The 122,175-nt window shown below is 44.9% G+C and overlaps 2 protein-coding genes across 8 annotated transcripts; one reads left to right on the forward strand and one right to left on the reverse strand.

Annotated features, from left to right (window-relative positions):
• Positions 1 to 5,857: 5,857 nt before the first annotated feature.
• On the forward strand, positions 5,858 to 46,892 carry ACAD9 (acyl-CoA dehydrogenase family member 9). Its single transcript, XM_004738621.3, has 18 exons — positions 5,858 to 6,066; positions 11,887 to 11,980; positions 24,790 to 24,891; positions 28,450 to 28,556; positions 29,638 to 29,738; positions 30,576 to 30,654; positions 31,171 to 31,345; positions 33,487 to 33,560; positions 37,995 to 38,070; positions 39,454 to 39,524; positions 39,657 to 39,776; positions 40,811 to 40,939; positions 42,932 to 43,011; positions 43,781 to 43,907; positions 44,094 to 44,171; positions 44,685 to 44,813; positions 45,437 to 45,509; positions 46,330 to 46,892. The coding sequence occupies exons 1-18, from the start codon at positions 5,917 to 5,919 to the stop codon at positions 46,428 to 46,430; spliced, it is 1,866 nt and encodes a 621-aa protein (XP_004738678.1). The 5' UTR covers positions 5,858 to 5,916; the 3' UTR covers positions 46,431 to 46,892.
• CFAP92 (cilia and flagella associated protein 92 (putative)) lies at positions 44,821 to 111,342 on the reverse strand. 7 transcript variants are annotated; one of them, XM_045063381.1, is made up of 16 exons: positions 111,158 to 111,324; positions 110,255 to 110,549; positions 108,919 to 109,109; positions 108,110 to 108,314; positions 104,007 to 104,135; positions 103,003 to 103,078; positions 101,550 to 101,680; positions 97,311 to 97,457; positions 92,950 to 93,134; positions 74,718 to 75,622; positions 65,620 to 65,814; positions 63,682 to 63,979; positions 49,830 to 49,991; positions 49,059 to 49,271; positions 48,834 to 48,978; positions 44,821 to 45,058 (listed from the first exon to the last, which is right to left on the reverse strand). In XM_045063381.1, exons 2-16 carry the CDS (start codon positions 110,514 to 110,516, stop codon positions 45,024 to 45,026), a joined length of 3,279 nt encoding a protein of 1,092 aa, XP_044919316.1. In that variant the 5' UTR covers positions 110,517 to 110,549; positions 111,158 to 111,324; the 3' UTR covers positions 44,821 to 45,023. The 7 variants fall into 7 exon arrangements, 6 of the variants coding, with proteins under 6 accessions (XP_044919316.1, XP_044919314.1, XP_044919315.1 ...); XM_045063379.1 differs by having other exon boundaries at positions 104,007 to 104,138; positions 111,158 to 111,323; XM_045063380.1 differs by having other exon boundaries at positions 103,003 to 103,075; positions 104,007 to 104,138; positions 111,158 to 111,322.
• Positions 111,343 to 122,175: the final 10,833 nt, after the last annotated feature.

The raw sequence follows: 122,175 nt of genomic DNA on the forward strand, positions 1-122,175 counted from the left end.
TTCAGTTGGATTGCTAGACTCTGAAATCTAGGGTGGGTGAAACGAGAGGAGAAGTCAATGTTAGCCATCGAGTCTTATTTAAAAGTATGTACTTTGGGGCGCCTGGGTGGCTCAGTGGGTTAAAGCCTCTGCCTTCAACTCGGGTCATGATCCCAGGGTCTTGGGATTGAGCCCCGACCTGGCATCGGCATCGGGCTCTCTGCTCAGCAGCGAGCCTGCTTCCCCACCCCTCCTCTGCCAGCCTCTCTGCCTACTTGTGATCTCTGTCTGCCAAATAAATAAATAAAATCTTTAAAAAAAACTTTAAAAATACATACCTTGTATTGATTTCATCATTTTATGGATGAGGAAACTGAGACTCTAGGATGAGTCACATCTTGCCCAAGGTGTGGTGGCAGTGAGGGAGTGGGAAGAAGAGGACAATGTAGCTTGTTAATACATTGTTAGGCAGAAAGACTCGTTAGGCAAGTCCAAAATATCACACTGATGATTATAACCAAGAAGAAACCAAGCACACAAATGATGAGCACAGTGTACAGATGTTGTATTTGCCTGTTCATGCAATCTTGACCTAAAAGCTCTATTACCCTCAGTGAGTTGGGAGAGGTGGAGAGTGAAAGAACTAATGGGGCTCCTGACCTTATCTATTAGACTAGTGTGGCCATATCTCAGGTCAGCCAATAATGGGGAAAAGAAAACAGAGGAGGAGGGCTGGACACCTGGTATATGGGTGGTTGTTCTTCTTCTTCTTTTTAGATTTATTTAATTGAGAGACAGAGAGCATACAGGAGAAGGGGCAGAGGGAGAGAAACTCAAGCAGATGCCATGCTAAGTGTGGACCCCAATGTGGGGCTTGATTCCAAGATCCCGAGATCATGACCTAAGCCAAGAGTCAGATGCTCAACCAACTGAGCCACCCAGGCACCCCTAGGTGTATGGGTTCTAAGACATAGCCTTGGTTCCACAGTCACAATTAGGTCTTATTTATCTTATTTATTTCTGAAGACACTGTGCTAAGAATCACACCTCTTGTATTACTCTTCTAGGGCTGCTCTAATAAAAACCACAGGGCCCTCAAGGGTTAGCTCTTGCTTGAATTTCCAGTCTATTGGCCCACCTACAGATTTCAGACTCACCAGTCCCCACAATTACATAAGTTAATTCTTTGAAATAAACCTCTCAATCTATATTAAAAAGAGTGAGAGAGATGAGGGGAAGAGAGAGAGAGAGAAAGAAAAGAACCACAGGATGGGCAGCTTAAATAATTTATTATCTCATAATTCTGGAGACTAGAAGTCCAAGCTCAAGGTGTTGGCCCAGTTGGTTCCTTCCGAGGGCTGAGAAGAAATCTGCCCCAGGCTTGTGTCCTAGCGTCTTGTGGTTTTCTGGTGATCTTTGGTGTTTCTTGCCTTGTAAAAGTATCATTAGATCTGTTTCCATCCTCACATGGTGTTCATCCTTTGTGCACTGTTAGGTCCAAATTTCCCTTTCCTATAAGGGCACTTCCTAAAAGGACACCAGTTCGTATTAGAATAGGGGTTCACATTACTGTAGTAGGACTCCTCCTAACTTAGCTAATTATATTGGAAACAGAATGGAATAAGGCCATATTCTGAGATACTACCATCTTGGGGTACACAATTCAACCCATAATACCCCATTATCTTTGTGACTTTGAACAAGCCAGTGATTTCCATGTTTCTATAATAACTAATGTACCCCAAATGGGAACGGATATGCACCAAAAAGAAAGTAATAAAAGGAACTAATTTAGTGTAGAAGAGAAAAGTATTTTCTGAAGGACATCTGTCTCTGTACAGAAGTTTGAGCTCTAAGACAGTAAGGTGTCAGAAACGTCTCCGTGGAATAAACTGGTGCATTTGCACAATGTTTTTGGTAAGGCCTTTTATTAAGGCTACTGGTTGCTATGAGGCAGGAACCTTGACCAGACTAACTCATTTTTCATGTAACTGATTCTGATTATTGATCTTGTAGTCTTGGAACAGGGGACAACTCCACCCCTTTTGTGTAAGTAAATCCCTCATTAGCTTTGCACCTTTAACACCAAGGGATTTAAGAATAGTTGTGTTTGTTTTTGTTTTTGTTTTTTTTAAGATTTTTTTTTTCACTTGACAGAGACACAGCAAGAGAGGGAGAACAAGCAGGGGGAGTGGGAGAGGGAGAAGCAGGCTCCCCATGGAGCAGGAAGCTGGATGGCTGGGCTGGCTCCATCCCAGGACCCTGGGATCATGACCTGAGCCAAAGGCAGATGCTCAATAACTAAGACACCTAGGCGCCCCTAAGATTAGTTTTCTACTCAATGTGCCTGAGACCTAAAGCCAAGCATCTTGCTGTACTCACACTAACATTACAGCCATGGAAGAGTGTCAGCTTATTTGCTGGTTAAGTTATATATGGGAATCAGTTGTGTTGGTATGATCATAAAGGAAGAACATTCAGAGATACTCGGAGCATTATTTCAAACACTGAATATAGGAAATTCTATATTTAAAACTATTTAAAAATAGCATCCTGTTTCTCAAAGGCTGATATTCAAGTGTGAGATGAGAATCACATAGTGCAACCATTGATCGTTTGCTGTCCTAGATGCTTTCCTATTATTTTAATCCACACAAGTCCTATGAGATAAGGGGTATTATACTCATTTTCTTACAGATGAGAAAACTGAACTTAGAAACTGGCAAAGTGGTAGAACTCCAAAACTGTTCCTGCTGTACATGCTATTGGAGTACCTATGCCTTAAATTTTTCCCAATTTTTGTTTTGGAAACTCTGTGCCACTAAATTTCTCACTTGTTTCATATAGGGAAACCTCTGTACACTAAATAGGACCAAGAGATTATCTGATTGAATGATAGGACTACAGGTTTTGGCAAAAAACATACACCACTCAACCTTGAGACCCAGTTTTTGTAATCTCACTTCTTGTTTTGCCTGTGGGGTTATTCAAAGGCAGTTATTTCTGATGAAGTTCTAGAACATAAGTGAGGTTCAGTGGGGTGAGGTCTGGAGCCAATGACCAAGAAAGAATTCTTGAGACATCTTTGGTGCAAAATGGTGGTTTATTAAAGCACGGGGACAGGACCTGTGGGCAGGAAGAGGGGCTCTCCCACTATCCTGAGGAGTGGCTGATTATATACACAGGAGTTGGGTAGGTGAGGACAAAGGGGATGATGTTAGTCTCTAAGGAATTTTGGAAGCAAGGTCTCCAGGACCTTGAGGGGCTGGCTATCGTTGGGAGAAAGGTTATTTATTACTAGTAAAAATCTTCTCGTGAGACCCCTTAGATGTATATCAGTGGTTCACATGCTTGGGAATGATTGCTGACACTATCTTGTAGGTTTATAGATAAAGTTTCACATTTCTCCTATCAAGTGTCCTTATTAGTGAGATTTAGGTTTAGAAGAAATTTAACTTTATTTACATTTCCTTCTGCCTCAGCCTCCTTCAGTTTTTATGGAGGGGAGAGTGACATTAGGGCTTGAGGAACTGAGTTATTTGTCTCTGGAAATTGGACTATTGATAAAATGGCTTCTTTGTTGTAAATCACTAGGACATTTGTAAACTGAGGGGGACTCCTATCTTGCAGGATTGTGATCTCTGCAAGTTAACTATTTGTTTTTCTTTTAGGGCAGCCAGGGGTGACTGAGGAATGTCACATATATTACCGAGGGGAGCTGGTGGAGAGGGGGTGCAAGGTGCCAGCTTTTGTTTTGTCCTCAGCCAGCCTTCTGCTCCCTCATCAATTTCCAAAGGCCTTCCAGTGAAGGCGAGTGCTGAAATGAGCAAGTATTGAACATGGATGAAGAAACAAGCTGTCAGACCTTTCAAAGTTAAAGACAGAACAGATAACAGAGATTGCAGAAGATGCTTGCAAATATTATGCAACCAAAAAAGTTTCTGAGCTCTTTCCCCCTGATGTTGTCATCAAGTCAACCTTTTATTGGGCTGGGCTGGCAAAGCATGATGAGATGACAGATTTCCCATTGTTCTCCAGGAGTTCACACACCAGAGGCAGAAAGCAGTTCCCAGTATTGTGGTAAATACAAGAACAACAAGAAGAAATCTTCCTGGAGGAGGATGACTTAAGACTAACAGCGTCAACTTTCCCCGGGTCAGTTATGGCTTGGCCTGACTATGCAGCGCTGGGGGATTGCCAGGCCCTCTTCCCTGGGCTGGATGGCCTTTCCCATACCACCCTATTGCACACATCCCTTCTGGGTTCCCTCTATAGCTTCTCTTCCTCCACCTGCCTTTTAAGTTGGTGTTTCTAGATTTAGTTTTGGAATGTAAGTGAGGTCTGGACAGCCAAGAAAGAATTCCTGAGATGTCTTGCGCAAAAAGGTGGTTTTATTAAACCATAGGGACAGGGCCCTTGGGCAGAAAAGACTGCTGCCCTGGGATTCTGAGGAACAACTGATTATATACTTTGGGGTTGGGGGAAGTAAAGATCAGGGAAGTTTCGAAAGGATTTTCCTATGCTAAAGAAGACTCACTGGAAACCTAAGGCCTGGCTATTGTCAAACCAAGGTTGTTTTTCCATCTAGTAAGGCATTAACTTTTAGATAGTTGGGAGCTTCCTGAAGGAGCTTATACTCTGCCAGCTTCAAGTATCTGTCAGTGGGCTACGGGGTATACATTTAATTTTATCTACATTTCCTTCTGGAAGATTATTGATAAGAATGCTTTTTTCCTTGTAAATCACTAAGACGTTTGTGAACTGAGGGAGACTCCTGACTACGATCTCTGTAAGGTAACTGTTTGTTTTTCCTTCCCTTTGATTTAGGGCAGCCGGAGTACCTGAAGAATGTCACACAGATACCACCTGGGAGGTTTTTCTTGGGGGGGGGTGCAGTTTGTGGGTGTCCACTTGCGCTTTGTCCTCAGCTCACTTTCTTGCTCCTTCACCATTTCCCAGGCTTAGTTGTGACTCAGGAGTACTAGCCAGATCTCATTCTGGCAGAACAAGCCTTCTATTTTCCGCTTCCAAAATCGCTATATCTAACATACATGAAAACTATGCAACAAAAGGTATCTTCATGAATCCACTTAAAAAGACCTACTGGGCACCTGGTGGCTCAGCGGGTTAATTCTCTGCCTTCAGCCCAGGCCATGGTCTCAGGGTCCTGGGATCGAGCCCCGTATCGGCTCTCTGCTCAGCGGGGAGCCTGCTTCCTCCTCTCTCTCTGCCTGCCTCTCTGCCTACTTGTGATGTCAAACAAGTAAATAAATCTTTAAAATAAAATAAAATAAAATGCACCTGGATGGCTCAGTCTGTTAAGCGACTGCCTTCAGCTCAGGTCAGGATCCCAGGATCCTGGGATAGAGCCCAGCATCGGGCTCTCTGCTCAGCGGAGAACCTGCTTCTCCCCTTCCTCTGCAGCTCCCCCTGCTTGTAGGTTTTCTGTCAAATAAAAGAATAACATCTTAAAAAAAAATAAAACAAAAAACCGCTACATTACACATACTGAGTTCCCCTCCAGAGGGAACCAATATTGAGAATCCCTCTCCCACTTCCTTTAGATTTGCCGCGTCCTCGTCGCCCCAGCTGGCGACAGGGAAGCAAGGGAGACAGCTGGGCCCGCGCTGGGTCTGCCGCGGGTCAAGAAGTTTGTGGGGTGGTGGTGATGCAACCACCCAAGCACTTCTTATCAAAGGCTTTCCCGTTGTCACTAACATCCCAGCAAGAGGCTGCCAACATGGCGTCGGTCCCGCCCCTGGGACCTCCTCCTCGGGGGAAGAGGCGCAAGCGCAAAGGCGACGGGGCGTCGCAAATGCCGACCAGGGGCGTGGCTCAGGCCCGTGGCGTCATCCCGCGGCGCCTGCAGGGTGCACGTGACTGAGGCATTTAGAAAGACTTGCGGGCGCGGAGTTGGCGTGGAGCACGTCGGGCAGCATGGCTGTCTCTGTCCTCGTCTCGCGCAGGGCGGTAGTGGTGCGCGCTTCCCGGGCTCTGGTGGCTTTCGCCACGAGCCGGCGCCTGCTGCGCACCAGTCAGCCGAGCCGAGCTTTCGCCAAGGAGCTCTTCCTGGGCAAAATCGAGAAGGTAACGCCGAGCCCTGGCCGCTCCTTACTCTCTTGCCTCCCGCTCTTTGCCCTTTGGCAGGAAAGAGGTCAAAGTGAGAGTCCCCACACCTGGCTGATACGTACGCCCGCCTGGCGGAGGTGTGCTAAAACTCCCAAGTTCCTGAGTCCTACCAGAATCTTTCAAGGTAAAGGGAAGAATCCAGGCTACGGGCCCTGAGATTCAGTCTACAGTTCTGACAGCTAATTCTAGTTAGTTAGGTCAATTTGGGAAACCCTAGGCGAGGTGGTCACTGAGCAACTCTTAGCTCAGCGTTTTGCCTCGGAAATGTGCGGGACTTCCTCTGTGTTTACTAAACAGCTCAGACTGTGACCGTGGTGCTTTTCTGTCGGTTTCCAGCGGCTCCTTAGCTTTCACGGCTTGAGTTCCAGCGCTTCACCCAGCCTCTGCAGGCTTGCTCCAAGGTCCCTACCACACCCGGTGCCTTCCATAGGTGGTATAACCCAACAGTAGCCTAGCTGTTACTCATTAGTTAACAGCTGCGTTATCAAGCACTCATTATCCTCTTGTTAATAGATTTGACCTTGGTTGTGCGATTTTCAGCCTCAGTTCTTTCAGCCTTAAAATGGAACTAGTTACATGTATTGCCTCACAGACGTGTTGTAAAGTGAGATTTGTAATGGGCGGAAAAGCTTTTTAAAACCGTCAGGTGCTGTTTAGATGCAAGAGGCAGCAGAATAGGTAATGTTTGCCAGCTTCACCACTTAGTAGTCTTGTGATCTTGAATTAGTCACTTCATTTTCCTGTGCTTGAGTGTGCTAATCTACAAAGTAGTGAAAGTAGTACTTGCCCTCTCTTAAAAGTGCCTTGCAAAGGAAAAAAAAGTGTGTAAAACGCTTTGACGTAGGCTGGAATATTGGCTGGTACTGTATTGTTTAAGGAGCTATTCTCTCTCTCTTTTTTTTTTTTTTTTTTTTTTTGGTTTGTTTGTTTGTTTTAAAGACTGTTCCTCTAATCAGGCAGTACAGGTGCAGAAGTTGAAACTCAGAGTGGTTTGCCCCGCTGGGAAGTGCAAAGCCAGTTTACGTTTGAGAAACCATTCTTCCCAGAACCTGGGGCTACTGGTCCACTCGGTCCTGGGATGTCCATCATGCCTTCCAGCACACAAAGACTACAAATCTTTCATGCTTCTCTTTCTCCAGGCTTCTTGCACCACCTCCTCTATCCTCACTCACCTGTCAACTTTGCTTCTTGTTTTACTGATAAAGTACGTGCAGTGGGGAACCTCCACCACCGCATTTATCCCTCCTCCCCACAGGTGTACCCATAGGGTCTACAGTCGATTACTATGGATAATAAGAGTAGAATATCTACCTACTCTTAGCAAACCAACCTCATCACTAGAACTCATGCCTCCTCACCTACTCCGGGACATTGATCCAGTAATTCTCTCCTTTCTAATCTACATCAGTGATTGTACCCTCCCTGCTGCATTCCGAACTCAGACCATTGGAGCTTCTGTCCTTAACAGTCTGCTAAAACTGCTCTTTTGTGAGGTCAGTTAGTGACTTCCATGTTGTCAAATCTAGTGGTCTCTTCTCATCTTCCTTGACATAGTTCATCATTCCTGGCTTCTAAAAAACCATTCTCTCCTGGCCTTTCTATTGACTTCATTGGCTGATCCGTCTCCGTTTCCTGTGCTGGTTCTTTTTAGCTCCTTAACTTCTAAACATTGGCCAGTCTTTCTGACTAGCCCATTCAGAGTTGGGAATTTTCTTTTTTTGTTTTTTTAATTGTTTTTAAATTAAAAAAAAATTTTTTTTAAGATTTTATTTATTTATTTGACAGAGATCGCAAGTAGGCAGAGAGGCAGGCAGAGAGAGAGGAGGAAGCAGGCTCCCTGATGAGCAGACAGCCTCATGCAGGGCTCAATCCCAGGACCCTGGGATCATGACCTGAGCTGAGGGCAGAGGCTTTAACCCACTGAGCCACCCAGGCGCCCCTGTTTTTAAATTTTTAATTCCAGTGTAGTTAGCATATAGTGTTATATTAGTTTGAGGTATACAATATAGTGATTAAACAATTCTAATCATTACTCAGTGCTTATTGTGTAAGTGTACTCTAATTCTCCTTCACCTATATCACCCATCCCTTGACCCACCAGTGCTCTGGCAACCATCTGTCTGTTCTTTTTAGTTAAGATTCTCTCTTCTTGGGACACCTGGATGGTTCAGTCGGTTAAACAGCTGCCTTTGGCTCAGGTGATGATCTTCAGCATTCTGGGATTGAGTCACACATCAGGCTTCTCGATCAAGGAGCCTGCTGCTCCCCTGTTTGTGCCTTTTTCTCTTTCTCTGACAAAATCTTTAAATTAAAAAAAAAAAAAAAGAGAGCCTCTTTCTTTGGGCGCCTGGGTGGCTCAGTTGATTAAACATCTTCCTTTGGCTCAGGTCATGATCCCAAGGTCCCGGGATAGAGCCCCTCCATGGGCTCCCTGCTCAGCAGAGAGTCTATTCCCTTTCACTTTCCTTCTCTGCTCTCTTTTTCTCTGGCTCCCTCTAACTAAATAAAATCTTTAAAAAGTATCTCTTAGTTTCTCTGTCTCTCTTTTTTCCTCTTTGCTCATTTGTTTTGTTTCTTGTGTTCTGTGTATGAGTGAAATCATATGGTATTTGTCTTTTCTGACTGGCCTATTTCACTTAGCATTATACTCTCCAGCCCCTGACTTTTTTTTTTTTTTTTTAATTTCCACTATAGTAACATGCAGTGTTAAAGTGTTAAGTTTCAGTTGAATCTTTTTTTTTTTTTAAATTGAAGTATAGTTAACACACAATGTTACATTAGCTGTAGGTATACAACATAGTGATTTGACAAGTCTGTACTTAACACTTATTACAAGTGTAGCTGCCGCCTGTCCCCATACAACACTACTCTGGGAACATTAATTAGATTGCCTATGCTGTACCTTTCCTCCCTGGAAGTCTGTACCTCCCACTCGTCTTCACCCATTTTTCCCATCCTACCTCTCTCACACCCATTAGTTCTCTGTATATGTGGGTCTGTTTTTCAAAATTGGGGTTTTCTGAGGCTCAGTCTGTAGACCTCTCTCTCTTTTTTTTTTTAAAGATTTTATTTACTTATTTGACAGGCAGAGATCACAAGTGGGCAGAGAGGCAGGCAGAGGGCAGGGGGGTTGGGGGGGGGGGAGGCAGGCTCCCTGCTGAGCAGAGAGCCCGATTGGGGGCTTGATCCCAGGAACCTGAGATCATGACCTGAGCCTAAGGCAGAGGCTTAACCCACTGAGCTCCCCAGGCACCCCTGTAGACCTCTCTTTTTATCCACAACTCCTCCTTTAATCTAGTTTAGTCTGTGACTTTAAATATCAGAATCCTGACTCTAATAAATTTCTCCAGACCAGATTTCTCCCCTGAACTCCAGGCTCTTGGTGTCTACCTTTTTACCCAGAAGTTCCACTTAGATGTCTAACAGGCACCTCAGATTTAGCATATCTGAAACTTGAGTTCCTGGTGTGGCCACCCGGTCTTTCTCCTCCCCTCCCTCATCTTTATCTGAGATGGTAGGGTGGCTCTGTTGTTCACTTACTTGGGGCCAAACACCTGGAATCCCCTTGGATGCCTCTTACTCTCATAATCCACGTCTAAGCCAACAGCAAATCCTGTTTTCCTCTACCTGCTGGATATATTTAGAGTCTGACAACTTTTAAGCCCCTCCCATGCTACTGCCCTGATTTAAGCTGACATCATCTCACAGCGTTACTGGGATTTGAGCCGGAGCATGGCATTTGAGATGCTTAGACTGTCCGAATAAAGAGAAGCCATTGAGGTCCTCTAGGCCTGTAGCTGTCCATGCCGCCCTCAGTTGGACCCTTGCTATTCCTGGAAACGTCCCAGGGGCTACTGCAGGGACCAGGGGGGAGTTGAATGGGAGGCATTTGGGTGAGCTCCCCACCCTCATCCTCAACCTGAGCAGCTCAGCTTTTAGCTGTTTTACATATTTGGTTTCCATAGTAGACTTATTTGAGAAACTGGTTCCACTGCTTCAAAAACTTTAAAAATTGCTGCTAGATATCAAGCCCAGCACCCATGAGGTACCCCACTGGGATTATGAACATTGTTCTTATATGCTTGAGAGCTCTCTTCCTGTAGCAGTTATCCTTTGGTTGTAGGTGAGGGCCAACTAGCTCCTGGGCTTTTTGTTCTCTTTTCTCATCTCGTGTGGTCATTGGTATCAGAACGGAATCCTCTTCCTCTAACACCACCTATTGCGCAAGCTCATAGGAACCAGTGAGCCTAGGAAGCCTAGTCTGGGTTGAGCCTCTGTGTGTTCAGCTAAGCAGACAGCTTGTTCTGAGAGGATGTGAGTGATAAAAGTCTCCACCTAGTTTTCCATCTAGACCATCTTGAGGACAGGGTCAGGGATGGCCTGCAGGCAGGAATTCCTTTTAGTCTGCTGGCTCTTTTCGGATAGGGACCCACCCCAAGCCTGTAATCATTGGTCCTGGGTCCAGAACTTGGGGGCATGTTTTTAGAGTGGACAGGCTTCAGTGGCTGATTAGATACACAAGAAGCTAGAGGGGGATCCCTCTGTTTCGAAGACCTTTCTTGAACACTCGGTGGGAAGTGCCATGAGAAGAGGCAGGACTCCTGGGGGCTGGCAGCCTGTGGCCTGGGACATCCTCTTTCAGCTGTTAATGAGACCAAAAATCCAAGTACTCATCTAGGTCCTCGTGCTGTGCTGGCAGCTGCACAGGTGGGTGGCAGGAACCCAGAAAGCCAAGGGAGCTAAGGACACAACATACAATAGATAGTGACAGTAGTTTAAGGCAATATATATTGACGGCCCAGTGAGAATCCTAGGTCAGTCAGAAACACTGGCCATTGACAGTTTGAGACAAACATGAAGCTCAGCTGTTTTCCAGGCTTGCGAGGCAGAAACGAGAGCAGACCAGTGTCTTATACAAGTTATTACACCTCCTTCATATTCCAGGACATACCTAATCTCTTTTGAGCCTCCCCTTCTGAGGGGACAACTGTAACAGAAGAGAAGCTGACCTGAGAAGGGCCAGGTCACCCATGTAAGTGGTGGAGCCAGAGTTGAATTCAGGTTGATATGGCCCAACAGCTGGGTCTTCTGCAGTGATCCTCCTGCGAGTAGATGTCCTCAGAACAGGAGGGACAGAGGCTGGAGTACATAGCTGGGCATCAACCTGGCAAGATGGGTGGCTATGTCACTGCCTTGTATTCTCGTGGGCCTGGCATCTTCAAACTCAAAATAACCAGTGTAGAATTTTACATTTCAGTAGAGAGCTTTCCCTCCTATTGCCTTTCACAATCCTCCCCATGCCCTTGAGTAAATATTTACCTGCATGTTATATAAATATTTACCTGCGGGGCAGTGGAAGCGTGGAGAGGGGAAGGGCTTTAGCGGAGGCCACCCAGTTAGCAGGCTGCAAGTCAGGGAACAGAGCCCAGGGCTTTGAAATATTAGGGCTCTTTGTTTCAGGGGACACTCTGCCTAACTTGTTACCAATAGGGAAAGCAGAGCAAAAGCCAGAAGAAGCCTGCTTGCATTGGGCAGAAGATGTCTCTTGGTGGTGGAATCTAATGCACAATTCCTGTTTGACGATTTGTGCTCTACTTCTGTCAAGGAGTTCTGCCCAGCCTGCCAGATACGGAATCCAGCAACTCTTTCCTCCCCTTGTGCTTCTGGGCCCTTTGGCTAAAAGCAAGTGTAGTATCTGTTTTCTCCCCTTCTGATGGATGTTATCACGATGGGAAGTTTCTAAAAATTAAATTTTCAGTAAATGTTTATCATTTTTAGAAAGAAGTTTTCCCGTTTCCAGAAGTTAGCCAAGATGAACTTAATGATATCAATCAGTTTGTGGGACCCGTAGAAAAATTCTTCACTGAAGAGGGTATGTATGATCTTCTTTATCATTATTAATTTCCATTTTAAGGACTGTTGCTTTGATATTTACATTAGAAGCAATATACATGGGGGAAGCTCTCTTGACTGTCACTAATCATAGAAATAATATCTATTGATAATATTTTGCTCAGTCATCCCACTTGCTTTGAAATTTAAGAAACAAAACAGATGAACATTAGGGAAGGGAAGGAAAAATAAAATCAGGTACACAAACCATAAGAGACTCTTAACTCTAGGAAACAAACTGAGGGTTGCTGGAGGGGAGGGGGTCGGGATGGAGTAACTGGTGACAGGCATGAAGGAGGGCGCTTGAAGTAATGAGCACTGGGCGTTCAGTAGAACTGATGAATCACCGAATTCCACCACTATATGTTAATTAAAGTGAATTTAAGTAAAGAATTTTAAAAAATCATCACTATTGCTATTTAATTAGAAGGCATCTAGTTTAGTGTTACTCAGTGTATATTGAGAATGTACACAAATGTATATGTGGTGAAGGATTGCTTTTAAACATTTCCAGACTGTTGTAAACCAGCACTTTTGTAAAATACAATAAAATGACAACTAGGAAAATGGAGGGGAAAAAACCACAGAGACCTACAAAATATAAATCCATTGATCATGTGCTTGGTTGTTTGGCAATGTAAAATTGCTGTAAGTGTTTTTAAAGGTTTACTCTCTCTTAGCTTGTTATGAACCAGGAGTAGTCTAGCAGCTTGCAGAGCACAGGACAAGAGCACCAGTGTGGCCTGAAGATCCCTCCGTTAGACCGTTCAGCCAGCCCTTTGACAGGGCTGCATCTTGATGGAGGGAGCTCTCTGGGGAGTTCAGTGATGATGGATTGACAGTAGTATTTCTCTAGCCCTGAGGATCCCCAAGGGTTCTTCTTCATGTGGGTTTTATCTATGACTGTGTGCCCTACTAGAAGATTAAAACGAAAATTTAAAAAATACTGTGTTCATTTATTACTTTATTTAAAAATCATGAAAAGCCCAATACATGTTAGCAAACAATATTTTAAATGAGAATATTTATTTACAAACAGACAGAAATAGTGAGGATTATGGTTTTATAGTTTCATAGATCTTTTTAATATTTGGCTTTGTTATATGCAACAATAGATACCAGAATCTAGCCAGAACCAGGTAGAATCCAGCTGGATTCTCATAATTTTCTGCATTTAATCTGTGATGCATATCTTATTGCTCCAGGAAAACCCCTGTGTATACTCATGATAGGAATAGAATTTTTAAAAAGGCAAAGCATATTTTACTATTATTAAAATAGCTTTGGCCGGGTGGACCCCCCCTTGAAGTGTTTCTGTCCGTGTGCACACCCTCCCCCCAGCACACTTGTAGAAATTCTACATCATTAACACTTGTTCTGTTGCTGGTTTTAAAAAAAGTTGCTTTGTTGTGTATAAATATCTTTTATTTAGAAATATTTGTTCTGTTTTTGTTCTAGTGGTTATCTTCCTAATTGTATCTTTTCTTAGTTCCTTTTTGTTTTACTTAAACTTCTACAATCTGATTTGTCAGGGTTTTCATAAGCTTTACAGAGGTATAATTGATTTATGGTAAGTTACATCTACTTAAAATACAGTGTTTGATAAATATTGATATATATGTGCCCCATATTAATGAACAAATTGTTATGCTAGTAGTCTTTCAGATCTGTATATTAGATACAAATTTTCTAGGCACTTACATGCTTTATATAAAAATTATTTTTAATTTCTCTGCCTGATTTGTTGAAATAGTCCTAGTATTTCCACCTTACTGGAGGTAAGTGTATCCAAAATTTATATTTGGAGTCAAAAGTAGAAATTTTCCCCAAATGGTATGGATTGTCCTCATCAATCTTGTCTCCCAGTGTTTATAAAACTTCTGTTTCCTTGAACAGTACAAATGTTACATTTCAATGTCTTAATCTATGACAGTGTGGTATTACAAAAAAATTGCTTTTCTTTTCTTACTGTTCAGTTCAGTCATCTTCATATATTCTTAAACCTTGCTGGTCACTTGTTATTTCATTTTCCTCTTTTTTTTTTCATTTCCCTTAGAATATTAGCGTTTTTGTTACTGGTTTCTAAAAGATCACTTATGACAAAGGATGTTAACCATTTGCCATGCATTGCACATGAAATACCACGTGTTCTCACCGCCAATTCACGCTGATGTTTTACTTTTCTTTTTTGATGTTTTACTTTTTGGTTGTGCAGAAGTTGTGTATTCAAATATAATAGTGTTCTGCTTTAAAAAATATATATATGTATCCCCAAGGGGCCATCAACACAATTCAGTTAATAAACATATCCATTACCCTAAATGCTTTCTCTTGCCCTTCTCATCCCCCCCTGTCCCCAGGCAACCACTGATTGGCTCTCTCTCACTGTAGATTGTTTGTATTTCCTGGAATTCTTTTTTTTTTTTTTTTAAGATTTTATTTATTTATTTGACAGAGATCACAAGTAGGCAGAGAGGCAGGCAGAGAGTGAGGAGTAAGCAGGCTCCCTGCTGAGCAGAGAGCCCTATGTGGGGCTCAATCCCAGGACACTGGGATCATGACCTGAGCCGAGGGCAGAGGCTTTAACCCACTGAGCCACCCAGGTGCCCCTCCTGGAATTCTTTTTAAATAGAATTCTACATTACATACATTTTTGCATAGCTGCTTCTGGTATAATTTCGAGTTTCATTTTTTTTTTTTTTGCCGGGGGGAGGGGTAGAGGGAGCGAGGGAATCTTAAGCAGGCTCCATGCTGGGTATGGAGCCCCAACATGGGGCTCAGTCTCCCAATCCTGAGATCTTAAGCAGGATCTCCCAATCCTGAATCTTAAGCAGGCTCCATGCTGGGCATGGAGCCCCAACATGGGGCTCAGTCTCCCAATCCTGAGATCCTGACCTAAGCCAAAATAGAGAATCAGACGTTTAACTGGCTGAGCCACCCATGTGCCCCTAGTTCATTCCTTTTTAACACTGAGTAGTATCTCTTTGTGTGGATATACCACAGTTTATTTGCCCACCTATTAACTGACTTTCAGTATGTATTCAGATTTTAGCTATCACAGAAGATGTGAATATTTTTTCTATGAGTCTGATATAGACAGGCACGCTCACATTTCTCTTGGGGAGGTATGGAAGGAGTGGAATATCTAGATTATAAGGTAGGTTCATGTTTAACTTTTTAAGTAACTGCCAAACTGTTCTCCAGAGTTAATTACTTTCCATTTCCACCAGTTATTAAAGTTCCAGTTGCTCAATATTTTCACATGTCGGTCACATTCTAGTGTGTGTATTATAGTATCTCATTGTGGTTATAATTTTAATTTCCCTAATAACTAGTAATGTTAGGCATCTTATCTGGTGTTTATTTGCCATCAGTATATCTTCTTCAGTGAAATGTCTTTTAAATACTTTATGCATTAAAAATTGGGATTGTCTTATTATTGTTGAGTTCTAAGAAGCCTTTATTCTAGGTACAGGTCTTCTCTCTAGTGTACGTTCAGCAAAAGTTTTCTCCTAGTCTGGCTTGATTTTTTTTATTTTCATTTTATTAGCAAAAGTTTTTAATGTTAAGTGAAGTTTTTTCTTTTGTAGTTTATCTTTTTTTGTATATTATGTAAGAAATCTGCCAAACCCAAGGTCATGATGATTTTTGTCTATATTTCCTCCAGAAGTTTCATATTTTTAACTGTTAACATTCACATTTATGACCCCTTTCCAGTTAATTTTATATGTGATGTGAGATAAAATTTGAGGGTTTTTTTGCATGCGATTGTCCAATTGCTCCAGCAATATTTGTTGAAAAGGTTATCCTTTCCTCCTTAAATTCACTTGGTGCCTTTGTCAGTTAAGTGACCAGAGGATTCTGGGACAGTAGCAGAGTAGGAAGCACCAGAAATCTATCACCCCACCTGGATAATAACTGCAGTGACAAAGTCTGGGTAATGTAACTGCTTTTGGAACTCTGGAATCTCTTGAAGGCCTGCAGTTTCCAAGGAAGCGTGGATAGTAAATTGCAGCTAATTTGGATCATTTAGCTCTGAGCACAGCAGTCGCTACCCATCTTCTACCTCCAGCCCCAAAGCAGGCAGCTCTGCACTTATTCCTGGAGAGGCTTACACATGGTTTATGGGAGCCAGAGTAGGGGGAAAAAAAGACCTTGTCCATCAGATATTAGGGATATGTGCTCTGATTACAAGCCCTTACCCCTGTGGCCAAAGTGACTTGCAAGGGATTTAAGACTTGCCTTTTTGCCCCCCCCCTTTCATTTTTCTTTCTCTTTTGAGAGCCAGATTAAAGACGAGGTCATTCAAAAGCAACTACATATGCAGGGGAATCATAAAGCCACCACACATGCCCAGGGAAAGGCATGGATTCAGGATACCTAAGAAGACCTTGGGTTTATACCTGGGGCACAGACATAGCCAACAGCAATTCAAAACAAAACAAAACAAACATAAAGCAAAAATCAACATGTGGGACTACAGCAAACTTAGAAACTTTTGCACAGCAAAAGAAACCATCACCTAAGGAATGGGAGAAAATATTTGTAAAAACCATATATCAGGTAAGAGGTTAATATCTAAAATATACTAATAACTCCTACAACTCAGTAGCAAAAAACCCCAGACAATCCAATTTTTAATTAGAGTAATGCTTGCCACATAGACTAAGTCAGGAAATGTTTCCTCTTCAGGTTTCAGTAAGACTTTGTGTAAAGCTGGTATGATTCCTTCCGTATATATTTGGCAGAATTCACCAGTGAAAGATTTGACCCTTGAGTTTTCTTCATGGAAAAATTTTTACTGATTTTTTTTTTTTTTTTAAAGATTTCACTTATTTATTTGACAGAGAGCACAAGCAGGGGGAGGGGTAAAGGGAGAAGAAGAGGGACAAGCAGACTCCCTGCTAAGCATGGAGTCCAACGCAGGGCTTGAACCCAAGACCCTGACATCATGACCTGAGCCAAAGTCAGACACGTAACCAGCTGAGTCGCCCAGCATCCCTAACGAATTCAATTTCTTTAATAGCTATAAGGCTATTTTGGCTACATAATTTGTGATTTTTTTTTTTTAAGATTTTATTTATTTATTTGACAGACAGAGGTCACAAGCAGGCTGAGAGGCAGGCAGATAGGGAGGGGGAAGGAGGCACCATGCTGAGCAGGCAGCCTGATGCAGGGCTCAATCCCAGGACCCTGAGACCATGACCTGAGCTGAAGGCAGAGGCTTAACCCACTGAGCCACCCAGGAGCCCCAAGTTAAAGTTCTCTTATTAATTGTTCATATCTTGCCCGAGGCTATTCTTTTATGTGGAAATGAGAGCATATTAGGAAATGGTGGACATTTTGTATACCAGTTAACAAGAAATGAAATATAAAATATTTATATACCAAAATTACTACAGGGGCGCCTGGGTGACTCAGTGGGTTAAGCCTCTGCCTTCAGCCCGGGTCATGATCTCAAGAGTCCTGGGATCAAGCCCCACATCGGGTTCTCTGCTCGGCAGGGAGCATGCTTCCCCCTCTCTCTCTTCCTGTCTCTTTGCCTACTTGTAATCTCTCTCTCTCTCTGTGTCAAATAAATAAATAAAATCTTAAAAAAAAAAAAATTACTGCAAATAAAACGTGTCCCCAGACACAATTGATAATGTCTGTTAGACTTCAGATTATTTTGAATATAAGCTAGGGTCCTATATTGTTTATAACAATACAGTTAAATTAGGTTATTTAATACTCCCTGAGGACCAGTTTATGCTTTTCGGAGTGAAATGATAATTTTATTTTGTTATTATATTTTTAATTGAAATGTAATTGATATATGTTATTAGTTTTAGGTGTACAGCATAGTGATACAATGCTTATATACATTGCAAAGTGATCACCAGTATAAATCTAGCTACTGTTGGTTGCCATACAAAGTTGTTACATATTATTAACTGTATTCTTTATGCTATACATTATATTGCCCTGTCTTATTTACTTCATAACTAGAAGTTTGTGTCATTTAATTCCCTTCCCCTATTTTGCCTTTCCCTCTATTTCTCCCCTCCCCGCACCTCCCCCCTCCCTCCGCAACCACCATATTGTTTTCTGTGTGTCTGTTTCTGTTTTGGTTGTTTTGTTTTTAGATTCCACATATAAGTGAAATTTTATGGTCTTTTTCTGTCTTACTCAGTTCACATAGTGTGATACCCTCTAGATCTATTCATCTTGTTGCAAATGACTTGATTTCATATTTTTTTTTAATGGCTGAGTTATGTACACTACAACTTCTTCATTCATCTGTCAATGAACACTTAGGTTGCTTCTGTATTTTGGCTACTGTTAGTAACGTTGTTGTGAAGATAGAGGTTGATGAATTTTTTCAAATTAATGTTTTTGCTTTCTTCATACAAATACCTAGAAATGGAATTACTGGTTTGTATGGTAGTTCTATTTTTAATTTTCTTTTTAAGGATTTTATTTGTTTATTTGACAGAAGGAGACACAGTGAGAGAGGGAACATAAGCCAGGGAAGTGGGAGAAGGAGAAACAGGCTTTCTGCTGAACAGCGAGCCTGATGCAGGGCTTGATTGGGACTTGATCCCAGGACCCTGGAATCATGACTTGAGCCAAAGGCAGATGCTTAACGACTGAGCCACCCAGGCACCCCTCTAGTTTTAATTTTTTGAGGTACTTCCATACTGTTTTCCACAGTGGCTACACCATTTTGCATTCCCACCAACAGTACCTGAGGGTTCCTTTTTCTCCACATCCTCACCTGTTACTTCTTACCTTTTTGATGCTAACCATTCTGACATGTCTGAGGTGATATTTCATTGTGGTTTTGAATGCCTTTCTCTGATCATTAGTGATGTTCAGCATCTTGTGTCTCTTTGTCATCTGTATGTATTCTTTGGAGAAATGTCTGTTCACATCCTCTGCTCTTTTTTTAGTTGGTTGGATTGTTTGGTTTTTGGCATGGAGTTGTGAGTTCTTTATATGTTTTGGATATAACCCCTTATTGGTTATGTTTTACTTGCAAACGCCTTCTTCCATTCATTTTGTTGATGGTTTTCTTTGCTGCGCAGAAGCTTTTTAGTTTGATAGTCCCATTGGTTTATTTTTGCTTTTGTTCCCCTTGCCCGAAGACATAGAGCCAAAAAAATCACTGCTCAAACCAATGTCCAAGAACTTACTGCCTGTGTTTTCTTCAAGGAGATTTATGGTTTCTGGTCTTATATTTAAATCTTTAGTCAATTTTGAGTTTATTTTTGTTCATGATGTAAGAAAACAGTCCCGTTTCATCGTTTTGAATGTAGCTGTCCAGTTTTCCCAACAGTGTTTATGGAGGAGACTTTTTCCCCATTGTATATTCCTGCCCCTTTTGTCAAAGACTAATTGACCTTAAAAGTGTGGGTTTATTTCTGGACTCTGTTCTCACTGATCTGTGTCTGTTCTTGTGCTAGTACCATACTGTGTTTATTACTATAGCTTTGAACTTCAGGGACCATGATACCTCCAGCTTTATTCTTTCTCAAGGTTGCTTTGGCTATTTGGCATTTTTTGCAGTTCATACAAATTTTAGGATTGATTATTCTAGTCTCTGTGAAGAATGCCACTGTTATTTTGATACATATTGCGTCAAATCTATAGATTTCTTTGGGTAGTGTTGACATTTTAATGACATTCTCCCAGTCTGTGAGCGTGGTGTAGGCACACCTCAGAGATACTTTAGGTTTGGTTCCAGACTACCACAATAAAGCGAGTCAAATGAATTTTTTGTTTTCCCAGTGCATATAAAAGTTAGGTTTACACTATATCAGTGTATTAAATAGTGTACATTAGCATTATGTCTTAAAAAATGTACATACCTTTTTAAAAGAATTTTATTTATTTGACAGCAGGGAGAACAGAGGGAAAAGGAGAAACAGGCTCCTCACTGAGCAGGGAGCCCAATATGATACTTAGTCCTAGGACCCTGGGATCATGACCTGAACTGACGGCAGATGCTTAACTGACTGAACCACCCAGATGCCCCAAAAATGTACATACCTTTCATTTAAAAATACTTTATTGCTGAGGCACCTGACTGGCTCAGTCAGTAGAGCATGAGGTTCTTTTTCATGTCTTTATTTACATTCTAGTTAGAGCATGTGACTCTTTTTATTAAAGATTTTATTTATTTATTTGACAGAGATCACAGGTAGGCAGAGAGGCAGGAAGAGAGAGAAAGAGTAGGGAAGCAGGCTCCCTGCTGAGCAGAGAGCCCGATGTGGGAATCAATCCCAGGACCCTGAGATCATGACCTGAGCCAAAGGCAGAGGCTTAATCCACTGAGCCACCCATGAGCCCCAAGAATGTGCTCTTGATCTTGCAGTTTTAAGTTTGAGCTTGTAGAGATTATTTAAAAATAAAAAATCTTAAAAAAAAACAGTAACAACCCACATTGTATTGCTAAAAAATGCTGTCAGCTTGAGCTTGCAGTAAGGTTTAGCCATTTTGCTGCTGAGGGCGCTGCCTGGATATTGCTGCAGCTTCTCGTGAAGACTTGCTGCTTCACCTTGTACTTTTATGTCATGGAGACGACTTTTCTCCTTGAACCTCGTGAACCACGTCTGCCAGCTTCAGACTTTTCTCCTGCAGCTTTGTCATCTTGCCCAGCCTTCATATATTGAGGAGACTAAGGGCTTTACTCTGGAGTAAGCCTTGGTCTTATGGGAATGTAGCTGGTTTGATCTTCTCTCCAGACCACTACAACCTTTTCCACATCAGCTGTAGGGCTGTTTCACTTCTTATCTTTTGTGTTCACTGGAGTAGCGCTTTTAATTTCCTTCAAAAGCTTTTCCTTTGCCTTCACAACTTGACTAACTCTTCAACACCAGAGGCCTAGCTCTAGGTCTTGACATGCCTTCCTTACTAAGCTGAATCATTTCTAGCTTTTGAATGAAAGTGAGGGACTATATACAACTCTTCTTTTCTCTTGAATACTTAGAGGCCATTGTGGGGTTACTACTGGGCCTATTTTCAACATTGTGTCTCAGGGAAGAAAGAGGCCAGAGGAGAGGGAGAGAGACTGGGAAAGTGAAGCAGTCAGAACATGTACGTTTATCAGTTAAGCTTCTTACTGTCTTATGTAGGTGGAGTTCACGGCTCCCCAAAACGATTACATTAACATTTAAGTAACATTAAAGATCACTGACCACAGATCATAGTAACAAAATAATAATGAAAAAGCTTGAAATATTGTGAGACTTACCAAAAAGGACAGAGAGACATGAAGTAAGCAAATCCTGCTGGAAAAATGGCACAGTAGGCTTGCTTGTCATAGGGTTGCCATAAACCTTCAAGTTGTAAAAAATGCAGTATCTGTGAAGTGCCACTAAAATGAGGTATGCTTGTATGTTTTTCCATTTATTTTTGTTAGTTTTAGTTTCTTTTCTTACTGCTTTGACAATTTCCCAGAATACAGGTCTTTTACCTCCTTATCCCTAGGTATTTATTTATCCCTAGGTATTTTATTTTATTCTTTTTGACGCAGTTGTAAATGAGATTTTTCTTAACTTCTCTCTCTCTCTCTCTTTTTTTTAAAATATTTTATTTATTCAGTTGACAGGGAGGGAGAGACAGAGCACAAGCAGGGAGAGTGGCAGGGAGAGGGAGAAGCAGGTTCTCCGCTGAGCAGGGAATCTAATGTGGGACTTGATCCCAGAACCCTGGGATCATGACCTGAGCCTAAGGCAAATGCCTAACTGACTGAGCCACCCAGGCACCCCTTAATTTCTCTTTCTGAAGTTCATTATTAGTGTATAGAAATGCAACATTTTCATGTAGATTTTCTATCCTTCACCTTTACTGAATTCATTTTTTGTAGTTTATTTTCCTTGTCTGATTGCTGTCGCTAGGACTTCTAGTACTATGTTGAATGAAACTGACAAGTGTGGGTATCCTTGTGTCAAGCCTGATCCTAGAGGAAAAGCTCTCAGCTTTTCACAGTTGAATGTGATGTTAGCTGTGGGTTTGTCATATGTGGCCTTTATTATGTTGAGTTAAATTCCGTCTATACCTACTTTGTTGAGAGTTTGTGTTATCAGAAATGAATGTTGAATTTTATTAAGTGCTTTTTATGGCATCTGTTGAGTTGACCATGATTTTTCACCTTCTTTTTGTTAATGTGATGTGTCACATTGATTTGCAGATGCCGAACCATCCTTACATGCCCAGGTAAATCCCATTTGATCATGGTGAATGACCCAGCTAATGTAGTACTGAATTCAGTCTGTTAGTGTTTTGTTAAGGGTTTTTGGATCAGTGTTCCCTCAGGAACGTCTGATTTTGGTGATGTCTTTGGTTTTAGTCAAGGCTTGCTTTTTAAGTGTTGTTAGGTGGGAGCAGAGCATCCTGTAGAGCAGTGTTTCTCAACCTGTTTTTATTATTGATCCCCCCCAAATTCTTTTCAGACACTTTTCCCCTATTTACACCCCACTCATGAAATTTAATTCCACAGTTATACCATATATCTGTTTGTGTGTTATTTGTATTTCTGTTCTTTATCCATTAAAAAAAATTTTTTTTTAGTATTTATTTATTTGACAGAGAGAGATCACAAGTAAGCAAAGAGGCAAGCAGAGAGAGAGAGAGGAGGAAGCAGGCTTCCCACTGAGCAGAGAGCCCGATGCGGGGCTCGATTCCAGGACCCTGAGATCATGACCTGAGCCAAAGGCAGAGGCTTAACCTACTGAGCCACCCAGGCGCCCTAAAAAAAAAATTTCTGCCCACTCCAGAACCAGTTTTTATTACCGTTGGGAGTGCTGTTGCCGGGCTAATTCTTCTCTACTAGTGACACGTTCCTCATTGCTCTTCTGCATGCCCTGTGGGTTTAATATGTTGAGGCAAGGAGAAAGTTCCAGTCCCTGTTACTCCATCTTGGTTGGAAGCAGGGGTCTCCCCAGATCCTGACAGTTTCATATTATACATACAGCCCAACCATTCCACCCCAAAGTAGTGACCCAAGAGAAGTAAAAACAGAGCTATGTAAAAAATATGAATGCTCATAGAAGCTTTATTTCTAGGGGCACCTGGGTGGCCCGTCAGTTAAGTATCTGCCTTCATCTCAGGTCGTGATCTCAGGGTTCTGGGATTGAGCCCCGCATCAGGCTCCCTGCTCAACAGGGTCTGTCCCTCCCCCCACACTTGGTACATTCTCTCTTACATATAAATAAATACAAATCTTTAAAAAAAAAAAAAAAGGGCACCTGGGTGGCTCAGTGGGTTAAGCCTCTTCCTTCAGCTAGGTCATAATCTCGGGGTCCTCAGATCAAGCCCTGCATTGGGGTCTCTGCTTGGCAGGGAGCCTACTTCCCCGTCTCTCTCTGCCTGCTGCTCTGCTTACTTGTGATGTCTCTGTCAAATAAATAAAATCTTAAAAAAAAAAAAAAGGAAAGGAAAGGAAAAGAAGCTTTATTTCTAAGAACCAAAACCTGAGAACCACCCAAATGTCCATTGAAAGGCAAATGGATAAACTTCTATACAGTAGAATATTGAACAGTAAAAAGTATTATGATAAAGTTTTGATATATGCAGTGATATGGATGAATCTCAGAATCATCCTGGATCAAAGAAGCCGGATCAAAGACTACCTGCCATGTGATTTAAAACCCAAAATGAGGGGTGCCTGGGGGGCTCAGTTGATGAAGCAATGGCCTGTGGCTTGGGTCATGATCCTGGAGTCCCAGGATCGAGTTCCACATTGGGCTCCCTGCTCAGCGGGGAGTCTGCTTCTCCCTCCGACCTCTCTCTCTACTCATGCTCTCTCTCTGTCTCTCAAATAAATAAATAAAATCTTTAAAAATGAAACTCAAAAATGCAAACTGATCTATAGACAAAAAGATGACTCATGGTTGCCTAGGAATGGAAATGGACTGATCACAAAGGAAATCTTTTGTGGAAAAGGAAGTTTTTATTACTTGGTGGGAGTAATTTCATGGACAAACATGTCAGGACCCAAAAAATTATATATTATAAATATGCGGTTTATTATATGCCACTTGTATATGTCAATAAAGTGAAAAAAAAAAAAACAAAACAATGAGAGGTTTGGACTCCTGGGGAATCCGTATTTCTCACGGGTGACCCATGTCCATAAATATGCCCAAGTGCACGTTATGATGGTTTTTAAAAATTTATAATAGTAGTGAAGTTTAATATGCTGGCAATTTGAAGATTTTAATTAACTTGATTCAGGCAAAAATGTGTACATACAGGTATATAATTATAGACCTCATGCTAAGTGATTGTTCCTTTCTGCTCTAATGGACTTGAGTAGGTGTAAAACAGAATAAACTGTCCTCAGAATCTGTGGGCTGTGGTGAAAGAGTCATGGTTTCTGAAAAGCAGGTAGACATGGGTACAGATAATGCCCAGAGTTTGGCTGTCTAGCCTGACATTTTAGGACAGTTCTGGAAGTGGTGTACTTCTTTCCTAATTTTCTAGATGGTAATGGTAATTAAAAAATTGAGGTATAGTATGCTTTCAGAAAAGTTAATCTGCTGCAATTTCACATAGCAAATACACCCATGTGAATAGCATCCAGATCAAGAAATAGAATACTACCTGGTACAGCCACTTTTTTAAAATACAGTGTTGGCTGGGCTAACTAGATGAAGTTGAACAGATGCTGAATAACTGACCAGACATATCGATTCTGAAGTTTCTGACCCTGGAAGTATATGCTGTACGAAAATTGTTCTGTTCGCTTTTATCTTTGTAGACATAGCTTATGTTTTGCTTAATTAAAATACTTCCTCTTGGCAGTGGACTCTCAGAGAATTGACCGGGAGGGAAGAATTCCAGATGAAACGTTAGATAAATTGAAGAGCCTGGGACTTTTTGGGATGCAAGTCCCAGAAGAATATGGTAAGTAAAGGAAAACACCACCCTGCTGGTTTGACTCTTAAGTAAGCACTCCATGTTTGTCCAGGAAAGGGTTCTGTTTGGGAAAGGTGGCCTTTAAGTGAAGTATGTCCAGGATCAAACTATAAAACTATAAAACCACTGGAATTAATAAAAACACCCACCACGGACCAGAGCTGGGGTGGCTGACAGGTGAGTGTGTGGACTAAGAGATCTAGGAAGAGGAAGAAATGTTGAGGCCTGTACTTGGTTCATTTGGTGTGGATCAGGGCCACTGCAGGATGTCCGTGCTCTCTAGGTCGTTGTGGGCCGTGGAGAAGGGGGTGTGTATAACCTTAAAGCCACATTGGCCAATTTCAGTGTCATCTGCACTGTGAGGCCCTTTGGTCTCTCCACAGAGGAATTGCCCCAGACCTATGAGCCCTTTTTGTTAGAGGGATGACTGTGGGCTGGGAGCTCAGGTGTCAGGGTCTGCCACTCTGCTTCCTGTCCTGGTACAGAGGAAGAAGGCGCATGGCTGTAGGACACAGGGGCATTGAGGTGGGAGATTAGATCACTGAGAACATTCAAACCGGGCAGGTTGTGTTCTGGACTGTCCCTGTAATTCCTGGATCATTGTAGTGATGTTTTCAACCCCCAGATGAAAGACCCGGCCTTTCTCCCCAGGATCCCAGCGTGATTCCGCCTTCGTAGATTTGGCCAATCACTACAGATCTCTCTCTCCTGCTTAATCTAAAATTGGTCATCTAAATTCTGTAGGGATTAAGGGGACAGCAGGAAGTGGGGCAGGGGGATAGGGAGACGAGGAACAGAGCCTGTGGCGCAGGGCCAGAATACAGTCACACACACACGCACACCATTTAATTTTACCTCTTGGTCCCCTTTGACATAAAAGCATGGCTCTGGGCTTCACAGCCCATATGCAGCACCCATTGCTCTGGGAGCCCTCTGCCTGAGCCTTCTCTGGAGCCATTTTCCCCTTGGATCAGCTAGGAGTCCGGTTTAGGGGAAGGAGCTGTTGATGTTGCTTTAAAGGTTTGGGCCTATTTCTTGTCTTTGAGGTGGTTATTTGGACATTGATATTTGGGGCATTTTTCCAGCCAGGTTGTGAGTTAGGTTTTACAGAGCAAGACACAGAAGACAGGAGTTTTTCTTGACATTATGTCTCTGCCTGACTTATCTCCAGAGACTAAAGTTAGGCCTGTGTTGTTCCTCTACCCCCTCAGCAGCCAGGGCTGGGGAGCCCTCAACATCTGTAGAGTAAGTTCCCATTGGTACTCAGCCTGCAGCCGGTCCTGGCTGAGATCGAGTGTGAACATTTAGGACCCACTAGTGCAGGCCTGATCTGATTCGGAGGCATAACAACACTGCCCTCTCTGCAAGAGGACACGACACTGTCAGTGCTGCCGCCTCCCTTCCTGGTAGAACACAGCAGCTCAAGCCTCCATGGAGGCAGCTATGTGTGCTGCATTTCCTTGCCCCAGTCTGCAACGTCCGTGTGCGGCAGGGGGAGACTGAGCTCTGCCCAGACAGCTGAGGCTTGTCAGCATCCTAGCTCACAAGGCACAGGGCAGTCAGCTTCCCTAATGTGTAGTCCGAGGTGAATATGGAACAGAGTGAAGGTAGAGGCGGAGCCAGAGAACTGTGGCAGGTCTGTCAGCTAAAAAATATAAATGACTAAGTGCTTGGAGAAAACAGAAGTGGCAGAAGAGAACCTCTAGACATAGCCAGGTTAGTGATAATACATATTTCCCCTTCAGAAGCATTTTTAAATTGTCTCTTGATTGGTGAAAAGTACTTAATTTGATGTGGGAACACTTTGTGTCTGTTTGGGATGTATGTTTCTCCATCTGTGTGTGTTTCATGCCAGCACATGTGGGTGGTGTGTGTGTGTGTGTTGGCATGTGATGGTGTGACTCTGCACCCTCTATTCTTGTGTTCTGTCCTACTCATGATATGAAAATGTTCTTTATTTCCTGAGATGAGTTTGGGGCTTTTCGCTTTCTTTTTTTTCTTTCTCTCTCTTTTTTTTAATCTTTTCTTGGGAAATTAAGACAACAGCAACTTCATGTTTGTGCCCCAAAATTTTGGGGGAAATGTTCCCAGTCTGGAGCATTCTGAAGACTGGCTGGAAACAACCATCTTGAAAAATGGAGGCCCTTTTGGCAACCCAGCCTGGGTTTTTCTCCCCCAGTTCCCTGTGTGCTGCCCAGTGTGTGATTCCTTCCTGCCACCTCAGCTTCTCCCCAGCCAGCAGTCTTCACCTACTTGTTGTCTCCATGTGATTGCTGTTCCTCCATGATTGCAATGATACCTGTGTTAGTGGAAAAGCACTAGAAGGGGCGCCTGGGTGGCTCAATGGGTTAAGCTTCTGCCTTCGGCTTGGGTCATGGTCTCAGGGTCCTGGGATCGGGCCCCATGTCAGGCTCTGCTCAGTGGAGAACCTGCTTCCTCCCTCTCTCTCTGCTTGCCTCTCTGCCTCTCTGTGAGCTCTCTCTGTCAAATAAATAAAATCTTAAAAAAAAAAAAAAGGCACCAGAAGGTTTTGGTGTTTTTTTAAAAACCGTACTGTGTCCCTCAGGATATGAAATAAGTAAGACCAAAAGTGTTTCGTGTCACACTTCTGTGTAATGGCATGGGTGGGGATGAAATACTGCGGAGCCCTGGCCTTCCCCCGGTGTGGAGCCTACAGGACTACACGTCAGGCAGGGCCACCCTTCCCTTTATGTGTGAGTGGCACCCTCTGCAGGTGGGCTGTGCAGTGGCTCCAGGGCTAGTACCCCCACCCAAATTCAGGGCCCAGCTCTGCTCCTGTTGGCCACGGGACCCTGGGCCCCCATCTGTCATTTTTAAGACGCAGAGACCACCCAGCTGCCTCTAGAAGTTGAAGATGAAAAGCAAGATACATCAGCTCAGTGGAGTGTTTGTTTTTTTTAATCTTTGTCTTCTTCGTAGAAGAGTGATTTCTATCCAGGTTGATTTACCTCCCCAGGGAATGTTTGGCAACGTCTAGAGACGTTCTCGGCCGTCAAACCCTGGGAAAAAGGGAACTTCTGGCATCTCGCAAGCAGAGGCCGACCATGCTGCCAAAAGTCCTGTAGTGCGGTGGACAGTTCCCCACAGCAAGGCACAATCCATCCCAGAGTGTCAGAGTGCGGAGGCAGAGGAAACCTGTCCTAGAGCCCACCGGATACAGGGAAAGGGCTGCAGGACAGCTGCCAGGTTTATAAAGATCTGTATCTGGGACAGAAGACACTCACAACATTTTAAATGATTTAATGTGTGTGAAGGTATGCTCTTTGTGTTGAATGTTACATTTTTATGCTAAAAACATACATATGTACATATGCTTATATGCCTAGAAAAAATCTGAAAGGATGTACTCAGAAATGCTCTGATAAGTTTATGGGTAATTTTTATTTTCTTTGGACCTCTCTGTACTGTGATTTTTTAAAATGGTGACATGGTCTTTATAAGCAAAAAGAACAGTCAAGCCCTTTGCCTTTAATGGGAGGAATTTGGGTCTGGGCCACAAATAAAGCTAGTCTGTTTCTTCTCCAGGTGGCCTGGGCTTCTCCAACACTATGTACGCACGTCTAGGAGAAATCGTCGGCCTGGATGCATCAATCGCCGTGACCTTGGCGGCACACCAGGCTATTGGCCTCAAGGTCAAGTGTCTAGGGTTTCCTTCTGATGCTTTGTGAAGGTCAGGAGTCACATTGGGGGTATGGAGGCAGGAGGCTTGCTCACTTTGACCAGGAAGCGACTTGGGCTTGCTGTCTCAGGGTCTTGGGGTGGCGCCCTGCAGCACTCCCTGTGATCTTCCTCTCTGTAGCCACCCCGGATGGCGCTGAGTCCCCACACAAGATCAAAGTTGCTTTGATCACACTGTGCCTTCCCTTGGAATCCTCCTCCCTTCTCCATCACCCTTGACCCATCCTTTGAGGCCCACACCAGATGCCACTGTGTCACAGCCTGTCTTCACCTCACCATTTGACGCAAATCTTTCCTGCTGAGCTTGGAACTCATGAGGGACCAGAGCATGTCTTCCCTGCTGTTCGTGCATGTCTTCCTTATCCTGGGCTTGGAGCATTTTAGGGCAGGGCCATGGTCACACAGCTTTCCGTGACCAGCCCACTACTCAGGCTGTCTCTGTTCTGTGTAGAAAGTGAAAGGAGCTAAGTGAATGGTGTGCTTGCCCGCCCCCCACAACCCTGACCGCACTTGTGCTCCGAGCAATCATCCAGTGGAAAGAGCACACTTCTCCCCATGCTACTGACTGAGGGGGGGGGGGGCGATTCTGACACTGCCCGCACACCTTCTTTCTGCCAGGCGTGGCCTTGGCGTGCCTGAGTCTTCACTCATTATCATCCAAACACCCCTCCATTGGGTAGCATTACCCCCAGTGTGGAGTTGAGAGGATGGAGGCTGAGAGGAGGGACCTCTCTGGCCCGAGGCCACCCAGCCTGAACTGCGGTGATGCGGGTCCCGGAGTCCGGCCCAAAGCCATGCTGGTGCTCCAGACCCAGGCCCTGCCAGAGGGTGCACTTCTGAGCGGCTCCTCGGCAGCCTGCCACCACCTGCTCATCAGCAGCCTCCCCTTCCCCACCTTGGGGCTGCAGGCTCTAGGCTCAGGGTATTTCCTTTTGCAGGAGTTGTTTTCTCCAGAAAGGGCCGTGTTCTGCAAGCATGTGGTACATGTCCTTTCTTCTCCACAGCTGATAGCAGCCTTGTGTGTGTTTGGTTTAGGGGATCATCTTGGCCGGCAACAAGGAGCAGAAGGCCAAGTACCTGCCCAGACTGGCATCGGGGGAGCACATTGCTGCCTTCTGTCTGACGGAGCCAAGCAGGTGTGCCCCCGGCAAGAGGTGGCACATGGCAGCCGCCTGGTGCATCTTCTGGGTGCCCTGGGATGAGGGCTGTGGGTTTTGGTGAATCAGTGGTGGTTTTTCTCTCTTCCATCCCTGAATCTTCCAGATCATCGACTCAGCAGCTTTTCTTGCAGTTCTCTTATGTTTACCTTACTGGTCTGTCCCAGTGAGACTTACAAATGAGATAGCATACCCGGCAGCACCTGTCAGGTCATTGTTCGTGGGCTGCAGCGCACCTCACGTAGGATAGGGCTTTCAGCCTTCTAAGCAGCTTTCCAAGTATGCTGGGCAAGCAATACTATCCCTACTGAACAGGTTAGGAACCGAGGGTTCAGTGAGGTGGTGTCATCAACCTAGAGTCACACAGGCCACTGAGGACTCAGGACTTCCACTGCCAAGTCTGTTACTTGGACTGCACTCCATCCCACTTCCCCTCACTTGGGAACCGGGGGTGCCCTGCCCTCCTCATGGGAGCACAGATGAGCCCGTTCTGCGCACACATGCCCACATTCCAGCAGAAGGCCAGGTCGTTTGCGCTGCCGCTCTTTCGTGTGAAGAAGCAGGGTGACCAAGTCCAGCCTGCCACCTGTCTCTGTAAGTGAGGTTTTGCTGGAATGCGCCCTCCCATTGCAGTGGTAGAGACGTGCCAGTGGAACGACACCCTATAGCCTGCAGAGCTGGAAATGTTTATCATCCAGCCCTTTATTAAGTTCCCCAGTGCCCGTGTTAAAGTAACCAGACCCTCCTATTTGCCGGCCCCCAGAACCGCTTGCGCCCAGCATCGTGTGCCTCACCAGTGTGTTTCTATTCCCACAGTGGGAGCGACGCAGCCTCCATCAAGTCCAGGGCCACGCTGAGTGAGGACAAGAAGCACTACATCCTCAACGGCTCCAAGGTAGCGCTCTGCCACCTGCTCTGGGTCTCTCCCGGCCGTCACCACGCCGCTGACGGCGCGCACACCGCGGTCATGAAGCACATGCACACCATGTCTTGACTGGCCATTCTTGGTTGCGTGCGGCTCTCTCTTTCTGGAGGAAGAAACTGGCTCAGGGAGGTGAAGTGACCATATTTCAAACCCACGCAGGAGTTTAGTATAAGAAGCTTCCTGTCAGCCACCCCCAGCATCAACATCTTCTAACCCCGAGCCCGCCTGCACCTGCATCGCATCCCTGAGACTTTGAGTACAGGTCTCCACAAGATGAAACTGTTTAAACCCCAAAGTCAAAACCCCCATTCTCACATTGAGACTGAGGTGAACCTCTTTGTCCATACAGGCTTGACTCCCAGAGCCGGGAGCTTTATGTTTCTGGCCTGAAGTTTGACAAAGGGTATCTGTGGCAAAGGGTAGAGCTGAGAGGTGGTGCATAACTGTTTGGTTTTTCTCCAAAGCCCTTTTCCTTTCTTCCCTCAGGTCTGGATCACGAATGGAGGACTTGCCAATATTTTTACTGTGTTTGCGAAGACGGAGGTTGTTGATTCTGATAGTTCAGTAAAAGACAAAATCACAGCCTTCATAGTAGAGAGAGACTTTGGTGGAGTCACTCACGGGAAACCTGAGGATAAGTTAGGCATACGTGGCTCCAACAGTAAGTAGCATGCGTGCGTGCATTATGGCCCCATCCAAATTCAAGATAAAATGAGATGTAAATAGTTTTGGTTCCACATAAGCATATCAGCAAAATCCCATTAGGAATGCCACAGTGACTCCATGGTAGTGCCAAGGAGCTCCTTGAAGCTAATTGATTCTTTTAATACATGTTATGTGTGCCCCTCTCTGTGTCGGGGCTCTGGTGATCTCCCCGGGAGCACTTTATCCTGTGAGGAAGGCTGTAATGGACACCAAGGAGGCAGAGGGGTATCCTAGGTAAACATTCTACTGTAGGACACCCCATCTTTCCTGCCTGGAAGCTCCTCCCTGTCGCCCTCCCATGTACCCACCTGGGCCTGCCTGCATCCCCTGGGCAGCACTTGGTCGCCATGAGGCTAATGTCCTGTATGTGGCTCCCAACCCAACCAGCACTGCCAGGGAGTCATGAGACTGCCTCCTGGGGCTCCTAGTTCGAATCATGGGATATGAGGACTGCAGGTGGCCCCTCCAGACCCACTTCTGTGTGTCACCTCTTCTTTGGGGATCCTGGGTTCCGGGTGGCAGTATTTGCCCTGCAGCCTGGCTCGGCAGGGTCCGAGGGCCCTGAGCTCTGGCCTGGCTCTGCTACCTAGAGATTCCGTGACCTCACACCAGCTCATTTGCTTTCCTGTGCTTCTGTTTCCTGCCCTAAGAGAAAGGGGTGATAACAGAGAACGCATGTGGTGAGGTGACTGGGAAGGGAGTGTTATGACATCTGTATAATGCTTCGTGTACATGGAGGCAGGTGTTACCTACCACCACACTCGTGCTGCCTATTGAGACTTGCCCAGAACCTTCCAACAGAGGAAGGAGTGTGCTCAGAGGCCCAAGATACAGAGCTTGAGATGCCAATGGGGAAAAGGTGGTCAGAGTTGAGCAAGGTGGCATCCTGCACCACTGCTGGGCCAGCGTCCACACTGAAGTTGGGGTGACTGGTGCCCCTGGAATCATGCAGTGGCCCCACAGGAATGGATCGGGTGGCCCAGGGTGAGGTCAGAGCGGGAGACAGCGTCCTTCCCACCCTCAGCAGCCTGCAAAAGAGAGCCGCTGGGACAAGGGCCTGGCCCCATAACCTGTATGTTATAAATAGGACCAGCAGCCGGAGAGGATTTCATTGTATTTCACAATCAAGCCATTGGAATAGTAGAATAAAGTCAGCAGACGTGGTTGCTTGCTGTTTGGCTCCTCTTGAGCCATGACTTTCCTTGTCCCGAGTCTCCCTTTCTTGTGTTAAGTTGCTGGGCGCTGCAGTGTGCATGTGACAGTGCGAAAACTGGTGCAGAAGCCCCTGTTCCTCCCACGTTTGTACTCACCGTTGCCACGCTTTCCCCTTTCTGCCTGCCTCCACACCAGGCACTTCCTCACTTCGGGCTCTGTCCCCATCCCCCTGTCTGAGAAGCCACCCCAGCGCTCTGCTGCCTGCCTGTGAGCCTTTGTCTCTTGCAGCCCGCAGGTTCTGGGCAGCCTGCCCCGGGCTGTGGGAGGGGTCCCGATCTGCCTTGTGGGTACCGTGCTGGGGCTTGTTCTCATAGTGGATCACAGGAGCCCCTGGTGGGCCAAGCCGGACCACGCCTGCACAGGGAAGGCCAGGGCTCGAGCTGAGTGGGCTCTATGTTCTGGCGACAGCTGGCAGGGCAAGACAGGGGAAGGCTGTCCGCTTCCACAAGCCACAGTGCGGGCTGCAAGTGCATTGGAGTTAAGTGGGACCTGTGCTCCTATTGCTCCCATTGAGTCCAGGCACCTTTGAAGGGCTGCGCCATCCACTTTCATGTTCCACCTCTGGTTCGTACTCCTCCAAACTTCTGAGTGTCACCTTAGAAAAGCATGATGAAGGCCCTTAACAAAAATGTGGTCATTTACTCCCTCTCCAACTTTTGATTCTGTCACTGCTCTCTATTTCATCTGTAATACTTAAGGCATCGTCGTGTCCTTAGCGAAGTAGGGGCTCCATGTGGACAGGAACCTTGTCTTTCTCTATTGTTCTTTCAGTAGCTGGAGAATGAATGAGTGAAGGAATGAATGAATTACATTTCATGCCTATGGGTCCAGTGCGAGTGCTCTGCGTTCATCAGGTAAGGCCTCCAATTTCTTCTTTTTCAGCTTGCGAGGTGCATTTTGAAAACACCAGGGTGCCCGTCGAAAATGTCCTTGGAGAAGTTGGAGGCGGGTTTAAGGTGCGTCATGAAAGCAGCACCCATGAGGGTTCATGGTGTGGCTTGTTGGCCCCCAGCCCCCTGTCCCATCTCTGCTTGTAGCAGACCAGTGTGTGCTTGCCGGATAACTATGTGTAGTTCTCTGACGGGAAATCAGCAGAATGGAGAAGGAGGCCCCCAGAAGAGGGAGTGTGTGGTTCTTCGAGGCTTCATTTGCCTGAGTAGGGGTAGGATTCCTGTCTCCAGCATGTGGAAGAAACCAGGTCAGTGGGCACGGACGAAGCTCAGGCTTTCTGAGTGCACAACCCTGAGGCACTGCCCGAATTTTTTCCTTGGAGTCAGATTTATTATTTTTTAATGAACTTAAAACTCAGATCACATAAACTTAATAATTTTTAAATGTACACGTGGGTGTTATTTAGTCATTTTGTTGTACAGCTGTGACCATGGTCTAATTCTGGAACATTTCATCACCCCAGAAAGAAATGCCCTATCTTTTCATTTCCCCTTTCCCAGTCTTTGGCAATCGCTGTTTTACTTTCGGTTACTGTGGATTTACCTATTTTTAACATTTCGTGTAAGTGGAATCCACGTGCGACCTTTTGTGTGTCTGGCTTTCACTTAGTGTAATGTTTGTGAGCTTTTTCCATGTTGTAGCTCTTGTCATTCTTTTCTGTAGCTGAATAACATTCCATTGCAGGGACACACCATGTTTGTCCGTTCATAAGCTCATGGGCATTTGGATCGTTTCCACATTGGGACTATTATCAGTAATGCTGCCATGAACATTCATACATAAGTCTTCACGTGAACAGTTGTTCTCAGTCCTTTTGGGTGATACATACCGAGAAGGAGCGTTGCTGGGTCATATGGTGGCTGTATGCTTTTTTGAGGACTGCCAGACTGCTTTCTGTAGCGGCTGCACCATGTTACGTGGCCAGCAGGAGTGTAGGAGGGTCCAGTTTCTCCACACCCTCACCAGTACTTGTTACTGGACATTTTTATTTTATTTTACTTTTATTATTATTTTTTTTAAAGGTTTTATTTATTTATTGGCAGACAGAGATCACAAGTAGGCAGAGAGGCAGGCACAGAGAGAGGAGGAAGCAGGCTCCCCGCTGAGCAAAGAGCCTGATGCGGGGCTTGATCCCAGGACTCTGGGATCATGAGCTGAGCTGAAGGCAGAGGCTTTAACCCACTGAGCTACCCAGGTGCCCCTGGACATTTTTAAAATGACAGCTGTCCCAGAGGGTGTGCAGTGGTATCTCATTGGGGTTTGACTTAGTTTTTCCTGATGAGTGATCAGATTGAGCATCTTTTCAGGTGCTTATAGGCTATTGATACATCTTCTTTAGAGAAATGTATTTTCGAATACTTTGCCTATTTTTTTGAAGCTTATTTATTATTATTTTTCAGTAAACTCTTCCCCCCATGTGAGGTTGAACTCATAACCCCAAAATCAAGAGTCACACACTCCCACTGACTGAGCCACCCAGGTGCCCCCTCCTTTGCCCATTTTTAAGCTGGCTGTTTGTCTTTACTGGTGCCCAGCCCTAATTTACAGGAAACTTGGGCAAGTATCTGCGCTCTGGGGAGCCCCACCCACCTTGCTTGTAAAGCAAGGATCACAGCAGTGCCTTTCTCCCTTCCTGGGTATTATAAGAATCTGATAAATGCGTTCAGCCAGAGCTTCTGGCTGGAGGCTGCTTGATGAATATGGACCAAAGAACCTGAGAGGTGAAAGGACAAAAGGACAAAAAGGGAGCAGTGCCTGCACGGTGGCATGTTTATTATTTGTGTAATCCGGATGTTATATACAGATGAGAGAATTTAGGTGGGAAAAATGAAATTACTTGAAGTGCGATCCCAAGAGAGTTGCTATTCATTGTTTAATTTTGATGCTTATCTTTCTAGACCTTTTAATTAATTAATTAGTTGAAGTAGACTCCACTCCTGCATGGAGCCCCACATGGGCTTGAACCCACAACCCTGAGATCATGACCTGAGCTGAGATCTAGAGTCGGATGCTTAATGAGCTGAGCCACCCAGGTGTCCCTGTCCAGACCTTGTTAAGGGGCGTACATCTCTTAAACGGTAATACTATTTGTGTTATATAGCCTGTATTTTTTCACTCATCAAGAAATCCTAGTACTCTCTTCATGCTAGTAAATGTATACTGCAGAGTATTCTTTGGGTGGTGACAGTATAAGGGATGTCCTCAGGTTCCTAGGGTCAGGCATTTCACACTGGTTTCCCCTCCTTGCTGCTCAGAACTGTATTGCGTGGTGTATCTCTTTGCATGTATCTATGCACACTTGTCTGATTGTTTCCACAGTTTAAACGCCCGGCAGCAGGCTCTCCAGGTCAGAGGGCACAAACATTTTTCGTGGTCAGTGCCCACTGCCAGTTCACATGTGGGGAGTCGGGCTGACTCCTGTATGGGATGCCTCTTGCCCTAGTCCTTCCCACATGTTGGGTGTCCCACAAGTTAGGCATTGAAACTTCTCCCCATTGTGTTAGGTATAAAAATAATTTTTTTTTAAAGATTTTATTTATTTATTTGACAGAGAGAGATCACAAGTAGGCAGAGAGGCAGGCAGAGAGAGAGGAGGAAGCAGGCTCCCTGCCGAGCAGAGAGCCCGATGCGGGACTCGATCTCAGGACCCTGAGATCATGACCTGAGCTGAAGGCAGCGGCCTAACCCACTGAGCCACCCAGGCGCCCTAAAAATAATTTTTTAAAAAATTTATTTGACAGAGATCCCAAGTAGGCAGAGAGGCAGGCAGAGAGAGAGAGAAGGGTAAGCAGGCTCCCTGCTGAGCAGAAAGCCCAATGTCGGGCTCGATCCCAGGACCCTGAGATCACGACCCGAGTCGAAGAAGGCAGAGGCTTTAACCAAGGCACCCCAAAACAGTTGTTTTAATATGCAAATGAAAATAGATCTCCAAAGCTCTTTATTTGTTAGGAGTAGGATTGCTTGACCATGGGCCTTAATGCTAAAAAGTGAGTGATTCTGGAGACCAATCAGAGGCCAGGTGAAGATCACCTAGCTGAAGGAGAAAAGAGCTGCCTCCTCTGGGTAGTCAGAGGTTTAATCGGTAGTCAGACCATGGAGGCGTGGAAGCTGTTGGTGAACTGCCAGGCAGGGGCTGTTGGAAATGTGGATTGCATCTCACTTTTGGCAAAGTGAGGTGTAGAATGCTCTTGTAGAAATGCCAGGAGACGTCTGCGGGAGAGAAGGTGGTAAAGCAGGCAGGTGCCGCATAGACGGGAGGGGAGGCCCCACGGTTGAGGAGGAGGATTGGTAGTTGAGCTCAGGAGCCCTTCTTAAAAAAGGGTGAGATGTTTGATCCTCTGGGAAATGAGATCGTCTCAAATCCTTTTTTCTTTCGAAAAAAAAATTTTTTTTTTTTTTAATGAGGGTAAGAAGAAATTCTTGAAGGGGTTGTGAAATGGATTTCATTCATAAAACCATGAGCCAGCTTTTGCAAGCCCATGTGGGCAGAGGGGATGAGGTGGGAGAATTCATTTGCTCCTCATAGTCCTGGCAGGTCCCAAGACCAGTGCATACCTTCGGCCGGAGACATGGGCAGTCTGAGGTCGAAGCACAGCCCCCAGAGGAGGCAGAGCAGCATCTGGGTGTCACACTGTGGTGGGACATAACCATGCCCACTCTCCCATCCAGCACCCAGGGCTGGGCCTTGGTGCTGTTCCCACATGCCCCAGTCTCCTTGGACTCAGCAGGTGGAATCTGCACTTCCCCCTCCCAGTCGTTGGAGCAGTTGTTTCTAACCTCATAGTGTCTGCTTTGAGATTCTCCCGTTGAGGTTAACAACCGATCATAAATTCGGAATCAGTCGCATGGTTTATCCATCCAAGTCACACATGAGCATTCAGTTAGAAGCTGTAATATACCCTTGGAGTTGAGCTTTTAGGAAAACTCAGAGTCCTTTCTGCCCTCAGCCCCGCTTGTCTTTGAGGCCTCCTAGTTGAGTATCACAGGTGTGGTTGGGGCTTGGCAGGTCACTACTGTGCTTCAGGAGGCTCATGCTGGTGGCAAAGTCTGGGTAGCTTGTAGGGTGTACTCAGCAGGTCTTAATTTCTGCCCCTCTTCTGAGGACTAAGAATTGACTTGTTCTATTGGAATAATGCTACTGCCCAGTTCCTTGATCAGAGGGTGACTCCAAGGATGTTTGTGACTGAGTTACCTTGTTGTGATGTGTTGGCCCCACACCCAGCCTGGTGGGAACTGGCAGGACAATTGACTTTCCCAGATGCTGGCACAGAATTCTCTAGAGACTCGCCTTTTGTCCTCAAGAAACCATTTGGTAAGACAGACAAGCAGTGCTATGGTCTGTCACCTGTGGTCCTCCAGGACCTTTAGGCTTTTCCCAGCACAGCAGGGGTGATCTTAGGGAGTGAGGTCCCAGTGAGCTGCCCCCTTTCTCCCTACAGGTGGCCATGAACATCCTCAACAGTGGGCGGTTCAGCATGGGCAGCACTGTGGCCGGGATGCTCAAGAAATTGATCGGTAGGTAAGTCAGGGACAGGAACCTTTTGTGCCCCAGTCTTGCCCCTGCAGCCCCCACCCCAGCCTGGACACTCTACCGTGTCCTCACACAGGCCGCTGCTGGGCTGGGCCTTCGAACGGACAGACAGCCCAGCTGCAGATTGAGATTTGGACTTTGGTTTAGACCAGAAAATGTGGTCAGTCTGCCCCCAAGTGGTTCATGTTCCTTCTTGACACTCCTCTGATGTACTCACAGAGGCGGCGGGGAGCGGGTGGTCTGTCAGAGGTCAAGAGGGGTTGCTGCTCTGACCACTAGGAACAGAGCTGCTTCACAGACATCTGGGGGTGAGCGAACGCTCAGTGCTGATTCAGGGGGAGACTCAGTGGGTGAGACGTGTAACTCTGGTCTCTCAGCCTCAGGATCTTCCCTTTATGGTTTTTGTTAGCATACCTGAGGCCTGGACTTTTTTTTCAATGAACTTAGAACAGCCTTGTAGGGGTTTTGTTGGGTACAGATGTCATTATCATCTTAGATTTGTGAAAGCGACTGCAGGGAAAGGCATGGGGCCCTGACTTTTGGCAGGGGGGGCTCGTGTCCTGCTCTTGTTTATGAAGTTCCTCAGAGGCCAGGTGGGGACAGGGAGGCTTTGATTTCATCTCTTAGTTCCATTTCATAGATGAGGAGCCTGAGGCTCAGCAAGGGAAAGTGATTTGCCCAAGGCTACTCATCAGCCCAAAAGCTGATCCTGTCAGACTCCAAACTCAGGGCTTGGCTCACTGTGCTGAGCTGTCCTCAAGGCCCTGAAGTGCCCTGGGCCTCTGCTTCCCCATCGGGAAAATGCCTCCGTGCAAGAGCTTCCTGGGGTCTCTCACAGTCGGCCTGCCCCAAAGGATGGCTCTTGAGGAGACTGACTACAGGGGGTGGGGGGCTGGCATTCGCCAGCGGCCATGTTCTCTCAGGTGCCCTCCTGCTTTGGTAATCGATGGCTGTGACAGGTGTGAGCCTGCTCCTCCTGCAGGGGGCCTCTGCCCTCAGTGCCTCACTCACTGCAGCTCTGGCAGCTTCGGCAGCAATGCTGTGAGGTCGGTGGTGGTGGTGGTCGGGGATGGTAGCTGCTTGGCCCGGCCTACCACCTGATAAGAGAAAGTGCCAGATTCAGGCCTGATTCTAGACTCTGTGCTTCTGTTCCTGTCTGCTGCCGTAGGCCCGCCTGAGCAGGAGAGGCCTTGCCTCTGACAAGATGTGCTGGGAAGGGGCAGTGCCGTTTTGAGGGGTATCTGTTCTCAGCAGACCCGTTTCTCCTAGTTCTTGCCTGAGTGTTTGCAGGGCAGTGAGGATAGCCTTGGGAAAGCATTTCAGGATAAAGAGAAAATGGTTCTTTTAATGACTCTGATCTTCTTCAGAAATGACTGCTGCATATGCCTGCACAAGGAAACAGTTCAACAAGAACCTCAGTGAATTTGGACTGATTCAGGTACCGAAGGCTGGGCTTGGTGCTCCTGGGCCTCGAGCCTCCGGACTTCATTTCCTTCTCTGTTGGCTGGCACATCTGGGTCTTACCACATGCAGATTGTTTCCTGATTGTGTTTTTTCCTGAACACCCCAGGAGAAGTTTGCCCTGATGGCTCAGAAGGCTTATGTAATGGAAAGCATGGCCTACCTCACTGCGGGGATGCTGGACCAACCGGGGTTTCCCGACTGCTCCATCGAGGCTGCAATGGTGAAGGTAATCCCTGCCCAGCCTGAGAGACCCAGAATAGCTCTTTAGCTGCAGCCTTTCAGACCTTGTGTTCCCTGCCACCTTCCTCTTCTTGTTCACTTATAGGTCAGTTTATCATTGATCCAGTATTTATGACATCCCCACTGTGTGCCAGGCATAGCCCTAGGACGCATCTGGGGAAGCCAGCATGGCACAGGAGAAACAGCAAAGAACAGTGCCCATTTGAGTGCATTTATAGGACAGGACAGTGTCTCCCCAGCACAGTTTGTGCCAAGTTGTCACCAGTTGATAACAGATGGAGAAAATACAGGCCATGTGTTACAATTTCCCATCAGTACACAGCAGCGGCCGAGCTTTCGTGGGAAGGACTTTTACTGTGGATGGACAGCCTTCCACTTTTGTATGTCCCCTGCAGCCAGGTGTGGGCCCAAGCAGTTCTTGCACGGAGGAGCGAGCTGTGGGTGATTGGGGCTGGGTGGGCAGGGTCAGCCCTCCCGGAGAGGGAGTCTGAGATGGGTTTTAAAAGGACAGGAGTTGGTGCACCTGGGTGGCTCAGGGGGTTAAAGCCTCTGCCTTCGGCTCGGGTCATGATCCTGGGGTCCTAGGATCGAGCTCCACATCGGGCTTTCTGTTCAGCAGGGAGCCTGCTTCCTCTTCTCTGTCTGCCTCACCACCTACTTGTGATCTCTGTCAAATAAATAAAATCTTTTAAAAAAAAAAGACAGGAGTTTCCTCCGTGTGGCAAGTATGGAGTGGGCCCCTCTACCCCAAGAAAGCCTCAGATGTAGGAAGAGTCTCAAAGGGGCGCAGATAGGGAGCCACGGCTGGTCCCTGTGGAAGGAAAAAAAGGACCTGCCCTAGTCCACCCCATGAGACTATGACAGGGCAGCTGGGTTAGTCTGGGTTAGTCTCACCCTGGAGCCAGCCTCCCACGCCGAGCCTCCCACTCCCTGCCCAGCCACCCTGCCCTGGCTGCCCCCCTTGTGGAAGGCACTCAGCACCGCTGGCCCCATGCTAACCGTGTCTTGGCCCCGGGGCAGGTGTTCAGCTCAGAGGGTGCCTGGCAGTGCGTGAGCGAAGCCCTGCAGATCCTCGGGGGCTCGGGCTACATGAGGGACTACCCGTATGAGCGCCTGCTGCGGGACAGCCGAATCCTGCTCATCTTCGAGGTGAGCCCGCCAACCCCCTTCCAAGCGCGCTTATCTGTCCTCCTCACACCTCACCTCCCAGGATGGAGGGGAGGCCTGAGGGGCCAAGTGAGCGCCCTTCCCACTGAGCCTGCGCTTCTGGTGGTGGGACAAGCAGAGGTCTCATGGGAGGCCCGGCTGTGCCTCCAGGGCTCACTCTGGGTTTGGCTTTCCTCTTCAGGATACTGAGGCAATTCAGCAGCGTCCCCTCCACAGGCTTCCCCAGCCTGGACACCTCCCTCTGTAATCGCTGCCACCCTTCGTGGGCCTTCACAGGCCTAAAGAGGAGTTCAGTGCGGGGGGCAGACCCTGGGTGGGGTAAGAAAAGGGGGTTGGGGCCACAGAGAAGCCTTTGAGGAGCTTGGGGTCAAAGGTTAAATGGCCTGCGTGGAGAATATCTGCACAGTGAGGGCCTGAGGGGCACCTCCCCTGACAGTGGGCTGGAGTCTCAGGAAGCAAGTGCTCTTGGCCCTCGGGGGCGGAAACAACAGTGGCCTGGCCCAGGGGAAGGTAGTTTGGGCCAAGGACAGGGAAGTGGAATGTTCCAGGCCCAGATAGGGCCTTATCTGCCGGCACTGGGTAGAACAAGCAAGTTTTTGTGGCAGCAGTGGCTGGTCCTGGTAGGGGGGAGCTGGGGCAGGTTGTAGGAGAGTTGATGGGGTGGGGGCAGAGGGTAGATGAGAAGGGGAGACAAGCAGCCAGGCTGTGGAAGTCCCTGACCGATAAGCAGAAGAATTTGGATTTTCCTATGCAGGCACTGGAAGCCATCAGAGCAGGGCATGACTTGAATGATTTGCCATTCTGGGAAATTCCCCAGGGCTGATGTTGGGGTGTGCATTTTGCAGAGGCCAGGTGCCTGCAGCAGAAAAGAGGGGTTGACTTCAGAGGCTGTGGTGAGATGGATAGAGTGTTAGGATGGTCGTAGGGAGTACAAGAGTTAGACCCGTAGACACGGCTTGGAGCCTGAGTAGCGGGATGGTTTCTGAAGAGCACCTTCAGACAGCCTGCAGGTGGGGCCTGGCTCCCCAGCTGGGGTAAGGCCTCATGGCTGCTCTCACTCCTGGCATGCCCAGCCCCCCCCCCCAACCCCCAGCATCCCAACCCTGCAGTCCTCTTAGAGGCCTGACAGGATGTGATGTGACCAGCCTGAGGGCACAAAGGGGACTTTCCCAAGGGGATGGGGGATGTGTTGTGTCCCTGCTGCCCCAGAACTGCTGCTTCTGAGTCCCTTTCCCCTCAGCCCTGTTGAATTTGGTCCTGACCAGGATGGGGGAGGGGACGGGGGGGGGGCACAGAAGCTTTGAGGGCCATAGAGCCCTTTGTTTGAAACACATGCTCTGGGCTGGAGACTATGCAGGACAGGGCCCACCTTAGCCTGCAGGCCTCCAAGCTCTTCTCTCCCATGGGAGGCCCCTTCCCCTCAGCCTGGTTGAATTTGGTCCTGACCGGGGATGGGGGGTTTGGGGGTAATCCCAGGTGGTGAGCCGTGTTCGCAGGGACAGCAGCTAGAAGAGGTGGCCCTCTGGGTATGGCTGCATGGCACTGGGGAGCAGCCAGCTCTCGTCCTCCACAGCCAGTGGCTTCCCTGAGGAATATAATGGCACCCACCCAGCATTTGCTGCACCTGGGCACCGGCACCCCTCCCTCCCGAGGAAGGTGGTTTCTCCCATCGTAAAGAAGCCAGAGTGGAGGCTTACAGAAAGGAAGGACTCCTGTATCACTGTCAGAGAGAGGTGGTAGATCCTGAGGGAGGCCACAGCTGTCTGGCCAGGCCCCTGCTTGTCCCCGTGGGGTGGTTGCCAGTGTGCTGCTGTCACCCTCTGGTCACAGCCCTGCTCCCAGGGTCACGCTGCTTCCAGCGTAGCAGCTTCCGTGGCACTGCTGAGGGGGCAGTGGGGTGGCCTAGCCAGCTGCATGCACAGCACATACAAGGCCATCCCAGTGGGGCCAACATGACTTATCTTCTGGCCACAGGGAACCAACGAGATTCTCCGGATGTACATTGCCCTGACAGGCCTGCAGCACGCCGGCCGCATCCTGACTGCAAGGATCAAGTAGGTGCCAGCCCCGCCAGCCACTCCTCAGGTTCCCTCTGCCCATCAGAGGTCCATCCTGGGGCAGCAAGGGCAGGGTGCTGCCCTGTCCTGGGATGGGCATCATGGAGCCATGCAGTGCTCAGCTCAGTCAGAGGCTGCCTAAAGGGAGGGAAAGAGACGGGAGCCTTAAAAGCCAGGCTCCAGAGCTTGGCCTTCACCTGCAGGTGATCAGAGGGGCCAGCTGCCTCAGGAAGCCCTCACTGCTCTCCTCCCCTGGCGGCTCCCATCACCCATGCTGCAGGGAGCTTTGTTTTCAGAACCTAAGGAATGAGAGCTGTCCCTCCAACAGGTGCTGGGCTCCAGGGCTACCAACCACAAGACCACTTTTCTTCTTGCACTCTCTTGCTCCGCTTGACTCCCATCATGGGGCTGGAGCAATTAGAAATCACTGCTGGCACCTGGTATGGGTTGCTCAGGGCATTTTTGCAGACTCCTTAACCCTGGAGCACCACCGGGGTGGGGATGGAGGGGGCTGGCTATGACTGTTGCTTGTGGAGAGCGCTCTGTGTGGCTCTACCTCAGAGACCAGCTGTTCTCTGACGGAGGTGGTGGGGTGGTCTCAGGCATCCAGCAGGCCCAGGGCCAGGTGAGACAACACCTAGGTCCTGAGTTGGTCCCTTTAATGCCTTGGACAGTCAGAGGGAACAGGTGCTAAGAGGAACGCTGTTGGTGGGCAGTGGGAACCAGCAGCGGGGCCTGAATTCATGGGGCCATGGGCTTTCTACAGCGAGCTTAAACGGGGCAACGTGACCACTGTCATTGAGACCGTCGGCCGAAGGCTGCGAGACTCCCTGGGCCGAACCGTGGATCTGGGGTTGACAGGGAAGCTGGGAGCGGTGCACCCCAGTGTCGCAGTGAGTGGGGACAGGTGGCATTACCTCCCTGCCCCTGTGTGGGTATCCCCTTCTAGAGGGCTGTGACCAGGGCATTGGGGAGGATGGTCCAGCCTAAAAACAGAGCCTGGACCCCAGAGCCCCAGCCGGGTGGGATGGGCACCACAGGGAAGTAGCACTAAGTGGTCTTTCCCCCTGGCATACCAGGACAGTGCCAACAAGCTCGAGGAGAACGTGTATTACTTCGGCCGCACTGTAGAGACATTGCTACTCCGCTTTGGCAAGGTACCCCGGCCCCTGCCACATCTGGGGATGGCTGGCCCTCCAACTTTGGGGTCAGGGAGATGGGGTGTTTTGCCAAGTGTCCACCTTCGGGACCAGGCTTAGAGATCTTGGTCACTGTGGAGGGGTGGGGTGGAACTGCCCGACCCCGGGGCCACTTGGGTGGTGCCTTTTGAGTAAAAGGAGGTTCCTTGCAGTAGGGAGGGCAGCCCCATCTGGGCCCAGATCTAGGGCCCCGCTCTGTGAGGCTGTTGCTGCTGAGGGTGACATGAAGCACAGTAAGCAACAGCCTGTGGCCTCAGCCAGGTTTCTGGGACCTGGTCTTGGCTTGACCCATGCCCGAATCTAGACAGAAGGGAAAACAGGCAGCCAGCAAGCCCCCTCTCACCACCCAAAGGGAGAGGCAGTGTTAGATTCCTTTATGGAGGCATGAAGTGAGTCTTAGAGATGGCTGAAGCTGTGCCCGGGGAGTGAGGTCCTAGGTTGTGAGTTTCCCCGTGGGCTCTGTGTTCACAGACCATCGTGGAGGAGCAGATGGTCCTGAAACGGGTAGCCAACATCCTCATCAATCTGTATGGCATGACGGCTGTGCTGTCGAGGGCCAGCCGCTCCATCCGAGTGGGGATCCGCAACCACGACCACGAGGTGAGCCTTTCGTGCCAGCTTTGTCCTCTGAACTTTAATGAGGCCTGTGGTTGAGGGAGGGGGTCAGTGGGCGGCATGGCCCAGTCGGGACAAGGAACTGGGCAAGTCAAAGGCCTCAACCCAGGCATGGGCCCAGGAGGCCGGTGGGTTTGCTGAGTTGTGGCCATGGCCAGCACTGGTGGTCCGTTCCAATGAGAAGGTCTGTGCTACTCAGGACACAGGGCTACTCGCTTTTGTCTTTCTGCCTGCAGGAAGAGGGATAGGTGAGTAATGGGATCCCAGAGTTTGTGCCCTCACCCCATCTGCCTTCCTTACCCTCAGTGGCTGGATGCAGTCACTGAGTGCCTCCTGTGTGCTGGATCTTGACATGCATTGTCCCACAACAGCCTGTGGGCACTGGGATTACGTTGGCCTTCCTGCGTAGAGGAGCCTGAGGCTCACAAATGTTGAATAATTTGCTTTTGGGGATAGAGCTGGTTGATTCAGGGATGGAATTAGAACCCAAGATTCTGATTCCTGCGCCAGGCCTTTTGACCTTGGCCAAGCTGCTGAGTTGGGCTGAATTTCTCACACACCAGGGAGGGGGTGCCCTAGGTCATCATCTTCAACCTTGGTTCTGACAGGTTCTGCTGGCCAACATCTTCTGTGCAGAAGCTTATTACCAGAATCTCTTCACCCTGTCCCAGCTAGACAAGTGTAAGTAGTGTGGCCTTGCGGGGGTTAGTGGGGTAGCGCTGAGTGCAGGTGACTGTTGACGGCCAGGCTCCTAGGACCTGCCTGCTGCTCACAAACCTCTCCCTTGAGTGAGGGCTAGTAAGGTCAGGTTCACCTGCAGGATGGCTTGCCAGACAGTAACAAGTTACCTGCAGATGAAGACTGTCAGAGCCCACAGGCATGGCCCAGCCTGCCTGACCTGAATCTGGCAGCTGCCCTCCTAGCAGATAGCCCAGGCTTTGGCTCTAGTCCGTGCAGGGGCTTGGCTCCTGGGGCTGTTTGTACCGTAGTCACTTCGCCATGTCTGAAAACGTCCGGCTCGGATTCTTCTGACCTTTACAGTCGTTTTGGCCTCAGGGCTCCGTGTCCTGTGTCCCCTGCTGTAGAGTGCAGCCGTGTTGCCAAGTGATGGGAGGAGAGGAGCACATAATTCTGTGCAGCTTCTGGCTCCGGGTGCTGGCGTGTGTTGGTCTGTGCTGTGGCGGGGAGACGGGGTTGCTCCTCTCGTAGGCTTGACTGTCAAGAAGGTCCTTCTCCAGGCCCTGCTCCCACAGGATCCAGAGCTTTTAGGGGTTAACACGATGAGCCCTTCGTTTTCCAGGATGAAGCCCTAGCCCTGTTTCTCCCCGCAGCCAGAATCACTTCCTGGGGCTGTGGAAGTGGAGAGTTACCTTCAGGGTTTCTTCACAGTGGGTTGGGCTTTTTCTTTTCTTTTTTTCTTTTTCCTTTTTTTTTTTTTTAAAGCAGCAGCAGCCCCAGCAATATTTGTTCTCACAAACCTATTTTTTTCTTTTTCTCCCAGATTCTCCAGAAAATCTAGATGAGCAGATTAAGAAGGTGTCCCAGCAGGTCCTAGAGAAGCAGGCCTACATTTGTGCCCACCCTCTGGACAGGACATCCTGAAGCAAACCAACAGTGTTCCCTGCTGCCCCCAAGCCATGGCCCATCGATGGACAACTTTCTCCGGCAGATGGAGCACTGGGGTTTTTTCTCCCCCATGTATACCAGAGGGGCCTTCTGACCTGAGGGGTACCTCTTTAGGCTTTGCCCTGGGGGCACTGCTGTTTGACCTGGTCCCAGGTTCTGAAGAGACAGAGCAAAGAGAGAACGCAGTTGGTGACATCTGGGATTTGAGGGGCTTCCGCTAGTTTCAGAGACGTCACAGTGGTGACGGGCTTGTGGCACTGGCTCTGTGGGAGGAGTTTGGCAGGGACCTGTTTGAGGCATGGAGAGCTGCTTCTGCTAGGCCGCACGTTCTTCTTGTGGACTGTGTATTCTCCAAGAAACCGCCTACAAACTGTAGGTGGAACAGATGTACTTAATAACAAAAGATATAAAAATGCACGGTTTGTGTTTACCCTTCTAGCCTTTGTGCTGTACTGATCCTGTTTTTCCTCAGAACCCTGAGGCCCTCCCTCTAGTGATGGCCTCCAGTGCGTTCTGTCCTCACCCCGCAGGAAGAGGGGCCCTGAATGCTGAGGACCACATGCCCAGGCCAGGCCACAGTGTCCTGGGGATTACTGAGCACGTCTCTGGTCTTTCTTAGGCGATGGGTACAAATTACATGGTCTGGTATAGCATATGCTCTTTCCTGCCTGGGGCCTTTCTCTGCACAGCCTGTACAGAGCTTGGCCTCCACTCCTGAAAGGGGGGACAATGCAGAATCTTGAGGGATGCTAATAGGCCTTTGCATTTTTCTGGACTCCTTTCTGCTCTTGCTTGCCAGATACAGTGGGTCCCAGTGTGCTCACGCAGGCAAGCTTGGAGCTTTTGTCTGGATTTGGGGCCGTTTGGGGCTCCCGAAAACCCACCACAGATGTTGTCTTGAGGTGGGAGGAGAAGGCCAGACTCTTTCCTTTCCCTTTAAGTACAGTCTGTCTGGTGCGCAGACACCTCAGCTGGCCTCGGCACTTTGCCAGGGACTGGATAACTGATCTTCAAAAGGTAAAAGTTGACAAATCTTATGACATCAGAGCTAACCTTCTTAAGTATTTTGTTGGCGAGAAGAGTACGAATCTGGGACGGTACGGGGACTGGAGGATGCACAGAGTGCCTTTGCCAAGGAAACTTGGGAAGCAGCTGTCTAGCCCCCACATCCTGGGAAAGGGGACTTCGCCATAGGCCCTGTGGCATGGGCATGCTTGTCAGCAGCTGGTTTTCTCTTCATCTAGCCGAGTTTCAAAGGCTGAGACCCCTCGTTCGCATCTTGTTTCCCAGCTGCCATTTTTGAGTTTTCTTTATAAGCATGGTGGGGAGGAGAGGCCCCGGCTGCCAGACGTGCCCAGGGAGCGCGGGCTGGGAAGGCCTGCAGGGAGCCCGGCGGCAGCACTCGGGCCAAGGAGGCAAGCCTGGCATTGCTAGGCAGGGCCACCCCAACAGGTAACAGGAGAGCTTCAGCAGCCCCAGAGCCCAGAGCCTGTTCTGAAGGGAGGCAGCAAGGGCCAGATGGAGCAGGGGGGACAAATTTCAGCAGCTTGTCGGCATTTCCTCCTGCTTCGTGGAGCTGTTAGCAACCTCGGTGGTTGGGGGAGGAAGGAGATCCATTTGTTTATCTGCTCTGGCTTTCAGGGAATGGTTTCTCTGGCAAACCTTGTCACTAAATTCTTTGTCCCTGAATGAAGTTTCTGGTAACCAGCAAATTTGGGTTCTCTATCAACCTATAAATGGAGACCCATCTTTATAAACAGAAGGCTAAAGGGACCCATGCTTCTAGACTCCCTTCCTCTCTCACACACAGGGCGATGGCAACATCATGGAGCAGGAAGGGAGTCAGAAGGTCCCAGAGGTGCCCAGAGCCTCTGCCCCAGTTGCTGGCCAGGCATCTAGACGTCTTGCCTGTTGAGGCCCAGAAAGCCCTTAGACCGATTTCCCCACTTACATGTTTTATAGCTAAGAAGCCAGGTCCAGAGGGGCCCCCTCGCTGGCTCAGTTGGGTAAGTGGCTGGGCTCTTGATTATGGCTCAGGCCCCAGGTTTGGGCCCTGTGTCAGACTCCGCACTCAGAGAGGCATCGGCTGGAAGATTCTCTCTCTCCCTCTGCCCTGCCCCCACTTGCACATGGCACTCTCTGAGCATCTGCTGTGGTGCCGGAGACCAGGAGCAGTGAAGGGACTCATTGTCACACAACAAGTTAGTACTGCAGCTCCAGCTAGAATCCAGGGCTCCTGAGTCAGCCTAGCACATTAATGCCTTCCCCGTTCTGACTCAACTTCCTAGCTTTAGCGAAAATGAAAAAGCCAAGACGCCAAGCAGCAGAGACCCTGACTGCCCTCATCAGGAGGCTCCATCTTGCAGAGGCCTCTGTTACCTGTCGCAGGTCTCGGCACTGGAGGAGGGGGCAGCTCCAGGAAAGGTGGGGGCTGCCTATACAGGTCGAAGTCCTGGTGGCGCCGGTCCCAGCCCCACCGCTCTCGATCCAGCATGGTAGCAAACCCGGCATTTTCCCTCCACTCCTACACAGAGAACACCACAGTAAGTAAGGAGGGAGGTCCCCGCGGACACTCCACCTGAGCTCCCACTCTGCCCCGTGGACCTCTTTTAGCTCTGGGACGGTGCCAACGGGCGGCAGCCTCAGGTGACAGTCGCTTTCCGGGCTTCTGTGAAGACCTGTCAGTTGGAATCCATTGGCTGTGAGCCAGGCCTGGCGGGATCTCTTCTTGGCATTCTTCTCCTCCTCCTCAGAGTCCTGAGGTTCCACCATGGCCGAGAGGTACTTCTGGGAGTACGTGAATCTCTTCTTTGGCTCCTGCAAATGAGGGGCAGACAAGAAGAGGGAAGGGCTGGTAGCAGCCACCGCTGGTGTGGACAGGCCCTCCAGTCTCCAAGCAAACACTGGAAACGGTGGCACGTGGAGCGGAATGACAGTTCCTGACCGCATAACCAGACCGCTCAGAATAACTGAACTGGGGGGTCATGTTCGTGTTCTCTTCAACAGAGCAGCCGTTCTCCAGAGCTAATGTGTTAGAAGCCTAAGCTGAGGTATTTCCTTTGGGGTGACAGCAACGAGCTGCTTTCTAGAGGTAGGGGCCTTGCAGCTGTTTGCAGCCGGGTATACGGGAGCCTATGCTGAGCATCTCTCAGCATAGAGAGATGTGTGAGGGATTCCCACGGGGTGCGGGAACAGAACACCTCTCCCCCCAGCACCTGGTCTCCCTCTTGCTGCTTGGCTTTGTGGTGCACACCAGAGCGCCCCTGCTGCCTCCTATGTTCAGATGAGGAGTGAGCTCCCTGGATTAGCCAGTTACTGTTCTGTCTGGTGTATAAGCACGGACTACCTGCCTCCCTCCCTGGGCCTCGCACTCACCTTGGCCATCTCTCGATACAGCTCCTTCTTAGCAAGCTCTGTGGAATTCAGGGTTTGGATACTGTAGTTATAAACTGCGTCTTTGGCCGGGGCTGAAATTCGGATCACCTTCACCACAGACTTCGAAGGCTTCTTAAGCTGGTAGGCTCCAGTAATATTTTTCTGAGGAAAGAGACACCAGTCATTATACCCAGACCCCTCAACGCCAGCTGCCAGCTAGTGGTGAGCAAGGTGATCTGTGGGGCACGGCCGCAGTGTGCAGGGATCACGTCTCGAGCTCTGGAGCTGCTGTGCCATCACAGAACCTACCAGAGGGCCATCTGCTCCAGACCTTCACTGTCCAACGTGGCAGCCAGGGCCAGAAATGGGATTTGCCTAAGGCCAAAGTAACTGGAATTCACAACACCTGGCCACAGATAGAATTTGGGGCTTCGATGGTCAGAAGTGGGAGATTCATGCTTCATGCTTCTGTGGATATACAGGGGAGATGGTGACTTCAAGCAGTAAGAACTACCCACCCTGCCCACGGTCAGCTTTTAGTGCTGACTACACAGGAAGTATCACCTTCTCTCCAGAGCCCCCAAGACGGTCTGTCAGCTTCCTTGGTGAATGAAAGCTGCAGTGAAGGGAGAGAACAGAAGGTGGCTGGGACCCGGAAGAGAAGGAGTTGCATTCTTAAGCATTGTGCAGTGTTGTTTGCCCGCCACTTGCCTATCAACCTTCAGCAAAATCACAGTCTTTTGCTTTGGGAAAAAAAATTTTTTTTTAACTGAAGATGGTGACTTTGACTCACATTAACCACATCTTTAGGCCAAACCCAAGTGTCTTGACTTTGTAATCTTTGAGGAATTTCTGTAAGAGAATGCAAAATAATCAAGGGAAATATTAAAAAATCTGTGATTCACATTTAGGAGAGAAAAGTGAAGGCAACAAGTCAAGGCAGTTTGAGAGCAAGAGGGTCTGGAGGCAGAGGCAGGCCACAGGTCCTTGGATGAGGGACAGGACTCCTGCCATGGAGCCCCTTCAAGATGACTATGCCAGAAGGGCCATCCAGGCTGGGACCCTGTAATGGCACACAGAGCTGCAGTCAGAGCAGTGAGTATTCTGTCCAGTTTTTCTGGTTGTTCTCTGTTGGGGGGGAGGGTGGTTTCTGAATGAGCCAGTCTCCCTTCATAATAAGTGCAAGTCCCCTGCTCCTTCCAAACCTTAGAGCTAGAGCATTACAACCTAGAGAGACCGATTTCTCCTTTCATGGTACTTACTCCTTAGAGTTTAAAATGGATGTTCTGACCAAAAAGAGACTCCGTGGTGAGGTTAGAACAGTGGTCCACGGTTGTTCCGGACACGGGATTGCCGGCCCTGGGGCTGAAAGCTGCAGGGAAATTTGGACTCGCAGCCAAAGGAGCTAGATGCCTGAGAAGTAGAACCAGCATAAAAGACCACAGACACAAACTGAATGGAAGCCAAGCTGTTGGAAGAGATGGGATAAAAAGTCAAGGCAAATGTAATAATCAGTCTTCAAAGCAGCAGACTAAAGAAACAAATAGTGTATGTAAAACATCAGAGTTGAAATAAAGGACACAAGCAAGCAAGACACCCTGCAGAAGTGGGGCAGCTGTAGAAGGAATGAGTGAACTGGAAACGAGCTTGAGGTAAAATTAGAAAGCCTGGGAACCAAAGTGGAAACAATCCAAATAACAGAAGTTGCAAAAGGAAAGGGAAAGCAGTAGGAATTTTTTTTATTTATTTTATTTATTTATCAGAGAGAGGGGGGGAGCGCGAGTGAGCACAGGCAGACAGAGTGGCAGGCAGAGGCAGAGGGAGAAGCAGGCTCCCTGCCGACCAAGGAGCCCGATTGGGACTCGATCCCAGGACGCTGGGATCATGACCTGACCCAAAGGCAGCTGCTTAACCAACTAAGCCACCCAGGCGTCCCAGCAGTAGGAAATTTTTAAAAAAGCAGGAGCCTCAGAAAAGAGAACAAAAATGCCAAGCCTGGGCACACTGTTAGTGACAGGTAAGACCACAAAGGTAAAGACCAACTCTGAAAACTGCCAGAGAAAGAGCAGGCCACCTGTGCAGGTAAAAGTACCAGACTGGCCTCCAGTTCTAGAGCAGCAGAACTGTGAACAAGAACTTGAACCTAAGACTGTATACCCAGACGAGATGGCCATTCCATTGACAGCAGTGTGTCAGTTGTACAAGGCTTGGGAGGTTTACACAGAGACTTTTCCTACACCCTACACCCTAATCTGTGTAATGGTTTCATAGGGATATATATAGATTAAAATGAAGGATGCTGTATACCTAAGATTCATACGGCTTACTGTATTTAACGCATACATCTAAAAAGTAATAGCAGAGACAAAAGGACCTATCATATTTATAAAAGAAATCAACAGGCTAAGGAAGTCTGAAATTTGTATATATTTAAAACATAAGCTTGATAGATATAAAGCAAAAATAGGAGATGATAAACCTATAATCATATCTGGAGATTTTAACAGACTTCCCCTAGAACCTGAGAGAAGAGACAGAATTTAAAGATAAGGATATAGATTTGGGAAAGGAAAAAAATTTAAAAAAAGGTTGATGTGTTTGGAACACTATCAACAACTACAGGATACTTTTTTTTTTTTTTTCAAATATTCTGGAACAGTTTCCAGGATTAACCTTATTTTGGACTGTAAATCAAATATCAACAAAGGATAGAAATTATACAGAATATATCCTCTGATCATGCAGTCAAGGTACAACTGAATAACAAAAAGAGGTAACAAAAATCCTAAAATGTTTGGAAATTACACAGTATACTATTAACTAACCCATCAAAGGACAAATGAAAATGGAAAATAGAAAATTATTTTTAACTGAGTCATCATGAAAATAATGATATACAAAAACTAGGGGATGAACTTAATGTTCATAAGAAGTTTTTAGCCAAAATGAATACATTATAATGGATCCCAGGACCCGGGGATCATATCTGAAAATTACCTAAACGTCCATCTGAAGAAATTAGAAAAAGCAGAGCAAATTCGAGCCAACAAAAGTAGGAAGGAATAAGAGTAGAGATCCATGTAGTAGGAAATAAATGTAAATATGGAAATTTAAAAAGCAACAGATATTGATTCTTTGAAGAAAATAATGCATTTGTAGGTGCAATTTTAATGAAGATCTCAAATACCCATAAACAAACTAACCTATAAATAGCAACCTGATCTGACTGCATTGGCCTTATATATCATTGGGGAAGGGATAGGCTTTTAAGTCAAGTGCTGGTACCGTTGAACATGTGGAAGAAATGAAATTAGATTCCTACCTTCATACGAAAAATAAATTCCAGGGGTCCCTAGGTGGCTCGGTCTGCCTTCAACTCAGGTCATGATCTCAGGGTCCTGGGATTGAGCTCTGCATTGAGCTTCCTGCTCATTGGAGAGCTTGCTTCTCCCTCTCCCTCTGCCCCCAGCTATTGCTCTCTCTCTCTTGCTCACTCTCACTCTATCTCAAAACATAAATCTTTAATAAATCTTTAAATAAATAAATATAAAAAAAATCTTTAAAGAAAAATAAATTCCAGGGGCGCCTGGGTGGCTCAGTGGGTTAGGCCACTGCCTTCGGCTCAGGTCATGATCCCAGGGTCCTGGGATCGAGTCCCGCATCGGGCTCTCTGCTCAGTGGGGAGCCTGCTTCCTCCTCTCTCTGCCTACTTGTGGTTTCTCCCTGTCAAATAAATAAGAAAAAAAAGAAAAAGAAATTCCAGATAAATTCAAAATTTAAATCTGATGAACAAAAATTTAAATCTTCTTAGAAGAAAACACTGAATAGTTGTATGACTTTGGGATAGGAAAAGATTTTAAATAAGGCAAAACATTTAGGTCATAAAAGAAATGGAAATTTTACAAAATAACTTTTGTCCCTTAAAAGATGGCAATAAGGGACGCCTGGGTGGCTCAGCTGGTTGGACGACTGCCTTCGGCTCAGATCATGATCTCGGAGTCCCCGGGATCGAGTCCCGCATCGGGCTCCCAGCTCCACAGGGAGTCTGTTTCTCTCTCTGCCCTTCTCCTCACTCATGCTCTCTCTCCCTGTCTCTCTCTCAAATAAATAAATAAAATCTTTAAAAAAAAAAAAAAGACGGCAATAAGTAAAAAGAAGTCAAGCACCAAAAGAAGATTTGCAATGTTTATAAAATGCCATTGTTAGCACTGAGAACATTAAAACTACCTAAAGTTCAAAGGAACACATTTACAGAAGAAGAAATTATTAAATTTCAAATAGTAAAAATATATTGAATAAAAATATATTCAACTGCAGCAGTAAACAATGAAATGCAAAGTAAAACCTTCATAGAGACTATTACACATTAGAGACTAGCAATAATTAAAGTCTGACTATAAGAGGTATGAGCATGGAAGTAGGAAAATAGAAAGTCATGCATGGTTGGCAGGCATATAATGGTCTAAACATTTTGGAAAATAAAGTATTACCCAGACAAGTCAAAGTACAATTTAGCAATTTTTTTTAAAAGATTTTATTTATTTATTTGACAGAGATCACAAGTAGGCAGAGAGGCAGGCAGAGAGAGGGGGAAGCGGGTTCCCTGCTGAGCAGAGAACCTTAATCAGGGCTCGATCCCAGGACCCTGGGATCCTGAGCTGAAGGCAGAGACTTTAACCCACTGAGCCACCCAGGTGCCCCTAATTTAGCAATTCTAATCCTAAGTAAACCTCTCAAAACAGTTCTGCATGTCTATGTTAAAAATATGTAATTACATTGTTTAAATAGCAAAACATAAGAATATAAATGCCCATTAATAAATTGTATAGGTGCGTGGGTGGCTCAGTTGTTACGCATCTACCTTTGGCTTGGGTCATGATCTCAGTGTCTTGGATTGAGTCCTGCTGCTTCCTCTCCCTCTGCCACTCCCCCTGCTGTGCTCTCTCCCTCTCTCTCTTAAATAAATAAAAATAAAATCTTAAAAAAATATAGTAAAGCAAAGGATAAAGTGGACACAACTCCCCAAGGCTCCCCCCACCCCCTGCCACAGACATCGTAGCAAATAGAAATAAGTAAAATTGTAGTTAGGAAGGAGGAAGATAGGACTTCCGGGACGGTGGAGTAAGGAGCTCAGTCCTCTCCTCAAGAAACAATAAATCTGGATGAAATTGTCAAAAGCAACTACTGGAAATTGTCCAAAGGCATACAAAAAATTTAGATATGTTTACTCATAAAAATGTGCTGAACTTCAGGAAAGCACAGTCAGAGTTTGTGTCATTCTTGCCACCCCAGGGCACTTAACGGCAGTAGTTCTGCTGGGGCATGCCAGTCATGAAAATCTGCGGCTGCTCTGCTCATTTGAACGCAGACTTACTCAATTTGAACTGTGGCTTGGCAAACCCCATGTGCACAGCTAATTATAAGCAACAATAGCAATCTCAGCAGCAAAAAAACAGAGCTGCCCCCCTGCTCAGCAGGGCTGAGGTTGCAATCCTACATGTGGCAAGCAAATTAATCAAAATTTAACGGGGAGAGACAGGAAATGAGATAGCCATAAAGGACCTTGACATGCTCTTCATACATCCCTTGCTGACTGCCTGCCTGCATATGCATGAGAGGCCTGTGAAAAGCCAAAGCCAGAGCCAACTTTGAACGCATGCCCCTACCCACACACAGATCCACTGAAACAGGTTGGAAGCCTGGGTGGCCAGAGGTACGCAACTTCTAACCATTTACTGATTGATCACTGATTGAAGAAGACATGGCGGTGACTCCAAGGAAGCCAGGCTTAAAAATAAAAAGCAGTTTTAAAACCAGCAAAGAGGGGTGCCTGGGTGGCTCAGTCGGTTAAGCAATAGAGTCTTGATTTCGTTTTAGGTCATGATCTCAGGGTCACTGAGTCCCACAGTGTGCAGCCTGCTTAAGATTCTCTCTTTCCCTCTCCCTCTGCCCCTCCCCCACACTCATGTACACACACACACACACACACACACTATCTAAAAACAAAATGGATGCCTGGGTGGCTCAGTTGGTTAAGCATCTACCTTCAGCTCAGATCATGATCTCAGGGTCCTGGGATCAAGTCCCACATGGGGGGGGGTCCCTACTCAGTGGGGAGTCTGCTTCTCCCTCTGCCTGCCACTCCCCCAGCTTGTGCTCACTTTCTCTCTATCAAATAAATAAAATATTTAAAATATAATAAAAGTAAAAACAAAACCAGGAAAGATAATCAGCTTGCTACAGACCACTGAGGAAAGAGATTCCACATATTTTGTGCAAGCAAGTTATTAAATAACAGCCACCACCATCACCCTTGGGGAGAAAAAGCAGAATCCAGAGCTGCTGCAATGCATTTCCTATGTCTATTTTTCAACCAAAAATTAGGAGACACGCAAAGAAATAGAAAAGTGTAAACCTTAATTCAGGAAAACACAGCCATCATTAGAAACTGTCGAGTGAATTCAGCTGCTTGACTTAACAAAGACCTCAATGCAGCTGATACAAAAATTAACTAAAAATTATTTCAGAAATTTAAGGAAATATACAATGAGTCAAGAAATAGGCAATCTGAATAAAGAGATTTTCCAAAAAAGCTATGTAAAGACTGAAGTTCTAAAGTACAGTAACTGAAATGAAAAATTCACTGGAGGGACATAACAGATTTAAGCTGACAAAGAATCTGAACCTAAAGATAGAGATTATCCAGCCTGAGAAAAAGAAACAAAAGAATATTTTTTTATATTAATGACCTGTGGGACATTGTTAAGTGAGCCAACATGCGCATAATGGAAGTCTGAGAAGGGGCAGAGAAGGAGGAGCAGAAAAAAGTATTGAAGACATTAAGGCCTGAAAGATTGACCTACTGACCTAGGGAAGCTCAATGAACCCCAAGTAGGGTGAATCTAGAGAGATCCCCACCTGTACATACTAGAATCAAACAGTTGAAAGAAAAAGAATGAAAAATCTTAGAGCAAGAAAAAAATGACTCACCATGTATACAGAAACAATATAAATAATGGCTTAATATTCATCAGAAACAACAGAGACACAATGTAATGATATTTTCAAAGTGCTGAAAGAAAAAATATTCTCAGTAAATACCAAGTATTCTATGTCAAGCAAAACCCATCTTTTAAAAGTAATAGTGAAATAAAAATATTCTCTGATAAAGGTAGAATTTGTTGGTAGTGACCTGCTTTTATCCGATATACTAAAGGAGATCTTTTGAAACCGAGAATAAATGACACCAGATGATAACTAAAATCTACATTAACAAAATCATTGGAAATGATAAATACATAGTACACATAAAATCATATATAAACATTTTCCTTCTCTCAAATTAGAATCTGGAAGACATGATTGCATAAAACAACAATAAAACTACATTTGGGGATTGTTTTATACACACACACATATTGTAACATAACAACATACAACAATAACAACGTAAAGGAGGGGTAGGAAATGGAACTATATTATAGAAGTTTCTACATTTTACCCTAAAAAAGCTAAAAATAATCTAAACTAGATTGTGATTAAGATGGATATAATGGAAGACTCCTAGAGAACCCACTAATAACTTTTTTTTTAAAGATTTTATTTATTCATTTGACAGAAAGAGATCACAAGTAGGCAGAGAGGCAGGCAGAGAGAGAGAAGGAAGCAGGCTCCCCGCTGAGCAGAGAGCCTGATGCGGGGCTCGATCCCAGGACCCTGAAGACCATGACCTGAGCTGAAGGCAGAGGCTTAACCCACTGAGCCACCCAGACACCCCACTAATAACTTTTTTAAGGAAAAAATTCAATGAAGGAATTAAAATGGTGCACTAAAAATACCTGTTCAACACAAAAGGAGGCAGTAAAGAAACAAAGGATCAAAATCAATATTAAATATATTTAAGAAATGACATAAATCCAACCTTACCGATAATTATATTATGCATAAATGGACAATCAACCGGCAAAGTTTGTCAGACTGGATTTAAAAAAAAAAAAAAAAAGATCCAGCTATCTGCTGTTTAAAGTAGACACGTATTAGATGCAAAGCCACAGTTTGAGAATCAACGGTGAAAAAATATGTAGTATGCAAACTGGAAGAGAGCTGCTGTGGCTACATTAACATAAAACAAAATGGTTTTTAAGAAATGTTACTAGAGGGGCGCCTGGGTGGCTCAGTGGGTTAAGCCGCTGCCTTCAGCTCAGGTCATGATCTCAGGGTCTTGGGATCGAGTCCCACATCGGGCTCTCTGCTCAGCAGGGGGCCTGCTTCCCTTCCTCTCTCTGTGATCTCTTCCCTTCCTCTCTCCTACTGTGATCTCTCTCTGTCAAAATAAATAAATAAAATCTTTAAAAAAAAAAAAAAAAAGAAATGTTACTAGAGGGGGCGCCTGGGTGGCTCAGTGGGTTGAAGCCTCTGCTTTCAGCTCAGGTCATGATCCCAGAGTCCTAGGATCAAGCCCCACATCCGGCTTTCTGCTCAGCAGGGAGCCTACTTCCCCCCTCTCTCTCTGCCTTCCTCTCTCTCTGCCTACTTGTGATCTCTCTCTGTCAAATAAATAAATAAAATCTTTAAAAAAAATGTTACTAGAAACAAAAAGACATTTCATAATGATTAAAGTCAGTTCATCAGGAAGATATAAACACAAACATGTGTAACAACAGAGTCCCAAAATATAATAAATAAAAATCTACAGAATTGAAAGGAGAAATAGATGATTCAGCCATGAATAGAGACTTTGATACCTCAATCTCAACAACTGACAGGACAACTAGAAGGAAAATCAATGACATAAGACTTGAACAAACAGAGCTGGCCATTATATAACATTATGTAACATTGTTACAGTGTTAGAAGAATATATATTTCTTTCAAGCCTAAGGATGGATCTAGGCCATAAAACAAATTGTAATAAATTTCACAGGACAGGGGCACCTGGGTGGCTCAGTCGTTAGCATCTGCCTTTGGCTCAGGTCACGATCCCAGGGTCCCGGGATTGAGCCCTGCGTCCAGCTCCCTACTCGGCTGGAAGCCTTCTCCCTCTCCCACTTCCCCCGCCTTGTATTTCCTCTCCTGCTGTCTCTCTCTGTCAAATGAATAAATAAGATCTATTTAAACACAGGATAGAAATCATATAAGGTATGTTCTCTAATCACAACAAAATTAAATTCTAAATTTCTAAAAGCCATAATGGAAATTACTAAATATTTCGTAGTGAGTGAAAATGAAAACCAACAAACCAAGTTTATGGGCTGCATCTAAAGTACTGTTTAGGGGGAAATTCGTAGCTGTACCTACATGTACAAAATAAAAAGATCCAGATCAAAAACATAACTTTACTCCTTAGGAAACTAGAGTCACAAATTGAACCCAAATAAGCAGAAGAAATTACAGTTTAGAGCAGAAAAACATGAAATAGAAAAATAGAGAAAATGAACAAACTCCAAAAATGTTCTTCAAAAAGACCACCACCATTGGAAAATCTTTAGCTAGGATGACCAAGAAAGAGAAAAGATACAAATTAGTAAAATCAAGAGCGAAAGAGGGGACATTCTACTAAATTTATGGAAATTAAATGAATTATAAGAAAATTCTATTAACTACCATATATCAGCAAATTAGGTGACTTAGATAAATGGACTGATTCCCAAAAAGACACAAATTATCACACCTGTCTTAAGAAAGATATCTGGGGGCACCTGGGTGGCTCAGTGGGTTAACCTTCTGCCTTTGGCTCATGTCATGATCTCAGGGTTCTGGGATTGAGCCCCGCATCAAGCTCTCTGCTCAGCAGGGAGCCTGCTTCCCCTGTCTCTCTGCCTGCCTCTCTGCATACCTGTGATCTCTCTCCCTCTCTCTGTCAAATAAATAAATAAATAAATAAACTTAAAAAAAAAGATATCTGAATAGACTTACCACAAGTAAAGGGATCAAATTAGCCATTTAAAATTTATTCACCAAGAAAAGCTCAGGCTTAGATGGCTTCACTGGATAGCTCTACCAAATACTGAGAGAATGAATGCCAACATTTCACATATTTCCAGAAAACAGAAGGGTAGGAAACACCAACTTATTTTACAGGGCCAATACTATACAAGTATCGATGTCAGACAAAACTATTACAAGAAAAATACAAAATATTAGCAAACTAAATTCAGAAACACAGAGATAAAAGATCATGCGCTCGGACCAGGTGGGATGCATCCCAGGAATACGAGATTGGGTTAACATCCAAACATCAAGGAATGTAAGACATTGTATAAATAAAGAAGAGAACCTCAATAGAGGCAGAGAGAAAAAAGGATTTGACAAAATTCAACATTTATTCATGATAAAAACAAACTAAGACTACAAGGAAGCTTCCTCAACTTGATAAAGCGCACCACAGTCCTGCAGTTAATATCTAACTTAACGGTCAAAGATTGCTTTCCTCTCAAGAACAGAAAGAAAACAAGCAGATGTGCTCTTACCACTCCTGTGTAACCCTGTGCCATATTCTAGAGGCTCTAAAGTAAAAGGGGATGGGGGTAGGGGTTTCGGAATGAATCCCCCCCCACCCCCTAACTCTTAATGTGGCTGTATTTGAATAAGGAAGTGATTAAGGTTAGATGAGTTATAAGAGTCGGGGGGGGGGGGCCTGATCCAGTAGGATCACGGTCCTTATAAGAAGAGGAACCAGGGAGCCCACTGTCTTTCTCCCCACACCTGCATATGCAGAGCACATGGCAAGATGCAGCCACCTACAAGCCAAGAGAAGAGAACTCAGAATGAGACCTACTCTACCAGCATGTTCATCCTGTCTTCCCAACCTCCAGAACTGTGAGAAAAATAATTTCTGATGTTTAAGTCACCCTATGGCGTTTTGTATGGCAATCAGCATAGATTAATGCAGGAAGGAAGGAAGGATATCTAGATTGGGAAGGAAGAAGTAAAATGGTCTTTACCCATGAATGATATGATCCAGGATCATGACCTGAGCCGAAGGCAGAGGCTTTAACCCACTGAGCCACCCCGGCGCCCCATGAAAACATTTTCATGTAATGATCTGTCTGCCGATGTTCATAGCAATGATACTCATAATAGTCTCAAACTAGAAACAATACAAATTTCACCAAATGGGGAATGAGTGAATTAAAAATGTGATACATTCAATCAATGGAATAGTATTCAGCAGTTTTAAAAAAGGAACTCTCAGTATGCTCTGCAACATGGACGAACCTCAGAAAGGGGATGCTCAGTGAAGGAAGCCAGGCACAAAAGACCCCATATTGTCTGATTCTGTTTATATGAAATGTCTAGAAATGGCAAATTAGAGACAAAAAGCAGATCAGTGGTTACCTGGGGCTGGAGGTGGGAGCAAGGATTGACTTCAAACAGGCATAAGGAAAAACTTTATGGGAATGGAAATGTTCTAAAACTGGATTGTGGTGGTTGTACAACTCCATAAATTTACTTAAAAATTATTTATATATACTTACAATGATTACATTTTACAGTAGTTAAATTCCATCTCTGAGTAAGGATAGAAAAAATTAAATTATGGTTGGGTTTCAATTATTGATTATGGTATGGATAAGCTAGCTAAGGCCATTTGAAATCACCAGTAACTAATAGAAACAATCTTTTTAAAAATCTGGAATGATGTTTCCAGGTGGTTTCAACCGAATATAAGTGATATGAAGATATTAAGTAAATTGTGCAAACATATTATAAATTTTATAGCCATGTTATCATAAAATCTTCAAGCTCCTTTGTTAAATGACATTAACAAAACAGTATTAACCCATAAATGAATGTGATGTAGTCATGTGATGTACTACTTGTGTGTGTGTGTGTGCACATGTGTGTAAATATGTAAGTGCACTCAGATGGTAGAATAATGGGGTAAGGGAGGACTGCGAATATTCTCAGTTGTTTGACTTTTTTATAGGCCTATTTTCAGTCTTGTTTCATAATTTATAAGGAAAATAACAATTGAAACATACTTTACAGAATATGGCCAAGGATGTAAACAGAGGAAAATGAGTAGGCTTTCTTATTAAACAAGAAAAAATAAAAATGAATGAAATAGTCAACACAAGAAACTAGGAAGGTAAGGGCACCTGGGTGGCTCAGTCAGTTAAGTGTCTGCCTTCAGCTCAGGTCATGATCTCAGGGTCCTGGGATTGAGCCCTGCGTCGGGCTCTCTGCACAGCGGGGAGCCTGCTTCCCTCTCTCTCTCTCTGCCTACTCGTGATCTCTGTCAGATAAATAAATAAAATCTTAAAAAAAAAAGAAGAAGAAGAAGAAGAAGAAGAAGAAGCTAGGAAGGTGTACCACTGTGAAAGACAGTATGGAAGTGCCTCAAAAAATAAAAATAGGGACGCCTGGGTGGCTCAGTTGGTTAAGCGGCTGCCTTCAGCTCAGGTCATGATCCCAGCGTCCTGGGATCGAGTCCCACGTCAGGCTCCTTGCTCAGCAGGGAGCCTGCTTCTCCCTCTGCCTCTGCCTGCCTCTCTGTCTGCCTATGCTCACTCCCTCTGACAGATAAATACATAAAATCTTTAAAAAAATAAACAAAAAAATAATAAAAATAGAACTACCATACGATCTTGGGTATTTACTCATAGGAAATAAAACACTACTTTGAAAAGATAAATGCACCTCTATGTTTGTTGCAGCAGTATTCACAACACCCAAGATATGGAAGCAACTCAAGTGTCCATCGACTGATGAGTGGATAAAGAAGACATGGGACATATACAATGGAATAGGACTCAGCCATAAAAAAGAATGAGACCTTGCCATTTGCAATGAGACCTAGAGGGTGTTACACTAAGTGAAATAAGTCAGTCAGAGAAAGACAAATACCACATGATTTCACTTATATGTAAAATCTAAAAGGTAAAATGAACAAACACACAAAAATCTCTTAAATACAGAGAACTTATAGTTGCCGAAGGGGAAAGCGGGGGGGGGATGGGTGAAATAGATAAAGGGCATTAAGAGGTACAAACCTCCAGTTACAAAATAAGTCACAGAGACTCAAAGTACGGCATCGGGGATATGGTCAACAATATTGTACTAGTGTTGGACAGTGACAGACGGTGACTACACTTACTGGGATAAGCACTGCATAAAGTCCAGTCCAGTCACTATGTTGCACACCAGAAGCCAATATAACATTGTATGCCAATTATACTTCATTAATAAAAAAATTTAAAGAAGTTAGAAATAGGAGAAAGATAAAGTTTTAAAATATTATAAAAAAATAAAAACTGAAGTTAATTAGAAAAAATAAAAAAGAAGACTGATAGATCCAAGAACTGGTTCTTCCGTAAAAACCTGAACACTAATGGGGAAAAGCCTCTTCACTGGTTTTCATAAACAATGTACACTTTCAAAGCTTCTGAGAGACTTCCTTTTCCCTAGAGATTGGGGTGGGGGTGCTTCACAGAGCCCCTGGGTGGACAACTTCAAGTCCTTGGTTTTTGGTTGTGGAGTGAGCAAGGCTCTCTCTTGCCATTCAGGCCACAGAGCACCCAGCCTTCTTACACCTCCCCAGCTTCTCAGCTCCTATTCTGTTCCCCTTACACATTGAAGAACACACACTCACCCCAGTTCTTCCTTTGAGATGAACTCAGGGGCCAAGGTAAAGATGATAATCCCTAAGAGCATTCTTCTCCCTTGCAGGGAGGATGGGGACCCGAGGGCTGGGAGTGCACACTTCTGACCAGGTTCACGCCCACCCTTCCCAGGATCAAGGGAGATAAAGAAACTGGTCATGGAGCCTGTATGTCCCCACAGGTGACTGGACAGCCCCAAGGTGAGCAGAGGCCTGGGACCCCTGACCCTGGGAGGAGAACACGCCCACCTGGATGAGGCTGGGCTCTTGGCCTTTGCTTTTGAGCACCATGGTGTTCCGCCACCGCAGATACTTGTCCCTGTGGGCCTGGATCTCATAAGCCAGGGTGGATTTCTGACTTAAGAAGCGCTCAGGACAAGGGGCAGGCTGAGACGGGAAGACCATCAGTTTTCCGTCTGCAAGATCGTCCTGTGAAATGGGCAGCCCCAGCTCTTGGCTCAAGTCTTTGACCATGGTGGAGGATGGCAGCAGGCCTCTAGTGATCACCTCCCTGAGCTTGGTGCTGTGATGGCAGATGGAGTAGATCCTGCAAGACAGAGGGCCACCCACATGGCCTCACCTACATTTCCAAACGTGTTTACCAGTCCCGTTTTCCAAGAGCACGTGCAGCTCAGGCGTCATTTGGCTCATCCCAGTTCACAGAACTTGGGGACTCGAAGCTTAGAGTCCACCCGGACGAGCCCACCAAAGAGAATGCCTCCTTTTCACTCTCCTCACAGCCCTCAGAATTAAACCCTTCCCACAATCCACTCTGATTATTTTTCGGCTGCTGTGGCCCACCCCTTGGCCTTGCAGATTCAGATAAAGCCCTGAGGAAGCCGCCGCTACCTGGAACGCAGCAGACACTTAATAAATAGCAGTTTTCTTCCCTTTTCCTTAGACAGGGCCCAGTGTCCCCTCACTGACCGCTGGGGCAGCGGACACCCAAACGCTCCAGCACCTCCCCAGCACGAGCCTGCTGAGGCCCCCGGCACCGCCCCCCCTTCCTGACTTGCAGCTTCGGCCTGCTGTTTGTGGGGTGCCCAACCCACACCTGCCTAGCCCCTCAGGTAGCGCTGTGCGGGGAGACGTGGGAGAGAACAGGACTCAGTCCCCTCTCTCCATGGCCCCGGGCGCCCGCCCTCCCTTTATTAATATATTTGAGAAGCTGGGAGCTGACTCTCACCAGGGCTGTTGCTGGCTTTAAAGCCTAAAGAAATGGTTGGCATCCCCCACCCGGGCTCCAGTGAGCAGACTGTCCCCTGATGAAGGCCTGCTCGCTGACATTCAAGGCCAGCCCTTCCCAATGTCCTGAAAGAACCAGCCACTGTCCTTCCCTGCCCCCACAGAGCCAGGCACAGGCTGGCCATGGTCCCAGGGCTCCCACTGCACTAGGCTTGGTCAGTCTCCACTCCAAACTGGGGGTGCCCCGCTTGGCCCCCCTGCTCCCTACATGAATGGAGAAGGCCCTCCGGGAGCGTGAGCCATGCTCAGTCCTGCAGAAGGAACACACGGCTTCGCAGGGTCACAGGCAGAAGGCCTGGGGGAAAAGGGGAGTAGGGGGAAAAGGGAGAGAGGTTCACCAGCCCTGGAGTAGAACAGCACAGGTAAAGGCAGGCACAGAGTGGAAGATCTTGATCTTTGGAGGATGCCTTTCTTCACAGGTTAGGGAAGAAGCAACAGAAGCAAACATGCAGCTGGGAGAGGAAACTGTTCCAGGCCTGGTGGATCTGGTTCTGGTCCGCATCACTCACTGCTAGGGCTGTTCTGAGCTATTCCCCCAGAACAGCATATAACTTCGCCTGACCTGTGTTCAAGGAAAGGGCCTTCCTTTCCCCAGTGTTTCCGAACCCCCTTGGGAGACCACGTGGAACAGAGGGAATGACACAGGTTTGGGGTCCCAGGGAACTGAATTCCACTCCTAGGCTCAGCCTCTTTAGGCATAAAGAAAAATAAAAGCTGGGGCACCTGGGTGGCTCAGTCCCTTAAGCGTCTGACTTCGGCTCAGGTCATGATCTCAAGGTCCTGGTATCGAGTCCCACCTGGGGCTCCCTGCTCAGCGGGGAGCCTTCTTTCTCTCTCTCTCTGCCCCTGGCCCCTGGAGGGTTCCCTGCACCACCCCCAGCGGCACCACCCCCAGCCGCACCGGCTCCCGGTGGCCACTCCCTGGGAGGGGGCCTGGCGCACCTGGTCAGGGCCTGGAAGGCCTTCTGCAGAACGCTGTTGCGGACGTAGAGCGCCGAGTGCTTCATGAGCTGCGACAGCGGCTTGAAGAGGTGCACCTGGTACAGGACGGTCTCCAGGTCGGCGTAGAGGCGGTGGCGGAACCGCAGCGCGGAGTTGTAGAGCACCTTGTGTTTGCCCGGCTCTGCCCTGGTGATTCTGCAAGGAGGCCGAGGGGCGAGGCCTTAGCACCTCTCCGAGGGCTCCCAGATCGCTCTGCGGTGTTGCCCTTGGGCAGAACTATTTTCGGAATGCGTTAACAATAAATCATCTGAAAAACACCTGATGAAACATCTGATAGACCATCCTTTCCAAACCTTGGCAGTGAAAATGCAGAACCCTACTTCATTTTCCTCTTGTCCTGCCACCGCTCCCATTCATACACTTGGCTGGCCGGCATTCCCAGCCTGGCAGAGGTGCTAAACACACCCTGCCACACCACGCCACGCCCCTGTGTTGGTACAGGCGGCTCCTGCACCTCGGGGAAACTAAGGGAAGGCAGCAGGGACCCTGCCTATCCCCTCGGTGAATGGGTGTTTGGTCATGGGGTTTTCCCCTTTGGCGAAGTACCTGTCCGAGCATTTTGCCCACTCTTCCCTTGGCCTGTTTTCATTTTCTTATTGATTCATGGGCGTTTTTTACATATTCAGGATACTAGCTCCACACAAGGCAAATAATTTTTTTCTGAGTCTTTCTTTTCACAATTTCTATGATACCTTTGTTAAAACAGAAGTGATTCACTTCCATGTAGCTGGTTCCGGCATCATTTTCCTTTATTCTGTGTACTTCTGTCTTGTTCAGGAAATCTTTCTTTATCCTAATCATCTGAAAGCTTTAGCGTTTCGCTATTCAAAAACAGATTTTTCTTTTCTGGTGAGCTCTGAATAAGACCAGATAATTGTGGTCTAGCTGACTGTACTGTGTCCATCAATAAGGCATTCTACTTTTGTCAGATATCCCGGCTGGAGGAAATTAGGCACTGGGTGCATGGAACAATTCTATATTATTTTTGCAACTGATTGTGAGTCTGCAACTATTCCAAGTGGGTTTTAATCTACCTGGAATTGATTTCTGTGAATTGTGTGAACCACACAATTCCTCGTTAATTAGGAATAGAGTGGAACTTCCTTAAATTGATAAATGACATCTACAAAAAACCTATAACTAACATCATATTTGTAATGGGGAAAGTCCCTTCCATCACACGAAGGAAATACAGATTGGACAGGAAGACACTGAGGATAACACAAACAAATGGAAAGACATTCCATGCTCATGGATTAGAAAAACAAATATTAAAATGTCTATACTTCCCAAGGCGATCCATACATTCAATGCAAGCCATATCAAAATACCATTAGCATTTTTCATAGAGCTAGAACAAACAATCCTAAAATTTGCATGTAACCAGAAAAGGCCCTGAATAGCCAAAGCAATCTGAAAAGGAAAAACAAACCCAGAGGTATAACAATTCCAGATTTCGAGTTATACAACAGAGCTGTAGTAATCAAAACGATATGGCAGTGGCATAAACACAGACACATAGATCAATGGAACACAATAAAGAGTCCAGAAATAAACCTATGATTATATGTCAATTAATGCATGAGAAAGGAGGCAAGAATATTCAATAGGAAAACAGTTTCTTCAACAAATGGTACGGGACAGCTCCAGGCAAAGAATGAAACTGAACCACTTTCTTACAACAAACACAAACTCAAATGGATCAAAAACCTAAATAAAACCATAAAACTCCTAGAAGAAAATGCAGGCAATAAGCTCTTTGACATTGGCCTAAGTAATATATTTTTGGTTATGTCTCTTTAGGCAAGGGCGACAAAAGCAAAAATAAACAAATGGAACTACATCAAGCCAAAAAGCTTTTACACAGTGAGGAAAACCAACAAAATGAAAAGACAAACTGTGGAATGGGGGAAGCTACTTGCAAACAATATATCCAATAAGGGATTTATATCCAAAATACATAAAGAACTCATTTGACTCCATAACAACAACAACAACAACAAATACCCAACTGAAAATGGGCAGAACAGCTAAATAGAAGATAATGCAGATGGCCAACGCACACAATGAGGAAATTACAACATCCCTGGTCATCAGGGAAATGTGAATCACAGCCACAATGGGATACCACCTCACACCTGTCAAATGACTATGATCAAAAACACAAGAGATGACAAGTGTTGGTGATGGAGGATGTGGGGAAAAGGGAACCCCCGTGCCCTGTGGTTGGGAAAGCAAACTGGTGCAGCCACTGTGGAAAAAAGTATGGAGATTCCTCAAAATTTAAAAACAGAATGACCAGGGCACCTGGGTGGCTCGGTGGGCTAGATCCTCTGCCTTCGGCTCAAGGTCATGATCCCAGGGTCCTGGGATTGAGCCCTGCATCGGGCTCTCTGCTCAGCGGGGAGCTTGCTTCCTTCTCTGTCTCTGCCTGCCTCTCTGCCTACTTGTGATCTCTGTCAAATAAATAAATAAAATCTTAAAAACAAACAAACAAACAAACAAACAAACAAAAAAACCCAGAATGACCATACCAATAGGGCAATTCCATGACTAGGTATTCAGCCAAAAGAAAATGAGAACACTCATTCGAAAAGATATATGCACCACTATGTCCATTATTTGCAATAGTCAGGATATAGAAGCAACCTTCAGGTGAATGGATAAAGATGTGGACTGTGTGTTTGAGTGTGTAATGGAATATTACTCAGCCATATAAAAGAATGAGGTCTTGCCATCTGCAACAACATGAATGTAAGTAAAGGGTATTATGCTCAGTGAAGTAAGTAAGTCAGACAGAGAAAGACAGATATTGTATGATTTCCCTTATATGTGAAATTTAAAACCTAGAACAATAGAACAAACAAAACAAACCATTCCATGGGTACAGAGATCAAACTTAGAGTTGCTGGGGCTGGGAGTTGTGGGGGTAGGCATGGGTTACACAGGTGATGGGGATGAAGAGGTACAAACTCTCAGTTTTAAAATAAATAAGTCACAGGGATGTCATGAGCAGCATAGGGAACAGAGCCAATCACATAATAACTTCGTATAGTGAGAGATAGTAACCTGATCTACCATGCTGATCATTTGCAATGTATAAAAATATCAGATCACTGTCTTGCACATCTGAAACTAATATTGTAGGTCAACTATAATTCAGTTAAGAAGAAAACATGTCCACACAAAAACCTGTACGTTATTACTCACAGCAGCTTTATCTGTAATCGTCAAAAACTGGAAATAAACAAAATGTTCCTCAACAGATGGACAGGGAAACTGTGTCACATCTGTTCCATGAAATATGACCCAGCAACAAAGAGGAGCAAACTACGGATATATGCAAAAATGTGAACGGCTCGCCAGCACTGAGTGGACGCTGAGTGGAAGCTCCTAAGGTCATATAATAGGATTCCATTAATATGGAAGATTACATACAGATGAAAAAATTAAGGGGGCGCCTGGGTGACTCAGTCATTAACTGCCTGCCTTCGGCTCAGGTCATGATCCCAGGGTCCTGGGGTCAAGCCCCACGTCAGGCTCCCTGCTCAGCGGGAAGCCTGTTTCTCCCTCTCCCACTCCTGCTTGTGTTCCCTCTCTCATGGTGTCTCTGTCAGGTAAATAAATACAATTTTTTAAAAATGAAGGAGATGGAAAACAGGATAGTTAAAGAGGGTGGGCATGACTGTAAACACAGAGCATGAGGGAGCTCTCGGTAACAATATGCTAGTTCAAGGTCTTCACAAATCTGTATGTATAAACTGGCACAAACAACATACATACTGACATTGGCATCCTGGCTTAGATATCTGCACCACAGTTAAGCAAGATGTGACCGTTGTGGGGAAAGGGTATGTGGGAATCTCTGGAATATTCATTAAACTTCCTATGAATCTATAACTATTTCAAAAGTTGAAAATGTACACAGATTTCTAAGGCAGCGAGAATTGATTTTTGTGAATGGTCTGAGGTTTGGAAGTTATTTTCCTTTTTTCTTATGGATAAACAATTATCCCGACACTGTTTATTTATTTATTTTCATTTTTTAAAAAGATTTTATTTATTCATTTGACAGAGAGATCACAAGTAGGCAGGGAGGCAGGCAGAGAGAGAGGAGGAAGCAGGCCCTCCACGGAGCAGAGAGTCCAATGCGGGGCTCAATCCCAGGACCCTGGGATCACGACCTGAGCAAAAGGCAGAGGCTTTAACCCACTGAGCCACCCAGGCGCTCCCAACACCGTTTTTTAAAAAAGTTTCTCCTTTCCTCAACAGATCTGTTTGTTTGTTCGTTTGCTAGAGGTATTTTTCCTCCTCCTCTCCTTCTCCTTCTTCTTCTTCTTCTTTAAAGATTTTATTTATTTGACAGAGAGAGACACAGCGGGGGAGTGGGAGAGGGAGAAGCAGGCTTCCCGCTGAGGGAGCAGAGAGCCTGATACGGGGCTCCATCCCAGGACCCTGGGATCATGACCTGAGCTGAAGGCAGAGGCTTAACCCACTGAGCCACCCAGGTGCCCCAGCTAGAGGTATTTTTCAAATGAGATTTTTTTTTTAAAGATTTTATTTATTTATTTGACAGACAGAGATCACAAGTAGGCAGAGAGGCAGGCAGAGAGAGAGAAGGAAGCAGGCTCCCTGCCAAGCAGAGAGCCAGATGCGGGACTCGATCCCAGGACCCTGGGATCATGACCCGAGCTGAAGGCAGAGGCTTTAACCCACTGAGCCACCCAGGCGCCCCACCTTGAATGAGATTTAATTCAGATGCCATAATGTATATAATTCAATCATGTTTAGTCTATTCATAGATACACGCAATCATCATCACAATTTTCAAGCTTTCTTATCACCTAAAAAAGAAACCTGTACACATCTATACCCCCATCTATACTCTCATCCCTTGACCCACAACCCTAAGTATTCACTAATCCTCTTTCTGTCTCTATAGGTTTGCTTATTTTTGACATTTCATATAAAGGACTCATCCAATATGTGGCCTTTTGTGACTGGCTCTTTTCACTTCACTTACTATAATGTGAGTCAGTATTTCCTTCCTTTTATGTCCAAATAACAGCTCATTGTATTTATATGTCACATTTTGTTTAGCCATTCATCAATTAATAAACATGTGGGCTGTTTCCACCTAATGGCTATCATAGTGCTCTTATAAACAGTTATATACTGTCCAGCGTGGACATGTGTTCTCATTTATCTTGGGCATTTACCTAGGAGGGGGACAGCTGGGTCGTACAGTATCTCTTTTTAGCCATTTGAGGAACTGCCAGACTGTTTTCCAAAGTGACTCTACCATCTAATTCATTACCAGCAGTGAATGACAATTCTGAGCTCTCCACATCCTTGTCAACACTTGCTATTACCGGACATGTTTAATTCCAGCCAAACTGGCCTGTGTGAAGTGTATCACCTTATCTAAATTCACCCTTTTCATGTGTACAATTCAATGGTTTTAGTATAAGCATTTGCTGCTGATCTTCCAATGTCGCACATCTTATGTCAAGTGACTGTTTGCATGGAGGTCTGTATTTGGATTTTCTATCATATTTCGTATGTTTGCTTGTCTATCACTGGTCCAATAAACTCTCTTAATCACTATGGTTTTATAAGGAGGCTTGATATTTAGTAGAACAAGTTCTCCCATCTTGTTCTTGTTCTTATACACACGATGATGTAAATTTTTAAATCAGGTTCTCAAGCTCCATACTTTTAAAATTGGGATTGCTTTGAATTTATACATCTGGCTTGCAGATAACTGACACCTCTATTAATACTGAGTGTTCCAATCCATGAACATGGTAGTCTCTTTACTTGTTTAGGTTTTCTTTAATGTTTCTAAAAATCCTATAATATTCATGATAGAGATGTTCTAATCCTTTTTGTTGAATTTCATACTTTTATAATACTTTAAAAGCATTCACTTTTTAAATGATTTTTTGTATATAGATGGAATTCAGAAATTCAATAGGTTTTTACATTAATGTTTGTATCCAGAAACCTCATTAAACTATCTTATCTGAAAATATTTTTTATATTATCTTTGCAATTTTTTATACATATTTAAATTTTTTGACACGGTTTAAAACACTTATTTCAATTACTGCAACATCGATCATTAATTTTCAGCTTTTTTTCTTTTCTAATATAAGCATTTGAGTCTATAAAGTTTCCTCTAACACTAACATCACCCCACAAATTCAGATACTATACTATTTTCATTATTGATCAATTCAATAATGTCTAATTTCTATTTGTTTCTCTTTTGGTTATTTGGAAATAGTTGTTAATTTCCAACCATGTGAATTTTTTTCCCGGTTAATGATCTTTTATTTCAGCTTCACTGAACTGGGGTCCATGAGCCTATTTTATATTATTTTTTCTATTGGGACAAAACTGTTCGTTGAGATACATACCATATCCCCAACTTAGCCAAACTATAAAGTTTGAGGTCATAGTTTCTCAAACTGCCCTGATTTCTGATACCCACTGAAGTTTAAGGTGTTCCTTTTTTTTTTTTTTTTTAAGATCTTATTTACTTATTTGACAGACAGAGATCACAAATAGGTAGAGAGGCAGGCATAGAGAGCGAGGAAAGCAGGCTCCCCACTGAGCAGAGCCCGATACGGGGCTCCATCCCAGGACCCTGGGATCATGACCTGAGCCGAAGGCAGAGGCCTGAACCCACTGAGCCACCCAGAAGCCCCAGTTCAAGGGGTTCTAATACCACCCTCAGGCTCAACAATTTGCTACAAGAACACACGGAATTCACTGAAAGATGTTACACTCACACTCACAGCTTATTATAGGGAAAGGATGCAGATTAAAATCAGCCAGAGGAAGAGACACATAGGGCAGAGTTTAGAATGGTTCTAAACACCAAGTTCTCAATGCTCTTTCCTCATGGAATCAGGATGTGTTGTCCTGATGACATTGCTGAGGGATAATACGCACATAGAAGTTCCCCTGAGCCTTGGTATTTAGAGTTCTTATTTGGGCTCTGTTACAGAGGCATGATTGATTACTTGCTTGATTGCTCACATGGCAATCTCAGTCTCCAGATCAACTGACATGACAAGACCAAAGCCCTAACCCTAAATCACACTCGGGGTCTTTCTGGCATGACCACCAGGTATGGTGGTCCCATCCTATCCCAAGTTCTGGTGTAGTCATCCCCCAACCTAAGCAAAGGCACTCCTATTAGGTATGACATATATCACCACCCAGAAGCCAAAAGCAAAGGCCAGACCTTTTGGGCAAGGCCAGATTGTTTACTGCACACACTTTTTCATTATAAGTTCACACTTTTCAATTGCATGATTCAGTGGTTTTTAATATATTAACATTGTGCAATCATAAACACCAATTCTAGAAAATTCTCATCACCCCAAGAAGAAATTGTACCCATTAACAGTCACTCCCCACTTCTCCTTCACCCCTTCCCTGAAACCCTGAGAACCACGAATCTTCCGTTTCTGTGGATTTGACTAGACTAGACATTCCACATTAACAGAATCATACAACAGGTGGCCTTTTATGTCTGGCTTCTTTTACTCAGTACATTTTCAAGGTTTACCCATGTTGAAATGTGTATATCAGTACTTCATTCCTTTTTCATGGCTGAATATTATTCTATTTTATGGATATATCACATTTTCTTCATTGGTTGAGGGACATTTGAGTTGTTTACACTTTTTTTGAAGATTTTATTTATTCATTTGACAGACAGAGATCACAAGTAGGCAGAAAGGCAGGCAGAGAAAGAGAGGGAAGCAGGCTCCCTGCTGAGCAGAGAACCCAATTTGGGGCTCGATCCCAGGACCCTAAAATCACAACCTGAGCTGAAGGCAGACCCTTTAACCCACTGAGCCACCCAAGTTCCCATTTCCACTTTTTTGACTATTATAAATAATGCTGCCATGAACATTCACATACAAGCTTTTTGTGTGGACCTATGTTTTCAGTTCTCTTGGGCAGATAACTAGACACAATGCCAGCTCCTTCACAGCACCTCTTGGCTTACCAACACATCAAGACAGGGCCAAACAGGGCTGCTCTCCTGTCTTGGATGAATACAACTCAACCTCAGGACTACTTGCTGTTGTCAGCATCTAGGTTCTAGGGCATCTGAAATCCAAAGACAGAGAGGGGGAGTTTCCAAACTAAAAAAAGGAGGTACTAGGGCACCTGGGTTGAACCTGAGCCTGGCTTCTGACCAGCTACGGTCATGATCTCAGGGTCCTGGGACTGAGCCCCATGTTGGGCTCAGCACTCAGCAAGGAGTCTGTTTCTCCCTCTCCCTCTGCTCCTCCCCCACCCAGCTCATTTTCTCTCTCTCTTGAATAAATAAAATCTAAAAAATAAAAATAAAGAAAAGAGGCCCTTTAAGCCCAAACTAGGATACTTGCAAATAACAAAAGGAAAAGAGAATTGTCATGAAGACAAAACTGAAGAATGGAAGGACCATAAGGGACTACCTGCTCCAGCCCAGAATCTGAAAGTTCGATCGCCTCTACAAAATTTCCACTGAGGTATAATTAGGTATTCCTGAAGGTCATCAGGGAAGGAGAACTTTCTGCACCTAGGCAGCTTCTCCAGCCTCAAAATAGTCAGATAGGTCTTCCTTAGACTCAGTGGAAATCTACTTCTCTGTGGTGTCCATCTTAGGGCCATACAGAATTTTCTTCTCCTTGTTAGCCAAGTAGGCCCCTCAGAAGTCTGAAGGGAGGGCCCATTTTCCTGAACCACCCTTTCTACTGCGTGGCCCTAAAGTCTTCCCTTCATCCAAAGGCAAGAAATTCCGCCTGTGGTCAAGGCCAATAATGGAGTCCTGTGAAGTCTTCTATAATAAACCCCAAAAGGAACTGAATCAACATATCCTTCTTACAGATGAGGACACTAAACCTGAGCCTGGCTTCAAAAGATTTCCCCCTACCAAAATAATAAAAAAAGATTTCCCCAATCCACTCACTCAGCATCAAGACATCATGACTTTTACATGAAACACAAACACCAAAAAAACACCCACCTACCGGCTTTGATGGCTGTCCCATAGCTGCTTCAAGCCTTGGTCAGCCAAGCCCTCCAGAATGAGAAGGTGAAGCTTCCCATCCAGCAGGTGGAAGCCAGTGAGTACATCCAGGTCCTGCCTTTCCTGGATCTTTACCCGCATCTTAAAGGCTGACAGGATTTGCTGGATGTTCCTGATAGGGTGGGCATCCAGATCAAGGGCCTTGGCATTGATCATGGTGATGTCCTGCAGCAGGCCGTAGAGGAGGGAGATCTTCTTGGAGTCAAACACGAAAATGATGCGGCCAAACTGGGTACCTGAAAGCTCTGGGTCCGGGGCTTCAGCCCTGGCCTGCAATGGCACAGCAATGTCCACCCGCATCTTGAGCAGAGAGTTGGCCTCAAGGTAGTTACCCATGGGCATTGGGTTGTGCTGGAAGCCATCTGTGGGGACCCGAAACCCCACAACCTTCCTGCTCTTGCCATCTTGGCCACAGTGTTTGGGCTTGGGTTCACAGCTGTGGATGGGGACGACCAAGTTCAAGTACTTCTGGCCGAGGAGAAGGTCAGCAAAACTGACCTGGGCAACCCCATAAGGGTCCCATATCTTGTTCTGGGATTCAAAGGGGTTATTCTCTGTCTCTTCCAGAGAGATGAGGGACTGTAGGTTGAGGTATGCATCCAAGGGGTCATCCCCAAACAGGGTGGGCTTCCGGGAATACTCCTCTAACTTGCGGTCCCTGTCATGAACTTGCACCACCATGGGGGGCCCCTCCAGGTATTCCCTCAGGTCACTGGGCTGCATTGCCCCAAGAAAGATGACATTGATGTCCTGGAAATGGATGTGGATTCCATGGGGCCGCCCCTCTGTTCTGTGAACTGGAGTCTTAAAGAACTGGTACTTGCAGTACACAGGGATGCACAGCTTCTAGGAGAGAATGAGGTGACAACAGATCACTAGGCTGCAGTGGCAGTCACTCTGCCTCCCCTTTAAAGGCAGGCTCCCACAGGAGGCTCAAATCCTAGAGCCACATTGGCCCCCTCCAGTCCCTGTGGCCTGGATTCCTCATCCACAAAATACCAAGGAAAGAGCCAGCTCTCCAAGGTCATCCCCAGGATTAAGTGACATACATGAAAGCACCAAGATGGTGGCTCACAAAAGACAGGGCCTAATAAATATTAAGTCACTATTTCCTCCTCCCAAACTGAGTGCCATGAAGACAGGCCATGTGCATTTTGCACAGCTGTATTTTTACTTCCAAGCCCAAGGCTAGGTGCAGAAAAGGTGGAGATAAGTGGTTTTTAGAAAAGGTAATCCATATTTCCTAGACATCTTGGAGGGTTGGTATGGGCTCACCTTTAGCATATTAACAGGTATCCAAGCAAAAAGTTACCACAAGGTGAAGAAGGGCTCAGAGTTGTGGGGTTTAAGAGGGCATGGAAAATAAGATGGAAAGGAGTGACAGAAAACAGGGTATCCTGCATATTTTAACCTTGACACTAAGACTTTTTAAATCAAAAGTTAACCCTTATGCAAGTTTGTGATCTGAATTCATACTCCAAGTGTACTATTTATTTTACACCGAAACCTTTAAATAATCCTGGGTTGGTATGCTCCCAGGTACCTTGTAGAAGTTCTCAAAAAACCTTCTACAGAAATCCACTTTCAACCTAGGCTTCAAAGAATCCTCATGAAGAAAGTTCAATTAAATGTGAAACCACAGTAAAAATTACAAAATTCCTAAGTAAAAGGTACTACTAGCAAAATTGGTTGCACAAAGCCATAAGATATTAGAGTCACCAGAAACATAAACTAAATATATTTGTTTGGTTATGTGTAAAAAAAGGAATATAATAAGGTCAAATCTACTGTATTTCTATTTTCTAACAATGAATAATTTTAAAATATCACCTACAGTAGCATAGAAACATAAAATGCTTGAAAGAAATGCAATGAAAAATGTGTAAGACCTGTACACTGAAAAGAACAAAATTAAGAGAGAAATTAAAGAAAATCTAAATAGAGAAATATACAATCTTCATGGATAGGAAAATGCAATTAATTCTAGATGAATCATAGACCATATACATCTTCTAGAAGAAGACATAGGAGAGAATTTTCATTCATGTGGGAAAAGATTTCTTTGACAGGACACCAAAAAACACTAATTATAACAGCCGAAGTTGATAACATGGACTTTATCAAATAAAGTTAAGCCCTAGACTGGCATAAAACATGTATAATACATATATCTATATATATATATATATATATATATATATATATAACACGAAGGACTTGTATACAGGATATAAAAAACATATATAAAATAATAAAAGAGAAAAAATGAAAAATAGTAGAAGATGAACTTTAAAATTTGGTTACGTGGAGTAAGCACACCCCACTCTCCATCTCCCAGTGAATGTATCCAGAAATCATAGACAGAATGCATGGAGCAGCTGTCAGAGGCCTCTGAAAAGTAAAAAATAATGGAAAATTGGGAATGGAAACCAAACTCAAAGTACAACCAACACAGCTATGAGTTTACTGGGTTTATTTTCCTCTTGTATGTTGTAGCCTGGACTCAAAAGGAAGCCTGAATCCAAGAATTGTGCACTAGATACAGACAGAGCTCTAAGAGAAGCCCTCTCTTTCTGTTCTAAGGAGTGGAAGGAAGGACCCCCATAGGATACAGAGAGTGGGAGTTTGGAGGGATCCACTGTTGTTTTTCTCTGTTGGCCCTGTCCTCATGCAAGTTCAAGCTCCAAAGCTACAATCTGATGGTGGCAGCAGCTGGGCAGGCACCTAAAAATCTGAGACAGGGAAATCCTTTTCAACCAGGGGAATTGTGATACAAAAAGTATGTGGTAAACCCTCAATATTGTTTTTACTCTACATATCTTCCCACCACCTGTCCTCAGAGGCAGACTGAGTCCCAGGAAGGGCATGTTAGAGTGGAAACAATAAAGGTATACCTTTTAAGCCAGCAGACCAGGAAAATGACTCCTTGGGATCTGGGGAGTGTAGAAAGGGGGGAAATCAAGGAAGGGACTCCATAAAGTTATGTGTAAACTTGAGCTTATCCCTCAATTGTGCATGTGTGGATCCAGCCGTTAGCCACATACCAGGGGTTTCAAGAACTGAACTACAGAGACCACGGCACAGGCCTGACTGGTGCCTTAGTACTACACATGCAGGAAAGTCTTGAATATCACTACAAAATCTTTGAAAACTGAACTGGCCTTAAAACCACAGCCACAAACAAAACTTTGAAAGAATTAAGAAGACTGATAAACCCCTGGCCAGACCTATCAAAAAGAAAAGAGAAAAGACCCAAATTAATAAAGTCATGAATAAAAGAGGAGAGATCACAACCAACACCAAAAAAAAAAAAAAAAAATTACAAACAATTAAAGAACATATTATGAGCAACTATATGCTGGCAAATTTGACAATCTGGAAGAAATGGATACATTCCTAGACATATAAACTACCAAAACTGAACCAGGAAGAAATAGAAAACCTGAACAGACCTATAACCAGTAAGGAGATTGAAGCAGTCATCAAAAATCTCCCATCAAACAAGAGCCCAGGGCCATATGGCTTCCCAGGGGAATTCCCTCCAAACATTTAAAGAAGAATTAATACCTACTCTCCTGAAACTGTTCCAAAAAATAGAAATGGAAGGAAAACTTCCAAACTCATTTTATGAGGCCAGCATTAGCTCGATCCCAAAACCAGACAAAGATTCCATCAAAAAGGAGAATTACAGACCAATATCCTTGATGAACACAGATGCAAAAATTCTCACCAAAATCCTAGCCAATAGGATCCAACAGTACATTAAAAGGATTATTCACCACAACCAAGTGGGATTTATTACTGGGCTGCAAGTTTGATTCAACATCTGCAAATCAATCAATGTGATAAATACATTAATAAGAGAAAGAACAAGGACCATATGATCCTCTCAATAGATGCTGAAAAAGCATTTGACAAAGTACAGCATCCTTTCTTGATCAAAACTCTTCATAACGTAGGCACAGGGGGTACATACCTCAATATCATCAAAGCCATCTATGAAAAACCCACAATGACTATCATTCTCAATGGAGAAAAACTGAGAGCTTTTCCCCTAAGGTCAGGAACACAGCAGGGATGTCCATTATCACCACTGCTATTCCACATAGTACTAGAAGTCCTAGCCTCAGCAATCAGACAACGAAAAGAAATAAAAGGCATTCAAATCAGCAAAGACTAAGTCAAACTCTCACTCTTTGCAGATGATGTGATACTTTATGTGGAAAACCCAAGAGACTCCACTCCAAAAGCACTAGAATTCATACAGGAATTCAGTAAAGTGTCAGGACATAAAATCAATGCACAGAAATCAGTTGTATTTCTGTACACCAGCAACAAGACAGAAGAAAAAGAAATTAAGGAGTTGATCCCATTTACAATTGCACCGAAAACCATAACATACCTGGGAATAAACCTAACCAAAGAGGCAAAGAATCTGTACTCAGAAAACTATAAAGTGCTCATGAAAGAAATAGAGGAAGACACAAAGAAATGGAAAAATGTTCCATGCTCATGGATTGGAAGAATAAATATTGTGAAAATCTCTCTGTTACCTAAAACAATCTACATATTTAATGCAATCCCTACCAAAATACTGTTAATTTTTTTCAAAGAAATGGAACAAATAATCCTAAAATTGGTATGGAACTAGAAAAGACCCCAAATAGCCAGGGGAATGTTGAAAAAGAAAGCCAAAGTTGGTGGTATCTCAATTCCAGACTTCAAGCTCTACTACAAAGCTGTAATAATCAAGACAGTATGGTACTGGCACAAAGACAAACACATAGATCAATGGAACAGAATAGAGAGCCCAGAAATAGACCCTCAACTCTATGGTCAACTGATCTTTGACAAAGCAGGAAAGAACACCCAACGGAAAAAAGTCTCATCAACAAATGGTATTGGGAAAACTGGACAGCCACATGCTGAAAAATGAAATTGGACCATTTCCTTATACCACACACAAAGATAGAATCAAATGGATGAAAGATCTCAATGTGAGACAGGAACCCATCAAAATCCTTGAGGAGAACACAGGCAGCAACCTCTTCTTCCTCTTCTTCCTAGAAACATTGCCAAAGACAAGGGAAGCAAGGGCAAAAATGAACTACTGGGACTTCATCAAGATCAAAATCTTTTGCATGACAAAGGAAACAGTTAACAAAACCGAAGGACAACTGACAGAATGGAAGAAGATATTCACAAATGACATATCAGATAAAGGGCTAGTATCCAAAATCTATAAAGGTCTATAAAGAATTTATTACACTCAACACCCAAAGAACAAATAATCCAATCAAGAAATAGGCAGAGGACAATGAACAGACATTTCTGCAAAGAAGACACCCAGATGGCCAACAGACACATGAAAAAGGGCTCCACATCACTAGGCATCAGGGAAATACAAATCAAAACCACAATGAGATACCACCTCACACCAGTCAGAATGGCTAAAATTAACAAATCAGGAAATGACAGATGCTGGTGAGGATGTGGAGAAAGGGGAACCCTCCTACATTCTTGGTGGGAATGCAAGCTGGTGAAGTCACTCTGGAAAACAGCATGAAGGTTGCTCAAAAAGTTGAAAATAGAGCAACCCTATGACCCAGCAATCGCACTACTGGGTATTTACCCTAAAGATACAAATGTAGTGATCCAAAGAGGCACATGCACCCATATGTTTATAGCAGCAATGTCCACAATAGCCAAACTATGGAAAGAACCTAGATGTCCATGAACAGATGAATGGATAAAGAAGATGTGGTATATATATATACATATATATATATATATATATATATATATGTATATATATATACAATGGAATACTATGCAGCCATCAAAAGAAATGAAATACTGCCATTTGCAAAAACATGGGTAGAACTAGAGGGTATTAGGCTGAGCAAAATAAGCCAATCAGAGAAAGACAATTATCAAACAGTCTCTCTGATATGAGGAATTTGAGAGGCAGGGTGGGGAGTTGTGGGGAGTAGGGAATGAAAAAAATGAAACAAGATGGGATTTGGAGGGAGACTCTTAATTTCATGAAACAAACTGAGGGCTGCTAGGGGGTGAGGGGGTAGGGATATGGGGTAGGGATATGAGGTGGTAGGGTTGGGTTATGGACATTAGGGAGGGTATGTGCTATGGTGAGTGCTGTGAAATGTGTAAGCCTGATGATTCACAGACCTGTACCCCTGGGGCAAATAACATATTATATGTTTAAAAAAATAATTTTAAAAAAACACAGCCACGGGAGGTAAATTGGAAATTACAGCTTGACCCTATATAAGACTATTATCTAACAAAACAAAAAGCCAACATTCTCCACAGGATTTAAACAAGACTCAGGGACTCACAACTTTAATATTTAAAAGGTCTAACATATAACCCAAAATTACTTGACATATGAAGAACTGGGAATGCTGACCAGTTATCAAGGGGAGAGACAACCAACAGATGCCGACTCTGAAATGACTTGAATACTGGAATTATCTGATGAAAACTTTAAGACAATTATAAACATTCTCCAATATGTAACTAAGCATTCTTGAAACAAATGGAATAGAGCCAGTCTCAGCAAATGGAAACTATAATGAAGAACCAAAGGGAAATTTTATAACTGAAAAATATAATACCTGAAATTAAAAATTCACTGGATGATCCAAAGAACAAAATGGAGATGGCAGAGGAATGAATAAGTGAAGTTGAGTATAGATCAATATAAAGTACGCAATATGAGTGGTGCCTGGGTAGCACAGTTTGGTTAAGTGTCTGACTCTTGGTTTCAGCTCAGGTTGTGATCTCAGGGTCATGAGATTGAGCCCCATGTCAGGCTATGTGCTTAGCACAGAGTCTGCTAGAGACTATCTCTCCCTCTTCTTCTACCCCCAGCTTCCAGCACACACACATTTCCCTTCCTCTCTCTCTCTCTCTCTCTCTCTCTCTCAAATAATTATTTTCTTAAAAAAGAAAGTGTGCAATCTGAACACACAGAGAAAAAAACATTGAAAATTAAAAGTAAATTGAGCCCCAGGGACCTGTGGGACAATATCAAAATATCTAATAGTTGTACCATCAGAGTTCCAGAAGAAGAAAAGAAATTTGTAGAAAAGATATTTGAGGAGGCTGGGAAGACGGCAGAGTAGGAGGACCCTAACTGTGCCTCTTCCCATGGGTACAACTAGATAACATTCACTTCAGTGTAAATAACACATAAAATGATCTGAAGATGGGCAGAACAAACTCTAAAACTAAAGGTAGAGAAGAGACCACATCAAAGAAGGTAGGAAGGAGAAAGAGAGAGTTTGGGAGCAAGATGGACACCATCCGTGGTGAGGAAGGAGCCAGTGGTACAAAGAGCAAAAAACAGATTTGAACATTGGGGAACTCACAAGGGGAAGACAAGTCCCCATAACATTTGGCATTGAAAGCAAGAGGGGCCAAATTTCATAGGTTCTTACAACCTATGGGACTTAAAGCCTGGAATCTTAAAAATCAGCAGGCTTAGCCCTAGGAGAGCCTGGAAGGCATTAGGAAGAAGAGTCCTTGTCCCTAAAGAAGACAGCATGACAAACAACCCACGCAGATACAGCCTAGAAGCAGCAGTTTAGAAAATGACCATGGTTGTGGGAGGGGGGAGCAGATGGGAGTCAGTGTGATTTACTCATCTCAAAGCATGTCCAAGAGGCAGGATCACTGGGAGATCTCTCCAGAAACAAAGGATCTGGCAGACACAATTTCCTTCCCCTACCCTCCAGCATAAACCTACAGTGGGAACCAGTGCACCACTGACATAACTTGCTTACACCAAGTCCTCTGTTCCACCCCCCGCATTTTGGCAGATCTGCCTTCCCACTCATGCTTGCCTCAGTACCTACACTGCAGTCCCCTCTCCCAGAAAACTGGAGCAAACCCCACCAACACCTCATCTCCTGACCTGGGTATTTTGCTGGGTCTCAGTTCAAGTGGCAGCAGCTGTGTTGGCAGGTTTCATTGCACAAGCAGCTAGTGTACACCTAGTTAAAATGCACCCTACCCCTGCTGGGAACCAAATATTGCCCATAAGAGGCAAGGGGAGGCTCTGTAGACAACTGGACTGAAATAAGGAGCAGGACTCAACAGCAAGACCTAGGCAACACACACAGAAGACATTCCCTGGAAGGGCCAGGTCCTGGGCAACAGACACTGCACTGTGGGGCACTACAAGACCTCTTTTTCATAAGGCCATTACCTTCAAGAGCAGGAGAAGTAGTTGACTTTCCTAACGGAGAGAAACAGACACCGAGAGTTAGAAAAACTAAGGAGACAGAGAAATATGTCCAAATGAAAGAATAGGACCAAACCACAGCAAGAGAACTAAGTGAAATGAATAAAAGTAATATACCTGACAGAATTTAAAGTAATGATCATAAAGATACTCACTGGATTTGAGTAAATAGTGGAGGACATAAGCGAGATCCTTGACAAGGAGATAAAAAAGAATCAATCAGAGATGAAGAACATGATAAATTTAAAATACATTTGGTGGAATTAAGAAAAAGCTAGATGAAGCAGTGGAATGAATTAATGACCTGAAAGACAGTAATGGAAAGTTACCAAGATGAGGAAATGAGACCAAAAAAGTTATGCAAATTGAGAACTCAGTGACCACATAATAACATTTGCATTATAGGGATCCCAGAAAGAGAGAGAGAAAGGGGGTCAGAAAATTTATTTGAAGAAATAATAGCTGAAAATATCCCTAATCTGGTGAAGGAAACAGATATCCAGATCCAGGAGGCATAGAGACATCCCAAAAAATCAACCCAAGGAGGCCCATACAAAGACACATAGTAATTAAAATGGCAGAAGTAGTAATAAAGAAAAAAACTTTAAAGCACCAAGAGAAAAAGAAGACAGTTACAGACAAGGGAAACCCCATGAGGCTGTCAGCAAATTTTTCAGCAGCAATTTTGCAGACCAGAAGAGACCAGCAAGATATCTTCAAAGTTCTGAAAAGCAAAACTCTGCAGCCAAGAATACTCTATCCAGCAAGGCTGTCATTCAGAATAGAAGGAGAAATAGAGTTTCTCAAACAAAAACTAAAGGAGTTTCACAACCACTGAATAAGCCCTGCAAGAAATATTAAAGGGAACTCTTCAAATGGAAAGAACACAAGTGAGTATGAAAAGTAAAAAAACACAAAGGATTTAAAATAAGCATTTCTGTAAATATCAGTCAAAGGGATTCATAAAATAAAAGGATGTAAAATATGACACCATAGGACACTAAAGCATGGAGGAGAGGGGTAGGGAGTAAAGAATGGGTTCAAACTTAAGCAACCATCAACTTAATATAAACTGTTATATGAACATAATGGTAACCACAAATCAAAACCATTAATAAATATGCAAAGAATAAAGAGAAAGAAACCCAAATATATCACTAAAAAAAATATCAAACCATGAAAGGGAGAAAGATAAAAAAGAATCAGGGAAAATCTTCAGAAACAATCACAAAAGATGTAATAAAAATGCAATAAATATAGAACCACCAATGCAAAAGTCTCAATGTAGACCTAAAGACACCTGCAGATTGAAAGTAAGGGGGTGGAGAAATATCTATCATGCAAATGGAAAAAGAAAGCTGAAGTAACAATACCTACACTGTATAAAATAGACTTTAAAACAAAGACTGTAATAAGAGAAAAAGGATACTATATAATCATAAAGCAGACAGCCCTGCAAAAAGATTTAACAGCTGTAAATATTTATGCATCTAACATGGGAATACCCAGACACATAAAATAGTTAATAACAAACATAAAGGAACTAATTGATAACAATGAATTAATAGTAGGGAATTTTAACACCTCCTCTTACATTGATGTAGAGATCAACTAAACTGAAAATCAGCAAGGAAACAATGACTTTGAATGACACACCGTACCAGATGGGTCCAACAGATACGTTCAGCACATTCCATCCTAGGGTCAACTGGGTAGCTCAGTCAGTTAAGTGTCTACCTTCAGTTCAGATCATGATGTAGGGTCCTGGGATTGAGCCCCACTTGGGGCTCCCTGCTCAGTGGGACGCCTGCTTCTCCCTCTCCTTCTGCCCCTTAGCCCCCACCCATGCTCTATCTTAAACAGATAAATAAAATCTTAAAAAAAAAAAAGAACATTCCATCTTAAAACAGCAGAATACGCATTTTTTTCAAGTGCATGCACAACATTCTCCAGAATAGATCACATGTTAGGCCACAAAACAAGCCTCAACAAATTCAAGAACATTGAAGTCATACCATGCATCTTTTCTGACCACAATGCTATGAAACTAGAAGGCAATTACAAGAAGAAACCCGGAAAGACCACAAATACATGGAGGTTAAATAACATGCCACTGAACAATGAATGAGTCATCCAGGAATTTAAAGAAGAAATTTAAAAAGTACATGGAAACAAATGAAAACAAAAATGCAAAGTTCAAACCTTTGTGAACTTTGCGAATAGCAAAAATGACATAGCAAAAATGACTGCTATGTCTATAGCAAGGCAGACCAATCTCAAGAAGTGAGAAAAATCTCAACAACCTAACCTTACACTTAAAGGAGCTAGAAAAATAACAACAAACCAAAGCTAAAGCCAGCAGAAGGGAGGATATAATAAAAGATTAGAGCAGAGAAAAAATTGATATAGAAACTAAAAAAAAAAAAATTAATGAAACCAGTTTTTCAAAAATAATCAATAAAATTGATAAGCCCCTAGCCAGACTTATCAACATAAGAGAGAGAAAGGACATAATCAAATAAAGTCCTATATAAGGGAGGGGAGACGATAACCAACACCACAGAAATACAAACAAGTACAAGAGAATATTGTGAAAACTATATGCCAACAAATTGGACAACCTAGAAGAAATAGATAAATTCCTAGAAACATAAGCTACCAAAAATGAATCAGGAAGAAAGAGAAAATTTAGACAAATGATTTATCAGCAAAGAAACTGAGCCAGTAATCACCAAACTCCCAACAAACAAAAGTCCAGGACTTTGCTTCATAGGCAAATTCTACCAGACACTTAAAGAAGAGTTAATACTGGGTGCCTGGGTGGCTCAGTGGGTTAAGCCGCTGCCTTCGGCTCAGGTCATGATCCCAGGGTCCTGGGATCGAGTCCCGCATCGGGCTCTCTGCTCAGCAGGGAGCCTGCTTCCTCCTCTCTCTCTCTGCCTGCCTCTCTGCCTACTTGTGATCTCTCTCTGTCAAATAAATAAATAAATTCTTTAAAAAAAAAAAAAAAAAAAAAGAAGAGTTAATACTTATTTTTCTCAAACTATTTCAAAGAATAGAAAAGAAAAGAAAACTTCCCAATTCATTCTATGAGGCTAGCATTACCGTGATACCAAAACCAAATAAAGATACCACAGGAAAAGAGAACTACAGGCCAATATCGTTGATGAATACAGAATGCAAAAATTCTCAACAAAATAATAGCAAACCAAATCCAACAATACATTAAAAAAGCCATTCACCACAATCAAGCAGGATTTACTCCTGGGTGGTAAGGGTGGTTCAAAATTTGCAAATCAATCAAGGTGATGCATCACACCAATGAGAGAAATGATTAAGAACCATATGATCATTTCAATGGATACAGAAAAATCATTTAACAAAGTACAACATTTACTCATGATAAAAACCCTCCACAAAGTACATTTACAGGGGACATACCTTGATATAATAAAGACCTTATATGAAAAACCCACAGCTAATATCATTCTCAATGGTGAAAACCTGAGAGTCTTTCCCCTAAGGTCAGGAACAGACAAATATGTCCACTCTCACCACTTATATTCAACATAGTCCTGGAAGTCCTAGCCCAACAGACAACAAAAAGAAATAAACAGACAACAAAAAGAAATAAAAAGCATCCAAATCTGTAAGGAAGAAGTAAAACTTTCACTATTTACAAACAGACAACAAAAAGAACATAACAAAAAGAAATAAACATAACATTAAAAAAGAACATAACAAAAAGAAATAAAAACAATCCAAATATGTAAGGAAGAAGCAAAACTTTCACTATTTACAGATGACATGATACAATATATAGAAAACCTGAAAGACTCCACCAAAAAATCCCTGCTAGAACTGCTGAAGTCAGGAGACAGAGAAATACGTCCAGATATAAAACTGGATATAAAAGGATATAAAGGATATAAAACCAATGTAAAGAAATCCATAGGGGCACCTGGGTGGCTCAGTGGGTTAAACTGCTGCCTGTGGCTTGGGTCATGATCTCAGGGTCCTGGGATCAAGCCCCAAATTAGGCTCTCTGCTCAGCGGGGAGCCTGCTTCCCTCTCTCTTTCTCTCTGCCTGCCTCTCTGCCTACTTGTGATCTCTCTCTGTCAAATAAATAAATAAAATCTAAAATGTAAAAAAAAGAAACCCATTGCATTTCCATACACTAATAATGAAGCAACAGAAAGTGAAATTAACAATCCCACTTACAATTACACCAAAAACAATAAAATAAGAAAAAACTTAACCAAAGAGATAAAAGCCTTATATTCTGAAAACTATAAAAACATAAAAATGTTGGTTAAAAAAAAAAATCCAATATAACCCAAAGACATGGAAAGACATTTCATGCTCATGGAGTGGAAGAACAAATACTGTTAAAATGTTTATACTATCCAAAGCAAACCACACATTTAATGCAATCCCTATCAAAATGCCAACCACATTTTTCACATAACTAGAACAAACAATCCTAAAATTTGTATGAAACAATAAAAGACATCAAATAGCCAAAGCAATTTTGAAAAAGCAAAGGAAAGCAGCAGGCATCACAATTCTAGACTTTGAGTTTTATTACAAAGCTGTAGTAATCAAAACAATATTGTACTGGCACAAAAACAGATACACAGATCAATAGAACAGGATAGAACAGATACATCAACAACTATATGGCCAATCTTTGACAAAGCAGACAAGAATATCCAATGGAAAAAGACAGTCTGTCAACCAATGGTGTTGGGAAAACAGGACAGCTACATGCAAAAGAATGAAACTGGATCACTTTCTTACACCACAAACAAAAACAAAACCAAAATGGATTAAAGACCTATATGTGACACTTGAAACCATGAAAAATCCTATATGAAAATAAGGCAGTAACTTTTTAACATTGGTTGCAGCAACTTTTTTTCTAGATATGTCTCCTGATGCTTGGGAAATAAAAGCAAAAATTAACTATTGGGACTACATTTAAAAAAAACAAACTTCTGCATGAGGAAGGAAACAATTAACAAAACTAAAAGGCAACCTGTGGAATGGGAGAAGATATTTGCAAATGATATAATGGATAAAATTATCCAAAATATATAAAGAACTTATACAACTCAACACCCCCCACCAAAAATAATCCAGTTTAGAAATGAGGAGAAGACACGAACAGACATTGTAGTATGGCTAAAAATCAGTGGTGTCTGGGTGGCTCAGTCAGTTAAGCATCTGACTCAATTTCAGCTCATGTCATGATCTCAGGGTTGTGAGACTGAATCGCATGTCAGGCACCACCTTGAACATGAACTCTGCTTAAGATTCTCTCTCTCCTTCTCCCTCTGTCCTTCCCCCCACACTCACACACTCCCCACCACCCCCCCCAAAAAAGAATGGCTAAAATAAAAAACACAAGAAATGATGGGTGTTAGTGAGGATGTGGAAAAAGAGGAACCCTCCTGCACTATGGGTAGGAATGCAAACTGGTGCAGCCACTCTGGAAAACAAAATGGAGGTTCCTCAAAAAGTTAAAAATAGAACTACCCTATGACCAAGCAAGTGCACTACTAGGTATTATCCAAAGAATTAAAAAAGAAAAAGTAATTCAAAGGGATACATACACTCTGATGTTTATAGCAGGATTATCTAAATTATGGAAGCAGCACAAGTGTCCATTGATAGATGGATGGGTAAAGAAGATGTGGTAATATACATACAATGGAATATTATTCAGCCATAAAAAATGAAATCTTGCCATTTGCAACAACATGAATGGAACCAGAGAGTACAATGCTAAGCGAAATAAGTCAGAGAAAGATAAGCATATGATTTCACTCATATGTGGAATTTAAGAAACAAAACAAATGAGCAAAGCGAAAAAGAGAAAGTCAATGCAAGAAACAGAATCTTAACTTCCAAGGACAAATTGATGGTTCCTAAAGGGGAGGTCAGGGGGATGGGATGAAATAAACACCCTTTTTCCTATTTCTCCTGCTAAGTATGGATGCTTTCAACTCTGGGATTTATATATAAAACAAACATAACGAGACTCAGAAGGATGGAGAGATGAAGGTTAAGGACTGTGATGAATTCTCTGGGGTTTCTACTTGCCTCATACGTTCTAGACTAAGTGCTAGAGAAGACAGAAACTCAGAAATGTTAATGGGATTTTGGGGGGAAAATCCCCCCAAAGTCTGCTCTCTCCAGCCAAAGAAACAAGAATGGGGCAGCTTAGTGAGCCAGAAAACTTTCAGGCAAGCACCATGAAGGAAACCAGCCCCAACTCACTCCCATAAGCAAAGTCAAATGGAAAACCCAGATTTCTACCCTTGCCCAACCGTAGCAATTCCCCTCACTTGGGTGGCATGAGAAAAGATCAAGTGGGGAGTCGAGGATTTCATCCCTGCCCAGCAGTAACAAGGCTTCAAGGGAGGCAGAGTGGAGGCCAAAATCGTGCCTCACCATCCAGTACTTATGTGGCCTCTGCACCACTGTGGTGGTTAGCCAAGGTCATGTGGTAGCAAGGCTATCTAACCCTAGGGCATGGTTGTTGGGTGGCGAACCTGGACTGCCACCTCCACCTGACAGGAATAAGGCAGCATTCCCCTTCTTCCACTGGCAGAAGATTTAAAACATAATACTTAAATAGGATCCAGGGTCTCATAACTTAATATCTAATATGTCCAGGATATAATTTAAAAATCATTTATCATAGCAAGAACCAGAGAAATCCCATCTTAAATGAGTAATGACAATCAACAGATGCTAACACCAAACTGACACATCTTGGAATTGTTTGGAATTTTAAAGCAAGCATGAACATGATTTAAAGCAAGTATGAACATGACTGAATCAAATGAAAAAAATTTTAAGTCTCATCAAAGAAATAGAAGATAAAAGAAGAACTAAATGGAAATTTTAGAATTGAAAAATATAATACCTAAAAATTTAAAACTCAGTGGATGGGCTTAATAACAGAATGGAAGGGACAGAGAAAAGACTTGGTGAAGTTGAAAACAAAACAATATAAATTACCCGACCTGAAGAACATAGAGGAAAACAGACAGGGGCCTGTGGGATGTAAGAATGAATTAACATTCATGACACTGGAGTCATGAGAGCAGGAAAAGGGTAGTGCTAGAATGTACTTCAAGAAATAATGGTGGGGCGCCTGGGTGGCTCAGTCAGTTAAGCATCTGACTCTTGATTTCACCTCAGGTCATGATCTCAGGGTCCTGGGATCAAGCCCTATGTCGGGCTCCACACTCAGCAAGGAGTCTGCTTTGCTCCTTGTCTCTCTCCCTCTGCCCCCCCTCTCCTGCTCTCTTTAAAATAAATAAATAAATAAATAAAATATTTTCTTTAAAGAAATAATGGCTAAAATTTCCCAAATTTTGCAAAAGACATAAACTTAAGTTTTGGAAAACTGAGTGAACCCAACAGGATAAACCCCGAAAAAATCCACACCAAGACATCAGAGTCAAACTTTCAAAAACCAGAGACAAAGAAAAAAAAACTTGAAAGCTGCAAAGATAAGTGCCACCCAGCACAATGGGAAAGAATAATTCAAATGATAGTTGATCTGTCATAAAAAAAACCATAGAGGTCAAAAGGAAGTGGCACAACTTTTTTCAAATGCTGAAGAAAAAGAAATGTCAACCCCAAATTCTAAATTAAGTGAAGCTATCATTTAGGAATAGAGGAGAAATAAAGACATCTCAAAGAAAAACTAAAGAGAATTTGTTGTCATAACATCTACCCTAAAAGAATGACTAAAGGAAGTTCTTGAAACAGAAATAATTTAAAAAGCAAAAAAAAAAAAAAAAGGAAATCTTGGAACATCAGAAAGGAAAAAAAGAACATTAGAAAGAGCACATTTATAGGTAAATATAATACATTTTCCTTCTCCTCTTGAGTTTTCTAAATTACATTTGACCATTGAAGCAAAAAGTCAAACATCTTGAAGTGGTTCTCAGTCTATACAGAGGAAATATTTAAGACAATTATAAATGAGATAAGGTCAACAGATTTGGAGGAAGATAAGGTTTCTATACTTCACTCAAACTGTAAAGATGTTGACACCAGTAGACTGTGATAAGTTATGTATGCATAATATAATTTCTGGAGCAACCACTAAAACCCTATACATTCAAAAATACTACAGAGAAATCAAAAGAGAATTCTAAAAAGTTTCAAAGAACACACAGGAACACAGGAAAAAGAAAACAAAGAAACAAAAGAAACAGAAAATAGAAAACTAATATTAAAATGGCAGACTTAAGCTCTAAAATATCAATAATTGCACTAAATGTAAATGGTCCTAAAAAACAATTAAAAGTAAATAAAAAATGGCTTCGCTAAATGCAAGGGCATTATGCTGAATGGGGAAGGGGAGCCAATCTCAAAAGGTCATACTGGATGTTTCCATTTATATAACTGTCCATTTCCTAGGACTGCCATAATAAATTACCATGAACTGGGTGGCTTAGTATAACAGAATTTCATTGTCTCATGGTTCTGGAGGCTTTAAGTGCAAAATCATGTCAGCAAAGCCATGTTCCCTCAGAGGTGCTAAGGGAGCATCTTTCCTTGCCTCTTCCAGCTTCTGGTAGCCCCAGACATTTCCTGGCTTGTGACAACATAAGTCTACTCATTACATTGCATTCTCTCTACATCTTTTCATTTAGTCTTCCTTCTGTCTGTGTCAGTTTCTACATCCAAATTTCCTTTTTTCATAAGGACATTGGTCATACTGGATTCTGATGACCTCATTTTAACAAGATTAACTCTATAAAGACCCAATTTCTAAATAAAGTCACGTTCTGCGTCACTGGAAGTTAAGTGTTCAACATAACTTTCTGAGAGAACACAATTCAATCCGCAAAAATGACATTCTCAAATTGACAAAATTATAAAGATGGAAAACATATTAGTGCGTAGGGATAATGCAAGGTTACAAAGCAGTTGTGACTATAAAAGGGGAGCATGAGAGGTCTTTGTGGTGATGGAATAGTTCTGTATCTTAAGTGCAGTGACAATTACATAAATCCATGCATGTGATAAAATGGCAGAGAACTACACACACACATTTATCAATATTCTGACTTTGATATTATACTGTTGTTACATAAGACATAGCCACTGGGGGGGAAAAAAACAGGTGAAGGGTACTTTCTCTGAATTTTTATTTCAAAATGGAAGTATAATATATGGATATGGATATGCCCACACTAAGACACCTAATCAAGCAGTTTTTGAAAACAGAAAGAAGATTCTACTGCTTTGAGAAAAGAAAAAATCTCATCCAAAGGTTCAACATGGAACATAAAACATAATGCCTTCAAAACTGAAGAAAAATGAGAATTCTCTACCCAGCTAAACTATTCATCAAGAGTAAGGGTAGAATAAAGATATTTTCAGACACATGAGACCTCAAAACAAGTATCTCTCATTAACCTTTCCTCAAGAAGCTATAGGAAGATGTGTTCCAGCAAAACCAGGCAGCAGACAAAGCAAAAGGAAGACAGAATCCAGGAGACAAGGATCCCATCAGAAGAAGAAGAAGGAAACTTCCAGGGTAAATATCAGTGCTAAACCCAGTTCGTTCAAAATGAGTGAGCATCTACATGAGCACTGCTCCTGTCTCCATGAAGCCTGGGGACTCTTCTGATGGGAGGCTCACTACCTGCACTGGAAAGACATCTGTGGTGTAGCGGGGAGACATTGAGAGTTAGTAGCTCCTAAACCCAGGAACCTGATCTCTCATATCTCGTCGTGAGAGCCTAAATGGTGAAATAGGGATGATAATACATCTCACATCAGGCCATTGTTGGGAATTAGAGATGACATGTAATGGGCAACCGGATGGGAAAAAGAGCTCTCCAACCAATTTTTCTGACACAATCTTACCTCTAGTTCATGGAAGGGAACAGGTTGTGACGGAAGGCAGGAAACACACTTGATCTTTATGGTCAAGGGATTTAAGTCCTGCTTTTGCTCCTCAGTCATGATAGGACCTTCTGTTTTTAAAGTCAAAAAACAATCTAAAATGCTGGCAGACTTCCCCCTACCACGACTCACAATAGTTTGCCATCCTGGAGGGGGCAGGAGGGAAATACAGACAGTGTTAGACTGTGACTCATGACAGCTCCAAGACAAGTACAGAGGGATCAGGCAACCTGAGAAGAGCCAATGATAAATTATAACCAAGAGAAGAAAACTAAAAAAAAAACAAAAAACAACAATTAGCAAACACCTACTGTCCGCACATTATATGTGGTTTTCTCAAACTGAGGTCCCATAAGCTCCCTAAGAGAATTGTTGTGATTTTTTTAAAAGAATTTTTATTTATTTATTTGACAGACAGAGATCACAAGCAGGCAGAAAGGCAGGCAGAGAGAGAGGAAGAGAAGCAGGCTCCCTGCTGAGGAGAGAGCCCGACGCGGGGCTCGATCCCAGGACCCCGCGATCATGACCTGAGCCGAAGGCAGCGGCTTAACCCACTGAGCCACCCAGGCGCCCCTAATTGTTGTGATTTAATCTTGATGGCCATCTTGCAATTTAAGCATTTCCTGAATCATCTATAGGGATACTGATGCTTAGGTAGGACCCTCAAGCAGTCAGATTTACTGGGTCTGGGATGTAGCCTCCACTCTAGGGTTTTTAAAAGCTCTCCAGGCAGGACACCAGGGTGGCTCAGTGGGTTAAGCATCTGCCTTCAGCTCAGGTCATGATCCCAGGGTCCTGGGATAGAGCCCCGCATCGGGCTCCTTGCCTAGCAGGGAGCCTGCAGCATCCCCTGCTTGTGCTGTCTCTCCCTCTCTGACAAATAAATAAAAAATCTTTACAAATAATAAATAAAACTAAATACAATTTAAAATGCAGTTCCTTCATCACAGGAGTCACATTTCAAATGCCTAGTACATGTGTAGCTATGAGCTACTCGACCAGACCACACATCTCTGGAGCATTTCCATCACCACAGAAAGCTCTTCTGGGTGGTGCTGCTTCAGGCAATGACTTTAGAAGAGAAGACGTTCGAAAGCACGGAATGCCAGGGTCTCTGTTGTGGCGGCCAGTGGTGCTGCGTTAACGGGTGTGGTCCAAGCAGAGAAGCACAGCTCCAGACGTAGAACACAACTGGTACAACAGAGCTGGATTGAGCACAGCACACTTCCGGGTAGGGCCGTGTTGTAGCAGCGCAACTAGGGAAAAAGGCGGGTAAACGGAGCCACTGTGTTGGGCACACAGAGCTGGGAGAATCTTTTTCTCGTGAAAGGGGTCCATACCAGGTGGAGAAATAATGAATGGTGTTGCGGGTTGGGGAGAGGTCAAATCTTCCATTGTACAAGCAGAGAGGCCTAGGCTCACACCGTAGTCACGTGACCTACAACAAGTCAGAGGTTCTGTGGGGCTTCCTTTCTTCATATGGGCAGAGATTCCACCGTGCTTAGGATGATTAAGACGGTATATGTACACGAAGGGGCTGGGAACACCACCTAGCATGTAGTGGGCACGCAGAAAGATCAGCTCTGCTCCTTTCACAAGGTTTGTAAATGCATTTCTAGGGCACACGAAAGCCCAGTCACTCACACTCGGAAAGAGGTTCCCTTCCAAAACAAGTTATGGGCCCCAGGTGTGCGGCTGAGCCCACTGGTGTGACCATGGGGCCATGTGCACCTGCTGGGGACAGCTCTCAGGGCTCCCACAGCTTTCTCTTCAACAGAGCTGACTCGTCAAGGCCATAACTAATCATGACTTGTATTCTATAACTCTGTAAACCTTTTTGTGACAAAGACTGCCCAGTATGGAAGAAACCTCCACCACCAATGTGCACTCAAACCGCCATTCAGTGAGGGAGGGCTCAGCCAAAATTCCAGGGTAGGGTTTCACAACTTCAAAACCACAGATACTCGGGGACAGAGAATTCTCGGCTGTGGGGACCATCCACTGCTTTATGGAACAGCAGCATCCCTCCGCTCCCATCTGTGACAACCAAAAAACCTCCTCATATGACCAAATGTCCCCCTAGGGGCACAAGTGCCCATGCTGAGAAGCCCTGCTCCGGAGTAAGAGAAGAGGAGCCTGGGAACGGACCCCGCAATGAGCGTTCATCTACACCGGCCAGACCTCAGTGTGAATTAAAGTCCTGGGTCCTCTAACAGCCCTGTGTGGCAGCTTCCATCTCTGCTTTCTAGACAGAGAAGCTGGGATCCAGAAATGTTCAGAAAGCATCCCAGGTCCCTCAGCTAAGAAGTGTGGAACGCATGTCCAAACCAGTCCTGCCTGGCAACACTTGGCCCCTCCACTATGCAACAAAAATCAAGAGATCATTCCACAGTCCTTTTAGAATCGTAATGGGTTACTGGCCAATCAATATTCACCACTAAGGGATGCAAAGCCTAGGGCCTAATTCGAAATCAAAGATGATGAGCAAAAATTATCATGCTGGTTTTAGAATGATCTTATGCTGTTATTTTATGGCAAAAACAAACATCCAGTTGGCCTGCCAAGCCAAGGCCCTTCTTAGCTGAGGACCATAAACCGTGATATCGGTATAAGGAAGGAGGCTTGTCTTTCTTTCTTGCTGAAGGCCCAGCACCCTGTATCCAGCCCACCCAAATGTTCTGACAGAAGCGGCTCCAATTTGGTAACCTCTCTGATTCCTACTATGTGCAAATTTATGCACCTTATCTCACGTGACCTTTATTGCAGCCCTCCAGGGTAGAAATCCTCCCTCCATTCTACAGATGAGGATATGGAACTGAAGGACTCAGAGGAAGTGGCCAACTTGCTGGGCAGTGGCTGAGTCAAGATTCAAAGTCTGTCACTGGTGCTCTTGGAATCACTGAGCCATTACAGGGCCGTGACGGCAGTTTTGGGGGGGGGCGGGGCGGCAGACACCTCTGGGCTTCACCCTGCTGGAAAAAGTCACGCCAGGCTGTTTGAGACCATCTGAGCTTCTCCTTCCTCCCATAGCAAAATTAAGAAGCAAAATCAACCTCGAGCTAAAGTCAACAGGTCACCCGGAGCTCACCCACCTCTAGGCACCAGTTTCTCTTGGGGATTCAGCCCACAAGGTATGCCCCAGAGATGTGTGCCCCGAGCAGGAGCTTGAAACCCCGGTGTGGAGGCCGGCTCTTCCTGGACCACAGCCTGAAGGGGGGTAAGCATCTCTGAAAACTCACTTCTCTAGAAAAGACTCCATTGCTCCAGGAAAACTAAGAGAGCCTGAATTCAAGGCCCAACTTCTGGTGAAAGCTGATTTTCAAAAATCCATTTAAAAAGGAAAACTGAAAAGTTAATGGTATTTCCTCAAAAAACGTATAGCTGTCAATACAAGAGCTTGTGAGCATTCGATTTTCCTGGCACCTGTGTAACGTTTATGGGGTAAACCGCAAGCCACTGCAATGGTTTCGGCCGGCTCAAGACAGTAGCCTAAATTTCTGCAGATTTGCCAGTAGAGGGCGCACATTCACCCTAATAGCCAACCACAATCCCCCTTCCACCCCGCCCCCAACCCTGAAATAAACTGGAAACTATTTTCTCTGAAAAGAAAGAGGGTCATCCCCCCATATTACTATTTTAAAAACAAAGTCATGTAATTTTACCCAAAATACATGATGAGCTTTCCATTATCAAGACCTAGGGATATAACACACATACCTACTTATTATTTGTCCAACCGTAGACAACCTAGTTTCCAAATTGTGATCAATCTTACAGAGCAAGAGAACGGAACCCCAGTTCTGCCCCTGAGCTATGTGATCCCAAGTAATTGCTTTGCCCTCTCCAAGTTTTGGTTCCTCACAGAACCAAGCGCGGGCACCCCGACAGCACTCCTGCAAGCTTACTGGGAGGCTCAGAGTTTGCGATGAGCAGTACAGGACCGGAGGGAAACACTGGCGCCTTCCCCCCTTTCCTCTACTAGATGCTTTCAGAAACATCTGCAAGAAAGTGCTTACAAAAAGCAGCATCTTATTTAGCAAACAAAATTAGCACAATTACTTTCACCAGTTTCTTCGGAATCAGGCCTGAGTTCAAACCCTGGCATTGCCCCTACTTGCTAGGTGATCTCGAACAATACATCTGACCTCTCTGTGCCTCCTTGTCCTCCTCTGTACAACAGAGAAGCTTACCTCCACTTCATGACTGTGGGCATGAAGCTAGGTGGCAGAACGGAGGCTTGGTCATTGCGGGCACCCTGTTTATGGACATTCTAGCCACATGGGACAAAACAACCAAGACCCGCTGGGACCAGGGGTGGCCACCTGCGAGGAGCGGCATCACCGCCAGCTCGGTGGAGAAGGTACTGTGCTTCCAATCTCCTTCCATCTTGAGGTCAGTTTCCTCCTCTGTTTGAGATTTCTTCCCTCTCTTCTGGCTCTTCTTTCTCCCCTCTGAGTCTTTCCTTTTAACTGTGAAATCAAAGGAAGGAAACAAGCGTTCCCAGGAGCTCATATCCAAGCTCCCGTATGTGAATGCATACGTGCTACAGAGACTCAAAGAGGTTCTGGAAGACCCTGGAAAGCGGAGGTCATCCTTTATGCTGCCACCCTTCCCCGGCAACCAGAAGAGGTGTTCACATGTAGATGACAAAGTGGTTGTCAGTTACATGCAGGAATAACATGAGGGCCGTCCTGATCTCCCAGTCGGTCCACTCTGAGAACATGGGCAGAGGGGGCCAAGGTTGGATGAAGAGCAACATCACCACATACCAAACTCCTCCCCCAAGTCAGCTCTTAACCACAGTATAGGGCTGAGGTTTGGGCTTTGAAGTCAGACCACCAAGGTTCTGGAACCACATCTCCCCTTCCTTAACCATCCTGAGCCTCAGTCACCTCACCTATAGAATGGGGACAGTACTGCCTACCTTGTAGGGTGTTGAAAAGAGTAAATGAGCAAAGGTACATAAAATATTCAGCTCTGTGCCAAGCTCAGATGCAGGGGTGGGGGAGGAGACAATAAGACATATGTATATCTATGGTAATTAAAGCCATGAGCTATTTGTTCCATGATACAAAGACCAATGGAACAGACTACAGAAAGCCCAGAAATACACTGCACACACAGGGGACTTAACAGATGCCAGGGTGGCATTTCAGATCAATGAGAAAGGACGGACTAGTCAATTAATTATACTGTCCATCTGGAGGCAAATGAAATTATCGGGCACCTCATGCCATAGGCAAAATGAAAGGCAGACTAACGGTGGAAAACAAAAAACTTCAAACTAATTAGAAGAATACACAGGAGACTCTACTGATGTCTGGATGAGGAAGGATTTCTTAAACATCACAGAAAGTACAAACTGGAAAGGAATAGTTACATAACTAGTGTGCAAAACCAGCACACATAGAGTAAATGGGTAACTTACAGACCCCGGCCTATGGTGTTTACAGGGTACGTAAGTGATCACACATAATCATCAGAAGATGTAAAGAATAAAGCTTCTGAATCCATAAGAAAAAAATGTAAAACCTAGAGTTGCCTGGGTGGCTCAGGCGGTTAAGCATCTGCCTTCAGCTCGGGTCATGATCTTGGGATCCCGGGATCAAGTTCTAAGCCCCCAAGATGGGCACCCTGCTGAGGAGGGAGTCTGTTTCTCCCGCTCCCTCAAATTTCTCCCTTTCTCTCAAATAAATAAATAAATGAAATCTTTAAAAGAAAAGCTTAGAACTCAACAGAAAGGGGTGCCTGGGTGGCTCAGTGGGTTAAGCCTCTACCTTCGGCTCAAGTTATGATCTCAGGGTCCTGGGATCAAGCCCCACGTCCGGCTCTCTGCTCAGCAGGGAGCCTGCTTCCCCCTCTCTCTCTGCCTGCCTCTCTGCCTACTTGTGATCTCTGTCAAATAAATAAGTAAATCCTTAAAAAAAGGGAAAGAAAAAGAAAAGTAAGCCAAGAAGCAGGAATAGCCAATTACTTAAGATTATAACCAAATAAGCATAGGAGATGCTTTCGAGTCCACAAGGAATCAGGAAGTAAGCCCCTGACCATGCCAAGCATGACTGATAACAGGGAAAACCTGGAATTCTCAGGACTTCTGTCAGGAGAGCACATAGGTACAACCCAGAGAATAAAAACCAGCAATACCTCCTGAGGGGTGGAGGTGCGTTTCCCATGCCCTTTGACCCCACAGGGCAAATGCCCTAGGCTCTGTAGCACAGACACACAGAGACCTGCACAAGGATGATCGCTATCACTGTGTTGGTGATGGTGGGAAATTGGAGACGACTCAAATGTCTCTCAGTGGGGAGTCCATGGGTGTATTCCTTGTGGACTGGAAAGCATCTCCTATGCTTATTTGGTTATAATCTTATGTAATGTGGCTATTCCTGCTTCTTGGCTTACTTTTCTTTTTCTTTTTCTTTTTTTAAGGATTTATGGGCACAGCCCTCCAATGGGGTCCTCTATAGAATTTACAAGGAAGGAGTTGGACTTACACATGTGGACACAAATAAACCTCAAAAGTCAAGCTGAATGCAAAGAGCCAGTTGCAGGAAGATAGGTACAGTATGAAACCATTTATGTAACTCATAAAAACAAAAATCAATACAACATTGAATGTGTCAGAAAGAATGGGGTGGAAGGGGGCACCTGGGTGGCTCAGTGGGTTTAAAGCCTCTGCCTTAGGCTCAGGTCATGATCCCAGGATCCTGGGATCGAGCCCCGCATAGGGCTCTCTGCTCAGCGGGGAGCCTGCTTCCCCCCTCTCTCTCTGCCTGCCTCTCTGCCTACTTGTGATCTCTGTCTGTCAAGTCAATGAATAAAATCTTTAAAAAAAAAAAAAAAAGAATGGGGTAGCAGGAAAGTGTCACACCAATTTCTATGTAGGATAGGGAATGCTTTTTTAAAAAGATTTTTATTTATTTATTTGAGAGAGAGAGAGAGTGAGAGCACAAGTGCAGGAGAGGGAGAAGTGGACAGCCCACTGAGCAGGGAGCCCTACACGGGGCTCAGTCCCAGGACCCTGGGATCACCACCTGAGCCAAAGGCAGATGCTTAACCAATGGAGCCACCCAGGCGCCCCCTAGGGGATGCTTCTTAAAAGCACAGGATGCAAAGGAGTCTACATGTGAACTTCTTTTTCTCAAAAAGAAAGAAGGGAGGGAGGATGGGAGGGCTGGAGGGAGAGAAGATGAGAGGGAAGTAGGAATAAAGGAAGGAAAGAAACAAAGGAAGAAAGAAAGAAGGGGAAAGAGCAAGAAAAATGAAGGAAATGTGGCAAAATCTCAACGCCTAAATTGTACATACATCGTATTTTTTGGTGTTCTCTTTTTTTTTTTTTTTTTTTTTTTTTCAAAATAAAAAGATGGTTTGAAAATCTCATTCAAATGCTTAAAGAATATTTTTAAAAGGTGAGGCTATTTAATCTGGAAAAGAGAAAACTTTCCAAAGAGCTGACGGTGTTCCGATATGAAAGCGTGGACTAGTCTTCTAGGGCCTTGAAAAGGGAATGTGAGCAACTGTGTTTCCGATGCCTGGCAGAGAGCCCGCCTGGAGCAGTCACTTCTCTCTGCAGCTTCAGAGTGTTGAACTCGAACAGGGAAAAGCAGACTTAATGGATAAAGAGTTAAGGAAATGATTTGTACCAATTACAGCTGTATAAACAGGAATTGGGCCATCCCAGCAAGTGCACCAGTTCTAGAATATTCCACCTCATACAGGAAACCTAACTGCTGGCTGAAAAACTGGTGAAGAGAACAAGGTTAAGAAGGAAGAGGTCAGGGCACCCAGGTGGCTCAGTCATGAAGTGTCTGCCTTTGGCTCAGATCATGATCCCGGGGTCCTGGGATGGAGCCTCATATCGGGCTCCCTGCTTGGCAGGGAGCCTGCTTCTCCCTCTCCCACTCTCCCTGCTTCCGTATCCTCTCTCACTGTGTCTCTCCGCGTCAAATAAATAAATAAATCTTAAAAAAAAAAAAAAGAAGAAGAAGAAGAAGAAGGAAGAGGTCAATGTAGTAGCTTCTGAGGACCCTCGCCTCTCGGTCTGTCACCAAGATTACAGACTTCGCATGAGTGGTTCCTGCAACCTGGAATGCAATTTCCCTCATTCTACCATAAGAAGTGAAGAACTTCTTATCTTCTGAGAGTCCTTCTATAAAGCTGACTCTTAGTTTCTTCAACGTACCTACCTACACTTACCACAGCATCTATCACATAGGAAGGCAGTTATTTATTTGAAAGTCTACAGTCAACTTTAGAAATTTTATTTCCATGCTCCCCATGACATCATGAGTCAGGAGCGTGGAAGCATTGGCAGGAGTGGGAAAGGCTGTGTGCAAATGGGTGGAATGATGCAGGTAAATGAATGGGAGAAGGTGGGTTGGAATGGCTGGATGGGGTGAGACAGAATGGGTAAGTTGAAAGGGTATGTAGTGTTTTCTTACTTTCAAGTAACATGTGGTCACATATCAACAATCTTTCTGAAGTATTCTGAATTTGGAATATTTCATAATGCTTCTAAGTCTAGTTATATTATAAAATTCCAAAATCCCATCCTAACTTACTTTGAAATTTTTGCTTTTCTAACATGTTTGTTAAGCTGTCAAATGATGATCTCTCATGATGATCTTCTCCTTCCATCTCCATGCCGACTGCTGTTCCCAAAGAAAGAGCTGTTTCTCTTGAAATACTCCATCTAGAAAATTCACGGAGAGAAAAATAAATGAAGGTGAAAAAAAGCAGGGACCAGACCGAAGAATCTATTTACTGGACCAATCTGGAGTAGATTTTTATTGTATTTATTTATTTTAGATTTTATTTATTTATTTGTCAGAGAGAAAGAGAGTACAAATAGGGGGAGCAGCACGCAGAAGGAGAAGCAGGCTTCCTGCTGAGCAAGGAGCCTGATGTGGGACTTGATCCCAGGACTCTGGGATCAGGACCTGAGCCAAAGGCAGATGCTTAACTGACTGTGCCACCCAGGTGTCCCATGAGCAGATTTTTTTTTTTCCCATGAGCAGATTTTTAAGAAATGACATTGCATTCCTCTAACCAAAGCTTCTTAAATTTCAATGTGCATATGAATAACCTGGAAATGCTGTTAAAGAAAATGCAGGTATGGGTCAATAAGCCTGGGTGGACCTGACAGTCCACATTTCTAACAAGTTCCCAGTCATGCTGTTGCTGTTGCTCTGCAGACCACACTCATATTATCAATTTCTAACTAGAAATATTATGGAAAATAATATATTCTTATAAAAGCAGTCAAAGCTCTAATATACCCAGGAATTCATTTGCAAGAATTATCCAACATCTATAGGAAGAAATTTTTTTGAACTCTATTAGAAATCATAAAGGAGGAGCTGAATTAGGTGAAAAGATATACCATGGTCATGCATGGGAGAGCCTCAGAATGTAAAAATGTCAGTTCTTCTCAAATTAATGCATCAATTCAACACAAAAAACAATTTTTTAGAAGTCAAGATTTTTTAATGACACAGTTTCTTGGTTCTCCCCATTCCACTCTCCCAAGCCTCCAGCTGGGCCTCCTTTCAGCCTCTGGACCTCCAAGGCATCCAAGGAATCTCCAGATCCTTCTTAGGCTCTAAGAGCAATTGCACTCGTAGCAGGAAAGGCTGTGGACTTGGTACTCTGAAGTCCTAGAGTCCTGGCTTTACCAACACCCCCAAGATCCCAAGAATTCCAGTTTTAAATCTTTGAGCAAATCACTAACCACTCTGTTATGTTATAAAAAAAACCAGAAATAGTAATAATACCATCTCTCAGAGTGACCATGATGAGAATTGAGGTAAACCAACATGTGCAAAAGCACAGGGCATATCTGCGCTCATAAACACAAGCATTCCTTTCTCTGTTCCTTTAATTTCACCTGAATTGCATGAGCTCCAACTTAGCTAAGTTACTAAAAATCCACATGACTCTCGGTGAGATACTGTACGGTTTATGCAAGAGGGGGTTCCACTCCCAATCGCTGAAATAGCATGGTTCCATCCTTACCGAACTGTGGAAAGTTCTTCCATTCTGAGTACCTTCTCATCTCCCTCGGGGATCTTAGGAAAAGTTTCAAACTCTGCTGGGTGAGAATATGATAATATTTATTAGCAAATGGACTTCCTGGTCCATTCTAGTTCCTTAAAGAAATGAGGGTCCTTTACCCATTTTGTAATGGCAGTCACCAAGCAGCAGTGAGCATAAAAAGGCTGGTTAATAATAAATGAGTAAATGAATGAATGCACAGACTAATGAGGATTATTTGGACAAATGGAGGCGAGAGGAAGCCACCAATTTCTTATATAACACCCCATGGAGGGTGAAAAAAAAAAGGAAAAAAGTCACTATCTATTCAGTTGTCTAATTCAGCACTGTTTACATCAGAGAATACTGAAAACACTCCCGAGGTCCCTACGTCCCCATCTACAGAGAAGCTTACAATGTCACCAGCAGATGAAAAATTATGGACTCCACAAATGGAGTTTATGCAGTTCTTCAGTAAATAGATTCTTAAGTAAATAGGAAAGTGCATGTAGGTACATATTCATCTCAGAATACAAAAGTATGTATCCAGAACAACCCTATCTATGTAAAAAAAAAAAAAAATCTTAGAGCAAAGGAATTTTCCATAACATAATAACCAAAATATTATAATGTTTGTTCCTGGTGATAGAACTATAGATTGTTTTCCCTGTTTGTTTTATATTTTTCCATAGTCACTGACTTTTCTAAAAGCAAACCACACATATGTAACTTCTACGGTTAGAAAAGTTTTATATTAAATAAAAGTTTTATATTAAATAAAAATTAAACAAAGAAAAAGGACCAACCACAAAAAGTGATTCCTGCACTGAGAGCAGTGATGCCTTCCAGAATGAACCAGCACCAGCAGGAGTTGCTGATACAAAGGAAGGATACCAGTGTACATGCACGACACCAGCAACACCCATCTATCCCCTTCCCTGCCATTGACTTCCCCCAACTAGTCCACAAAGGTCATCTCCACTCACCACGCAAAGACTTGATGTGTTTTCCTGCTTTTTCTGCTTTATCTCGTGCATCTTCCTGGTTCCACTCCTCTTTGATGTGTGGGGCCTGTGCAGACAATCTTCTCTGATTTAAAACCAAACTTTTCACTTCTTCTAGAAGACAAGAGAAGAACCATTGACTCAAACCAATCAGAAATACTTACGGAACACCTTCTACATGTATGGCACTCTCCTAGGGCTATAGACGGAATAGGCAGATAACAGAGGCAGGGCCCCTGCCCTGCAGGAGCAGACACCTAGGCGCTGCTTCAAAATGCCAGGAAACCCAAACCTTAGCTGGCAATGGCTTCTTCCAAACAAGACCATTAAGTACTTGACATGAGTCCTTCCATTTGATCATGGTGCTTCACATGAAGGAAGGCACTCCCACTTCCTCTATTTTACAGGTGGGGAGTATGACACTTATGTAATTTTCCTGTGGTCAGAGAGCTGGTACTCACTGAGCCAGAACTACCCCCCAGGGCTCCTCGAAGCCAGCTAGGGAGATGAGCCCTCTCTCCTTCATTCTATCAGTACAGGACTCCGTATGCTTGTAGCAGTAACCGACATGGGAGGAATAATGAATGCAGAGAATGAAAGCTACAAGGAAGAGGTGAAGAAGAGGTGCGATTGGATTCAGTGTTGCAGGACAGGTACCGATTGTGGAGAAAGAGAGGAGGCTAAGAGCCGGCTGGGTATGGCCCCATAGCTGAAGGCAGGGCTCACAACCAGAAAACCCCTTGTGTTTTCAGGAACCAGAAGTGAAGGCGAGAAAGGGGGCCTGGGGAACAAATTCGAGAATGCCTTCAAGGCCAGACTCAGAAGACGGACCTGGTTCCCCAAGCCACCAGACGGCCATAAAAAGGTGCACAACAATGGAGTGCCAAGGTCAAAGCAGGGCTATAGACAAGTCAGGGAACTGCAGCAGGAGAGAGGAGATGGAGAAGAGACCTAAATGCCGAGGGAGGAGCCAGCTGAGAGGCAGAGAGTCCCAAAGGGCCCCACAGAGGCAGGGACACCAATCAGGTGTTAGTTGGAGGGACAGCCAAGAGCTGAGGGCATAGCTGGGTCATGCATGACTCTGGGGCTTCGTGAATGACGCAGCCTTTATCCAGTAACTGAGAATCCAAGAAGCCGAGGAGATTTAATAGAGGAGGAATGTTGACTTTTGATGGGATGTTCCATTCGAGACCAGCAACAGGTTGAAAATTAACCAGTTCGGGCAGAGGATACATTTCCTATCCTCTCTGGAACATGAGCCAAACCTCTCAGGCTGTTGCTTCCCTCCCACAGACAAGAGTTTCAAGAAGACAGCCTTTAAGGAGAAAAAAGGACTTAAGACAACAAGCACACCAAACGCATTTTTATTAAAATGTTGTTTCTACTTACACACAAGACGCACAGAGCAATGTTAGCAATGTCTGCCTCTGGTCCAGGCATCATGTTATCTTAGTTCTTTCTCCCTTGTGCTAGTCAATTTTTAAAGGATTCTTTATTTCAGAAAGAGAGAGAGAATGTGCGTGGGGAGGGGAAGAGGGAGAGACACAGACCACCCCTTACCGAGACCATCATCCCATGACTCCAAGATCATGACCTGAGCTGAAATCATGAGGTGGACACCCAACCAAATGAGCCACCCAGGCGCTCCTGTGCTAGTCAATTTCTGAATTGTTTTACATAATGAACATACACTGCTTTCGGAAAGAAATTATTTAACATAAGAGGCAGTGATGTCAGGTGTGAGATAGGGCTTGGGGAGGACCAAGTGCAATCTTTTCAAGTACACTCAGGAAGGCCCATGGCCCTCCCAGCAGGGCCTAGAGCACACTTCCTTCCTTTCCTGGCCAGCTGATTTCATTTACCTTTCCAGACTTGGCTCCAATGGCCCCATACACCTGCCCCAGCACCCGTGCTCCAATGTGAGCTCACTTCGGGGCACATGTTTACCAGAAATTCTGGTTCAGCAGCTCTGGGGAAGACTCTGGGATCTGCACTTGGGCAGCATGTCTTTTTTCTTTTTTTAATTTTTCTATTTTATTTCTTTTCAATGTTCCAGAATTCATTGTTTATGCACCACACCCAGTGCTCCATGCAATACGTGCCCTCCATAATACCCACCACCGGGCTCACCCAACCTCCCACCCTGGGCAGCATTTCAAACACATCTAACACAGGTGGTTTTGAATCCCATGCTTTGAAGACATGGGTCTTTCCTTGGGTCCCAGTAAGAAAAGTCTCTTTGAATGCCATTTTCTCATACAGAAACCCTACAGTGAGTAGTTTAGATATAAACCAGTGATTCTCAGCCAGGGGTCATTCTGCTCCCCTCCCCAGGAAACATCTGGCAATGTCTGAAGAAAATTTTGGTTCTCATAACTGGGAGGTTACTACCGGGATCTAGCAGGTAGAGACCAGGACAGCTCCCACAGCAAGAAATGATCTGAACCAAAATGCCAACAGCACTGAGGGTAAGAAAACCCAGATATAAGTGAAAGATGAACAGTCAGAAGGGCCAAGTGTCCATGCCGGAAAACCTCCCCAAGAAGTCAGGCTGGAAAGCCAGAGAAAGCAGAGCGTTCTGCTAGTCACCAAAAAAATGGGTTCTGATTCTGGCGCTGCACACACTTCAAGCAGGTGTCAGTCTCCTTTGCTTACTGGAAAATAACTATACTTGTCTGGAGCCACCAACAACAGTGATAATGGTACCAGACTCCATCCCTTCTCAGACACACATTGCCATGACTTTTCACGTTTCTCAAAACTGGACATGGCTTACAATTAATGCCACAACATAGTTTAATTGGCAGCATTTTCATTTTTAAATACAAACAACACACACTCTCTCATTGCTGGGGGCTGGGTACACTCCCATTACCCTGCCTTGAAGCATATAGGTAGAGAAAGTGAGAGGGTGCCCAAGGTCATTGGCTAGTTCAAGATGGGAGACAGGTTGAATTGAGCTGACTGACTTCCAGGCCTGGATCTTTCCACTCTCCCTAGCTCTCCTTGGAGGTGAGCTCAAAAAGAGACTTTCTGGCATTGGCATCTGGGTGGCTCAGTTGGTTGGGTGTCTGCCTTTGGCTGGGGTCATGGTTTCAGGGTCCAGGAACAGAGCCCTGTGTTGGGCTCCCTCCGCAGCGAGGAGTCTGCTTCTCCCTCTGTCCCATCCCCTGTTTGTGCTCCCTCTCTTCCTCTCTCTCAAACAAATAAATAAAATCTTTAAGAAATATATTTACCCAAATAAGAATCTAGAGGGTCTCTATGGAAAGATTAATATGGTTGTCTCAGAGTCATGGGATTCTTAAGTTTTCTCTTGTTTCGTGGTGTCTTTTTCATCAGTGAACACCCAGTATGGGGCGCCCGGGTGGCTCAGATGGTTAAGTGTCTGCCTTCTGCTCAGGTCATGATCCCAGCGTCCTGGGATCAGCCCCACATCGCGGGCTCCTTGCTCTGCAGGGGAGCCTGCTTCTCTCTCTCCCTCAGCCTACCTCTCCCCCTGCTTGTGGTCTCTTGCTCTCTCTGTCAAATAAATATATAAAATCCTTAAAAAAAAAAAAAACCATCCAATACTCAGCCAGGAGACAAGCCAGTGGGAAACCTACATATGGGTGCAGCCTGGGGACAGGAAGTCCAGAAATGCGGCAGAGGTAGAGGTGGTGAGCGCCGCACATACACAGACACCGCCCACCCTCAGACACAACTCCAGGGGGCAGTACTTCCAGAAGCTCAAGCTTGTCCTGGAGGGACTGACACCCAAAGCCACATGTGTCCCGGGAAGGTGAGATGAAGGAAAAGAGCGGACACTGGCTTTGATCCTGTTCCTGGTGAGAAATCATACGCCTGAAGAAGTGTTTCAAATAGGGGCACCTGGGTGGCTCAGTTGGTTGAGCGGCTGCCTTCAGCTCAGGTCATGATCCTGGAGTCCCAAAATCAAGTCCCGCATCAAGCTCCCAGCTCCACGGGGAGTCTGCTTCTCTCTCTGACCTCCTCACTCATACTCTCTCTCACTGTCTCTCTCTCAAATAAGTAAATAAAATATTTTAAAAAAAAAGAAGTGTTTCAAATAAAACGGACGCCCAACTTACCGAAAGTTCCCGTATCTTCGGAATACCCGGTATTCTTTAACCGGTAATACCGGACTTTTCTTGAAACCTTGTCCTTTGCGTCCCAGACCTTCAAGGTTATTTTGTGAAAATTTATTTTCTTGAGTAATTCCTTTGTCACACTGATGTTAAAAGTTTGGGTCCATGACACCCAGACTTTGTCCCCTTCATGCCACGGCCTCACTGTCTGTATAAAAGAACACCAAGAGGCTTTAAGTGTGCAGGACTGGGGGGCTTAGTAGCCTGAGGTTACCCACCCCCACTGGCCTTGCCCTCCAGGGCACTGCTCTCCACCTGCCTGCCTTCTGGGCCTGGCGCTCCCCATCTCCCACCGCATGTCAGGAGATTGGTGTCCTGGCCGGGGCCCTGTCACACTTCTGGGTTTATCGGAAAAAAGACAGAGTCAAAGCAATTACCTTTGCCCATCCTTCCCTTTCCAGTGACTTCCAAGCACTGAGCCAGAGTTGGGCCACAGGCAGGCAGGTGTAGGGGTGTGTGTATGTGCGTGTGTCCTAGCAGGCAGGTGTGCTTGACACACGGGGTACTCACGCAGAGAAGGAAATCAAAAGAGCGGCAAAAAGTTTCAAAAAACCAAAGAAATGACTAGAAAAAGATATCTAAATAGAAGTCTGGTAATGGATATTATTAGGTCGGCGTGGACTCTCATTCAGTAGGTCTGAGGTGGAACATGATATCCTGCATTTCTAGCAAGCTCCGAGGGGAAGCAAGTGCACTTTCCGCCATAGCAGACTCTATGCAAGGTACATACACACACACACACACACACACACCTTTACTCCCGAGTCCAGGAACACTTTGGCCACCAGGGGAAACAGCACCATGTCAACCTTTCTAGGCTCCGCATCATCTGGCAGAAGGAAATACTCAATGTGGTAGTAACGGCGAAACTTTGCAGCAGGTTTGTCCATTTTAGGGTGTTTCTTGTGTTTTTCCATCAAACCTGTATATTTTCCTTTATAACCTAGAAGACATGGATTTAATGAGTCTTGGCTGAACCTCACATGGGAAAGCACATCCATCTCCACGGTTCCCTGGAAATAAGAAAGAGCCTGATGCTATGGGAGGCCGCCCACCCGCGTGCTGCTTGCCCCGCCTGGGGGGCTGAGAGGCAGGTCCGGGCCCCCTAGTCAGTGGAGTAACAGAGGGCAGAAATTCACTGCGTGATGCTGAGAGCATGTGCCTCCATACATTTTTCACCTGTGGCGCTTTGCCTACCTCCCCCTGGTCTTGGCAGTAAAGAGTTCAAGTCACCAATAAGACAGGTCAATTCTAAACATAGTATGTGTCTAACCAAAGAGGCAAGAATGGATAGAACTGCAAGGAGAAGCTGAAATTAATCTTCAGGGTGTAGTGCAAGTAGACAAAAAAAAAAATGTATATCGAGGTGGAGTTCTTTTCTCTGCCCCTGATCTTAGGGGTCCAACCATGGGACTTGCTTTGTCAAAATGTGAGCAGGTGGGAGGTACCCGAAGGCCAGAAGAGTTCTTGGATGTCTGGGCTTCCCCTCCCAGGTGTCTCTGCCCTTCCACAGCAAGACTGTGTCTGGCTAAGCCACATGTCCCGGAGGAGGATGAGAAACATGGGGAGCAGAACAGAGCCACCGAGGGAAACCTAGCCTGGATCCGCTGACCTGCTCATCCAGGAGAACAAGGGATTCCTGTTTGGAGCCCCTGACTTGGGGAGTTGTTTGGGTTTGTTATGCAGAACTTGGGGGGGGGCAACAGATAATCGATATATCCAAACACTCGGAGATTTTCATTCAATACATCTGAGAACTTAAACAAGGAATCTGGTGACGCAAAGGCAGCTTATGTGAACCAATTCTGTAATCTCTTCCTCATGCATTCAACTGCAAAAAGCAGAAACAGTACCACTTGCTTTTTAGTGTTGAGAGGATTAAGCACGGGAAGGCTCTTTAATCATCTACTGGCCGGGCCCACAGCAGGTCCCTAAAATTGCAGTTTCCTTCCTGACTTCGACTGTTGGCATTGGACACCTCACTTGGGGAAGCCAGTGGAGGGAGCTCAGGTGCCCCAGACTTCTGAGGGAAGGTCATGGGCGCACCCCTTTTTGCAGAGGGTGTTGGGATTCTGCTCCAGCACTTACCAGTGCTCACTGGGAAGGCCAGTGAGATGATGAACTTGCAGGGGACAGCCTGGGGCACATCGGAGTCGAGGGTGCTAGCAAGCCCAAATGAGGACTCGCTGCTGCACGGGTGCTCAGAGTCCGATTCCTGGGCTTGGGCTTTGACCTTCAGGTACTCCTCCACATCACACTCACTCCCAGACTGGTAAAAGCTGGCCATGGAGGACAAGGGCCCCATGCTCACCGGGTCCTCATCCTCCCGCTCCCAGGCATTCAGCGACATTCTGCTGAGCACCCACGGGCGTGGCACTCCTGGCTGCAAGAAAATAAAGGCGCTTCTGTCATCTCCTTCTGTTCCCAGGAGGGAAGCCCTGCCTCTTTCAGGATGACCCACCTTCCCCTCCTTCCCATCCCTTGTCCTGTCCTGGGTTGAACAGCCAAGGCCTGGCATGCAGTAGGCACTCAACAATGAACCACAGAGAATAGTAGCTTGCAGTGATCGGGAAAACAAGCAACCTCAGCTTCTCCAGCTTGAGTCTCTATCCCCCCGCAGCCCAGGCTGCTTCTCCTTTCACAAGTCAGTCACCGGCACTTCCAGAACGCCTGCTCCAGGTCAGTTACCCAAGGACAGCAAAGCTGGGAGAGAACCCTGTGTTTCCACTAGGAGAAGCGTCGGGGTGAGAGCAGGGCCAAAGCACGGATGAGTTTGCAATGTAGGGAGAGGCGAGCCGGGCAAGAGAACAGCGCGTGCAAGGGTCTGGTGAGGTCAGAGAGGGCGAGAACCCCCGAGGCAAGGCACGAATGGGCCCTGAGTGCTGGGTTCGGGGCACAAGCTCAGGGTCCGTGGAGGAGGAAGGCCGGCTAACGTTTTGTTTAGAAAGGGGTGCCCAGCTGGAGCGGCAGGAGGAGAGGGACCTTCGGTACCTGAGAGGGGTTGCGCTGGGCAGCAGCCTGGGCGTCACGGCCGCTAGGCGGGAAGGCTCCACAGACGCAGTCTCGCGGACGCAGGCAAGAAGGCCCGCGGGCCTCGGCTGAGCCAATTATGTTTGACCGTTGCTAGGAGACGGGCAGGACTCCTGGGGGCGGGACTTCCCGCCTCGGCCGCGGGTCGACCCTTGCACAGAACGGGTGTGGCAAAAAGGTGTATCCAAATTCAGAAACTAGTTGCCTCCTTTGATTCACGCACTCATTCATCCACTCATTCATTCAATCTTTGAAGAACTCCTGCTCTGAATGTGAGCCCCTATTACACGCCTAGCCCTTCCCTACAGTACAGGGAACAGGGATTTCTGCTTCCGCTATAGGGCCATCAGCCCCCACTTCCCATTCCTCGATAAAGGCAATGGAAACAATGGGCTCTGAAAACTCTAAAAACTACCCCACCTCAAACCTCTTTCACACGGACTTTACTTCTGTCGCTGATGTCCTTAAAATATCTTGAGAATTCTGTCTAGCGATCATGATCCCCAGAGAAAACTGAGGCTTAGATTGGTGGGGCGACCTGCTTGAGGTCACACACAGGCGAGTATGTGGCAGCAGCACTGGACTGAAATCCAGACTAATTCCAAAAGCTGTTCTGGTCTGCAAACACCCTCCCCACCAACCCCCCAGCTGAGAGAAGGCTAGCTGTTGCTCCCAATGTAGATCACAGAATACCCAAGGGGCACTGATTCTCCAGAAACAGATTGTATTTTCCAAAGATAACCACCTCAATAGATTTCCTCCCACAAGTTCTTCTTACAGAGTGACGTTGGCACTCCTCCCATCCAGTAATGGGTCTAGGCTCTTCCCCTCTTGAACCCAGAGAAATGTCTGTGATCATCTCAGACAATACAGGGTACCCAAGGGGTAGGGACACACCTCGGAGGTAACTAGCAGAAGGAGGCAGGGGCAGGCTTCATGGAGGAGGTGACAAAAGCTAAACATTAGGGTTTGCCAGGCAGTAAAAGCAAGAGAAAATATTCCAGGCAGAGGGAACAGCATATACAAAAGCTCAGAGGGGAGCCTGCATGACAAGTTCAAGTAAGGGATGATGAGGCTGGAGTGGTGGGCAGGGCCCCTGGTACACAGGTGTGAAGGGCAGGCAGGGCTCCAAGACTATGGGCAATGGGGAGCCACATTAGGTTTTCTGTTAAGGGAGAGCAGCTCCACTTCACACAGGTCATTTAGGAGAATGGAAGCTTGGGGAAACTGAGGCTCTGAGGGGAGATATCACCTACCCAAGTCTAAAGAGCAAAACTGTAGCAGAGCTGGAACAGGAACCCAGGTCCCCTGCCTCCCACCTCCTTCCTCCCTAGACTACTCCCAGGGGCTGAGAGAAGCCCCTCCTAAAATACTGCCCATCAGCTGGTACTCTCCAACATTCCTCAGGTTGAATCAGTCTGGGCAGGTTAATAAATAAGGGCAGGTTAGGGACACACCCACCCCTGCACAAGAGCAGGCCTCTTCCTCCTCGAGTCCCCCCTGCTGGCCTGAGGCTGGTTTCCCTCCAAAGGGTCCTTGGTCACACTATAACCCAGGGCAGCAGCCAATCTCTGCAATGTCTCCAACGGGGACAGCTCTGAGCTCAGGATTGAGGGACCTTAGGTCTTAGACAAGGGCCCATTGTCTGGTCCTAGATATGCTTCAGAATCACCCAGGAACATGGAAATTTTAATCCTGAGGCTTCACTCCAGACCTTCAGCACTGATTCTCCAGAAACAGATTGTATTTTCCAAAGATAACCACCTCAATAGATTTCCTCCCACAAGTTCTTCTTACAGAGTGACGTTGGCACTCCTCCCATCCAGTAATGGGTCTAGGCTCTTCCCCTCTTGAACCCAGAGAAATGTCTGTGATCATCTCAGACAATACAGTATGGCAGAAGTGACACCATGACTTCTGAGACTAGCTTGAACAAACTCCATGTAACTTGTACCATGTGCCTTGTTCTTTTGGGGACCTCATTCTAAGAATTCAGCCACTATGTGGGGTGCCTGGGTAGCTCAGTTGTTAAGCATCTGCCTTCAGCTCAGGTCATGATCCCAGAGTCCTGGGATCGAGCCCCTGCATCAGGCTCCCTGCTCAGTGGGAAGCCTGCTTCTCCCTCTCCCACTCCCCCTGCTTGTATTCCCTCTCTCTCTGTCACTCTGTCAAATAAATAAATAAAAATATTGGGGGGGGGGGAGATTCAGCCACTATGTTATGAGGAAGCCCAAGCAGCCACATGTTAAGTCCACATGTAGATACTCTTGCCAACAGTTCCCAACTGACCCCCAGCCTCAACCACCAGACACACCAGTGTGCCAGGCTTCAGATAATCCCAGCTCCCAGCCTTTGAGCCACCCCCACTGATACTATGTATAGCAGAAAACAGCTCTTAGCACCAAGCCATCTCCAAACTGCAGATTTATGACCAGAGTAAACTACTGTTGTCTTAAGCCACTAAGGTTCAGGATGATTTGTTGTACAATAAATGACTGAAACAGAACCCATATTTTTCAAAGTCACCTCCACCAAGATTCTGTCCCACAGCCAAGGTTTAGAACCACTGCCCTGAGAGAAATGGTGTCCCCAGAGGTCACAGGAAGGAATGAGGAAAAAGGTGTGCCATCTGGTATTCTGGTGTAAGAGGTGGGTCCACAACCTCACCTCAACCAAGATGGCTTCAGGACAGGCAAAGTCAAGGCATAGAAAAAAGGGCATGTGTTCAGGTTGCCTATTGCTGCATAACAAAGCATCCCAAAACTAATGGCATAAAACAACAGCCACGTTGTTTTTTCCAGTTCTATGGATCTGCTGGGTGAATATTCACTGCTGGGGCCTGGGGGTGTATCATTCTCTATCAATAGGGCTGGAAGGTCCAAGATGCCCTCATGAGTCTCGCAGTTGGTGACCTTGGCTGGGGACCCCCTCAATTCTCCCTTCCCAACCATGTCACCTTTCCTGCTCCATCAGGCTGGACTAGCTTCCTCAAGACATTCTCAGGGCAGGGGTCCAAGAAAGCAAAGGTGTAAACTACAAAGCCTCTTGAGACCTTGGCTTTGAAATGGCGTCGTGTCACTTCTGCCATATCCATTGACCACAGCAAGTCACGAGGGCCAGCCAAGAGTCAAGAAGATAAAGAACCGACTCCATGTCTGGATAGGAGGAAGGGAAAAGCCACATTACAGAGAGGCAGCCCTTGGATGGGAGCAGTCCGAAAGCAATCAGTGATGGCATCCTTCTTTCTCTCAGGATAGGGGAGCCCCAGAGCTTTCAGGGGCTCCCAGAGGCCTTTTAGAAGTTCTCCCAAGCCTCTGGCAGTTGGGTGCCTATTTGGGGAACAGTTGTACCCATCTTCTCCTTGTCATCTCTAACACCACTTTTTAATAGCTCTATTGGGGTATATTTTATATAAAAAAATTCACCCATTACAAGTATAGAATTTGATGATTTTAAGTAACCTTAACAAGTGATGAAATCATCACCATAAATAAGTTCTGGAACATTTTCATTTTCCCAGTAAGACCCTTCATGCACATTTACAATTAATCTCTGTCCTGAGCCCCAGGCCACCACTAATCTACTTCTTATCCCTACAAATGTGACTTTTGGGGCATCTGGGTGGCTCAGTCGTTAAGTGGCTGTCTTTGGCTTAGTTCATGATCCCAGGGTCCTGGGATCAAGCCCTGCATTGAGCTCCCCACTTGGTAGGAAGCCGGCTTCTTCCTCTCCCACTCCCTGTGCTTGTGTCCCCTCTCTCGCTGTCCCTTTCTGTCAAATAAGTAAAAATCATAAAAAAAAAAAGACCAATCTTTCCATAAACAAAAAAAAATACATACATAAATGAATTTTTAAAATGTGACTTTTCTAGAAATTGCATATAGATGGCATCATATGACACGTGGCTTGGCTTTACAACTGGCTTCTTTTGCTTAGCAGAATATTTTTGAAGTTCATTCATGCTCTGGCATTAATCAATCCTTCATTCCTTTTTGTGGCTGAATAATGTTCCATCATGCAATATACCACATTTTTGTCCATCCGTTCATCGGTTAATAGTCACTGAAGTTGAACATTTAGGCATTTATGAAAAATGCTGTCATGAACACAGCCAGAAATGTCTCTGCATGAACAGAGTGTTCACTGCATGGACAGATGTGTTCACTTCTCTTGGGTATACTTGGAATAAAATAGTTGGGTCATGTGGTAGTGATGTAGATTACAAAGGCTAAACAAAAAGAATTCAATTTCCTTACTACTTGCAGTTCACTGACAAGTCCTTGAGATAGGCAGAGTGACCTTCCTCTAGGAACTCAACTGCCTTGTTGTTAATACTTTGCTAGAGGCAAAAGGCAACCTTAGCTTAACATCAGCCAGACCTCTAGGATTCTGTAACTCTGATTTTACGTATAAAAATTCCTTTGGCAGTCAACCAAACCAAAAGAAAACTGACAGAATGGGAGAAGATATTTACAAATGACATATCAGATAAAGGATTAGTATCTAAAATCTATAAAGAACTCAACATCCAAAGAACAAATAATCAAATCAAGAAATAGGCCGAAGACACGAACAGACATTTCTGCAAAGAAGACAACCAGTGGCCAACAGACACATGAAAAAGTGCTCACATCACTAGGTGTCAGGGAAATATAAATCAAAACCACAGTGAGATACCATCTCACACCAGTCAGAATGGCTAAAATTAAGAAGTCAGGAAACGACAGGAATTGGCAAGGATGCAGAGAAATGGGAACGCTCCTACACTGTTGGTGGGGATGCAAGCTGGTGTAGCCACTCTGGAAAACAGTATGGAGGTTCCTCAAAAAGTTGAAAAATAGAGCTACCCTATGACCCAACAATTGCACTACTGGGTATTTACCTCAAAGATACAGAACTAGTGATCCGAAGGGGTATGTGCACCTCAGAGTTTATAGCAGCAATGTCCATGATAGCCAAACTATGGAAAGAACCTTGATGTCCATCGACAGATGAATGGATAAAGAAGATGTGATATATATATGTGTGTATATATATATAGATATAGATATACACATATACACACACACACATATATATGTAATAGATATATACACACACGCACACACACAATGGAATACTATGCAGCCATCAAAAAATGAATAGCCATTTGCAACGACATGGATGGAACTAGAGGGTATTATGCTAAGCGAAATAAGTCAATCAGAGAAAGACAATTATCATATGATCTCACTGGTATGAGTAATTTAAGAAACAAGGCAGAGAATCATAGAGGAAGAGAAGAAAAAAATGAAACAAGACAAAACCAGAGAGGGAGACAAACCATAAGAGATTTTAATCATAGGAAATCAACTGAGAGTTGCTGAATGGGAGGAGGGATTTGGGGGCAGGATAGCTGGGTGATGGACATTGGGGAGGGTATGTGTTGTGAACACTGGGTGTTCCCTAAGACTGATGAATCACAGATCTGTACCCCTGAAACAAACAATATGTTATATATTAATTTTTTTAAAAAAGACTTTAAAAAATTCCTTGGAAACTTCTTTTATCTCTACTTCCCCCAACCAAGATATATTTTGGCAATCATCCTCCAAGCACGTGACTCACCAATATACATCTGAAGGGTCTCATGACTAAGGATTTACTAGACTGTAATAAATAACCTTTCCTAGCAACAGCTGGCCCTTCAAGGTCCTGAAAACCTTGTTTCCAAAATTCCCTAGAGACTTATGCTGTCCCTAACCACCCCCCCAATTTGGAAGTATATGATCAGTCACATTGCACAACCTAACGCAGTTCTTCCTGCCCACCGGTCCTGTCCCGCGCTTTAATAAAACCTACCTTTTTGCACCAAAGACGTCTCAAGAATTCTTTCCTGACCATTTGCTCCCGAACCCCAGTATTTCCACATCAGCAGTTTCATGCTTTCTCTTTTTGGAGAAACTGCCAAACTGTGTTTCCAAAGTGGCTGCCGCATCTCATGTTCCCACCATCATAGTATGAACACTGCTGTCTCTCCACCCTCTCCGGAAACCACTTCTTGTCAATGTAACTTCCCATGAATTCTCATGAGTGTGAAATAGTATCACACTGTGCGTTTATTTTGTATTTCCCTAATGACTAGTGATACTGAGATCTTTTCATGGACTTACTGGCCAGCCACATATCCTCTTTGATAAAATGTTTGTTCCTGGCTCTTGCCCCCTTTTCGATTGGGTTGTGTTTCTTCTTTCTGAGCTATAGGAGTTGTTTGTAAAGTTTGAATGCAAGTCCTTCATGGGATCTGTGTTCTGCAAATATTTTCTCCTGGTCTCTCGCTGGTCCTGTCTCCTTCTTAACGGTGTCTTTACTACCGCTGTCCGAAATGCAGAAGTTTTGAATTTTGACGAGGTCCCGTTTACTGATTTTTTCTTTCTTTCTTGGACCATTCACTTTGTGTTGTATCTAACAAATTTTTGTATCATTCAGTCTGATTTTTAACAGAAGTAAAACTTGGTGCAGATCTACTAAAAATATAAAATATTTTTATATTTTATAAATATAAAAGCTTTGTCACTAAAAAAAAAAAAAAAAGATGGCTCACAGACATTCCGAGACACTCCAGGGGATGCACAGAATGATAAAAGCTTTCTGAAAAACAGTTTGACGGTATCAAGAGCTCATGAAAGGTTCCAACTCCCTGGCCCTGTAGTAATCACTGGGGACACAGAGTCAACAGCTCACGGTGTTGTTTTCATGGAGAAAAACTGCAAAACACCTTGAGAAGCCTCCCTGGGGGACAATAGGCACCTCACCACTCAGCGGTCAGAGGGAACCCAGTGGTGCTGGAGAACAATTGCGAAGGATTATGCATGATGGCAAGGCTGTTTAGGAGGTACGGTCGACAAAGAAAGATCCCCACAACAGCATTTCAACCATGTTTCTTTATGTTGAGCTTAATGAGCTGCAGTTCACATCCCGTAAAATTCGTCCTTTTTAAGTGCTTTGACAGATGTATACGGTCATGTAAACACCACTCCAGGGGAAGTTCTTTCATGCCCAAGTGCATGGAAAACACCTGGAAGCAAATAGAGCAGAAGTATGGGGGGGGGGTCCCCTCTCCTGGTGATGATTCGTTAAAAAAAAAAAATTAGCGATTTTTTCTGGGCTACTTAAAGATACTTTAAACAATATTCTTTTTGAAATGGCTCAGACAATAGAGAACTGACTTCAGAAAATCATCTCTTTGCCCGGGCTTCTGCTCTCCCCAACGCAGACCAGACACACACCCATCCCCCCACACTCCCCTCTCCACCCTCCCCCAGCCACCCCCACCCCACTCCCCGGCTCAGACAAAAGAGCCCAGGAGACCTCTAAGTTTGCTCACTTCCAGCCTTCAACAAAAACCTTGTGGGTCCGACCGGAATGATTTCAGAGGCGCCTGGTAACACTGCCCCGCAGACAGACAGGCCTGACAGCGCCCCATTATCCACCCTGATTTCCCTGGCCCCCCGCTGAGCCGGGGGGGTGGTGGTAATGTGGCTGGGAGCAGAGGCCCAGGCAACGCTCCAGGGCAAGATATTTCAAGGCTTTCTTTTCAATGTTGACTGGCCCAGGAACGTTACTTTTCAAAGGATTCCCTGGCCTCCAAAAGCAGTCCCCAGCTGCAGCACCGTTGGGGTTGGGGGGAGGGCCGCAGTCTGGCGGCGTTGGGGGCTCTCAGCACTCATGAAATCAAATCAGATTCAACTGCACAGAAACAACTGAGAGGTCCAGAGCCAAGTTCCAGAGTCCTGTCCTAAATGTACACAAGCCATGGGGCTCCAGGCCTAGAAGCTTCTACAGTCCCACTGGGGGTCCAATCAACTACCAGCCTCTCGAGTCTCCCTGATTCCAACATCATCGCTGGATCAAAGACACCCAGTCCCCCCAAGGCCAACTAGAGGCCATCTTCCCATTTGATGCAGTGAGTTTACACCAACAAACGTGTGTTCATGCAAACCAAGATTATTAGTGCCTATGCTGTGCCAGGCCCCTGCAGGGACAGAAGGGCCCCAGGTTCCTGGCCTTGGGAAGCTCATAGCTCATGTGAGGCCACAGACCAAGGCGTAATAGCTGCCTTGAAAAAATATGCATATTAAATAATTCAAATAAAAAATATATGTATCATCAGGCAAAGAAAAATACGTGGAAGGCTACACACACCACCATTCCCAAGGGCAACCAGGGAGGCCACTGAGAAGGAAGCTGGAGACTACTTGAATCCTTTCAATGGGCCACACACTGGTCCAGGGGAACAGACGAGGACTGCTACCGTCATGGCTGACTGCGAGTTCGACACAGGGAGACAGAGTCTTTTGGGGTCACCAAAGCCCTCACTGAGGAGGTGATGGCCTGAGGAGGTAAACATCTGGGGGAGGGAGCTGCAAATCCCCTGAAGTTAGAAGAACAGGGAGGAGGTGGGGGGGCAGCAATGGCAGGAGATGAGGGGGAGGCTGGGGTGGTCCGTGAGCACTTTGCCTTCAGTCCCTGGGACAGGGAAAGCATTAGGGGTTCCTGAGCAGAGAGGAGGGGATCCTCCAGCTGTGGAGAACAGGCCGTAGGAGTCCACAGGCAGTTCTTAGGGGAGACTGCTGCAAGAATACAGGTGAGAGACACTGGGGGGTTGGCTCAGGGTGGTCCACGGGGAGTGGGGCGGGGGAGTGGGATTCAGGATGTGTAGTGAGGGACAGCCTGACACCTTGGGTTAGGGGTGTAAACACAGAGAAGAATGAAAGATGGCAGGAACTTGCTGAGGAAGGCCAGGGGCCCAGTGAGATGAGATGGAGGACTGAGAACATCCGTGTTACCTTTTTTTTTTAAGATTTTTTAAAAAAACTTATTTGACAGAGAGAGACACAGTGAGAGCAGGAACACAAGCAGGGGGGAGTGGAAGAGGGAGCAGCAGGCTTCCTGCCAAGCAGGGAGCCCAATGTGGAGCTTGATCCCAGGACTCTGGGATCATGACCCAAGCTGAAGGCAGACACGTAACGACTGAGCCACCCAGGCGTCCAACATCTGTGTTGCTTAACCCGTCAGGGAACACATGAAAACACGGCTGCTGGGAAGGTAAATGGTGCAGCCATCATGAAAAACAGTTTGGCAGTTCCTCAAAAATTAAAGCATAAAACTAGCCTCCAAGCAAAGGTCTCACTCCTGGGTCTACACGCAAGACAAATGAAAACACGTCCATGCAAAAACACGCACACGCATGTTCCCGGCAGCACTATGTAGAACTGCCAAAAGGTGGGAACAACCCCGATGTCCATCAGCTGATGAACAGAGAAGCAAAAACATGGTCTAGCTGCACAATGGAATATTGCTCTGCCATAAAAAGGAAGGATGTAATGATATACACTACAGGGTGGGGGAACCTTGAAAACATTACTGTTCGTGTTTTCAGAAAGGAGCCAGTTCACATATTATATGATTCGATCTATACAAAATGTCCAGAATAGACAAATCCATAGAAACAGAGAGTGGTGGTTGCCTAGCACGGGAGGCTGGGGGAAAGGTGAAGGAGAAAATGAGCTAACCAGTGCAAGGGTTTTGGGAAATGAGTGATGAGAACTTTATGAAGTTAGATCGTGGCTAGGTTTCAGAAACATACCAAAAGCATTGATTTACACCCTTCAGTGGATGAATTTTATGGTACGTAAATGGTAAATAAGATGTGTCCTCCCCCAAAGAAAGAAATCACCTTGGCAAAAAGAAATGTTACAGCAAAGTCTAAGCATTCTTTTTTTTTTTTTAAAGATTTTATTATTTATTTGACAGAGAGAGATCACAAATAGGCAGAGAGGCAGGCAGAGAGAGAGAGAGAGGAGGAAGCAGGCTCCCTACTGAGCAGAGAGCCCAATGTGGGACTCGATTCCAGGACCCTGAGATCATGACCTGAGCCAAAGGAGTGGGTTAACCCACTGAGCCACCCAGGTGCCCCAAAGTCTAAGCATTCTTGATCTCCAGAAATAACCGCTGTGTCAGTTTTTGAATCCCTCCATCTTTATCTTTTTCTTTTAATTTTTTTAAAGGTTTTATTTATTTAGAGAGAGAACGTGAGGAGGGGAGGGGCAGAGGCAGAGAGAGAAGCAGACTCCCCACTGAGCAAGGAGCCCCACGGCAGGTGTGTGTCGGGGGGAGAGGCTAGATCCCAGGACCCCCAGATCATGACCTGAGCCAAAGAACTTAAACAACCGAGACACTCAGGCGCCCCTGCTTCCATCTTTTTCTATGCAGTTACGTACGCATGTCCTTATGGAAAATATTTAATACCCTTTGGTGTGGTTTTGTTGTTATTGTTACGGAGGTCATAACATGGTACAGAAGAGGCTGCAACTTGCTTATTTCACTCATCCCTTTTCCGTGATTCATCCTGGCTGATGCACTGATGAGTACCAGGTTGTCTCTAGTTTGTTGATATTATAAACAATGATACAGTGAACATCCTGTGCACGTGTCTTTTCCTAAGACAGGAGCCAAGAAGTGAAATTGAAGTACAACATTTTGTCGAAATGCTATTGCTTTTATAATTAAAAAAAATTATGTCCAAAATGGCTGGGGAGAAGCACCTAACCCGTTCCCTTGGGCAAAATCTACAAGAATGAGGAAGGATTTGCCAAAAAATATTAAAAAATAAAAAAAATAAAAAGCCAATTCTGGGATACTGCAGGCCAGGAGACAGAATTTTAGTGCCTTTTCAAATTCCAGGATTTAGCATTTAAATTCCTAGAGTTAAACAGAAAGCCAGATTCTGCCCTTCTTACAGCCAAGGACGGTTCAATAAAGCCTGCCTCTGGCTCCAGTGTGGCTGGATAACCGGTCCAGTGCAGGTAATAGGTGCAGGACACCTCGTGAAAGAGAAAGGAAAAACAGCCTAGGTCTCCCCTGAGAAGGTGGCTTTTCTTCCACCTTCCAGAAATGTGCTGTAAGGCACCAGAGAAAACGTTGGCCAAACAGCCCTG

This window comes from Mustela putorius, unplaced genomic scaffold (genome assembly GCF_011764305.1).
Source record: "Mustela putorius furo isolate JIRA1106 unplaced genomic scaffold, ASM1176430v1.1 tig00003850_pilon_pilon_pilon, whole genome shotgun sequence".
NCBI classification, from domain to species: domain Eukaryota; kingdom Metazoa; phylum Chordata; class Mammalia; order Carnivora; family Mustelidae; genus Mustela; species Mustela putorius.

What these genes read in the sequence shown, in the direction of transcription:
- ACAD9 (XM_004738621.3), top strand. Translation starts at nt 5,917, where the DNA reads ATGGCTGTCTCTGTCCTCGTCTCGCGCAGGGCGGTAGTGGTGCGCGCT. An exon ending in TCCTGGGCAAAATCGAGAAG is followed by an intron (nt 6,067 to 11,886) that starts GTAACGCCGAGC and finishes TATCATTTTTAG; the next exon opens with AAAGAAGTTTTCCCGTTTCC. An exon ending in ACCAGGCTATTGGCCTCAAG is followed by an intron (nt 28,557 to 29,637) that starts GTCAAGTGTCTA and finishes TGTTTGGTTTAG; the next exon opens with GGGATCATCTTGGCCGGCAA.
- CFAP92 (XM_045063379.1), bottom strand. Translation starts at nt 110,516, where the DNA reads ATGTCGCTGAATGCCTGGGAGCGGGAGGATGAGGACCCGGTGAGCATG. An exon ending in GGCCTTCCCAGTGAGCACTG is followed by an intron (nt 109,110 to 110,254) that starts GTAAGTGCTGGA and finishes CATGTCTTCTAG; the next exon opens with GTTATAAAGGAAAATATACA. An exon ending in TGTATCGAGAGATGGCCAAG is followed by an intron (nt 49,272 to 49,829) that starts GTGAGTGCGAGG and finishes CCTCATTTGCAG; the next exon opens with GAGCCAAAGAAGAGATTCAC.